Source organism: Anopheles coustani, chromosome 2 (assembly GCF_943734705.1).
Source record: "Anopheles coustani chromosome 2, idAnoCousDA_361_x.2, whole genome shotgun sequence".
Classification (NCBI taxonomy): Eukaryota; Metazoa; Arthropoda; class Insecta; order Diptera; family Culicidae; genus Anopheles; species Anopheles coustani.
The window spans coordinates 47,308,778-47,447,842 of record NC_071289.1 but is presented as its reverse complement, the minus strand read 5'-3'; the positions used below and the strand labels follow the sequence as shown (position 1 = coordinate 47,447,842).

Sequence of the window (139,065 nt, the reverse complement as noted above, 5' to 3'; positions counted from 1 at the left end):
CTTAACTAACGGGCAGGCATGACCAAGAGGTTGTTACGCCAAGAAGAAGAAGAAGAAGTTTTCAGGAGGCTTGTCATACTTTCGGTTGTCGGTTAGAGTCCCCCTGGAGGCCAAGGACCCATAAAGCTCCATATTGAGTAACCCGGTATCCAGGATGCCGGCCACATATCTTTCGATCAGAACTTAAGATGTTCCTGCATTCAGTTTTGAGTGAGTTTGGACGTATGGTACGGAGCTCCATCTTGTTGAAATACAACTTTTTGCTTCTGACCGCACTTCATTTATCCTCCGAAAGACATAGTTATTTAAAATTTCAATGTGAACCTCCGTGTCAAATTTTAATTTGATTGAATACTATAGACTGTTTTAGCGTATGCTAAAACTCACGTCTTTCCTCTCCGGTGGTTCGTTTTAGATTGAACGTTCGGTTCAGAAAGAACGTGAGTTCTTTTTATTTTCTCGCCGTTTAATTTACATGTATCGCCCTCTGCCGGCAAACCTGGCGCTGACGTTTGAACCCGTTAAAATGTTTAAATTTTTAACACTCCGTGTTGATTTTTTTTTCTCCATGAGGAATGAACAACGGGTCAATTCACAACCATTCCAAACATCATGACACGAGCAGATTAATTGGTCCGATGGACGTTTTTACACTTGTCGAGTATGTCTTTTACTGCGAGAAAACTAATGAACTGGTCGGTTCCGGAATTAAATACTGGAACGTTTGTTTACCAACATTTGTCAGTAAAGGGGATGACGAGATTTTTTCGTCTTGAGAACTTCAAAATTTTCTTGCATTGCTCAACCATGATGCGGTTGGTCATTATGTGAGAATGCTTTTTGAGACCTTGACTTCGCCCCACAACCTTACTTTATGATCTTTCTTACCGTACAATTATTTACACCGAGTTCTTTTGCCAGTTTTCCTTCCTTCTCGAATGGACTGAATTCCGATCCGTAGATTACAATCACTATATTATTTTACAATGGTAGTATAATCTGTATATTATATCTATTCTATATCTACAAAAATGAATGTTTGTTTGTTCGTGACGCTAACACTCAAACCAAAACCAATCTAGACGATTTCTTCGTATGACTTGTTCCTTTTACCCAAATAAGGATTAGGAAAACAGAGAATTCGAAAATTCCCAAGGAAAATTCGTTTAAATGTTTTCGTTTTTCCATATACAAGAAAAAAATTTACCATCTATAACGAAAACGAATATGGCTTGACTTATCTCAACGGAGTCTCCCGGCGATATCTTCCTTTTTTTCTTCAAAATTGTCACAAATCACGAGGTCAAATTCACAGATGATCGAATTATTGAATGTTGGTTAATCAAAAAGCGTACGTCTAGATCAAATAATGATAGGTGTTGGATGTATTTTGTTGAGTGGCAAAAAAGAAGTTTGCTGTACGTACACATTTTTTATGAAAGAAGATTCCACCAGATCAAATTACGAAAATTTTTCATCCAAGGGATTTTTTTTGCTATATAAAAAACTTTTTTTTTATTTTTGCTACATAAAAAGCCTACACCAATAACTCCAACTGGACTGTTGCGCTCATTAATTGTTTCAGTGTGTAGTAAATGAAGGCGATGCCATGAATAGTTTAGAGGAATTTCAAAACATTCTTGGCATTTTTCTGATATGCCGCGATTTAAAGATGGGTCTATTGTTGTTATCTGTCGACATCTGCATGCATTGAATCTGTGGGGCTTCCCTTGAGTTGTTAATAGACTTAATATGGGACGACCCAAGAACTTTGGGCCAGCTTGTTATAATATAGTTTTTACGATATATTTAATTATTCAACAGTCAAATATTCGTTAGGAGTAGAGCAAAATCCGTCGAATCCACTTTGCTACACTGGTAGCCGCAGATTTTACATACGTTTATAACCTCTTTGTAATCTATACCATATCTTTAGCCATCTATACCATATCAGCGAGGGCAGCCATGACCAAGATGGTCGTTACGCCAAGAAGAAGATATAATAGAAGATGTTTTTAAAAATTGTAACTCATTTTTGAAGCAAAAAATAATTATTTAAGTGTTTAATGTTACAGCCATTTTCGCCAACTATTTTCTCCGGTAGCACCATTTTTGAGATCAAACTGTACAGTGATGCTCCTCCCAGCGTTAACAGCATCACTGTTTTCTTCCCGGACTCAACTTCATTTACATCGAAGAAGATATCCATCCTCTCCAAATACTCCTTAATACTTTCTCCCATTACAAAGGGCTCAATCTTTCCAATCAAAGACATTTTGACTCGACTTGACTTGACTTGACTTTTTTCGCTTTTTTCCTCGTCGCCAACTATTGGCTGTAACATTAAACACTTAAATAATTATTTTTTGCTTCAAAAATGGCTATTTAAGTGTTAAGGAAAGGAAAGGAAGATATCAGAGGAAATCTTCCTTTCCTTTCCTTAACATAGGCAATGCCAGGTTGTCAAATTGTTCGCGCGTACAAGTTCGCAACGTCTACGGGTTGCTTAAGCCTTGACCTTCAGCGCCATTTTGACTAACCCGGAATCCAGCATGGTGGCCATATATATTTCGACCAGAACATAAGCTATTCCTGCTTCTAGTTTTAGGTGCGTTTCGTGGGATAAGGCTGAGCTCCATAGATAGTTATCTAACCTTATCCCTGTCCAAGACCTTTTCAACGGTCCACCGGGATATTCCTATGGCATCTACAATATGTTTTTGAGATAGTTGCGCATGAGACAAATCGCGAATACACTGCTACTTGGTCATGGTGCAAGTGCTAAACTAAGTAAAACGTGGTTTTTGTTCACAACCTATTTAGGTACGAGTTAAGGATTAAGTGGATTCTAAGAAAGCCAAGGATTTGTATGCCCAGAGAAAACAGGAACCATTAAAAATAGATGGTGCAAACATTATCACGCATACGGTAAATTATATAAAAAAAAAATTTAAAACAATATTTTAAATTATTGAAAATTTTATGATATTATAATTTTGTATGAATTTACATTGACTGAGTAATCAAATATTTGAATCCACGCGCACGGACGCTTAGAACCGAAATGCATGCTTTCATGGTTAAAACAATTGCCGAAAGCTACGCCAAACGCTATGAGAGAAAAAATGGAGCAATATAGAAATGTGAGAGAAATGTAAACAAGCTGAGGAAAAAAGTGTGATTGCACGATCCAGTGTTTTTATGAACAACTTAGAGCGCGCCGCATGCAACTGTTCCGTAGACTTACTGGTAGAACGGCTACCCCTAGAAACTTTTCACAAACCTGAAGTAACATTTCTAAATATAGAATCACAGAACTCTACATCTAGAACCCGTAGAAAAACAGAACCCTACATAGATACCCCCGAAACACTGCACGAAGTAAAGCCAGCCAAATTGTGGCTCAATCGGGACACGAATAGTCAGAAAGATTTGATTGAAAATTGCAAATTTGGCATGCCGGAGTAAAACCGAAGTTGCCACGACAAAAACGAAAAATGGAGGCCCCTTTCGGGGCCCTCGCTCTTTTTCTCTTCTCTTCCTTCTAAACATTCTCATGTCTCGAGCTGTTACGCGGACTTGAGCCGCGTTGTTTCCACTCCGGTCAATGCTCACCTACCGTCGCTCTTTGTTGAGAATTGTGTGCTGAAGGTGCAATATATATCTACTGCGTAGCCGTTTGTATGGGCTGTATGGGAATGCATCGTAAGCGCTCGCTAACACCGCAACCAAGAGCGGGGCATATGGGAGCTCGTCACTGTTACGCTCCGAGCATTGCGGGTTGCTCTCACGTGGCAGATTGTGGCTCAACAAAAGTCCCCGTTTTTAACTCGTAACTCGGGGTCCACACTGCAGCGCGACGTCCCGTTTCAAAAGTAACCCAGTTTCGGCAGAACAATCGCGCAAGCCAAGCGCGACAGAGGTAGGAAAGTATGTGGAAATATGTATCACATTGGGGCGCAAACTCGGCTAAAATTTTTTATTGAATTTTGAGGTAGTAATGCATGATATTTGTTTAGCTACGTATTTTATGCACCCTGAGAGTGTTTGGCGCTTCCACATTTGAAATTCACTGAGAAAACAAACCTAAACAAACAACGACGATATTTTGGCCCGCCGTAGGAAGTATATATTTCCACATCATCTCCTACTTGTTGAAGAGCAGTTTGTTTACGTTTCAGCACCCGAAAAAACTTTGGTAAAAATATCAATTAAAACGGAGTTTGATAACTGAATTACATTTGTCAAGCCTAAAAATAAGTGGTACACCGAAAAATCCGATGTTTCGTGAAGAATATTGCTCGTTTTGTTCGCGTTTGTGATTCGGTTTGTTTACGTTTTGTCCAGCTGTCGGTTTGTTTACGTTTCGAATTGACATTTGACAAGAGCTAGCGTGACGTCGCGTTTTTCGCTCTTTCTACACTAGCGCGATTTGTGTGACATTTTTTTTGTATGGAGTTCGGCCGCCTGTCAGGCGACGTCGCGATTCATGACGGGACGTGGCGCTGTAGTGTGGACCCCGAGTAACGCATTTAAACTTCGTATCGTATTGCGCACTTCCCAGACAGCAAACTGAACCGGTTTTACTCGGGGTCCACACGACAGCGCGACGTTCCGTCACGAAACGCGACGTCGCCTGACAGGCGGCCGAACTCCATACAAAAAAAATGTCGCACAAATCGCGCTAGAGTAGAAACAGCGAAAAACGCGACGTCACGCTAGCTCTTGTCAAATGTCAATTCGAAAAGTAAACAAACCGACAGCTGGACAAAACGTAAACAAACTGAATCACAAACGCGAACAAAACCAGCAATATTCTTCACGAAACATCGGATTTTTCGGTGTACCACTTATTTTTAGGCTTCACAAATGTAATTCAGTTATCAAACTCCGTTTTAATTGATATTTTTACCAAAGTTTTTTCGGGTGCCGAAACGTAAACAAACTGCTCTTCAACAAGTAGGAGATGATGTGGAAATATATACTTCCTACGGCGGGCCAAAATATCGTCGTTGTCTGTTTAAGTTTGTTTTCTCAGTGAATTTCAAATGTGGAAGCGCCAAACACTCTCAGGGTGCATAAAATACGTAGCTAAACAAATATCATGCATTACTACCTCAAAATTCAATAAAAAATTTTAGCCGAGTTTGCGCCCCAATGTGATACATATTTCCACATACTCTCCTACCTCTGTCGCGCTTGGCTTGCGCGATTGTTCTGCCGAAACTGGGCTACTTTTGAAACGGGACGTCGCGCTGCAGTGTGGACCCCGAGTTAGAACTATCGCGAAATTTTGTATGGTGTTGTTGTTGGAGTTGCTGGATTTTGTCCCAACAGTAGCGTCATCTGGTGGTCTTCAGTATGAGCTATGCCAATTTCGTCAGGATTGAAAAAAACATTTAAGGCCGAAAATAGACGGCGCGCGTCCGACGCGTCCGTGTTCCGAATGTTATCTACAATCTGTCAAACTGACATCTTTTAGGACACTTTCGGCACGCGCTAGCGGACGCGCCTGCCTGGACGCAGAGTTGCTTCGAGCAAGCAACTCTGCGTTCCACGCGCTAGCGCGTCCATTGACGTTTCAATATAAATGTTCCGTTATAGTTAATTCGTTGAGTGGATGTTGTATGAAAACACACATTACACCTGCCACGCTAAGAAAGAATGAGTTTTTCTTGTTGAATACTTAAAATAAAATATTTTTAAGCTGGCGACGCGCGTTCAAAATGGCGGGTGGTCACCTAGACGATGCGCGTCGCACGCGGGTAAAGGACAATTCGTTAAACGTCAACTAGACCCCATTTTGACTTATGTTCGTAAACATTGGGGACGCGGACGCGTCGGACGCGCGCCGTCTATTAGCAGCCTAACATTTCCAATCACAAATGAGAAAATATCATGCTTTGCTGGAGAAAATATCGCATTTCAATTACGTAATTAAAATTTTTACGATAATTTAGCGATAAATTTAATTTATAACTATAAAATAACGCATTAACAGTACGCAACTGATGCATTATTTTTAAATCCAAGGTGGCGCCATATTTTTCCTCCTTCGATTTCTATAGTTGTCAGCTCGTGGAGTCTTGTTTTGTTTATCCGGTGTTTGGATGCATCAATACAGAAGCAGAGTTTAATGCGAGTGAAATGATACGTGTACATATAGTTAAACGTTGGAACACTGTCGACATTAATTAATCAACGAATTTAGTTTTCATTCACAAAGATTTAAAAATGCCTGAGAAAAAAAACCACAGTTTTCTCAACGCATCAAACAAACCGGCTCTTTGTACAAAGATCGTGCAAAGATGCCACAATGTAATAGTCCACAAATGGAAAGTGAAGACCGTGCTGATCAACCAGAAGCTAGTACAAGAGTTCGACCTGCAAGTAAATATTAAACGTTTCTGAGATATTAGTGTTAGTAAACAGTGGATAACTTTATTTTGCTTAATATTGTTTTAGCGCCACCAGAGCTTCCGGAGACGGGGAATATTTTGCGGTCCATCGTTTCAGATGACGAAATGGACGAGTTTGATAGGGATGAAGAATTTGTAATGGAATACTGTGAAAAAATACGGTGCTAGACATCAAAAACCTGGATATGATAGAGGACATAATCATAGCAGACAGGTTAAATTTGCTGGATCACGACATCATGAAAATACTTCCGATGGGATGGTATAATGGACGACTTGGCTCTGAGCTCGCTGAACTCCACCGCAGAAAGAAGCGACCAACAAAAAATTAGATCAGATAAAGTTACCATCCGAAGTGAATCGAGATTCGTTATTGATCCTTGGAATGTTTAGGGTATTGGAAAGAAACAGAATTCCAAAACTTCATGCACTATTTAAGGGTAGGAATATTGAGGGACAATTTAGATCATAAAGCGTACGACCACTTTATGCTGTACTTTTGTGCCATTATTCTGTTTTCGTCAAACGTTCATAGTCAACATTGGCGGCTTGCGGGACCATTACTTGAGCGTTGAGTTTGATACCGTGTACGGACCTGGCCGTATATCAAGCAATGTTCATCAACTGTTGCATGTAGTCAATGACGTTTTAAAGTTTGGCAACCTTGAAACCATTTCATCCTATCGGTTTGAAAGCTACATGCAAACGTTGAAACGCAAGCTCCGATCAGGATAGAAGAGCTTAGAACAAGTCGTTAATGGGACAGCAGAGATAGCATCATTTTTGTTTATTTGTTATATTAGCACACTTTTTGTTTTATTGTTATTGAAAGAAAACATTGAATTGAATTAAATGAAACGAGTAGTTTTATTTCGTGATGGAAAAATAAAGTTAAATATATACATGAATCATTTTAAATATTGCAGAAATATGTACAGAATAATTTCATTGAATAAAAAAACTTATCAACTATACCGGGCCGCTACACGAACCGCAAACTCCAACCGAGAACTCAAAAACCGTATAAGTTTACGTCAAAATCTTTTCGGTTCGTGTAGCCGCGTTTTGTGGTACCAATTCTGTGAGCCACGCTACACGAGCCGCAAACTCAAAAACTTTGCGGCGCAACGAGGTTTGTGTTTTTGATTTTTCAGTTAACTCAAACATCTTCCTTCAAAGCAAACAAGATCTTATTTCAATTCACACAAAAAGTAAAAGATGGATAATCTGTTGATGAGTGAAGTATGGCTAACTACTCTATCGCGGGTCATCGAGTTGAGTACCCAAAACTTGCAACAACGCAACAGGCGTATTGTGCGGAGGCAAGAAGATGGCAACCGTTTGCTGGACAATACTGTAGCAGAGCAAGCAAATGAAACTATAATTAACTTTCTTCGCATGAAGAAGGAAGATTTTGATGTTCTCAAGTTACATAAAAAGTGGTAGAATAAAATATTTTAATCTTTATCATTAAACTTTTTGAAACTTTTAGATTTTGGAATCAGTTGGTGGGCCGGACTTTGCGAACCCCTGATCTATAGTGAATTTATAATTGATATTCTAGCTATAAAATGACAAAATATTACCGTAACTACAAAAGAAACACGTAAATTTATCACCATATGTTCGTTTATTTTGTTTTTGAGATTTGTTATGTTTACATTTATTTCTTTTTCGTCTTCTTCTTCTGACGCATTTGAGTTTTCGGTTAGCTGCCAAAAACTTCGCGGGTGCAGTTTTCAGCTCACGGAGCTGAAAAGTTTTTGACGTAAACTTCTCGGTTGTTCGCCTCTTCTCGCCGAAAAGTTTTTGAGTTTGCGGGTCGTGTAGCGGGGCTCATATAAATAAACATATCTACACCGAACTTACTCCCTCAAACGGCGAGCAACAGGATTTGTTATGTCGTTATGATGCAGTCTGGCCGGCGCGTTTTTAAGTTTAGATTTAAAATGAGTAGCGATAAATGATCTATGTACACTTAAACTATTGTTACTAGCTACTTTTTCTAATAATATTAAAACATTTTTAAAGCTTTCCATTTAAAGCTCCTGTCCAGCTAAGCTGGGCTTGGCAGTTTTTCTCAAACAGTGATTCTACGGCACCATTGAGCCGAACGTGACAGTCAACTTCACTATTTACACTGAGCAGCCAGGTTTCCATCTGACGCGCATACTCCTCGTGGTTCCCTAGAGCAGCATTAAACTGTTCCAGCTCCTGCACATTTTCCAGGGGCTTAAATTCAAAAGACGATCGAACGCGAAGTGATGCTCGCGGAATACTTGCATCCAGCAAGCGGTCTAATTTTGCACATGCAGTGCCGACACGTCATTTTCTTTAAATACTTGTGGTGGAGAATTTGGAGGGGGGGGGGGGATGTTTAGGGTAGTGGAAAGAAACAGAATTCCAAAACTTCATGCACTATTTAAGGGTAGGAATATTAAGGGACACGCGAGTATCAGTCTATCAGACTTCTCAGACTAGGGCTGATTTTGTGGTTTTTGTTGCTTGGGTCTGACCAGAACAGCGACAGGATAAGAAAATGGTCGGGTTTTCGGAGTTCCTATTCCCGCTGTTGGCAGTTTTTTCTGTTACTGTTGGAGGAGCAGGAAAGGAAAGACTATTATACTTGTATATGTGTGTATATACACCCGTTTCCACTTAGGGTGGAAGCGCGCCCGCCTTCTGTGCAATGGCGCGCTATAACGGTGGAAACGCGAGTATCTACGGTGGTACGCGGCGCATGATGACTGAATCTCGCTTGCCTACTGTTGAAACGCGGACGCGGTCTGTTGGAGTGACGCAAATTTTGACGGCCGCACAAGATCTGTGAAGTGAGAGGTCTGCTCATACCATGGTATAGCAAAACCTGTCAAACTACCGCATAATCAACATACTGATCTGCTTTAAATGATGATACTTGTACTGTGATAATTGCTCTCAATAAAGCTAGCGGGTGGAAAATTAGATATTTTTAAATATTGTAACAAATACTGCTTTGCATCCGTACAGTATCATCATTTAAAGAAGGTCAGTTTGTTGATTATGCGGTAGTTTGACAGGTTTTGCTATACCATGGTATGAGCAGACCTCTCACTTCACAGATCTTGTGCGGCCGTCAAAATTTGCGTCACTCCAACAGACCGCGTCCGCGTTTCAACAGTAGGCAAGCGAGATTCAGTCGTAAATTCCTGAAATCTACCACACGAATAAATATGTAAATTACACATTTGCATAACTTACGCTTTTTATTTCGTTTATGGCAATGTATGTTGTTTAAATACGCTTGCATTCCATTAATATTAACGGACAAAGTAAAATTTTGAATATTCTATGATACATGTACACAAGAACTCGATCTCTTAACTCCTAGTATAAGCTATATGTCAAGCAGTATTCGAGATACGTGGATTTCTCTGGTCCCCATTATCCGCGTATGTCGGATATCGACTGTATTTGACGATGTTAATTCAAAAAGTATAAGTAAAGAACCTAAAATGATTGTAAACGATTACTAAATAAATTGTAAACGATTCTTGGGGATTTATTGTACACACGTTCTTATTTATTATTTTTCTAAACTCGCTATGAGCGATAGCTTAATCTGACTAAATTTTTAATTTCTCGAAAACTGTTACATTTCAGCATTGATCTAAAATAAAAAACTAATCTTGGCCGATGTAAATATTGAGTATGGTTGATTTTATTTAAAATCATTGTGAATGTTTACAACAATTATTTTTTGCTGCTGCATGGCATGCCTGTTGGACGCTTATTATTTAATTTATATTCTCTCTGCTTCTCTTACGACTGTCTTTTACTAATCTGAATAAAATGCTTGGAAATAAGAACTAAAATCGACGCGATACACACTGTCCGAGTCTTTTGTCCCAACGAAATTAGCCTCAACTTGATGCACCGTTTCCCACTTCCACAGTTGACGAGAGTAGAACGTTTCCTCGAAAGTCGCCAAAGTTTCTAACTCCTGGTTTTCAAACTGCTCCGGATATTTCGATTCTTTTGTCTTTATGTGGAAGTAGTAAAACATCCTTCTCTTTTTTGACATCGTTTTCATGTAGTCCGGTTTTACTTCTTTAAGAAACAATAAACCGTAGGGTATGTAGAATCGATCGGTATTAACTAGGTTACGCACCTGATAACCCAAACGAGGTGGACCGGTTTTCAATTTGTATAGCTCAAGCGAGTTGAAAAATGATTCTAACTCAAAAGCTTGATATAGTTTTTTTGCTCGTACTTGTACAGCCACAGTGCAATTGGAGGTCTCGTTTGAGACACTCTTGATCGGTTTGTTCAGCGCTTTGGCAAATTGCTGGCACTTGGCAATTCTCTGTGACAGTGGCAGCTTCCGTATATCTTCCCCACCCAACACTAATCCATCGATGATGTGTAGGGTGTTGATCACGATCTGAGATTTACCTTCGCCCTGCAATTCACGTACTATTTCGGCGTAAATAATTGTTTCGGGGGAAAGTTCGATTGCTATGTCTTTAAGTGGTATCCAGGAACACTGCTTTGCATCAAACTGATACACTTCTTTTCCTCCTTTGCCCAATAAGATTGTGCGAATGTTTTTTCCCTTGTTTTCAGCATTGCCGATAGGAACGAAGTACCAATCATAGGCTGACGGAAAGGAGCTTCGTAACTCCGAATTAACTTTTTTCTCAGTTTGACATACTTCTTTCACCATTCCATTCCATTCGTTGTAGAATTTAACAATATACTGATCGGGGTCACCTTTGTTGGAGAACTTTCTTATTGCATCCGGCAGTTTCCAGAGCGCCAAACAATTTTGTTTCACCTCCAACTGGCGTGTCTCCGTAAGTTCGCTGTTTTTACAGAACGCTGCTATTTTCAGAAGTGCGTTGATCTGATTGCGTCCGATTTCATTATTACTTTGTTGCAAATACTCGAAAAATGCATTGTCACTTAGCAATACCTCTTCCGACACCAGTTCCAGCGTGTCTATCTTTTCGTTCTTATTATTAAACATCTGCCTATTCACATCCTCCAAGTGTCTCTGTATCAGATCTGTATTAGGTTTCTTCCATTTACAGACCAGATAGCGTTCGGAATTGGCCGGACGACTGCTGTTTGGTTTGCAGATGGAAATTTGCTTGAAACATTTGTACACCAAGTAAAGCAGTCCAACACTGAAGGGGGTAAAAATGTCGAAGAATTTCATAACGAAATGCCCATCGGTGCGCACAATCGCTAGCGCTACAATGACCTGGCATAAGTAGAGCTGCTTAGAAAGTATTTCTTGCAGATTTTCTTGACCTTCGACGGAAAAGCCACCGTCTGCCATCATGACATGGACTCCTGTTTCAGTCTGTGTCATCACATAGTCAGTGAAGCCCTCTATATTCGCCGGATCAAATATGTTGCCATTGTCTTTCGGGCCGTAGTAGGTATCAAATGTTTCTGGTGCACCAGCTGAAAAATCATCCAAACGGAAGTCATTCGCGCCTTTCAACGTAAACCCGAAGCCTTTGGCACGCCACTTGTTCCTCCATAACACATACTCAGAAAAGCCTCCCGGCCCGGCGCACACGTCGGCAAAATAGAACAAATCGTTATCTCTAACTAGCGGGCTACCTTTCATGTCAACTGGCTTGGTGAACATGAAATCAAACAATGCATCCATGTTGGCCATTTTCACCGCCGCACGATTAATGAAAATATTGCTTTTTATAAGCTCGAAAGGATTCGATTTAGAACGTGCCTTTCGCATATCGTCAGCTCCGAGATTATTAAACACTGATTTGCTATCCAATATCTGTAGCAATATTTCTCTGGAACAGTACTTATCTTCATCTTCGATGATCATCTTCCGAGGTCCCACCTTTATCCAAGCATCCAGCTGTTCCCTGGTGATACCAGGTTCATTCACTTGAGGATTGCTGTTATGGAGCCACTGTACTTTTTCGGGAATTTCTAACTCCTCAGTTAGAGCATCCCACTGATCTGCAGCAGAATTCAACTCATTAAGCTTCATACCTATGAACAGCAAATTAAAAGGATAGTGAGTTAGATAAATAATTGGCTTTAACAATTATCGCACCATGTAAACGACATACCTAAACCGCTTCTGCCTTTTTGGGAGGAGGTTTCGATCAGATCAACTCGGCCTTGACCTGATTTTCCTAGACCAGTACCGGCCTTGTATCCCATCTGCTGCATCATGCGTACCGATTTTTCGGAAAATTGTCCGAAAGATAAGGATGTCCCTACTGCCGCAGGAACAGTTCGAATTTTTTTCTCATCCATGTTATCAGAATCCGAATCGCTAGTGTTTTTGCGCTTGCCATAAGCATGAGAATCGTTCGACAAGGATTCTTGCTCTTCTGAAGAGTCGGCTGAGAGGTTTGATGTGCTTGCCATTTTTTACGGGAGAAGCAAATTTCCCTACTCGAGTGGTGTTAGATTTGAAGGAAAAATACTGCACACGCTTTTTTTAATAGCCGGGCGCGAAAAACAGCACAAAAATCAGGCAATCCTGACTCAAGTCAGGCTTTTCTTTTTCCTAAAATTATATCAAACAAAAAAATGTGAATGTGTTCATTATCAATAGTCCCGTGTGAGATCGTTCAAATTGTGCCGATTCGCAAACTATACTTACAAATAAGTTTATATTGAACGCTGAACTTAACCGATTCAAGCTAAGATTATCTTTTTAGCAAGAAAAGTTTTGTTTGGTACACTACACCACGCGATTTTTTACATGCTGCAAGCGACGCTTGTTCGACAATGATTTTATTTCCCCGAAACTTTGTTTCACTACTCTGCGACGAATGTGGTTGTTTTGACTCAAAACAACAGTATTGACTAGTGTTGGCGGAATTGGGATTCGGAAGATTCGAAGACTCGATCCCTAAATTCCAAAGATTCGAATCCCATTTGACTTCTGTGGGGAATCGAATACGATTTGATTTGTTTGAGTCCCAAGGACTCCATTGGATTCCCCGGCTGACTCGGGGTCCACACTATAGCGCGACGTTCCGTCACGAAACGCGACGTCGCCTGAAAGGCGGCCGTACTCCATACTCGGGGTCCACACTACAGCGCGACGTCGCCTGACAGGAGCTGAACTCCATACTCGGGGTCCACACTACAGCGCCACGTCCCGTCACGAAACGCGACGTCGCCTAACAGGCGGCCGAACTCCATACAAAAAAAATGTCGCACAAATCGCTAGTGTGGAAAGAGCGAAAAACGCGACGTCGCGCTAGCTCTTGTCAAATGTCAATTCGAAACGAAAACAAACCGACAACTAGACAAAACATAGACAAACCGAATCACAAACGCGAACAAAACGAGCAATATTCTCCACGAAACATCGGATTTTTCGTTGTACTACTTATTTTTAGGCTTCACAAATGTAATTCAGTTATCAAACTCCGTTTTAATTGATATTTTTACCAAAGTTTTTTCGGGTGCCGAAACGTAAACAAACTGCTCTTCAACAAGCAGGAGATGACGGAGAAATATATACCTTCTACGATGGGGCAAAATATCGTAGATGTTTGTTTTAGTTTATTTTCTCAGTGAATTTCAAATGTAGAAGCGCCAAACTCACTAAGGATGTATAAAATACGTAGCTAAACAAACAACATGCATTACTACGTCAAAATTCAACAAAAAATTTCCCCGAGTTTGCGCCCCAATGTGATACATATTTCCACATACTCCCCTAACTCAGTCGCGCTTGGCTTGCACGGTTGTTCTGTCGAAACTGGGCTACTTTTGAAACGGGACGTCGTGCTGTAGTGTGGACCCTGAGTTACATGTTGCCCATGGAGTGAGGACAACCCGGTTGACAAAAATTCAAATTTTTTGCAGCTGTCATGTAGTACCAGCAAGTTTTTCCATGGCAGATTGCTGGGACTCTTGCTGGAACTACATAGTACGAGCAACAATGTCAATTTCTGTCAACCGGGAATGATTCAGACCGGGACCCAAGGTGTATAAATATAGAAGGTGACTGTATGTCGCTTTGGGAGGGGGGTCATATTTGAGAAGAGTTATGTCAAAAGCCTAATCCTTTTCCGATACCCCCTCCCCCTCCCACCGCCCCCCCTCCTCCTCCTTAGTCGTTCCAACCAGGCGTTAACAAACAAAAACACTCGTTCTCTTTTCATCGTTTTTTTTCTTTTAAAATAATTGATACGATGTATTTGCTTAAAATTTTTCTACCCGTTCTGTTGGTCATAGTTCTTAATCCAACAACTATTTCGTTTTGAAAGAACCCGGTTGACAAAAATTCAAATTTTTTGCAGCTGTCATGTAGTACCAGCAAGTTTTTCCATGGCAGATTGCTGGGACTCTTGCTGGAACTACATAGTACCAGCAACAATGTCAATTTCTGTCAACCGGGAAGTTATGTACCCGGTTGACAGAAATTGACATTGTTGCTGGAACTATGTAGTTCCAGCAAGAGTCCCAGCAATCTGCCATGGAAAAACTTGCTGGTACTACATGACAGCTGCAAAAAATTTGAATTTTTGTCAACCGGGCAGTTTTTTGGTATGGTACGCCTAATGTAGTCACGCGGTTAGCGAAACCATTTAGAAATGTCTAGCGGTAGTTTAACCACAGCCTAAATTTTCATATTTGGAATTTGTCATTATGACAGTTCTGTTTTGCATATGGTAAACAACAAAACTGCTAAACCTTTGCTTCAGAAATCTAATTCTGGTTCTGAACAGCTGTCAGTCTTTAATAAATATTAGTGATGAGAAATTTGAATCCCTGTAGGGATTCGAATCTTTCGAATCGAATCCCTACAGGGATTCGAATCTCCGAATCCGAATCCCAATCCGTCACATGTCATCAGTCCGAGCAAAATTCCAAGGTATATAAATTAGATCTATATTTATTCACCTTGGCAAAATACCACTTTTCTGTAAAAAACAGACGGTTGTGAGGGTTATCCGAATAATGCAGCAATACTCGCAACTGTATGTTCTTCAACTGGAAAAGTGAGTTGTAAGTTTATTTGCAAGCATTTTCATATTGTCTGTATTCACATCCAACCTTCCGATGTTTGTGATGAATAATTAGTACCTCTAGAAGACGAGAATACAAATACTGTACTTTCATTCCCACACTGTCAGAGTGATTATATTGCAGTCAATCAACGGTTTTTTTTATATTGCTGTGAATCAACGGTTTTTTGCACTGTTAGTTGTCAAAAGTTCGTTTTTTATTTCTGCAAAGACCCTTCCGGCAATCGAGCAACCAAGTCTTTCGGTTGCTCGATTGTCTGAAGAGGATAAGGTATATTTTGGCTCACGACCGTGCTTAAACTACTTATGATTAGTCACACAGTGATATTTTTTCTTTCCTGGGTTTTGCGTTATATGTAATTAACAAATCAAATACTTCAAATTGGTCTCTTTGTGTGAAACAGTTGTATTTTTAATTTATTATCATAATTTCATTATTCAAACGATTTACATAAGTTCACGTATAATGTGGGCCAAATCAAGAATCCTCCTCTAGACTTAAATTATGTTGTAGAAATAAAATTTCATTTAACTTTTTTGGCTCGAGCCTGTTTCTTCGTTCTGTGTAAATTTGGCCCGCCTTCGAGAAAATTCGTTCGCAAGGAACAGAGGTTGCGGGAATAGTTAATCTGTTTTGAGCCAATGTATATATTTTGGGATACCTCATATGCTCCTTCTTCCACCACTCTAAAGGATTTTCATTAAAGTTTAACGGAGTTGCCTTGATATACTGATCAAACTCATTTATTGCTGCTGCCTTTGGATTTACTATGTCTCGTGATTCATTAACTTCTTTTACAAAATCGGCAAATATTGATGTTGAAGGAGGTGGTTGCTCTGGACAAGGTACTATGTCAGTAATTGAATTATTGCTTTCCTGTTGATATATGTATGCCATTTTACTTATAACCGTTTGTTTGAGCATTCTATAACCAATTTCATCGTTTTTAAACGGAATATTTTTTATGCGAGGATCTAGTAGCATCGCTTCCTTGTAAATTTCGTTGCTACGAGTCGCTTGAAATCTTTCGTCTATTCCTTTCTTAAGGCCACTAACCAGCAGTTTACATTCTTCTGTAAAATCTTGATTATTCATTGAAGACATTTTATCTTTTAAAATTTTTACAAGAAGGCCGGCTTTAGATAGAGATACTGATTTTTCTGCAGAAACTGTAACTGTTGCTTCATTAAAATGGCTAAGGATTGAAACAGATTGTTCGATTGTAGTCCAATTTTCATTTTGTAGCTTATTTTTAATTTTTAAAGCATCTATGCATACCATCAAAGCCACTTTATTTTTAGAAAACCTATTGAGCATGTCAAATGTTGAATTCCAACGTGTTGACACGTCTTGTTTCAACTTGAGTATCTCCATGTTATAGCTTTTTTGTACTTCTAATAATTTTCCTGTAGCAGCAGAACTTTTTTTGAAATGCATCACTATTTGTTTAACTTCTTCAACTGTTGGTTTAATGCTATTTTGTATGGCTCCCTGAACAACAAGATTTAGTGTGTGAGCAAAACAAGCAAAATGTGGAATGTTTAATTTAGTTGCAACTGGTTTCATATTTGCAGCGTTATCGGTTGTTAGACCCTTAATTTTGTTTCCTATTTCAAATTTATCTAAAACTGTTTTAAGCCACTCGGCTATGTTTTCTGCCGTATGTTGTAATTTAAATTCTTCACATTGCAACAAATATGATGACAATTCAAAGTTGTCATTAATGAAATGAGCAGTTACGGCGTAAAATGAGGTCATATTAATATTAACCCATCCGTCTGAAGTTAACGCAATTGCCTTAGCAGAAGCCAACTTATTTTTTACTTCAGTTACAGTTTCGTTATAAAGTGTAGGTAGAAGACTATTTGAGACGGTTTTACGGCTTGGTAGACAATAGTTAGGATTTAGTTTTTTTAATAATTGTTTAAATGTTTTGGCTTCTACGAGAGAAAATGGTAAATATTCACGACATATCATTGTTAAAACTATTTTGTCTATTTCTTGCTTTGCGCTTACTGAAATTGGTGCATTTGTTGAAAAAAATTGGTTAATTCGAGGTTGAGTAATATTTCTTGAAGAAGATTGACCCTCAACTATTTCTGTAGTAGGTTCTAACTGTTGATTATTACTAGTATGATTTGTTTTTTTTGGAAGGCATTCGAAGTGACAGTTTTTAATGTGTCGCCACATGTTTGAAAGTACCGAGTTCGCTATTTTTTTTTTACAATATTTACATAATGCATGTTTTTCGTCGGCCGTGAAATGGTTCCAAATCTCCGAATTAGTTCGAGGCATTTTTATAATTGTAGAACACTCTATAATTCAGAAAGAAATATACGTTCCGCATCAAAATGAGTTATAATCAAAGTACCGAAATAAAATATATAAACAAATAAAAAAGGTAATACTCACTCTAAATGTATTATTGAACAGTATCAAGTTGCTGCTACAAACGATACGGCAATGTCTTGTTTCGATGCACTACGATGAAATAAGTTCGATCTCACCAAACGATACTGATCCACTATTGGCTGTAACGTCCAAATCACATATATTTTATCTTTTTTATTATTTCACATATATAACGCTCGAAGTACCTTAAAAACTGTTCGACACGAAAAGGTATTCTATCGATGCAGCACGATATAATAGGTTCGATCTTAAAAATCTATGCCACTTTGATCGATACGTAAATGTATTTCAACGATGGACCGTTTCAATTTTCCAATGAGAACTTGTGCTATACTCAATTTCAAACATTTCAACACATCACTTGAAGCAGAGAATAAGTCGTTTTTAACTTAAATTTTTCGCTTATATGTATATTATGCTTTTTTCAATCACCAAGAAGTACATATTCCGATTTAATCTCAACCCTGCGAACTAGTTGAGTGGAGTACAAACAGCTTGTCCGTGAACTTTATGACACTAATCGATACACCAATGTATGCTGACGATACACCATTTCAATTTTCAAATACGAGATTTTACTTAATTTGAAACACTTGACGAAATGTATCAACACAACCGCTTCAGGTGGAATCGACTTCGAAACTAAAATTGGTCTTCAATTTTTCACTTATATTTATACTACCCGTTCTTGAACTGGAAGCAACGAATTCGTTTTTACATAGAACGCTGCTTCATATTCGGATGAATTCTAATGCTCCGGAAACGGAGCGAAAGCGCTTTGAACGGAATTTAAACAGCTTTTTCCATGAAGGTTTTGAAGCGTACATCGTTTGCTACCGAGTATTCAAATTCTGCCAGTTGGACAATCCCGGCCGCATACGGCCCGCGGGCCGTAGTTTGGAGACCCCAGGCTTAAACCAATTAATTCTTCCCTGAAACTGTTGACCTGTTACGATGAAAATGATGCGTTTTTAACACTCTGCTCTATGTAGATGCTCAATAATAAAGTACAGTGAATTTTTCATCATGCGCAAGTTGCACTGGTTTCCGTTCTGCCGGCGAATCGTAGAAACGACGGCCTACCTAACGGGCTCTGTCGGTTCGAGCGGACCGATGCCGGCATACGGGAAAGAACGCTGCTGGTCCCACGTGTCCAACGTAATGCTTAATATGATAACTGGAAAATCGATTGCTTTCCTTGGTTTGACTTTATAGAAATTTTGAAATAATTTAGATCGCAAACAACCTTCGTTATGCAGAAGCCAAAATATGATAAACGGTGCAGGAGGACAAAATGAAGAAGAAAGAGAAACACTTGAATCGTTCCATATTTAATATATAAGAGGAAAACATGCAACATCAGACAGATTACAATGCTGCCTCCCACCCTTATTTAGGTCGTACTTCCCTGCAGGCCAAGCCATTTTCCATAGATTGGAATCCGGTACCATGTTTCATAGAACGATCTGGCTATCAAAAATTATAGCCATGGCCTCCAAGGAAACATCACTGTTTACCAAAATAAAAAAAAGTAAAACGATAAATATATCAAAAATAAATAGAAATTAAAAACAGACTTTTTATATTGAAAAACAACGTTAAAAACGAAATACATGTTTATTGCTGACATGTTATTAATTAATTAATATTTAATTCGGACACCCCGACTTGTCGCGACCTCTGTGTACGGTAGGGAGAATTTTGAGAATTTTTGTTTTTATTAGATAGTAGCAACTAAAGAAAATAGTCCAGTATAGATGATGGGAGCAACACTCCCTGAAGAAAAGGAGTTAATAATGCATGTGGTTAAAAGATAAACATATTTGCTAGTTTTGAATTAATTTTTTAAAACAAAAATGTTCAAACAATTTTTCCTCTTTTTTTTATTCACGTTATTCTGCGACACACACGTGCTCGAGTCCTAAGATACAGCGCGCGAAAAACTCAGTACAATTTATCGAATCAAGTCCCAAACAAATCAAATTTGATTCGAGTCCCAAACAAATCAAATAAGATTCGAGTCCCAAACAAATCAAAATAGATTCGAGTCCTAAACAAATCAAATCAGATTCGAATCCCAAACAAATCAAAACAGATTCGAGTCCTAAACAAATCAAATCAGATTCGAATCCCAAACAAATCAAAACAGATTCGAATCCCAAACAAATCAAATCTGATTCGAGTCCCAATCGAATCAAATCTTTAGAATCCGTCAAAAGGGATTCGAATCTTTAGAATCCGTCAATTGGGATTCGAATCCGTCAAATGGGATTCGAATCTTTAGAATCCCTCTAGGGATCGAATCTTCGAATCTTCCGAGTCCCGATTCTGCCAACACTAATAAATATGCATCGAAACATAATAGTAAAATTTACACGTCTAAACTATCCCCGATTTTTGCACCGTTTCAGACATGTCTGTGGTACAAATTACGTGAAAACAGAACTCCTGAAGAGCCAACAAACATCCTCGGTGCACTGTTGCTACTCTACGATTGCCACAGCAGAACGCTGGGATGATGGTCTGCCTTCGGATTTTAGTAACACACCGCCTAAAGATGCCCGTGTCGTCATTTGTGGCGGTGGTATTATGGGAGCAGCAGTTGCATATCAGCTTGCCCAACGTGGATGGGGACAACATACAGTGTTAATAGAACGAGGGCGCATCGGGGAAGGCAATCCATGGCATTTTAGCGGACTTCTGGGAGAACTTAAACAAAGCCATTCGCAAGTGTTGCTTGCGCAAACATCGCTTGAGTTGATTCGGGATCTGGATGCGAAAGGTCTTCCGACAGGCTGGAAGCAAACTGGGTCTTTAAATCTGGCACGAACTCGCGATCGTATGACTATGTTTCGTCGGATGAAATCCCAAAGCGTGTAAGAATGAGCCATGTATACCATGTAGCAAGATAATTAACAAGACACGATTCACCTATCTCTTTATTTTAATAGGGCGTGGAATGTTCAGTGTGAAATAGTTTCGCCAGAAAAATGCAAAGAACTTTGCCCATTGATAGAAATCAGCGATATAGTCGGAGGTTTATGGATTCCAAATGACGGAGTTGGCAATCCTAATGCTTTCTGTCACAGTTTGGTACAAGAATCTCTGGAAAAAGGAGTAACAGTAGCGGAAAGTTGTTCGGTAGTTAAAGTTATTCAAAAAGATGGCCGTGTTAAGGCCGTTGAAACGAGCAAAGGCACTGTAGAATGTGTATATTTCGTCAATTGTGCTGGATTCTGGGCTCGGCAAGTTGGGCAAATGTCAGAACCATATGTAAAAGTACCCCTGCATGCCGCGGAACATTATTATCTTCATACCAAACCGGTACCTGGAATCAGTACACAGTTTCCGGTGGTGCGTGATCTGGATGGGCACATTTATTTTCGCGAAAACGAGGGGTGCTTGCTGGCTGGCGGATTCGAGATGAAAGCTAAACCTGCGTTTGAAGATGGTGAAATACCGGTTTCAACATCAGAACGAAAATTAATTCCTGATTGGGACCATTTCCATCCATTACTCGAAGAACTATTAATGCGATGTCCACAACTGAAAGATGTTCCACTAGATAGACTGTCCAACTGTCCGGAGGCTTTTTCACCAGACTGCAAATGGATCCTTGGAGAGGCACCAGAGGTTAGTTAGTATGGTTTTATGAGGTGTAGATGCGTTCAAAAATGTTATTTTTATTATTACATTACATAGATCCAAAACTATTTGGTTGCAGCAGGTATGAAAACTGTCGGCATGTCTGCCGCAGGAGGCGTAGGTCGTGCCATAGCAGATATTATAACGCAGGGTAAGTCTTAAGCTTTGTGATATTAGGTCAATTAATGTTTTAATAGATTAAACTATTTATATTCGTTTATAATTTTTTACATATTGGCAGGCTACTCGACCGTCGATTTGCATGAGCTAGATATTTCTCGATTCTTAGGGTTGCACAACAATCGAAAGTTTCTTCGTGATCGTGTTCGGGAAGTACCTGGGATGCATTATGATCTGAGCTATCCCTTTCATGAGTTTCGAACTGGAAGAAACTTACGCATGTCGCCTATTTTCCCTGCCCTTAAGGAGGCAGGTGCCGTGTTCAGTCAAGTCATGGGGTACGAACGCCCAGCCTGGTTCGACAGGAAGCATTCGCAGGATGAAAAGGGAAGCCCAAAGTTTCGCATTGCTACGACACACGGGTTTGGGAAGCCTCATTGGTTCGAGCATGTGCAAAGCGAGTATGAAAACTGTCGTGAGCGAATAGGGATGAGCGACTACAGCACGTTTACAAAAATTGATTTATGGTCAAAGGGTGGCGAGGTGATCGATTTGTTACAGTACCTTTGCTCTAACGACGTTGATCAACCAGTTGGATCCATAATTCATACGGGTATGCACAACCGCCATGGAGGGTACGAGAATGATTGCTCCTTAGCACGTTTATCAGAGAATCAGTAAGTATAAAGTGTTTGCTACAATTAGATTAAAACTATCAACATCCGGATTGATAACCTGTTGGATAATTCAAAATAGTAAAACCAGCTTTTACTTTATTTATATTAAGCCCCCGATGTAACGCAAAAGGAATACTCACATAAAATAATTACAAACAATAGGATAAAATTTCAAGTATTTCAAAGTACCGATTACTTAGGTTGGCTATATGCTTGGCTAGTGTGCATTCTTTTATTATTTTGACCATCTTTTCGATTTAGAAATATTCAATACAATGCTAAATTCCTTAATGCTTGAATGATTAATTTAGTGTTGTTGAAACAATTGAATGTTTTCGTATAGCCAATTGGAAAATTAATCTTTATTGTTAAACTTCACCATAGTTATATGATGATCGCACCAACGGTACAACAGGCACGATGCAAGGCGTGGATTGAAAGACATCTACCACCAGGAGGCCGAGTTAGCGTATCGGATGTTACGTCCATGTATACAGCAATCTGCATAATGGGCCCTTTCACTCGCATTATGCTTTCCGAATTGACAGACACCGATCTTTCGCCGAAAAATTTTCCCTTCTTCACGTGTAAAGTTAGTATATCGATTTGGTTTTATCGTGTTCCATATAATGTTGCAATATCTCTTATTTCTGGAATGTAGGAATTGGATGTTGGTCTCGCGAATGGAATTCGTGCTTTAAACCTAACGCACACGGGTGAACTTGGGTATGTTCTGTACATACCGAATGAATTTGCACTTCATGTATATACGAAAATAATGGAAGCAGGCCAGAAGTATGGCATCCGACACTGCGGATATTACGCCATGAGAACGTTACGAGTGGAAAAGTTTTTCGCATTTTGGGGTCAGGATCTAGATACATTTACTACCCCGTTGGAATGTGGTCGAATGTGGCGTGTGAAGTTTGACGTAAGTATATACTCCGATCTATTTGACTCACTTAAATTAAATTATTTTTTATGCTTCGTGCTATTCACCTTTCTTTAAATAGAAAGCTGTTGACTTCATAGGTAAAGAAGCGTTGCTTCAGCAGCGAGAAAAGGGTGTTGAACGAATGTACATCCAATTATTAATCAACGATCACGATCCAGACGTTGATCTTTGGAGCTGGGGTGGAGAGCCGATTTATCGTAACGGTGTTTATTCCGGACAAACCACAACGACTGCATATGGATTCACATTCAAAAAACAAGTGTGTTCCACCAATAAACTGTTTAAAACATGGAATAATATGTAATTTTGTGATTTATGTTTTTCAAACTATTACAGATATGCCTTGGTTTTGTAAAAAATCTTCATCGAAGTGGCCGAGCGCTTCCAGTCACCAACGAGTACGTCCTCAGTGGAGACTATGAAGTAGAAATTGCAGGTATTCGCTACCCGGCTAAAGCTAACCTTCACTCTCCGAATCTTCCCACGAAATATCCCGACCAAGAACGGGAGGCCTACAAAGCAACACGAGACAAAACAGATGAAAGTAATTTGTTAGCGTTTAGAACAAACAAATAGCGTGTTTATTTTGATCTTTTGAACACTTGCTTTAGTTTTTTTTAAATATGATATTTGTTGAGAAATTATACGAGAAAAAAGTTGAATAAATTATTTTCTTAATTTAAACGATTTTTCCTTGTAGAATATACATTGATAACAACACAAACCATTAAAACTTACCAGCTGATTTACCCATCCGAGAATAAATAAATCTCAGACGAAAGACTGTTTTCATTCAGTTTCTTGGGTTTTACACTTTTCAATTTTACCATTTTTGAAATCAGCGAAAAATGCAATTTATTAGTATTACCTTAAGCCGACAGCAAATCATTTTTACATATAATTTACATTAATTACCGTAGATGTACCATATTTGGCGCAGTTAAGGAAATTCTGCATAAAAAGTTGAATAACAAAAAAAAATGTTCGGTCAAATCATACCATTTTTTGCACAGTGCTAGCCTAACTATCATAGAATATAAGAAAAATAAGTGAGAAACTCTTAAATTGTTATTTCTTCAAGTTTCAGAAACTCTTTGTGTGGCATTATTATGTTCCTAACATGGCGCATGGTTTTTGCAATGTTCCTTACTTGGCGCGATGTGTTCCTAATTTGGCGCACTTAAAACAAAATGGATGTAGTTCATTGAATTCAACAGCTATATTCAAAAGTCAACTTAAAACAATAGAAACACTTTTCAACAGCAATTTAAAAAACAATTTAGCTTTTTTTTGCAGCGGACTTTGGCTTCTCTCGTGGAAATAAAACTATCTCATCGCTAACTTTTATAATCTCATTCATCAAAGCCTTCTATGATTCAAAAATATCTAGCAGCGCAAACAGATATATTCTCCACGGTGAATAATTAGGAACACTGTGAGCCAAGCTTGGCGCAAAATTGTTCGCTTCAAAATTAGCATAAAAATCTCAAAAAGCGCCGAATCTAACCACGATTCATTGAAAATACTTACTTTTTAACAGTTTCTGATAAATAAAATCCCTAATAATGTTTCCTTTGCGTATAAATTATTGGAAACAGTTGAACCCACTCCTTAGCAGCGTTGCTAACGCGAGTAAAAATTGGCGCACTTGTGAGATGGAATTTTTCATTTGATTATATATACATTCAATAACTAAAAACCAATAACATGTTTTGATGCGGATGTATTGTACAAACATAAACAAATATTTGACTGCATATTTTAGGCTGAAATTATTTGGAAATAGTCTAATATCGAAGAAAATATTAGATAGTGCGCCAAGTTTGGACCCGCGCCAAGTATGGTGCTTCTGCGGTATCCAACTTAGCTCCCCTCCCTTTCCTGTGCTTCGGATTAAAACTAATTAATAGAAGCAAGTATTAGAAAACTGTGCTTGAAACACAGTTAGACCAGGACAAGAGGATAAGAACTACAGTTTTAATTTAGAAAATTTGTTTATTCTAGTTTTCCTATCAAAGAAGCAGATCTTTTTTTGTTCTAACTACTTTTTTGCGTAAAAAAAAGCGTATAAGGATGACTTTGATGAATAATGCTGATGTTACCGCACATCTAACCAAGTAGGTCCCGCGAAAGAAGAGTAAGCTGAAACGCGTTGATCGCCTTTGAGAACTGCGTTATCGAATCTTGAAACTGGATCTCTTGCAATCCTTTATAGCATCTGTGATCTTCGTTAATGATTCTATACACTCGAATATGATATCCTTAAACTAAACATTAAAAAATACGTTACTTTTCACAAATAACACACACCGTGTTAATTCTTGGATTAATAAATTATTATTATATAGCCAGCTATACCAATTGCCTAAAGTACAGACTTTTTTATGCATACAGCAAGCTGATCGCCTCTGTGAACTCCGGTATTGGATCGTGTACCCGGAATACATAACCAGTATCGTATTTTTCAAATGGTTGACTATTTATGTATGTGTACATAATTTGCGTCTATGAAACCCATAACAAACCGACCTCCAATCTGACAGGGCGATACAGCCTTTTACGATGGATAGCATAAGTTGAAAAGCGTTGAACGCCTTTGTAAACTCCGTTATCGCGTCTGGAAACCGGAATATGACATTTTGCAATCCTTCATCGCGTTTGTCACCTTCATTAATGATTTGATAGAACCGTTCAATCGTTTAAAATAATTGATTCACAGCGTGGATACAATTTGTGAACAGTAACGTATTTTTCGAATGGTTGACTATATATGTATGTGTACACAATTTGCATCTATGAAACCCAAAACAAACCGGCCTCCAATCTGACAGGGCGATAATGAAGTTTAAGGATATCATATTCGAGTTTAAAGAATCATTACATGAAGGTGACAAACGCGATGAAGGATTGCAAGATGTCATATTCCGGTTTCCAGACGCGATAACGGAGTTTACAAAGGCGTTCAACGCTTTTCAACTTATGCTATCCATCGTAAAAGGCTGTATTTGGGCTCACGATTGTACCTGATCCCAAAAGGTTCACATTTGGTTCCGAAAGATTCTAATTTCGGTTTGTTTGATGAGCCGCAATCTACATGCGACTCGAGCACATCGTTGGTGCAGCAACAGCTAATATTTAATCATCGCTGTAATCTAGCACTCGTGTAACACATGCTCACTAGACATTTCCTAACAGTTTCGCTCAAAACTCCTCTGCGCTCACTCACGCAACAAAAAATTCCTCATTTTTGTATTTTTCAAATGACTAATTTTAACAAATTTGAAATAAGCTAATATTAGAATTTGTTTATTTATGCATAGCTATTGAGGAATTTATCCTAAGAGAAAAAGAAAACATCTTGAATAAAAGATAAGCTAATCGTTATTGGCGGATTAATTATGAAAGAATGAATGGTACCATAAATCAAATTAGACCTCGATGCTTTCACCCAGGGTTATTAAGGTGTGCTCCCAGTGGCTCATACCAACATGCAAAAAGAACTAGAATGCATTGTACCTCAAGCAACATTCTGAAACAGTAGCTCCAGGCATTCGTATGGAGTGGGCTCAAAAGTGGTGGACGTGGAATGCAACCGTGGTAGCATTCGTATTGCAGGTTGCATTGGGTTTGGTATCGGTTACCTTTACGTCTAAACAAGGATTAGCGATTTGGCATGATTCCTGCATTTCCGGTTGCGGACAATGTGGGAGAAAACCACAACCAAAGACTGCAAATGAAAATTTTGTCCAACGGTTTTTTGTGATGGTGCTAGTGGTATTACTGTCATCAGTTGGGTTCATCAGCTATTGGAACTGGTCTGGTGACATGTCGCTAATGTTGGTCAAAGCATCTACTATCGATAGCAATCAGGACCACGGCAAATCAAAGAGAATAATTGGTATTGAGGCATTTGTTTCGTTCTTACTGCTGTTGATGTTGACATTTGGCACTTATCTACATCGCTGGAAGTACAAGTCGGTGGTACATGATTTAAATTGGAAATTCAAAACACTATACCATAGCCATCCAGGACCACTAGATGCTTTACGATGGCTAAAACCTTGGGACCAGTATGGACGGTTGATTGCAAAGCAAACGTTTGAGCTGGTCGCTCTAGGGTTGTTATGGTTAAATTTGAGACCGTTCAGTGGCACGCTGGACAATGATGGTGTCGATAATCGTATTGGCAAATCAATTGCATCGATAGCTTCGATACTGCCAGCAGTCGTGTGTGTGCTGGTTTCGGCCGAAATGGCGATAAATTTTTCATTTGTAGCCCTTTCATTAACCACTCTGAACCGAACCCTCGATAACATCGTTCATTTTACTCCGGACGGCGACACAACGACCATACCGACTACCTCGCCACAGGCAACCAATTTTCGAATGATTGAATCAACCACAAGCACCCGTGTTGGCGAATTTCGAAACCTCATCATGCTTTACGATAAGATTGGCGACACAGCCTTATCTCTTTTGGAGTTTTACTCACCGATTCTACTCCTGATTATAGGAATCCACTTCGTTCTATTTACGCTACAGGTAAACAATTTCGTTTTCATATAATGTAATATGTTTAATATTGTTATATGATTTACTATATTTTAATTTCAAGTTTTTTTGGCACTTTACTTCATCTTGCTTTGTGTGATATAATCTACAGTTTTCAAGCATCTCAAATAATATTTCAACTATGTGCTTTCCAGATTGAAATGTTATTTTTTTTAATTATCTAATATTTTATTTTTATTTTGCAAACTGTAATTTGAAACTATTATAGTTGATTCTTATTTATTGACCTTTTTTTCGTTTGATGCACTAGATCTAGCATAAATCCGTAAATTCATTCATTATACCTGGTTCTTTGTTTTCATTCAAAGCCCAAACTTTAGATACGTACACTAACTTTTACATATCATTTATTATGGTATTTCCATAGCTATACTTGAGCTATCGTGGAATGTCCGGTAACACTAGTGACACAGTATGTGCCGAGCACCTTGGGCATATATTTTTGTCGCTGTTATCGGTTGTTTCTAGTGCTGTTCAGATCATATTCGTAGTAGACACCACGGCAAGCTTTCATCAGAAGGTAAGCTCCTTTGCCCTTGATTGATTCTCGACTATTACAAAATCAGCACCAAACATGATTTTTTGATAAATATCCTTTAACGTGCACTGAATGGAATTCACAGAGTATGGTTAGAGTAGTTTATTGGTTGTACATTGTCCATGGACATGGAGGTTCCTGCAGGAACTTTATCTGAGTCGTTTTAGTCTTCGTGCATTATTCAGGGCCGTATTTTCCGTAGGTCTGCCAACTGGCAACAGCACAATCGTATTAAACTTTTCAACGCGTTAAGCGCTATGCGCAAATTACACTTCTTTTCGTTCTGCAAGCGATTCGTAGAAACGGGACCGACTTAGCGCTTAACGTGTTAATGATTAACAGATGAATAAACATTTTCGGTACAGCAACGTTGAGTCTAAAAAAGTTTATTTAACATATTCTTCCGCGACAGCCGAGCGGTTGCGCCGGTTAGAAAATCGGCCCATGAGCGCCGGGGCTCACCACCTCGACGGCGTGGGTTCGAATCCCAACCGAGACCGGACCCTCCCCTGTACGAGAGGACTGACTATCCACGTACACATAGGGTAAAAAGTCTCGTAAGCCCTTTACAGGGCAGGCATGACCAACAAGGTCGTTACGCCAAGAAGAAGAAGAAAAACATATTCTAATATTTTAAAATGGAATAATTTAAACATTTCTATTTGAATGTTGTGAAAGAACAGTTTTTTTTGTGTAAATATTGTAATATATACCAGGCTGTCCTGACACCCCTAAAACATATCCAATGGTTTGCTTTATTCACGCATTATAACTTTCGCAATCAAAATTGCTTTGCTATCTGCTTAGTTTCGTTCAAACAGATCTTAGGCGGTTTAGTTTATTGCACTACTGTGTTACTACGTTATTACGCCATTTCAGTTGCAGCTGGACACACTGGACAAACTGAATTTCCTATATAAAGGAATCTACAGAGGAGGACATATTTTCCGACGATATAAAAATTCAGATCGAGAAATTGGTGAATGTGTTAGTGTTTCCTTAATCTATGACTAAAAAAACTTATTGTACTGTTACTTTCAACAATTCTTTTTTCCGTTGCTTTCTAAAGGTGTCCATCCTGTTTTTGATTGTCGGCCGTATTCATGATGATACTAACCTTTACGGCTATTTCAATTTGGATAAAAGTCTTTTGATGACGGTGAGTATTTTTTACCGAGTAGAATACAATTAACTAATTTGTTTATATCTTTTTTTAATTGTCAGATTGTTGCATCAGCTTGCTCATATCTAATCGTTTTGATTCAAACGCTGTAAAGGAACGTTCTTCATCTTCTTCTCTATATCTATAAAAATGAATGTTTGTATGTTCGTGATGCTAAAACTCAAAATCGGCTGGACCAATCTTGACGACGTCTTCTTATGATTTGTTTCTTTTTACTCAAGGAAGGTTTAGGAAATAAGAAAATTTAAAAATTCCCACCTTGGGAATTGGGAATTGGGAAAAACTGGTGTATTACAATATTAGTGTATTATTATTATTGGACGAGGCGAAGTTCGTTGGGTCAGCTTGTATAGTATAAAGTTCATTACACTTTAATAATGACTTAAATGAAGTATTTACTCAATAGATTCACGTTCACCACAACGATGCAACTATTCAAGCTATTCAGGTCAAGTGATAAGTCACTTAAACTGGCTGTAGACGTCACATATTAATCTGTGCAGATCTTTGACGTCTACAGCTTTCCTTTGTTTTCGCCTCGCCATCGTCTGTCATCAACATCCCTCCAAATATCCCGAATATCTCGAGGGATGTTGGAAAGAGCAAAGGAAAAGCTGTAGACGTCAAACATCTGTACAGATTAATATGTAACTCCCAGCTTTATTTCATAGATCTTTGGAGGATGTCATCAAAGCCATCAAATAGCTAAACTAGAAGATGGAGAAGATGGAGATCTTTAAAATTCAGTTTGACTCAAAATGGCAATTAATTAATAATTATGCTTAAGTCCGTATTTAAAATTTGGCCGATCAATAGACGGTTTCCAAATAGGAAAAAATGGTGAGCTTCGAACACACGTTTTATTATTCTCATTTAATCGAAAAATGCATAATATTTCTAACCTAGGACACGATAAAAATAACCTATCAATGCTTATTTAAAATCAACTAACAAATATTAACAGTAGTTCCAACAAAAATTATAGTGTGAATTGTTTTGTGTTTATTTTATTTTATTATTTCCCTTAACTTTTTATTGCTCTGTTCTCGCTGTTGAAATTCGTCAGCGAATATTGGCTGATAAGAATTTTCTTGAAAAATCATTCTGGCCTTCGTACACCCTTTTGATTGGCGTGCTGTTACCGATCGGAGCTATGTTAGCGCTTCTTCAATGGAATACAGAAATCCAACTGATCGTTTTAAAACTCTGTGGAAAATGCTTTATGCACCAACACTACTACCGATTTGATGTATACAGAACTTATATACAGGAAGGAAACTCCACATACTACATCACGTACGATCGAATCGGTCCATGCAAGATGCCGGGAAACTCGTGAAACAGCAAGATTGTTTGGCATAGTATTTATACACACACATGTCTGCATGGCATGTGAAAAAGGCTAGTGTTAGGCTGTTGTATGAATGCTGTACATTCACGAATGTGTGTGTAATAAACGCATGTTTTCACAATTCTATTGAAATTTTCCTGCCCAGTTTTCCTCGTGCGATTAGTGTGATTGGTATGAGCAAATGTTCATTGCTCTGCCAAAGAGTGACGGTGATCGTAGAAACACACAAAAAGGCCATTTTCTTCAATCCCAGTTGCTAATAGTATTCTGCATTTTAGAAGTTGTGGCAATATCTGGACGAATCAGATCACGTTCGCGAATCATTTTCGGATGAGTTACATGGTGGCAACATAGGTGTCTTGGCTGCATGTCAATGACTTCAAGCTTCAATTCATGATAATCAAGCAAATGCTTTATTTTTGTTTGCAAACATTTTGTACTTTCCGTAGAATACGTTTAGAATCGTTATTGTAAATTGAAAATTAACTTGCGGGATAGGATATTTTTTAATATGCCCAGTATGTGTGTTTGTGTGTGAGAAAGTGTTTTACAATGTGGTGGTTTTGATCCAAAAATAAATTCAGAACTATATGGATGGATACACCTTGTCCAACGCGCCTGAGAAACCCGAGAGAAATATAGGGATGCAAATAAGCTGTAAAAAGCACACTATTTTGAAAACGGTTTGAAATAGTCTTTTGAAGTACGTAGACAGGTAAGTGTCAACAGTTGGTTACAACTTGTCTATGTTTTTATGTATGATAGCTACACTGAACATAATCTATAACGTAACTAGTCTATATATGCACAGATCATCACATTAAAACGACTTTAATATTAATATTGAAAATCATTTTAACCATCAGCGCAACGTTGTCGCGGAGGATTACATACACAAACGTGAAGAAACGAAACACATAATATTTTAGTTTGTGCGAGATACAATCTGTTAATGGTTTTTCTTTTTATTTGTATCGAAAAAACAGTTTGTTATCAGCAACTTTAATTGTTGCAAACACTTGCAAACACGTTAGAAATTAAAAGAATTCTTAGGAATTTCTAATGTGGCAAAGAAAAGCCAAAAATTTACTCTTTATTTCCGTTGGTTGTGCTTGTAACAGAGTAAGTCCTTTTTCTCGCTTTTCCACATCTTTTATCGGTTTTCTCACGCTAATATCGTTTCCTTTTCGTCTGACAGGTGCTGTTGGAGCGAGTTCGAACTTATGGGTCCGAACTGTTTCCAACATTAATTGTTGCTTGAAATACGACTGCTAAATACGGCCTTATAGGATCTTTGTCACTAGCATTATAACCGAGGAGCCACACGTGAAGCTTTTTACACCGAACGAACGTTTTTTCGAGCGGCTGGAGCTTACCGTGTGTCAGCAATCCCTCTCGCTCTAATGATAGATTTCTCTTTCCTTCCTTCGGTTCACGTTCGGTGCTCAGAATTCGAGCGAACGTTCGCTAGCGCACAGAAAAAGTCGAGCGAATTTTTTGGGCATTCTTCCCCTTCCATGTACGGGTAAAAAAAACAGACCAACTGTTATAAATATGGTATACAGCGATTGCCGCAAAAAGCTCGGGCCAAAAAATTCGTTATACGCGTTCGTTCGCTTACGTGTGGCTCCTCGGTAAAGCGACCTTCTTTGGTCTCTTGCCTTCAGTTTTCTACTTGAGATGTTTCAGCGTACACTTTATACTTAAGCTGTATCTTTGTGATTATTTTGTGCAGACGATGATTGATATCGGTGTAAAAATATTTTAAAATTCCTTTTTGCTTTTTCGTGACACTTTTTAACAAATTGATATGACTAGAGGGTCAAGTAACACTTTTGATGTGCCGTAATGTGGTACCACACACAATTTGCTGTGTTGTGAATTGTGGTAGCACAGTGAAGTGTCATACAGTTATACAACTTGTCTATTTATTCAGCAACATCTTCTCGATTCAAAATGGTCAGTACGTGCAAAATGTTCAATTTAACAAGTGTGTGCTGAGTGTTGTAACTTTGCGCGCAAAACAAATCACAAAAGGATGCTAAAGTATCTGCAGTATATGCATTTTGCTTGATCGATAAGGGCTTTAGCCATTTACACTTTCCATTCCTATGGAATTGGTATATTAAGGAACCAACGAACGGTTCATACAATTTTATTGGTTTAACGGTATAAAACTTTACTGTAGTATCACAATTTTTTCTGTTTCGTGTCTAGTGCCACACTGTACTGTACTGTGTGTGTTGGGTAGCACAGTAACAGACGACCCAACACTTCTTCTTCTTCTTCTTGGCGTAACGACCTCTTGGTCATGCATGCCCGTCAAGGGCTTACGAGACTTGTTTCCCTGTTGTAGTACGTGGATAGTCAGTCCTCTCGTACAGGGGAGGGTCCGGTCTCGGTTGGGATTCGAACCCACGCCGTCGAGGTGGTGAGCCCATTGGCGCTCATTGGCCGATTTTTCTAACTGGCGCTACCGCTCGGCTGTCGCGGACCCCCAACCCAACACTAGATATGACCAATATGGCACCCTAGGAAACTTGACTGGTTATCAAAAGTGGCAGTCGTGTTAATAGATAAAGTTGGCAAGTTTTAGACAGAATCATACCCCTATGATTCTTGGGGTTTTTACTAGCATCCGTGTCTAGAAATATACCGTCGGGGGTTTGACAGAAACATTCCATCCTTAAAAACGGATATCCCTGCTTCTATTGACTGATTGGTCGATTGAGATGCTTATGATCCCAGCTTACTGATGGATATTTTCATCCACATCCCACCACCACCCATAACACCACCACGGCTGACCCTATGCTGCCCCTACATAGTGCTCCATACGCCAGGGATAATTTGTATTTGTATTTATTTATATTTATCGTCGCTACAAGTAATCGAAACTACAGGACGGCCTCGGTTTTCTTTATCAAACGGGATTTTGACAGCGACGAATACCGAGACTAGCGGAATAACACGTTGACTGCCAAGCCTTTTTGAGCGCATTTCACCGACAGGCCAAGAAAATCGCTTCAGAGAGGGAGTCGCTTACTCATATGTATTTGTGGGAAGCGCTTCGCTCATTGATAACCTACTCACATGCTTTGCGATATTATTCTCTATTTTATTATTTTATTATTTTATAAATTATTATACTTTTTTTATATACGAAGTAACAGCATGGACCGGTCGAAGTCTCGCGCTAATGTAAAAAAAGTTACTACATATTGTGCAAGTTGCCTGAACCAATCACTGATGTGTTTAATTTGTTTCGACATTGTACACAAGAATTAATTTTATAATAAACTTAATAACGAATGAATTTTGTGAACTAATCAAACTTATTTCTTTATTCAATGCAAACCGTTTTGCGCATATAACACAGTACAAACAGTAGCATGTTCATGGTATTAGTGTCTTTCGCACGCGAGAGAGCAAGCAGTTTCGCTGTCACCCAAAGAGAGGGAGACATGGCATGGAGAGAAATGTTACTGTCACCCAAAATTGGGTGACATGGCAGTCAAAGTGATAAAGTTCTTACGTTTATATTACCTTAGCGAAAAAACCTTAGCTTAGCAAAAACAAAGCCTGCCTGGAAAAAAGCCGCAACGAAATAACTGGCAAAAATAATGCAATCTTGCAATTCAGGATGATCAAAACAAAAATTCGCAATAAACGTTTAAATTCAATGAAATAACGAAAAAACAGTCGAACCAGGAAATAAAACACGTTTATATTGCTCAACAGTTACCGACCATACGGTACCTTTATCAGAAAATCAGAATCAGAAAAAAATTGATTAAGCCATTTTGCTCTAGCGTTAGTCTCGTTTTGTGTGAGGCGTTTCGTGCTCATACAAAAAGTTCTCTGAAAGTCAAATGTAAATAGGGCAGACTTGCAACTTGAGACAAACAGGAGTACGAGTGGCCAATCACAAGTTTGCTATACACCGTCAGATGAGAACAGCAACCTTCCAAGGAAGGAGCCTATTAGGGGCTCTAGCAATTGGTGACAAATTAAAAGAAACGATTGTAATACTCATTTCTTTCCTGCTCCTCCAACAGTAACAGAAAATCTTGTCTGCAGCGGAAGTGAGAGTCGCACTTATGGTAGGCACCCACGGAACACGGCACGAAGTAAGCAAGCCAAATTGTGGATCAATCGGGATCCGAATATTCCCAAGCAGTAATATCTGTCAAAACATAGGCGAGGGCGAGTAGAAGGCATATCCCCGCCCATTGCGGAGTGTCAATGTTTGAATGTGTACATGGGACGGCGACGAATTCAGTGCAAGAGGAGCTTTCAATGTGGGCATTACACGAGAAGCCATATTTGCCCACGTTGTGACCCTTAAACATGTTTCTGAGTAATTTCAATGTTTAAACTGTAATTTAGTGTCTTTTCGTTATCAGTGCTGTTATTTATGTGAAACAGATGGAATAATGATATAACAGCCGCCTTTGCCGTTGATGTTCTAGAAGGCAGCTCCCGGATCACCTTTCCCGCCATTTTAGCGCTTTGCTGTTCCGGATGACTCTCAACCGTTGCAGCCGGTAGAGAATGCATTGTCCGTATTTAATATGCACATATCCCGGCGGGGGTCCGCGACAGCCGAGCGGTAGCGCCGGTTAGAAAATCGGCCCATGAGCGCCGGGGCTCACCACCTCGACGGCGTGGGTTCGAATCCCAACCGAGACCGGATCCTCCCCTGTACGAGAGGACTGACTATCCACGTACAACAGGGAAACAAGTCTCGTAAGCCCTTGACGGGCAGGCATGACCAAGAGGTCGTTACGCCAAGAAGAAGATATCCCGGCATTCTGGCGCTGTGCTGAACAAGAGGCCTCTCAACAGCTGCAGCCAATGAAGAAGTCATCCCCCGAATCTTATATCCCGGCATTCTGACGCTAAGCTGATCCGGACGCAGAGCGGTACAGCCGATGGAAAAGGCATCTCCCGGATTTTACACGGAGATGTAAACCTTAAGTTTAAACATATTGTTACCGAATTTAAATTGAAATAAACGACTTCTTCTTGGCGGCGTAACGACCACTTGGTCATACCTGCCCGTTTAAGGGCTTACGAGGGCTTGTTTAAGGGCTCTCGTACAGGGGAGGGTCCGGGTCTCGGTTGGGATTCGAACCCACGCCGTGGAGGTGGTGAGCCACGGTGCTCATGGACCACCCATGCGCCACCGCGCCTTGTAAAACGCGGTCGGTACGAGGCCGACTTTTATTCAAATTTTCAGATTTGTCGGCCCCCTAAACCGAAGCAAAACCGTGCTCACCAACAAAACCGTCGCTCTTTGTTGAGAATGGTGTGCTAAAGGCGCAATATACACCCGTTTTCACTTAGGGTGGAAGCGCGCCCGCCTTCTGTGCAATGGCGCGCTATAACGGTGGAAACGCGAGTATCAACGGTGGTACGCGGCGCATGATGACTGAATCTCGCTTGCCTACTGTTGAAACGCGGACGCGGTCTGTTGGAGGGACGCAAATTTTGACGGCCGCACAAGATCTGTGAAGTGAGAGTTCTGCTCATACCATGATATAGCAAAACCTGTCAAACTACCGCATAATCAACAAACTGACCTGCTCTAAATGATGATACTGTACGGATGCAAAGCAGTATTTGTTACAATATTTAAAAATATCTTATTTTCCACCCGCTAGCTTTATTGAGAGCAATTCCTGACGCACTATTCAAAACATACGCGACCTCTCACTTTTACAGATCTTGTGCAGAAATATACCGGCCGTCAGAATTGTACAAGGTCTATAAAAGTGAGAGGTCGCGTATGATTTGAATAGTGCGTCAGGAATTGCTCTCAATAAAGCTAGCGGGTGGAAAATTAGATGTTTTTGAATAGTGTAACAAATACTGCTTTGCATCCGTACAGTATCATCATTTAAAGAAGGTCAGTTTGTTGATTATACGGTAGTTTGACAGGTTTTGCTATATCATGGTATGAGCAGACCTCTCACTTCACAGATCTTGTGCGGCCGTCAAAATTTGCGTCCCTCCAACAGACCGCGTCCGCGTTTCAACAGTAGGCAAGCGAGATTCAGTCATCATGCGCCGCGTACCACCGTTGATACTCGCGTTTCCACCGTTATAGCGCGCCATTGCACAGAAGGCGGGCGCGCTTCCACCCTAAGTGAAAACGGGTGTATATCTACTGCGTAGCCGTTTGTAAGGACTGTATGGGAATGCATCGTTAGCTCCATAACCAAGAGCGGGGCATATGGACGCTCGTCACTATTACGCTCCAAGTATTGCGGGTTGCTCTCGCGTGCCAGAGTGCGTGCTCAACCAAAGCGGGGCATTTAAACTTCGTATCGTATTGCGTACTTTGAGGGTTTCACACATTAGGGTTCGGCTAGCCAATCACAAACCTCGATTTTTCAGTTCGGATCGCTGTTGCGGCAACAGATGGGCGCGGTAGGGAGAGATTTCTGGCGGTGGCGAGATTGGGAAATTTCTGCGTTGGTGTGAAAGAGACAAGGCTATCACCATCTCGCTCTTACCCATTGAATTCCAGCCTCAGCCCGAAGCTTGCGTTTGTAGGGTGATCCGACTATTCGGATCCCGATTGAGCCTCAATTTGGCTTGCTTTACTTCGTGCAGTGTTCCGTGGGTCGGCCTCGTACCGACCGCGTTTTACAAGGCGCGGTGGTGCTTGGGGAATTTGGCTTGCTTTACTTCGTGCAGTGTTCCGTGGGCAGGTTATCCAGAACGACAATAACTTTCGTTTCTCAAAAGAATATCGTCGGTTTGCGTTGCTCAAACCTTTTGTTAGAAGGTATCTGGAAACGAACAAAATTTTCACAAAAGCTTTGTTTTGCCAATTGTTTGCATTGTTTTGTATCGGCAAGCTATGTTTGAATGCGCAAGCACTGCTCCCAAGTGACAGAAAACACGATTTAGATAACTTTCGCCAGGCTTAGTAGGGGGCTGCATAGAAGATTAATAGCTGTCTTATTAAACCAAAATTGCAAGTGTGTGCGTGAAAAATGAACCCAGCGTGGGCGCCCTGATCCGATCCTTTCCATTATAAATTGAACCCTTCTCCGGAACTGACAGCTCAAATCCATCAAATCAAAACAAATTCAAACAGACGATTTGTTTTAACAATCCAGTTCCAGTTCGGTAGTGAATCAGAGCGGAGGTTAGCAGTGTACAAGTTTCCTGAAAGGGTTAGCGGAAAAGTAAGGTTACGGCACGACCGCGTGGTCACGCCGAGCTGGAGCTCAGTTCAGACAAATCCTAGCTGCCGCACATCTCGTGCTGTTTGAGTCAATCAAGCGGACCACGAGTTCTTGTGTCCTGACAACGGAAGGAATTATCCCTCCCGTGGACGGCCGGTGGACATATGGCTTTTATAGCCGGTCCTAAAGGACGAGCCCCTTCATAGGAGTTCGGACAGAGTCGGTACGCCTCTGATTACGAGTAAGGAAACAAACGTTCGACTTAGCGTAGGAGGATATACCCCGACTCGCATAGCGAAAGAATAAGAAGAAGAATTTTAACAATCTCAGCAGTTTTTACATTTACCTTGCTTGCAAACAGGATAATCTTCCCCGACGAACTCGAATGTTCCATTATCATTGCATTATCATTGCATAAAGCCCATCCCTCGTCGATACAGTCACTGGAAATATTGGACAACTCTGGCCTTCCAGCATTATTTTGGCTTGTACGTCCTATCTCATTTCAGAAATCATAGGAGCAAGCGCTCCACTACAATCAATACGAGCAATGCAGGAATCTTCAAGCTTTTGTTGTTGAAACCTGCTGGACGGTTGTAAATAACAATTTACTAACTTCCAAATGAGAATTATCGAGTGCCGAAGCAGTAACGCAAATAAATCAATAAACTTACCAAGATCGATAAACTGCCTCATTACAATTTTGCTTGGCCCTGGGTAAACGTGTTTGCTGGCTTTCATACTGTTGATCCACTCGCTGTTTAATTCGCCTTCTAATCGAGAAAATTTAAAGTCGCATCCCTGTTTATCTTTGAACCATAATGTTGTTTTGGGGCAGTGCAAACGGCTGAATCGAGAGAGATGTGGAAATATTTTATTCGCAGACCGAGACGCAGGTGGGACATTTCAGTCCAGTCATTGCTGATGCTCTGCAGGAGTACCATGACAGTGCAGCGAAATTACTCCGTCGTGTAGCTTCATAGAACACTTTTTCAAGTCATTCTCGTCCAGATCCAGCACCACTAGATCGTATGCCAGGGGGCAATTGGGCTACGTTCTTTTGGTGGTTCCGACCGTCCTTGATAATCGTACTGATATTGTATGTGCCCAGAATTTCGCCCAGATATGGAAGTTAAACATCCGATTCCGCAGCAGCTCATGCAGTAGCTTTATGTTACCCAGGGACATCTCGTTTTGAATCGATTCCATCAGCAATTCGAAAGCTATCAGCACCTTTTCGTCGAATACCCGCTGGTTGCACTATTGCAGCAGCGAACTGACGATGGCGATCACATCGTTCTTCAGCACATTCCCCTTGTTTGTTGCAAGTTTGTAGAGAACTTCCGAAGCCACCTAGTTCGTTATGCGAAGTTCTACTTCTCAAAAAACCCTGTATCGTATATCAAGTTCAAGAGATGGAACATTTTAAACAAAACTTCCTTCAACGGTTGTAATTTATTCACTCCTGCGTGTCAACAAGTTTTGATACAAACCTCTGGTTTGTTGACGTTTTTTCATTGAACACCTACATTCGACCCGCGTTGATGATGATGCTAAATATGTTTCCGTAAAAAGGCTTCTCTTACCGCTTTTCTTGTTATTCCGTGAAAACATGTGTGATTAATAAACATTATCATCTTTTATTTACGTTGAACAAGTCCGCACGATGCACAGTCGCTTTACCAAATGAAAACACCAATGACAGCTCAAAACTGATGCACAGCCAGCTTAGAAAAATGTTCAAGAAGAAAACATTCATCAGTCCGTGTCTGTACACGGCGATACGAATTTCCGCACCCATAAATTCAAACATCGGTGGGATTTAGGGCAATTTCACTGCATTTTTCAAAAATAACCGTCAATTTTTGTGACGAATTACTGGCAGAACGTAAAGCACTGAAAATGATAGTAGCCTGTAGTTTAAGCTTAGAATATCTAGTTAGTTCGCATCATGCGTCGAAAACATTCAGAGACAACCCTTTAAGAAAGAAAACTAATTATGCACGATTGCATAATCAATGCAAGTCATCTTACGAGAAACTTGTGGAGAGACTCCGTTCTATAGTTCAAAAGGTTTTCGATTTTCCGTTTCTAAAAAAATAAAAATAAGCGATAAGGTTATCCACGAAATTAAACCAAATAAGATAAGCGGTATTTAATCAGGGCAATCAAACTAAATCCAAAGTGAGTGCAGCAAGAGTGGGGGTAGTTTTACTTCCAAGATGATGTAATGGATGGGGGCCTACATTCAAATTTTGAAAGACAATTGTAAAAACAATTTCGAGAAATTAGGACTACAAGGAAGATACATATTCCAACTGGATAACGATCATAAGCACATAGCCCTAAATTTCAAGCTATGGCGCCTTTCTTCTTCTTCTTGGCGTAACGACCTCTTGGTCATGCCTGCCCGTTAAGGGCTTACGAGACTTGTTTCCCTGTTGTACGTGGATAGTCACTCCTCTCGTACAGGGGAGGGTCTGGTCTCGGTTGGGATTCGAACCCACGCCGTCGAGGTGGTGAGCCCCGGCGCTCATGAGCCGATTTTCTAACTGGCGCTACCGCTCGGCTGTCGCGGACCCCACTATGGCGCCTTTGTAATATCCTAAAATAACTCCAATCGTCCCCATAGAGTCCAGATATAAACCTGATAGAACATGTTAGATGATTCTATTCGTAAACGGACAATCTCTAACAAGGATTAATTGAAACGGGCATTGCAAGAAGAATGGGACAGAATTCAACCCACCGTCACGGAAAATTTAGTCAATTCCATGCCACATAGACTAAAAAGTGCCATTAAATCACAGAGATATCCTCCAGAATATAAAATCTTTCCTCCTTACTCTAGTTTTTTCGAAACTAGAACAAGAATTTAAAATAGACGAATACTTTTTGCGTTCATAATAAATGCATTTGACTTTGATACATTAAAATTTGAATAATTCATAAGAATTGACCAATTCTCTACCGCACATGCCCGTTTAAATTAAATGTTTGTGCTTCGAAATATGGGGTTTCTTAGAAATTTTAGTTTAATACTTTTTGGACCTGCCTTGCTCCTATCTGTTCTTTTTTACTTTGCTTAAGTAGATCATAAAGGTTGTAGGCATAACCTTTTCTGTTGAGTTTCTTAGCATCAGAAGCATCGTTGCTTTTCCCCTTACATCTCCAGGTGATTTATTTGTTCCCAAAATCTACAAGTGCATTTGCAGTTCGGAAGAGGAAGTCACATATTAATGGTAGATTTTTCATTAAGATGGAAAACTAATCGATCTCAAGGCTACATGGAACTTGTGAACACCTTTTCGATTCAATTTAATGAAGATACAATAGCTGAAAATAAACACTGCAATTCACGTAAGCAAAGTATCGAAACAATGGTTTTCGGATTAGCCAACACAAAGTCCTAGCTTAAGTACCACAGAGAATTTGTAACGAATCTGTTATTAAAAAAACTTTCACTTTATTCTTCCTCCGTTTCCGAGCCAAGAGAAAGCTCTCTTCCTTCTTGGATCCTCTTTATATTTTTTGCCTCAGGTATTTACAAACCCGACCGTCGATCGCTAGCCGACCACGGTTATTCCTCTTTATCAGCTGATCGCAGGCAGAGGTGACCCTGTGAGGTGATTTATCCTATCCGATCTTTTTTTATTCCGACAGGGGGCTTGAAAGTTGCAAACAACATAATTTGGATACGATAACATAATTCAAATATGTTGGTTTGCAACAACGAATTCAGAGCTAGCGTAGTATGTATCCAACAGTGACGTTACTTAGTGATAAAATCCATGAGGCACATGATTGAGAATTTATTTGATCGGAGTTGTCTTAAGAATGATTATTACCTAACAAATATCAATCCAATCTTCTTCTGGGTAAGAAGATTGAGACAAAATTCTTTTATCTTGAAAGAAAAATATACCTTGTACATGGTAGAAGAAGTTTCTATAGAAATATCAGTCCTGTGTATTTCCCCTCAAAAAGAGAAGAAGAAAGAGGAGATGATTCGATAGATAGAGCTAGAGCTTATTTTCGCACAGTTGCTCTATTCTGATGTGCTAAGACGCTTCCGCTTATAGTTACCGTCTATAAGCTTTATACTTCTAACTTACCATTTTTCTAAAGAAATCTTTTACAAAAGCATTCAATTCACACAGGCATTCATTATCTGTGGTTGTGTAAAATACATATAAAAAACCTCGACCATTTGTTCAAGGCCATTTATACTAATTGCCCCATGCAGTAGAGATGTCAAGTATCTCGCTGGATTCGAAGCTCAAAAATAGTAATAATAACGGAGTGAACTTACCATAACCTGATGGAATACTTAAAATCAATAACAATACCTTGTTGCAAATACGTTATGTAAATTTGCGTTATCGACATTTGAAATACGGTTAAAATAATTTATGCAATTCTCACTATAAGCAGATATAGTAAACAAAGTTTGAAAAATAAGTTTGAGTTCCAAAATGTTGCATTGAAACCCATAATTTTGCGAAGCCGTTATCCAAAGATCCTCGAGAGAAGCTTGTCGTTCATGTTAATCCTGTATTTAAATTGTTTATTTTCTTTTCCTCTTATCGTGTGTAGCAAGCGTGATGTCAACTCGTCGAGCTGGTCCTCCGCCGATGCAGCAGTTGCAGCCGCAATTGTCCATTTCCTATGGCGAACCGGAAAAAAAACAACGCAGCAAATGTATGTCTTTTGTGTGTTGCATGTGGAAAGTGTTTACGTGCATTTTCTCACATGTGACGCTGGTTGCGACAGTTGTTGCGTACTGTTTTCTCGGTGCGTTTACCTTTGAACGTCTCGAGTCGGAAAACGAAAAAATCGTAAGATATTTTTCGGTTTTACAATACCAACTATTTCGTTGTATTTAATAACATATTTTCCGTTTGCGATAAGAAATTCACGTATTTTTTATTACTTTTCTTATTGTCAAAAAACAAACTTGCTTTGTAAATGCGTACCTTTGTGTAGGTTAAAAAAAGTATCCGTGCAATTCGTGTTAATCTCACGGACGCCATTTGGCAGATGACGAATGATAGACCGGTATTACACCAGCAGAATTGGACCACATCTGCTATAGCTCATTTAAAAGTAAGTAACCTTTGAAAAACCTCGTAGTGTCTTGTTAAAAAATATTCATTTGCAGTGCATTAGCTTAAACAAAATAATTGTTATTCCAAAGAGCAGCCAACAACCTCCTCTCTGTTCATTCTATAGGCTTTCGAGGTAAACATATACGATGCCATGAAAAAGAGTGGATGGGATGGAAATGAGGAAGAAGACCAACTTCAGTGGACCTTTTTTGGGGCACTGTTTTATTCTATCATTGTCATAACAACAATTGGTGAGTAACAAAAACTTCACGAAAACGATTTAACATGTACCTTAAACGCACCGCAGGGAATGAAAAACCAAACTAAACATTTCCGTGCAAATCTCAACCTCGTGGAAACATTGATTGCTTTTGGCCGAAGGATGCTAGTTTGCCCGTTTTTCAACCTTTTTATTCGTCTGTCGTGCTTGATCAAACTGTGGTCCAAACTGTGGCCCTCCTCCGAATCCACCTAGTGGCCTTGGACCGAACGGTTGTTGCTGCTGATAGAAGCCTCCAGGGACATAACCTCCCGATGGGAAGAATCCTCCAGTCTGTCCACCGAAGGCCGGATTTCCAAACCCACCACCATAGGGATACGGGCTCCCACCGGGATGGTAGCCAGCTCCGTTATGGGGAAAACGCGGGTACGGTCGTCCGATGATTCCGGTTGGTCCACCGGGTCCCACAAGAACGCCGTTTCCGCCAGCTCCATAGCCTCCTAGCCCACCGCCGTATCCTCCTCCGATCTGCGGTCCAGGGTAGTATCCGCCGCCCAGTGGATTGCCTCCTTGGAACGGGAACGCCCCGCCACCGGGATAGGCCAGGTTAACTCCGTAGGGGTTTGGTCCGAACTGTCCGTTGATAGGGCCGGGAAAACCGCCGCCGCCTCCAAACTTCTGGTTGATGCTAACAAAAATAGCTCCAACCACATGACACTTCAGTTAACTCTTGACATTGCTACTCGAACTTACCCGAAATCATTGGCTTGATTTCCTTCGCCAAACTCGCCCGAAAACTCGTCATTCTGGGGTCGTGAAAACCCGGGTCGTTTTGTCGTAGTTTCCTTTACTTCGTACCGTCCCTGACTGAGACCATCAAGGCAGTTAAGAAAATGTTTAGATCGTTGATTTCTCTGATTCTATACTTAAGACTAGTGTTTACCGCTCAGAAAAGGTGGCCCGCTTCCTATCTGAAGTCACTTGCTGACCCTGGAATGCAAGCACATCGCTACGCACGTTGAATTTGTCTTGACCTGTTTCTGGATTTTTCCCGGCATTGCTTACCCCGCCAGACCAAGACCAACGCTCCTGGGCATTCGTTAGCACAAATAGAAGCGAAACCACCAGCAAAGAAAAATGAGCTATCCATAGAGCGAGTGCATGTAGAGGAGAAAAATAGATTGGTATTAATTGATCTATAGCATATTTGTAAAAAGTGATCAAAATATCATGTCATTTTAAGTTCACTAGCACGATAAAAAAACTTACGCTAATAATTTTAATATCTAGCAAAATATTGCTTGTTCAACTTGTTTGTCAACAAGTATTTTATTTCTATATTTATATATACTATATTGCCAAAACACAAAGTAAATTTTCAAGTTTGTTTCGAATAAATTTATATCTCACACTCTACCGATCCTCAGTTAATCGTATTCATAGTAAAGCCATTACACTGCTTAAATAGTAAAGTTTATCGATAAAATACATACTTTAATTAATGTTGGGCTACGTACATTGAACCATGTTTTAATTTAGTTGATACAGCGTATCTCCGCCTTTGTTGACCTAAATCTTGTTTTATTTGGCCGTTGACATTGGGGCAGACAGCGACCACGCTCCAAAACGCATCCAAATTTACCCACTACACAAACGTTTAATGGTGGGCCGAGGTTCCGTTCAGAGTTTTGTTGCACAGCGCGTAATAAAAGACAGCATGTAATTAATGACGAAAGGGTATGGTGCTCTTTTCACTAATTCACAAATTTCTGCCGGAAATATCTATGAAAGTTTGTCCTCCCACGCTACATATGCTGCCGAATAAATAAAAGGAAAGCGGACAATATAGTACAAGATAAATTATATTTAAAATTAAGAGCGACGTAATAAATGCTTTGGTTGGGAGATTTCCATCAATTGACTTATTACACTGCGTGTAGAGTCGCTGTGTAATAATTTATCACATAGTTCGTTACATTTATATATTATGGTTTATGTTTGATAACGGATAGGCAATTATGCCAAACATAAACATTTTCTAAATATTTTCTATTCACAATGAGGTAGCATCACCGCCGATAGTCATTCTGTTGAACGCATGTCTGCAACTTCACTGTGCCATTTTATTTTTGCACAATGCGCAAAAAACTGTTTGTTTGTTTAGTTCAGTCACATTGTCAGACATTATGTCCTCTAACTAACAATCTGTGATGATATCTCTCGTTTTATCTATAGCAAGTCTGTTAATCAGCATCCTTAAAAAAAATCCAATTAGAGTGATTATTCAAATGAAGGGAGAGATGCCAAGAACAAACGGCTCGTTGAATGACCACGCAGAATAAAAGCATAAACTATCAGAAATATAAATGGACTCGGTCAAAAGAATAACACTGGTGCGTCTGAGATCAAAATAAAAAACCATGGCAAATAAAAAACACTCTTTCTTAAAACTTCCACTTTCAATATTTGGTATTTCCAGTATTATTTCAATCACTCGCGTCACTGCGTGGGGATAGCTCTTTACAGATATGGCTACAAACCACTTTAAGTTCACCTTCACATTGATTCGCGAAATATTTACCCTATATATTGATGTCGAGTACTATTCATTGATGACGAAATAGAGACGTCGAATGTACAACGAAATCATGAAAAAACTGAATTGGTTATATTCTATTATTTGATGCAAATTGTGCAATGTTTCCACAACATATTATTTAATTGTCTAGATCTGTGCTATGTGAAACATTTTGGAAACACAATTCAGTGTTTCATTTGGAACCTTTTTTTCGAATTTGACATTAATTTTAGTTACTTTATATTTGACTCATCATTTTAAAAAGCACAAACTGAATATATTACATTATTCAATAAAACTATAATTTCAAACGCACTATTTCAGTAGTTCACGTATCACAGTTTTTTGTATCACTTTATCATAATTTGTTTTTAAATTCACTTTTCAACTTAATTCGGTACCTTTCTTTGAGGCGTTTTTCTGTTAGCCGATTACTACCGAAGTCGACGCGATACTAGGTGGTAGCTTTTACAAATTTACTTCTCTTATAGTCTCCCCGCTAAACGCACACCAACATGCGCTGTTTAACAAGCACGGCATAGACTGTTCGGAGTGATGCATAACGCCTTTTTCAAGCGTAACAGCCTCAAAGATCAAGTCTCAGCTCCAAAATTTCATTTCACAGTCATTCATACTGCTCCATGCTGCCTTTGTCCAGTGCAAACGCCGCCTCTGTCTTAAACAAAAGATACCAACCAACGACACAGCTACCATAGCTGTCACGACTCAGAGAGAGGAAGCTGTCAATGCATGGAGCTTCGGACAAACGAAGTCAAACAAAAGGAAAAATCTTCCACAAGCCTAACAGTGGTCACCATCTCGAGTTGTGCGCAGATTTAAAGCAAAGTTGCTTGTTTCTTCTTGTGAACACTTTTGCTCTCCCTGAGAAATTTCCCAGTCAACAAAGCGACCCTTTCAGATTATTACATAATGATCTATGACGACGGCAGTTGTATAGCACGCGAATTTTGACTGTTTTTGAGAAGTTTAGTTCATTAGATAGTATTTAACGTGTTCATGTTCGATCACATTATTTCTTATTTATTCACTTAATTAACTCTTGAATTACATGGTTTTGCTTCCCATAATATATTAGATAGTGTTATAGACATATGTTAAAAAAAATAAAACGAAGGAATGAATGATCCAAGAAAAGCTGGCTTGTCTTTTGAAATACATTTTAAAGATTTTCTTTTTCCTACAAACTATTGTAGAATGGATTCGGATAGGATAAAAGAAACACCATTAAGGTGTCCCAGTCATCTTAGTCAGTTTTGTATCCGCAAGGTGGCCAGATGTAGGTTAAGGTTATCTACCGCTGCTTGTTGAATCCCACACGCGTCCGCCGTTGGCGGTTCACGAGGTCTATACACCATCGGAGTCTTTTTTTTCTTTTTTTTTCACGGGTCCATCAACGCCGCGATGACTCGTCGCTGCAGTTGGTTTCCGCTAACCTTCGCACGTTTTTCGCACACAAGTTTTCGGGCCCCCTTGTGGTGATAAATTCGTTATTCTGGCCATTCTTCTTTTACCTCGTGTACAAATATGGGAAGATGCTTGTGAAGTCGATTAAAACGGATAAAGCAGTTATTCATCAGACGACAATTCGTTGGACAAAATTCTGTAGGAAAACAATTTCAGCTTGAAACCATGGCTGAAATATTAGCGTAATTAATACTTTTACGCTGGCCGATATCACGACATTGTGTCATAATAGCGTATTCTTATGATCTTATTCTAAATCGTTCGCATTTCGTTAAAATATAATTTCATAACAAATGCCACTGTTTCGCAAGTTTCAGTACAATGTAATAGAAAATGTACAGCACAATGTAATGTTTTATTAAATTTGTACAAATTATACTCCGCCAAAACCAGGTTGAGATGCTGTTACATCCATCAACAACATCCTCGATTGATTTGAAATCAATTTGCGCTGTCATTGGAGCGAAAAGTTGTTTCCTTTTAACGGTTATTTAATATTATCTGTGTTAGGGACAATCGGGGCAATAAGTCTTCCAATTAGTGTGCCGCTTTACTATATAAATAGATTAATGGAAAAATCGGATATAAAAAATACATGCAGGCTTACCGTTTGCTTGTTGAATTTAAAGGCTAAACTGTGATCTGGTTGAGCTATTGCGTTGCATCGGTTTAGTATGTTAATGTCAAAAAGTATCAACATTTATTTGCGATAATTAAAAACCTTCTTTTCTTAAGATGCTTCTTACCCCATTTTCCTTACATGCCCGTTTGGCTTTATACCGCATCTTCGTTCGTCCCACTGCGTGTTCAAACACATGATTAACATGGAATAGGAACTACGGTTATTCAACGGCAGTTGCGAAGCAAATGTTCAATTAACCGAAAATGTTATGCTTTTTGTAGCGTATCGTTGCGTTAATGATCGACAAACACAGTATTACGAAATTGCCATTGATGATTTCGTCCCAGTAAATAAACGTAACTCTGATTGTCAAAGTTTTCTTAAGGTACTCTCCAGGCTCTTTTACATAGGATGCTAAAATTCTATCGATAATTTTATACGCATCAGACATATTCTACAAAACAGGGAATTGTGGTTAACGTCTATCAAAAGGATAGCAATTAACACGATCCCCTACCATTTCTTGATAGTCTACAGTTAATAAATATCAAAGGTAAATTTATTACTCTTCGAACACCGCGATGAAATCTTTTACATGTAAGAGACAATATAGTTGCACTTTAAATTAACATTTCGAAAGTCTTGTGCAAACATGGACAAACCATTGTAGTGATTAAATAATGGATGAAATTTGAAATATTTATTTTTTATTTGCTGCCCAGGATACGGTCACATAGCACCAAAAACACAATGGGGGAAAGTATCAACCATCTTTTATGCTATCCTGGGTATTCCGCTTATGCTGCTTTGTCTTTCGAACATAGGTGATATCATGGCGAGCTCGTTCAGGTAACAAAACTGAATCCCTTATGTCCAGTTTCCGTTGTAATTGAAATATACTTACACAGGTTTCTTTACTGGCGTGTATGCTGCTATGTTTGTACACGCGAACCCAAACGATCAAATACTCGGCGCGGAAGAAGTCGAGGAACTATCAGACAGGGGTGAGTTGAACACAACAAACTTCAGATTTTTAGGTTTTAATACATTATTTATAATACAAATAATTTTAATCTGTTGTTGTTTCATGGAGATTCATTTTATAAGACCAGCACACTATTGATCACGTGTGCCAATATATATAATACTTCCATGTTCTTCCAGAAGAAGCTCGCTGCGATCCAATCAAGGTCCTGGAACAAATTTAAGACGATCCGTACGGAATTCACAACGCTCTGCAGATTCTGGATTTGATCCGTATTACGAACCAGGGTTATCCCATTCGTATTCCGAGTCAGATTGTAGGTAAGAAATTAGAAATATTATGGTTAGGATAGATGGATCAAAAACGGTAAAAGTAAAGTCCAAATAAATAACACTCACATCATTGTAGAGTATAGCATTAACTAGAATTTGTATGGTTCACAGGTATAATTCAAACTTAGAAGACCATTACTACCCAGATAATGATAGAAGCATGAGACAAGCACCATTAAAGTACGATCCGCCGAGTTCCAACGGTCCTGGCGGAATGCGACAGAAAATGCGTGGCCCTCACAATCAGGAGGAAATCTTGAACGACGGTTATCAATCTGGTCACCAGCAGATGAAAAGACCACCAGCACAATCACGAGCAGAAACTATGGGCCTCGATCACTCACAACGATCGCTACAGAAGCCTCGTCCAAACGATGCGTCGTATCGAAAATCGCCAGGTATGATGATGTCAAAAACTAAGAAATAATTATTTGTAACCATGCTGCTTATCGCCAAGTTTTAACACTAGTAGGGCAGTAATTTGTAGTGGCAAGTTTTTTTTTAGTGTGAAACGACAAACCAAGAAGGACTTAGTCTCTCTTTGAGGAAAGTTTCTGTAACCATCTTGAGGAAACTAACTTGCAGCTTGGTGGTCAGTCGTTTGTATCGAAGCATATTTCCACATTTTACTTTGAAATTTGATTCAGTTGAAAGGTTGGTTCAATATGAACATGTTTTAATTCCACAGGCATGAGGGCTCAATCGCTCGATCGGCGCATGTTTCGGCAAGATTCACAAATGATTGACATGGACGATGAGTCTCCGTGTAAGACACCAATTCTTTGCAACAAGTATGCCATCGATGAGGTGGACGAGGTAGGTCGTCCAACGCGTCCTAATCCACGTAGCCAATCGATGCCACGACAGGCACGCTACGGGGATAGTCTGATGCCAGACCGAATGCCGTATTACACGGAAGACAACGAGTTGGCGGAAATACAAACAGTTCGCAAATCAGCCCCAAGACGCCGAGAGCCCCGCCCTTGTAAGTGATATCTGCTTCATCTATCATCTTCTGCTATTTCTGCTATTCCCACTATTTATCTATGCAGTGGCGATCTCTGCGTGTGATACGATCATAAATTCTTCGCAAAATTATGCGAAGAATAGTACACATATTCAAAATTTATCAATGCGTTTAGACAAAATTTATCAATGCGTTTTTGCTCTTCTGTTCTAAAATGTTGCTTGTTGATGTTACCCAAGTGTAACTATTTTATTTCCACGAATTCAGACGATCAGTTTTCAAAGCACTGTATTGGCACGAAACACTATATAAAATCCAACACATCCCTGATTAAAAAAAAAATTAAAATTAAATCAAAGCAACACTTCGCATGGGTCATAACTCACCGTTAATTACCTGTTTCTTTTAAAATCTCTCTCGTACCCACTGCTACAGTACCAGCGCCATCGCCACGCATAATGTCACCGATGGGATTTGCAGTTCATCGTCAGGCCCGGCATCTTCAAAACGTGATGGACGATAACTCGCTCTATGATGATGAATGGGATATGCAGAGCGGAGAGTTGCCGCCACCATCAATCGTCCGACCCGTGCCAATATGGCTATGCGTTTTCCTGGTCGTCAGCTACATCATTGCTGGGGCATTCATGTTTTCTGAGTGGGAAGATTGGAGTTTTCTCGATTCAGCCTACTTTTGTTTTATTACCCTCACCACTATCGGTAAGCAGTGATCTATTTTCACTTAACCTAACGAATCTCAGACCATTTTTTTATTGTTTCCGCAAGTCAGTTGTCATGAAATAACAATCCTAGTGGTGGTTGTTGTTTTAAAATTGACGCACTTTTGGTAGAAATAATTGAAAAACTGCTTCTATTATGCAAAATGAAATTACATCACCCAATCCTTCTAGTATTATATTTCCAAAACTGCTCCATTCACATTTGAAGCGTAACCATGTAAACTACCCTATTTTTTTTTATTGTAAAAATATGTTTACTAAATTCTTTTATCATACTTGTAATCTTCTTTTACAGGCTTTGGCGATTTCGTACCGGCACAGGGGGTTAAAAATGATTCAGAAATCTCGATAGCTCTCTGCTCACTGTATCTGCTGTTTGGTATTGCACTCCTGGCTATGAGCTTCAATCTAGTGCAGGAAGAAGTAATATCAAACGTTAAAAGTGTCGCTCGGAGACTTGGTATACTGAAGGAAGAGGAAATTGATGATTAGACGAACATTTTTCGACCATCATCCATGTTTAACTAAGGCGAGAGGAGGATGCCTAGAATATGTCCATGGGACATTATTAGTACGCTGGTGCTACAAGTTCTTGAAAGTGTTACTGTTGGATGATTTAAAAATAAAAATCGCACTACAATTGTAAGGTTTCTATAACGAGATTTATTTAGTAGAATTTTGCACAAAATGTGCATGTCCGATGACTGGGAAGGACTGACATAAGGTAAGATTAACCAAATACCCGGTTGGCTATAGAGCTCATGAAAAAAAATTGTGTCCAATTTTTCCTACTTTCTTTCATCTACCCTGTATAATAACGTACAATTTAGTACAAATTTAAGCCTTTCTTCACCATAAATGGTGCGGAAACGAATTTCACGGGTCTGTATCATCGTGATTATCATCATTACAGTCTCCAGCAACAAATCATTTTCACCACAAGCACTACGGTTGGCGACAGATGATACTGAAACTGCCACCACGTGGACATGGCATCGTGTGTGTGAATGTGAACTTCAGAACGATGCGATGGATGCCAAAACGAGGTGCTGCCCGACTCGATCACCACATGTCATCCCAGATCTATAGTGACGTGGCATCTGCAAGGGAGATCAGGCCGTTTCGGCTACCACTCTCAAAATGTACTAACATTACCTAAAACTCACGAGTGCATGTGTGCGCAGAGTTCGATATTTTTAGATTGTCTTCGGGGCGCTCGTTGGCGTGCCAAGTACATGTAGCTGATGACACCAGATTCTTGCCAAAAATGACAACGACGGTGTAACAGCGACATCGAAATAACGCGTTGGTGTTGGTTTGTCGTCGTCAACCCGTGTGGGATTCTCTCCCGTTCAACAGCTTTTCCTTCCCAAGGAAAACGTAAGCACGTGCAAACATACCTTAGGTGTATTAGAATAATTTACTTTCAATTATCACACCCAGACTGGATGTGTCATAAAGTCATTGAATAAATCCAACAGTTTCTTTCCACCATTTCAATGACATTTGAAGTACTTTGTCAAACTTGAATTGAACGAATACTTTTGGTATGGCAATGACCTTTTTTAAAAAAGAAATAACGAACCGTTTTCCCCACCGAGTAAACCCGGGATAGCGTTATGGTACTAGAAGACAAATGCAATGTTTCACTGCAATGAAATAAAATTTGAAACTTCTTCTGAAAATGAAAGTCATCGCAGTTTTACTACGCGCATTTCATTGCAATATTGCAGAGATCTAACCAGGCTGGTTAAGCATCGAAATATTGCGACGACTGTCATTTTCAGCTGAAGTCAAATTTTACTTCATTACAGTGATTCTTATTCTTTATATATATTATCATTGTATTCGTCTTCTAGCAGCTATACAACCATAGATTCCCAGAGGAAATGCCTACGCTGCACTTAGTTTTGAGCATTCGTTAAAGGTTATTATAATTTGTGGTTGTATCAATGTGGTATTGTACATGCTGTCCAATTATAATTAAAAAAATATGAAACATGAAAACAAAGGTTTTTGGAACTATTTAACACTTGAACTATATCAACATTGACATTATTTCTTTAAAAACATATATACTGTATAGAAAATAGCAGCAACTCGCAACATTATTGATTGAATGTCATTGTGAATATCAAATTTCACGCATACAGGATTTCACAATTCGTCCGTAGAATGTATGTTTGACACATCAGGTATTTAACCTCGCCGTATATGTTTTTTTTCTGTTCTTACCAAGATGAGCACTTCGAAGTGTCATAAATTTTGCCTCAAACTGAAACGACAAGACTTCAGGATGACGAATTGTTATTTACGGAATGGGTCAGGTAACAATCTACCGGTGGTATACGTTCTTCATCGCTTTGCTCAAAAATACACGAGACTCCAAAGAGCAACGGACTTCTTTTAAATGATCGTTCGAGGACAAATATTTACAAACAGATGTGGTTGTTAAACTATGCATTTGAAAGGGCATTATTTTTATCGATGTTGATGAATTAATCTCATTATCATGATAAATTAGCATATTTTGAACCTAGACGAATCTTTATGTTATAAATATATAATAGTCTTGAAGATCGTGTAAAATTTCAAATTATACCACTGACTGTGCAGAGTCCTTTTAATAATCATTTATTGATTGGAAAGGTATACAATATATCATAAGGGCTTGAGTTGAATCATGTATAATCTTCATGCCGAACACTTCAGTCGACAATGAGTCACATTTTCACTATTCTTAGCGCGATATAAGGAGTTACAGTAAGCATGCCCCATGCACAAGTGGAAAAATTGTACTTCCAAAATCATTCTTTTACAAAGCCCCGATGATTTCATCAAAAATCGAGGTTGAACATTTCCACATGAGACCTTTTTAAAGATGTACAAGGCTTTTCCCTTTTCGTTGTCTGATAGTGTAGATAAGTGCCGCAGATAGCAGTCATGAAGCGGGTTGTAATCGCAGTTTGACCGTCCGGTGTCCTGGATCACAGTCTTGCGATTGTTTTAGTTATTGTTTTAATATGGCATACTTGTCCTCGGCATGTGATCTCAGAGATCCAAACAATACTCCATTTCACAGTGCTAATGGTCACTGGAAAAACTTTATCACTTCATACGTGATAGTGCCTGAACATTGTCATTTGTTATACAAATACAATACTAATACAATCAGAATCAATTTAAAAAAGTATAAAATTTATTTTAATAAAACAAATAATAGTTGTAACAGTTGACAAATATATTTCATAGCTAACATAATATCTGTTCACGGAAAGAAGTTGGAAAAACAATTTAATTTGTTTTCTAAACGGCTTCTCATTGCAGAACTTCATCCTAATTGTCAAGTGACCAAACATGTAATCAACAAACAGACACTATCTCACAGATCTGAATGAATTTTTTGTATTATATAGTATTGTGATGTAAGGGCACAAGATACGCACACTAATTTCCCGGATACACCCGTAGCATTACGATCAAAAATATTCTATTTTCATACCAGACAGCGTCAAACGTAAACACAAAATGCGAAGCATTGTCGTCGCGTCCGATGTCAGCAATAGAGTGTTTCTGTTATGCATGTATTAGCTTTTCTGGGCACGAGCACCCGATGTTCTAGATCAGAAGCCGACAAAATTTGGCTATCCTTCGGTGCTGGCAGATTTTGTTAAATGTTCCAATATAAAGCAACATATTACATTTTGCTTCTATCAAACTAAATTTGTCAAATCAATTTTATAACCTAAAATGACGGATATAAAAATACTAATTCAAAATGACAAACATTTTTACAAATTAGTACATCTGTAAGTATAGCTTCAGGTAAATCAATGAGAATTTGAGATTAATTTTCTAATTAATTAATATTGTGCAGGAAAGTATGGGACTTTACCGACCTCTGATCTCGACTGTACCATCGCACGCTTTACTGAATAAATGAGATAGTGTGTTAAGGCTAGACACGTTTGTCTGACTGTGTCTTGTATCTGAGACTGTGTGTTCAATCAAACATGCTTGAAGAAACATGCTATTATTCAGTGATCTTTGCAAATGATCAAGGATCAATTAGGACGATCTAGTAAGTCGAATGCCCTCCGAATGGCAAAAGGCAATTGTACATGACATTTCATTTGAATAGGACACCGCAGTCTGCTCATAGTTTGAAACAGAAAAATAATTTAACATCAACAACGAAACAACGGAACCACATAGTCACCGGCAACGATGAAGAGACGGTCATATTTATTTTTGGCCACTATCGCAGACCGTAACACACACGGTGTATGAACGTAAACTGTAAATTTTCAGAAAAATTGGTTAAACATATTGTAACAACTGTTGGTCGAATGATTTTCACCTTCGAAGCCAGTTTTAAATCCTTCACTCATGTTTTATTCTGTAGAGAAAATATAAGGTTGCACTGTGGATAACATATAACAAGGAAATCAGAAGAAACTAAAACCATCGCACACACGTTCTCCTTCTCTCTATATGTCTTTATCTCTCTCTCTCTCTCTCTCTTTCTCTCTCTCTCTCTCTCTCTCTCTCTCTCTCTCAAACACATGCACGCACATTCCCCCGCTGGCAAAATCATCATGCTTTCTCGTTCTATCCAATTGACAGTTGATACCAACAGAAAGAGAAAGCATGATGATTTTGCCACCATAATGCTGAACAAGACATTTTCCTAGATCGTCGCCTACTTTTACAAGCCGCTACTCCACAACTGACTACGCACCAGTTGCTTTGGCTGACAATCGATATTCCACTACAGAGTTAACTTCTCTCCTTGGATGGATCTTACCGTATGATCTTCGCATGGATAGAAGCTGTAGGTTCCGTCGTGACAGCGCCTGAGTAGTACACTTGGAGAAAAAATCAGAGTCGTAAAATATTTGTACCACTAGCGTTAGTATGGGTTTTACACTTTGTCGAACACGGTCGAGTGGTGGCCCAGCATTTGTGGCAATGTTTTCAAAAGTTAGTAACAACGTTATATTTGCGGTGTGAGGATCGTGCTGTGCGGTCGGATTAAAACTGTGCCGTTTCGTGCTATTTCGCGATGTTTAATGACAAGTAATGACCTTATTGCATCGCGGGATTGGCTCGTATCCACAGAAAGATTGTCTACTGATACATTTGCCGCGCCGCTGATAAATGTGTATAGTGAAGAAAATGGAAATCTAATCGCAAATCGTCTTCACCTTCGATGTGATTCATCTGTGAAGTTTTATTAGGATATCTCAGAATCTCCCTTCTCTGGTCTAGTCCACCTCCCCCTCGCCTACGCAATCATCCTTGCACCCGCTCCTTTTCTTTTTCTTCCATTCTCTCTTTCTGTTTCTGTATTCTCTCTCTCTTTCTTCACCTCCTCCCACTCTCTCTTCCTCTCTCTATTTCTCTCTCTCTCTCTCTCTCTCTCTCTCTCTCTCTTTTTGTCTCTCTTATTTTGTCTCTATTTTTCTTTCTTTCATCAACTGACGCACACACAGGCCCATACAGCATAGTAATCAAAATCAATGTGAATTTCAATGAATGCGAAACATTCCAAATAATAAATCAAGCAGAAGTTATTCATACGCTATCTACCGCGCTGCTATAAATATAAACACGACCACCTCGTGTGCTATTTGCATTATCTGTGAAAATCTCATGAACAGTCGATTTCTAAAATCGGACGTAGTGGCAAGAATAAGTTATGTTCAATACCAACTAAGTTTCAATTATATTAACATCGGTTATCACGACATTCACGCCGCTTCCAAAAACGGTCTGAATCCTACGACCTGATTCAACCATCACCTTCTTTCAAATCGTTCAGAAAGAGCGCTAGGATTGATCTAAACTTGTCAACGACCATTCATACATCAATTTCTAAATATTACATTAACACGATACGGTGTCTACGTCTGTTTTTCTAACATAGCATAAATAATAAATTGCAACTACCAAACAATTAAATTTGAAAGCACCGGACATTCATAAGCACCAAATCTGAAAACAATTTTTTGAAATCTAGAATCATTTCCCACTGCAGTGAGTGATGAGTTACAGTTGGAGCGTGTAGAAAGTGTTATTGGTATAAATTACATTTTTATTAACCATATAAGAGAGTAGTGAATTGCAGCTTGAGCACGCTATTCATAGTTGCTTGTTCAGTGAAAATTGGTTCCGTTAAAAAAAACAGAAACAACTGAAATTTATTATACGTTTTCCTACCGTTCATCGAAATGGAACGCAAACGATCGTTAAGGCGACGTCAAAAGCCGCCGTTTGCAGAACGAGCCAAGGATCATTGCCGGAATTTCACCGCATTTATGTTCAGCAATGTGGGCATTATATTCCTTGTGGTGCTATACATGATTGCAGGTAATTAATAACATTTTTATTCATATACTTTTCAAATAATAATGATAGTTAGTAGTAAAACTGTGAATCAAAATCGTAGAAATATCTACTTTGTCTACTCTAGACTTTTGTACAAACTAAGCTTCTTACTCCTTTCTCCTACATCAGAACGATGGTGACGATGAAATAGTTAAATTACGTACTACATTACATCGAGGTTGCTCTCAGCTCGATGCTGCAAAGAGCAGTTCTTTGGTGATTTTACAATACTTTTTGAAGTTTTATACTTTTTAGTGATGTTTAAATTTGTTAGTTTGCTAATGTAAGTTTAATTTCATATGTTTTGAAATCTTTTTCGATCATTATGATGGATAAATGATGATGTTTCGTTCCAACAAAGTAGTGTGAGGAATATTGCAATAAAAACTTCAATAATATAATAAATCGAATCATCGGAGTGCTTCTAACGATAATAATAAATATCGATACTATTCGATAATAACAAATATCAAGTGTCGAAACTAACTTACACACCACTTTAGCTAACAAAAAGTACGATGAAATATAACTGTCCGACTTTGCGTTTGGCCGTCAAAATTCTGGCTTTTTCCACTCTTTTGTTTATTGCGCCCCTTGGGTATGATTTTTTTCACCGTTCTTTTTGAACGTACTTTGTAGGAAGGTGCACCAAGAAGATGCAATGAACAAAAATCATTGTTAACAATTCTAAGTACTCTAAAATCGACCAAAAAGTCGGACGCATGCTTATTATTTGAGCGTCCGGATTAACTTTTGGCCCAGTGGATTGACTTTGGCCCCCCCATTAAATGCATCGGAGGAATGATTATGCATAAGCAAGGGTGCCCGGTACCTGGTTTTCATTTCGCTTTAGAACAAATTTACACAATCTATCGAAAACGTATACTGTTGCCAAATCAACGAACAGCAGTGTGTGAGTTAGGAGGTTAGATGAAGCACGAGGAGTACGGTCGGGTCAACGTCCCATCATGAGAGGAAGGAGAACGAGAGCGGTCAGCGAGATGAGAGGAAGGAGAACGAGAGCGGTCGATGAGTTTATCCATTACTCATCGATCAGCTGATAGCTCTCGATCGAAGCTGATAAGCTATCGAGGCACGTTGACCCACCAGAATCCAAGTAAGATAAAGATAGAAGTAAGAGAAAGAGATGCTAGAAGTGAAGCCTTCCTCGGTGGTGTGCGGAGAAAGGCTTTCTTTTGAACTGTGCCACCGCCGAGGAAGGACTACATAAATTTTAAAACTGGTGTAAAAGTATTTAAGGTTTAAGTCCTAAATAAAAAGTTAAAAGTTACTAAGCGGTTTAGTAAGACTTAGTATTTTAACAGTATACCTTCGATTTGTTTGAGCCATCGCGGACAGCGCTGAGTATGGTGTGCAACTTTGCGAGAATACAGTTACACTTGCTGAAACATGGTAATCACTGGAATCTATGAATGAACTGTAATAACTAAAGTGTTTATACTGAATATTAAGATTATTTCGATGAAGCCATAAAAAGTCCCGTTTATTGTGGGATACGTATAAAAATGACATCGCCGGAGATATTTCACATAGCTTTTCAAAGGGAAATTTTGAATAAAAATATGAATGATCTACAATGAAGCATTGGTGTTGAAAATGTGAGTTTGTTTATGAGTAGCATTCTATTGGCTGAAATTCAAATGCCAGCAGCAATCTTCGAATTGAAAATGTTCTGCTTCGTGAATAGCAACGATTGCAACCCGCAATTTGCCAATTCGCTTCAACAAAAAATGATTTATCACAAATGTTTATGTGAATTCCCCATAGTATCGAAACTAAGATTGGTTGAGTGCACGTACAATTTTAGCTGCTTAAAAAATCTATGCTAATGACTCCAGCTGGACAATTGCGCTCATTTTAATTGATTAATCGTATTGAAAATGAAAACGAAGACGATTGTCTTTAACAGAAGCCGTGAATCGTTCACTGGAATTTTAAGACATTCTTTCCATTTGTCGGATATGCCGCGACTTAAAGATGGATCTGGTATTGTTATGTGTCGACATCTTCATGAAACGAATCTATGGGGCTTCCCTTGAGTTTCAATACTTTGTTATTCTAATACTAGCGTATTGTTGATATGCGACGAGGGGAAGTTCGTTGGGTCACCTTGTTTATCATACATTATTTTTTATTTTTTAGCACATTTAGGGGAAAACTTTTGTTTTGAAAATTTATTTTTTCGTTTCATCAAGGTGGGTACTAAGAGAGGTGAGCTCAAAAGCCTAGTCGTGTCAGCCATATTCAAATTGATTTCTGACAATCGTTCCCAGTTTTGTTTACACAACAACGGTGCGTAAGCAAGTTAGCGGATGTTCCGGAAACGTTTACTCTTACTGTTAAGTTAACTTAAGTGTGGTCGCGGCCAAATGGCCAAATGGCCAAACGCCTAATGGTCTCAATTGGCTCTCTCGCTCTTCTTGGCGTAACGACCTCTTGGTCATGCATGGCCGTTAAGGGCTTAGGAGACTTGTTTCCCTGTTGTACGTGGATAGTCAGTCCTCTCGTACAGGGGAGGGTTCGGTCTCGGTTGGGATTCGAACCCACGCCGTCGAGATGGTGAGCCCCGGCGCTCATGGGCCGATTTTCTAACCGGCGCTACCGCTCGGCTGTCGCGGACCCCCAATTCAAACATTAAAATAACCAAATAACTGCAAAACCCATTTGGTTGGACTTTGCGTTATTTCACGAGCGAACAGCATTTTTATGTCAAAAGCCTATTTTGACAGTAAAATTCTGGGCAAAGATGACAGTAAAATCCCTCGTTTAAGAAGGGTATTGAGGTACGCTGCTAGTGTTCGAGGGTTTGAACCAATCCTGATGCGCTTTTCACTATCACGCGGTAAAAGTTTAATTTATGTTTTTAATTCTAGTTACTAGTACTAGCAGTTCAACATCAAATTTGAAAATTCATGGGCTTGCATGAAAAATTAGCATTTCAAACTAGAGTTCAGAATTACACATAATTGTTTGTAATTTTCAGAAACAGGTATTCTAAGGAGATAGAGAATATAAGAAAACAATGTTACGCCTCCAAAATTTATGAAAACAGAAATAATCGTAAGGACCTTCGGAAGCTCCGATTTTTTAGCTCCGATTAATGTTCCAGCTGCGTTACGTTTCTCGCCGGCTGACGTGCTTGACATATCGGTACATTACATTCTAATAACGGAAGAAATAGTAAAAAAAGCAATTAGCTGTATTAAGCCGTCGCTTAGCCCTGGGTCCGATGGATTTCCTGCCATAGTACTCTCTAAGTTTGCTAAGTTGTTGCTAAGGCTATACGTCGTTTAAATTTTTCACATGTTCCTGGACCGGATGGTATCCCTTCTTCTGTGATTATCAACTGTGCGAGCGCTATCATTGCTCCTGTGTCGTCGCTCTTGAACCTGTCGCTTAGCTCAAGCCAGTTTCCCAGCGCATGGAAATATTCGTGGATGACACCCATTTTCAAAAAGGGTAACATTGGTCAGGTCGAAAACTACCGTGGGATAACGTCTTTGTGTGTGCTCGCTAAAGTCTTCGAACTAATCATACACGAGGCACTGATGAATGCGTGTAAAAGTATTATCTCACCTCTTCAGCATGGCTTTCTTCCGAAGAGGTCAGTGTCGACGAATTTGGTTGAATTCGTTGATAAGTGTATTGCGGCTTTTGGGCAAGGAAACCAGGTTGATGCAGTGTACTCGGATTTCAAGTCAGCGTTCGATCGGGTTAATCACCAAGTGTTACTGTCTAAACTGCGTCATTTAGGGATTGCCAACGACTTTATTTCTTGGCTAGCGTCATATTTGTGCAATCGAGTGTATAGGGTAAAGATTGGGGAGGTTATGTCACGTTCCTTTATTGCGGACTCTGGAGTGCCCCAAGGCAGCAATTTGGGTCCTTTGCTTTTTGTTTTATTCGTTAACGACCTGCCGCGATATCTTCAGTGGGATTCTGTGCTGATGTATGCTGACGACGTAAAAATTTTCAACGAAGTGCAAATCCCTAGCGACACTGACCGCCTTCAATCTGTGATACATAAACTGACTCATTGGTGCCATATTAATAAGCTACAACTTTGTGTGGATAAATGTTATGTGATTAGTTTCCATCGTCGTAAAAATCCGTACACTCAGACTTATATGCTTGATGGTCAAGAGATTAACAGGTGTACTACTGTACGTGACCTTGGTGCCATACTTGACGCTAGTTTGACATTTCGTGAGCACTATGAGCATATTATTAGTAAGGCTAACAAATCGTTAGGTTTTGTTTTAAGGAACTCTACGGAAATCTATGACCCTGTGTGCCTTAAATCTTTATATGCGGCGCTGGTACGATCAATACTTGAATTTAATGTTGTTTTGTGGGCTCCCTACTACGACGTTTGGAACCAGAGGATAGAGTCCATTCAACGTAAATTTACTCGCGTCGCCTTACGTAGGCTTCCTTGGTGGACTAGCGGCCCTCTGCCTGATTACCAGACTCGTTGCTTGCTTCTCGGTCTGCAGCCCCTTGAACATAGGAGAGGTGTGGCTCAAGCCATGTTTATGTTCAAACTGCTGACTGGTGAAATAGATGCACCATATATTTTGAGTCAATGTCCTGTTCGTGTTCCTGTGTACTCCACGCGCAATAATGAGTTCCTATATGTGAATCCAACTACAACGAGGTACGCTGAAAATGCTCCGATACTCGCAATGTGTCGTTCTGTGAATAAGTTTAGCAATATAATAGACTTTAACCGAACCTCTGTTACTGTTAAGGAATCACTTGTTCAATGTTGGCGTAGTAATTAGTTATAAATGTTAAGTGAAGATTGTTTTGTATACTGTATTAAAACTGATGATTCATTGGGGTGATTCACCTGTTGAATCTTGAATAAAGAACCTAATAATAAGTGTGCTGATGTTCTTTCAAAATCTCTTGCGAACCTTTTCAAATTATCATTACTTAGTTGTTCGTACCCCACTGCGTGGAAATTCTGTTGGATGATTCCAGTGTACAAGAAAGGCAATAAGCATTTGGTATCCAATTATCCTGGTGTTACTTCATTATGTGCTACAGCTAAAGTCCTGGAAGGGATCGTACAACAAGCTTTAAGTAGACATGCAACTCAATATTTATCCTCTAGTCAACATGGGTTTATCCCAAAGCGATCCGTTTCGACTAATCTAGTTACGTTTGTGTCCGATTGTGTCAAAACTATGGACAAAAGATATCAGACTGATACAATCTATACTGATTTTAAGTCAGCTTTCGACTCCATCAACCACGAGATTCTGCTAGTGAAACTAAACCGACTCGGAGTACATGTTAATTTAATAGCCTGGTTCAAGTCATACCTGCACCAAAGATCTTACTGTGTGAAGTTAAATAATTCGCTGTCCGACCCTGACGTTTATTAGCTTGTCTGGTGTACCGCAGGGTAGTAATATTGGCCCTTTGTTGTTCATTCTGTTTGTTAATGACGTGGTATTTGCGCTGCCTAATCAGTCGTTACTTATGTATGCTGATGACATTAAGATTTTTTTTTTTATGTGGCACGACATCCCCTAGTGGGACAAGGCCTCTCTCCGAAGAGAGTTTGTGTGACCGAAAGACGGTATATTATAGATCGGTGGTCAGCCGTTCGTAGACATTAAGATTTACTCAATCATAAAATCTCAACTTGATGTTATATGCTTCAAGAGAGTCTCGACAGGTTCAGCACATGGTGCTCTGATAATTGTTTGTCATTGTGTGTAGAGAAAGGTTGTGTCATTAGCTTTACGACAAGATAGAACCCGATTCTAGGGGATTACAGGCTGAACTCGCGCGTTTTATCACGTAACTTAAGGATCTTGGTACGTTACTTGACCCTCTTTCGTTTCGAGATCACATCTTGTTTATTATCAACAAAGCATATTGCCAGCTAGGCTTCCTGCATCGACTAACCACTGACTTTAGAGATCCTATTTGTTTGAAACAATTATTTGTCGCGCTTGTTCGATCCATCCTAGAGTTTAATGTTGTAACTTGGGCGCCACACACTATGACTTGGTCTGCTTCAGAAAGCATTCAGCGGAAATTGACTAAGTTGGCAATCAGATGTTTAAGGTGGCCTATGGAGCAACCACCAGTATAAACCAGAAGTCTCCTCCTAGGTCTACAATCTTTAGAGAAGAGACCTCCATGTATCGTCAGCCGTCTTTAAATCGATGTGTCTGTTTGATGATTAGTGAAATGATTAGTATTATCGCTTTTGTTACGTGTTCTGTTGTATTTAAGCATAGCATTAAGCATTGCTGAGGCTCCTGCGTGTGCCATGCAATTAGGAAATAAATAAATAAATAAATAAATAAATAAATTAGGAAGCTGCACTACTGAAGCCTTGTAATGAAATTAAAAGTTCCTACATTAAATTTGATAATACAGGTGAACGTCGATTATCTGGGGGTGTCGGGACCGGGAGGTCCCCGGATAATCGAATTCCACGAATAATCGAACATATACTAAAATACGTTTGTAATACCTGGTTTGCGTCTTGGCTAGTTCACTTTTGGCCAGTTCCAGTTATTTGATTATTCATAAAACATGTTTGAATTATTTTTTTATGGTAATTTTAAATGCTAATTTCGATCAGAAAAAATTAAATTTGACACTATTCCTAAAAAAATGTAGTGAACCAACCTGATACTCTTGGAAACAATTCAACCCGGTTGTGCAGTTGTCAGTTGCAAGACACCCGGATAATCCGCCCCCCGGTTAATTCGGCCACGGATAATCGACGTCCGAATGTAGTATAGTTTACGACGAACTGATTACAGCCGTTGCCAGCCAGCTTTGCCTCGAAAGCGGGTGATTTTGTCTCTAATACACGTTATATTGAAATAGCTCATCAACTGTTGTCTCTAAAGCAACTGGTATTGAAATAGCTCATTGAAAGTTGTCTCTAACGCATCTCATTTTGTCTCTAACTCATCTGACTATGCCTCTAACGCAGGCAAGGATAAAAATAAGGAAAAACCAAAGTAATTGTCGTTATAATACATTGTAAAACTCCAAGAACAATAAACATTATTATTTTGGTATACTTTAAAGCTATTCTTATGTATTTTTAAATAATTTTGCGTTTAATTTTTATACGTGCCTGCATACGTATCAACTAAGAAGCCTGCATTGCGGTGTTCAACTCGGTGGCATAAACGCACTTGCTTGGATTAATGTATGTCACTTGACAGTTAAGATAGTGCGTTTATGCCACCGGGTTGAACACCACAATGCATAGTTGATACGTATGCCGGCACGTATAAAAATTAAACGCAAAATTATTCAAAAATACATAAGAATATCTTTAAAGTATACCAAAATAATAATGTTTATTGTTCTTGGAGTCTTACAATGTATCATAAGCACAATTACTTTGGTTTTTCCTTATTTTTCGGCTTGAGTGGGTTGCCCGCAGTAAGAGACATCCCAGTCTCCCGAACACGTGCTTTTTCGACAAGCTTGTCGGCCGGGTTTTATTAAAAGCTCGGCGGCCGAAAAATCCGGCGTAGGCGGCCGAAAAAGGTGTCGGTTTTCAAGCGCTTCGGCGTGTCCCTTTAAAAAAGTTCTTGTAAGAAGCCAAAAAGTTGATTCTTTTGGCAACGTTGCCACTTTTACGTGTGGGTTGCTCGCCCTGTGTGTTTGCCTCGCGTATTATTTCTCCGATACACGTATTTTTGCTTCTCTTCCAACAGTCTTGACTCTGCATTGCTAGGGAATAGACGTGCTCTCCGTTCACTCGCGAATCATGCGTCGTGGTTATGGTGCGCTGTTGGATCCAACGCTCGACTCAAGTCTCGATGTTCCGTTCAATGCCATGCCTGGGATCTGAAAGTAAATAGTCGGTAATGTCTGGGCTATTCCTTGCCACGAAAACGGACACGTTATACATCAAATATTAATCGATGCTATGTGATGTGCCGTTCGCTTCGTGAACGCATTGCGAATGAAGAACGTTCATTCTTTAATGTGTTTTGACCACTTTGAATTGAGGAACGTACATTTTCCACAAAATAGGGGTTTTTTTGACCGACATATTTTTATTTGAAAAATCGTTTGCGCATCATCTCGTAACTTTCTGATGCCGATGGCTCATCAGGGACCTTATGAAGATGATTTAAGGTCCTTACACACGAACGGTAGCTGGAACGATCTTGCGGTCTTCCACAAAATGTTAGTTCGGAACAATACGAAAGTTTTTACTCGTACAGGACGGCTCTAATCCCGTTCTTTCCACCTTGAATCCGCTCAAAAGTTAAAATGTATAACTAACTAAAATTAAAATATCCGAGCATGTTATATATTATGGATTTATGGTTCATCGATCTGCAACAGAATTACAACTAGCAAAAAGATAACAAATTAGAGCAAAACCTAAATGATGGACATCCAGAGGTGCATGAAGCATAGAAAATAACATACGCTTATGGACGCGGTGCGTGGGGACGCAGCGTGTGTGAGTGGGGCGCGGTGCAAGTTCTACGCGTTGAAACGCACACGCTCTCAGCTCGCCGTGCACCGCACACACTCTCATCGCGTGTTCTCTACCCACGTACGAGTGGAAGCAAGAGCGAATGCGAGATTAGAGCGAGAGATCCGAGCCAGTGGCCGAAAATTTTAGGCTGGGTAGTCAGATGAGTTAGAGCCAAAATGAGATGCGTTAGAGGCAACTGTCAGTTGTTTCAATACCAGTTGCTTTAGAGACAACAGTTGATGAGCTATTTCAATCATCGGTGGGTTAGAGCTGAACATAGGTGGCAACGGCTGTATTGTGTGGATGCTCAATCGGTATTCCGTAGACAGTGTCTTGAGTGTCCATCTTAGTATTGACCATGAGGTCAAGCCGGTCGCCCTGTAGTACATGAGTTTCGTTTTCATCCAGTCGGTCTTAGGTAACTTAAAACAATATGTTTTGACCTGAGGATGATAGCTGGATTGTATAATGTTAATTCCCAAATTAAACAGGACATCGTGAATGAGTCCATAATGAGCGGTAGTTTCCTCACCACGTGGACAGAATCTGTGGTAGTTCCTGGTACGTGACGTGAAGTACTTCCTTCGCAAGTGAGAATAGGTGGTGTTCCAGTTAATGTAGTGCAGGAGACTAAGTACCTAGGAGTAATTATTGACGAGAAAATAGCAAACCGATGTGGTGTATTGGGGAGATTAAGGAGTGACCTAAGCTTGGTTGGTAGGATTCAGTTGTATAATTATCTGATTATGCCACACCTTGACTTTTGTTCGCCGATCCTGGTTCTTGCCACACAGACCCACAGGCCACACAGAGTTTGATAGGCTACAAAGATTTATTTATTTATTGACGTTAAACAAATAGACCATGTAAAAACTTAGAGATAACTTATTTCTAGTTTAAATTAAAACAGTTAAACAAAAACTAAAAACAAAACTAATAATTAAAATTACCGATGATTGGATTTAAAATATTTTTTTTTGCATTGATTTTGACATTGTTAGATCAATAGAGTCGGAATGTTTGTTGTAACTTGCCATCATTTGATTAAGAGGTCCGAATCTAGCATAACCGGTACGGTATTGGTTCGTTGCAAATAGTTCTCTGTTTCATAATTGTCGAGACGGTACGTATATATTTAGTTTTGACAAAATTTCCGGTGCATCTATGCGTTGTGAAACCAAATCGTTAACGAAAGATATTCGCAAATTAAATTCTAGCAAATTCGCGGCGTTCTTTTAATGTTTGCATGTCAATTAGCTTGCAACGGGCCTAGTAGGACGGAAGGGGATATTGTGTCCAACCTCATTTTCGAAGGGCGAATAATAAAAATTGTTTTTGGACAGATTCAATCAAGTTTTGTCGAGAAGAAGCGAACGGTGACTAAACAATACTGCAGTATTCAAGAATGGATCGGACATAGGAATTATATAACGTTTTTAATGTATATGGATCTTGAAAATGTGGACTAAAACGTTTGATGAATCCTAACATGCTCCTAGCTCTTCCTATTATAAAGTTGTTATGTGGAATAAATGTGAACTTGGAGTCTATGATGACCCCCAAGTCTCTTACATTCTCGCACCTACCGACTACTTGGGATCCTAAGTATATTGAGCTTGTAGGGGTATTACGCTTCCTGCTTTTTTTTTTGTATGATCGACCTCGAAGGCCACCTCTCTGACCCTTTGTCCCCATCCCGCATGTGCACCAATAAGGTAGAGCTAGGATGGGAGGGTTTCGGAAGGACAAAAATCTCCTTTTACGGACGTTGTGGCACGTGACGATCCCCTGAAGGGGGAAAGCGAATGTCGCTGAAAACTTCTAGACAACCTTTGGATCAACAGACCAAAGTTATCCTGCTCTCGACGATGGACTCAAACGGGATACAATTGACATGGTTGCCCACCAATCGATTTACTCCCGTTAACTACCCGCTAAAAACCTTCCCGAAGCACTCGCTGGAAGCTCCCAGCATTTTCCCTCCCGACTTATCTCGGAGTTGGAGGAAGGACCTGTTCGGGTTGACGCCTCACATGGTTGCGTCGTTGCGAGCGGTTCCACTGCGCCGGTTGTGGTGGCACTAGCTGTGCGTTTGCAGTAGCGAGGTCGCGTCTGACATCCTCCAGCTCCTGCTCGTTGGCCGCCTCGAGCACGCGTAGCATCGCCTCGTTTCTACGCGCGTTTCTTCGTCGGGCCGTCCTGTTCCGCAGCCGTCTAATGCGTTGGAGTAGATTTCGATGTTCTCTGTTCCAGGCTACTCTTGCATTAGGCGCCATTGCATGAAGCCGGGCAGCCAGAGCCGGTCGCCAAGCTGGCGCCGCATACCGTATTATGGAGAAAGCAACGCTCGCCCATGTTCGCCTTCGGGTACTAGATGGGCCACCGTAGTTTTTCAGTAGATACTGAAGAACCCTGTTTACTTTGGTGGCTTTCTCCGTGACGTGTATAATGATGGTCCTCGATCTTGACTCCCAGGTTTCGAATACTGCGCTGCGAAATGATGACTACGTCACCGACACGAACAGGAATGCGCGGATGTCCACGCCGCAGGCTACTCACCATCACAATCTCGGTCTTGTCAACCGCCAGCGATAACGAGTGATCCCATATCTACCCTGCACCGAGGTGATAGCACGACTAGCTTCATTGGCTGCCTCCTCTGGTGTGCGACCAGCGACGGTCAGCACAAGGTCGTCGGCAAATCCCACGATGGATGATCCCGCTGGCAGCGTCGCACCCAATTTCGAGCCCTGTGGCACCCCAGCTGTGACTGCGCGCGATCTGGTCCCCGTATCAGTGGCGTAATGGAGCACTCTGTTTTCAAAGTAACTTCGGAGGATCCGCATCAAGAAGTCGGGTGTCTGCTTGTTGTAAAGAGCCTCTCCGATCACGCTCCAACTAGCCGAGTTGAATGCATTTCGTACGTCTAACCCCAAGTAACATTTTAAGTTTTATCATGGTTCTAACGATATTGTTCATGCTCGTCATTAAGTCTCATCTTAAGAGTAAAATATCTTAAAGGCTGTGATAAAACCTTCATAAACCCGTTTTAAGTGTAAGAGGGCCCACTCTACAGAACGTTGTCAAAACCATCCCTTAAAACCTTTTCTAGACCAAAAATCACTGATTGGTTTTAAGAGAAGGTTTTAAGAAGAACTTAACAGCGTATTATAGGAGGGTCCGCGACAGCCGAGCGGTAGCGCCGGTTAGAAAATCGGCCCATGAGCGCCGGGGCTCACCACCTCGACGGCGTGGGTTCGAATCCCAACCGAGACCGGACCCTCCCCTGTACGAGAGGACTGACTATCCACGTACAACAGGGAAACAAGTCTCGTAAGCCCTTGACGGGCAGGCATGACCAAGAGATCGTTACGCCAAGAAGAAGAAGTTAACAGCGTATTTACAGACTCTTCAAGTCTACTAAGATTTTAGACTTAATGATCGGTTTTATAGCTAACCTCAAAAGGTTTTAAGGATGTCAAAATTATTAAAACTATTTTGCCTGCTGAGAAATCTCTATAAAACCAATTGGACTTGGTACACCCATGTTAAAACATTGATAAAACTTGTTAAAGTCTAATAGGTCTTGGAAATGTTACTTGGGACGTCACTACCATGCAGCATCGCGGATATCGCTGATTGGTCCGCCCGAAAGACATTGCATGTCTGCCTCTATCCACCACCTCCTGGATCGCCTCTTTCGGAACCCGAATTGTCGGGGAGAGAGATGTGGACCATTAGGGTCGTCTTCCAAATGGTCGTTGAGACGACTAAGAATAAAACGCTCGAACACTTTCGAAAAGACGACGGTCGTCCGGGTGGTTTTCCAGGCTTAGGTAGCAGAACCAGCCGCTGATGTTTCCATTGGTCCGGAGAGTGGCCGCGATCGAGACAGTCCTGGAAAATGCGAGAACACTTCCGGGAACGCTCTTATCGCCGCAGTGGCAGCAGCATTCATGATACCGTCAGGGCTTGGGGCCTTTTTGGGATGCATACCGGATGCAATATTAACCAGCTCCTCATCCGTCACTGGTCGGCAGGTTGCGATGGGGTTATCGATGGCTCCGGCCAAATCATTGGTGGATGCGTTGGGAAGAGTTCATCGACTGTTCTCCCGAGAATCTCGGGATTTTTCTCTTGAGGTACACGCGCGCCCCGCACCCATGACATGACAATGCGGTACGCATCCCCCCAAAGATTGTCTTCGACGGAAGCTGCTAGTTCATCCGTGCCTTCCTGGCTGCGCGCAGCAACTCGACTCTCGTCTCGCGTAACGCTTCGTTTCTAGTGCGCTTCAGAATCGCCTCGGCGCGCTTACATGATGACAGTAACCCTTCAATTTCCGTTGTCCACCAGTATGCGTTTGTGCGGTCACGAAATCCGCTGATTCGCGACATTGTTTCGTCGCACGCTCGCATTCCCGAGTAACAAGAATATCCATGTTGCGCTATGAAAAGGGCGTTTTTCATGGTATCATCAGGATCCTGATGGAACCTGCGAAATATGTAGGTTGCGTGACAAAAACGACGTGACGCGATGTTTTTTATACAATGCGCGATGTTTTAATGGAGGCGATGTTTTCAATATACATATTGTCATCATATACAAAGGAAAATTCCCAAGTCGTAATTTTATATTAAACGAACATTTTTTATTCAAATATATTTAAGCACTTTACAAACCGTTTGTTCACTTGGAGCTGCAAGCTTGGGACCGCAAAAATCAGCCATCTCCTTGCACCAAACTTTAATTCCACCGATGACACCGCGGTTGAGCTTCTGGTGCCGCTGCTGCTCGCGTTGAACTTTGGAAGAGAAAATGAACAAAAATTAACATAGTTTGGATTCTTTCTGATTATAATTCATCTCAATAACGTTTACTTACCGAATATTAACGAAAACTGCCGTTATATTACTCTTTTCTTCACATTTTTGGTGAACTGCAATTTCACTCTGCAAGCGGTGGCAAAATCAAAACAACTCTGTTGACAACAGGCAAAACTGCCCAAGGCCTATAAAGCTGTAGGTTGGTTTACTTTGTATTGTTGACATTTGGTTCAAATTCATAAATGATTGTCAAAATAATATTTTATTTTTTCTTCATCGCTTGGTAATTATGAGCAGTGTTTGAAGTGATGATTGATATAAAACTGAACACATTGATTCTTTTTGATGCTCAATATTTGAATCTGGTTCACTTATTTCACTTTCATTCACTCAAAAAAGTGTTTTTCAATTCCCCACCACACTTCTACGAATGAAAGTAATAGCTCGGTAGAATACCCATGTTTTTGACTTAATATTTTGTTTCTTTACATTATGAATCAAGATGAATCATGGTATGAGTGACGTATAGCGATTGTTTTGGTTTTTCGCATTCGCTGTAATCAATTAAGCCGTACACAAAGAACATAATAGCGTTACGTTGTCGATAGGCGGCTGTGCGAGCGATCGTTCTTACTCTCGCAACTGCTCAAGATAAAACAAGTGCAGTGCCAATTTTCAACCTATTGATCGAGTATATTTACTGAAGCAAGAAGTTCAAGAACTTCCTGCGAAGTTTGATTTCGCCTGAGATGCGCGAGAGAAAGTCCCTTACTGCGTTTAACGCAGCAATACATAGAAAATACTGACAGTTAAGAAAACTGATTACACTGGTATTTAATATAACCCATTTTTTAAGAGCCTTCATCGTAGCCATGGTTAAATTTTGATATGAATCAATTCTCCGATTCAACTTCAGGGTTTTTATGGTTTGAAATGTTTAACGTCATTTACCAAACCTACCCTGTTTAACACGCCTTGGTCCGAACCGTTCCGTGTTGCAGTTCTATCTGCAAGTATGGGTCCATCAGGGGTGGGATGGGGAAATTCCTCCTGATGCATCGCTTCGTCGCGGTGTTTTGTTCGCAATGTTGTGCTACCGCTTGCAAGTATAGACTCGCGGAGAGGAGCACTTGGGGAAGCACTTTCATCGCCCGGGCGTTTTGTATGGAAAAAGTTGCACCTAAACCCGCCGTCGCGCAACTTTGTTCGTCGGGTTATCACCCCAGCAGCATTAATTGATGCGTCGTGCGACAAATCGTGTACATTAACATACCCCAGGAGCATTAATTTATGTGTCGTGCGACAAATCGCGTACATTAACATACAAAAGAAGAGCGTACATTTAGCGTCTATTAGAAGAGAAACTAACGCCTTATTGTACGCTCTCGTAACGTTTTGACCTGGCGGTTGCCTACATGTAGGCGCTAAATGTAAACGGTTTTTTCGGTTTAAAAATTGAAAATTCAAATTTACAGTTACATTTCTAGTTTTATTGGAATATTTTATCATTTCTATTATTTCAAACATATTTTTACAAATTTACAGCTTAATTTTCTAAAACTAACGAGTTTTGTTTCTGATGTATAGCCTATGCACTCAAATTGTTGATTGTCCCCGTTCTGTAAAATAAAACACCATATTATTTCAAAAGTTTGGCTGAAATTTAATAGCATACTTACATTTTTTGTTGATATTATTGCTAATAGTAAGTAAACTATTTAGCTTATTCCGCTAACCACGTGCTGTGAGGAAAAAAAGTAGTAGGAAAAAAGCAGTACTTACATAGTTTGACTTGCATGCAAAAATCGGTGTATTGTTGAAGATCCGTTCATATTGCATTGGGATATGTATGGCGGCAGGTTGGTTCTAGGGAAGTATGCATATTATTAAAAATTGGTATATTTTGTTATCATTACGCTAAAAATGTCTGAAAGAAAAAAGAATCAAGAATTTGTTGCTTTATAACTATATGGAAAGCATGAGAGCATATTACCTAAAACAAAATTTATCGGCACATGCACAAGTTCACACCTGATCGCTGATTTGAATCCAAATTGGCTTCTCGCGGTTCCACACCCGCTCTAATTCCTACAGAAATTCTTCTCTATACCCAATTGATGTTTTCGATGAACTCAACTATACTGATTTGGAGGAAAACATGATTCAATTTCCAAACCATCAATATTAATAAATATTCAATGTAAATTAACAACTTACTATTACATTCACTTGGAAGAGATGATGAACATCAAGAGATCTACTGGATGTTTTCGTCTTTACATCATTGGATGCAGATGGAGCTATTTCCAGCCCGGCTTCTTTCGTGTATATGAGCTCCCAAAGAATATTATGCCGTTGGTAACCATCTTCGACGAGAGGGAGAGAAATGTTCGTCTTCTGCAAAATTGAAAAACTTCCATAAATTACTTATTGCTACTTACGCAATACGGAATGGCGGCTTGCTCTGTATAATGCACTCGGCGCAAGTGGTCTACCCATAGTCGGCCTGGGGTAGTCTTCGAAATACGGTGTGATCCTCGTGATTCGGCCCGGTTCTTTCAGTGGAGTCACTTGAGGGCTTGTTCTTTGTGTCCACCGTCTAACGTTTACTTAATTCCACGGCACAAATACAGTCCACATCAGAGGTCGGAACGGCGACCGCTGGAACTGAGGCGTAACGGCGCCTCTTCCGTTGACGATCTCATCAAATCTGCAATAATATATTGTTGGGACTGAACCATACCGAAATACAATTGCATTCAACTTACCAACCACTCTGCCATGTCAGGATAAGGAAGTGGGACTGCAATGCGCAATGCTTGACTACAAACAAACATTCCTCAATTACCGGTTCCCGTACCGTTATGTTAAACGATTCACATGTTTGTTGTAAAGAAAACATGTTTAATGTTTCCAAACTTACAATGAACACTCACTTTTCACGTTGTTTTTGCTGTTAAAGCAAAAACAGTATTTTTTATCGATTGGAGTCTCCTAAGCGCTGCGCACAAGTTTGTTTTGGTTTGAAGATGTCAAGTAACAACAAGACCCGAGCTCATATAGCATCTGATTCAAGCGGCTCTTTCGTCAACAGTGGAAACCATGAAGGCAGTAATTCTTGAGCCATTGAAGTCGGAGATTCGCAATGCATTGTTGGCCCAACACTCCAGTCCAGTTAGCAGCCGAGCGGCCGGTGTGGATCGCCCAATGTTTCCTGTCCCCAAACGACGCAGAACTTTTGCCGAGGTCCTTGAACCTCAAACGCCCGTGCCTGCTATTACCAATACCGAGACGCCCAATCTGATGCAAAACAACCCAACCAGTCGTCACGCCCGCCATGATTATATTACGGGTACAAATACATCGTCATCTCCAACATTAGCATCTGTAGTACGTCACTGCTGGATTCATCTATCAGGCCTTCCAAACACAACAACAGCCGATCAAGTGTCTACTTCAATAGAACGACGTTTAAATACGGATGACGTGTTGTCCTTCGTCCTTCTGAAGAAAGGAGTTGAAGCTTCTTCTCAACGTTCTTTATCATTTAAAGTGAGGATACCGGTATCATTTCGTGAGGCGGCCTTTAATCCTGACATTTGGCCCGATGGTCTGCGTGTTAGACCTTTCATCGATCATCCATATAACCGTCAACGGTTACCGCACACCAATACCCGTCCATACCAACAATCCGGCATTCCTAACTCAGCTGGTTCGCCATGCGATGCGAGCGTCAACGCCACTCTGGTGTCCCCGGCCTCTCTCCCTGGTGTCACCAACAATACATCTTCCCGCATACCAAACAGGCCTGCTTCGGTCCAACAGCTGACTTTGGACAGATTTTTTCTGTCAAAACAAACTCGATGAGTTAAAATCGATACCAGAAAATCGATCTGAGCCTGATATATGTAAACAACGACGTGTTGCGCAGGAAAAAAAAGTTGATAAGGCCAGTAAACGGAAAATCGCTGATCTTGAGCAATCGACACCTCCCCAGGTTGTTGAACGTATATATACACAACCAAACAACACAGGCACTGAAATTCTTATTTACTGTCAAAATTTTAATCGTATGAAAAGTGCCACTAAGATTCGTGAAATTCATAACAATGTGCAAAGTTCTTCTTACTCCATTATTTTAGCAAACGAAACTAGTTGGGATGAGAGTGTCAAAAGTGAAGAAGTATTTGGAAATATATACAACGTATTTCGCGACGACCGCGATTGTCTGCATTCAGAAAAGAAGTCGGGTGGAGGAGTACTTATAGCAATATTAATGAAATTCAATTCTGAGCTCATCCCCGCTAGGAAATTCGCTGAATTTGAACATGTTTGGGTTAAGGTGAATCTCCTGGGTGAAACACACGTATTCGTCTCAGTATATTTTCCCCCACACAATGCCCGAAAAGAGGCTTATGAACTTTTCTTCAACACCGCAGACGATATAATGTCCAGTTTGCTTCCTGCGGTCAAAGTTCATATATATGGTGACTTTAACCAGCGCACCATTGATTTCATTCCAGATTCAGATAACGAATGTATTCTGATTCCACTGATTGGTGAAAATGAAACACATCAGTATATCTTTGAAAAAACTGCTAACTTAGGTCTAAATCAGATAAACCATGTTAAAAATACGCAAAATTGTTACCTAGATTTTTTCCTCACTAACATCTATGAAGACTTTTACGTTACTCAATCCTTATCCCCTCTTTGGAAGAACGAAGCATTTCACACTGCCATAGAGTTTTCGTTATTTATACATAGCAATCAACGGCCTTCTGAATGTGAATTCGAACTCGTATACCAATATCATCTCGCAAACTACTCTGAAATTAAGCATAAACTTAAAATGATAAACTGGCAGATACTTTCAGCATCCGCAGAATCTGTTGAAACTGCAGTTCAAGAATTTTATAAAATACTTGATGATGTTGTAGTTGAACATGTACCATCTAAATCTGTTAGGCGAAACTGTAGAATAGGCCAACCAGTTTGGTTCAACAAGGATATAAAACATCTAAAGAATCGGAAGCAAAAAGCACATAAATTTTATAAACAAAATATGAACGATAGGAACCTTACAAATTACCTTAATATTTGCAACCAACTCAATCTTGCAATTCAATCTGCATACGAAGAATACAACTCAAAAACAGAGTCAGAAATAAGAACACGACCCAAATCATTCTTCAAATTTGTCAGAACCAAACTTAAATCTAACAACTTTCCATCCAAAATGCACTTTAACGAATCAATCGGTGAAAACTCGTTCGACATCTGCAAACTGTTCTCTCTTTTCTTCGAAACAATATATACAACATTCTCTGACATAGATCGCGATCGCGAATATTTTGATTTCTATCCCGACTTTGCTGAAGACGTCAATGTGAGTGCAGTAAACAAACAGGATATACTAGAAGCTATAAACAAATTGGATGCCTCTAAAAGTTCTGGCCCTGATGGGATCCCACCGATCTTCCTAATTAATGTTAAAGAAGAGATTGTTATACCCTTACTTTTTATTTTTAATTTGTCACTTGCATCTGGTGTATTCCCTACACCGTGGAAAAAGTCTTTCCTAATTCCAATCTTTAAAAGTGACAAGAAATCTGATATCTGTAATTACCGCGGCATCGCAATAATGTCATGCATCCCTAAACTTTTTGAATCCATCATTAACAAAAAACTTTTTTGATCAAACCAAACACAAATTAACCACTATGCAGCACGGATTTTTCAAAGGACGCTCAACCGCTACAAATCTTCTCGAGTTTGTTGATTATTCTTTGACAGCAATGGACAATGGTAACTATGTAGAAACTCTTTACACAGATTTTAGTAAAGCTTTCGATCGCATTGATATACCTCTGTTATTGTTTAAATTGCAAAAATTTGGAGTTAAACCTAACTTTCTAAAATGGCTGGAGTCTTATCTAACTGATCGTAAACAAATTGTTAGATTCAATGGGAAACAAGGCGATCCCATATCAGTCACTTCTGGAGTCCCCCAAGGCTCGCATCTCGGCCCACTTCTTTTCATCATGTTTGTTAATGATATTTCATTTGTACTCCAGAATGTAAAAATTCTTATGTATGCAGATGATATGAAACTCTTTCTGGAGATCAAAGAAGTTAACGATATCGAACTATTTCAGGAAGAAATCAATAAATTCTACATCTGGTGTAACAAAAGCCTGTTACAATTGAATATTGGAAAATGCCACTCTCTCACTGTAAGCAGGAAGCGTAACACCCCTACAAGTTCAATATACTTAGGATCCCAAGTAGTCGGTAGGTGCGAGAATGTAAGAGACTTGGGGGTCATCATAGACTCCAAGCTCACATTTATTCCACATAACAACTTTATAATAGGAAGAGCTAGGAGCATGTTAGGGTTCATCAAACGTTTTAGTCTAAATTTTCAAGATCCATATACATTAAAAACGTTATACAATGCCTATGTCCGATCCATCCTTGAATACTGCAGTGTGGTTTGGTCACCGTTCGCTTCCTCTCGACAAAACTAGATTGAATCGGTCCAAAAGCAATTTTTATTATTCGCCCTTCGAAAATTAGGCTGGACACAATATCCCCTTCCGTCCTACGAGGCCCGTTGCAAGCTAATTGACATGCAAACATTAAAAGAACGCCGCGAATTTGCTAAGGTATCTTTTGTTAACGATTTGGTCTCTCAACGCATTGACGCACCAGAAATTTTGTCTAAGCTAAATATATACGTACCATCCCGACAATTACGAAACAGAGAACTATTTGCAACGAACCAATACCGTACCGATTATGCTAGATTCGGACCTCTTAATCAAATGATGGCAAGTTATAACAAACATTCTGAATCTATTGATCTAACAATGTCAAAGCCAATGCTTAAAAATTATTTTAAATCCAATCACCGGTAATTTTTGTTGTTAGTTTTGTTTTTATTTTTTGTTTAACTGTTTTAATTTAAACTAGAAATAAGTTATCTCTAAGTTTGTACATGGTCTACTTGTTTGACGACAATAAATAAATAAATAAATAAATAAATAAATAAATAAATAAATAAATAAATAGATTGAATTTGAATGTGATATCGAAGTTGAGTTTTGCTTACCGAGGTTACTGGAAATCAATTTTACACCATCACAACCAACAACAATTCGTAAGCAGAAGACGATGAGTGCAAAAAAATACGTTCAATTTTTTATTATTCGATCGACGCAACTTGTTCTAAATGAACCAACCTCTTTTTATATGAGTGTTGCGCGGAGCACACTAGCGCCCCTTCTGATTATTCCTGTGTGACGCGGATGGTTTGGGAACCTTTGGGGTTATAGCCGTTATGCTGTGGTGTTATGTTGCCCATCGCATCGATTAACGAATCGTTACTATGGCTATCGTACGATCGTATCATTTAACGTAGCTGGGGATCGTACTATCGCATTATTTAACGAAGCTGGGGTATGGCACGATGATCGCTGTTCGTGTAATCACTGAGCACCTGCCGGTCTTCGGGAGTCGCGATATTGGAGCTTGCGAACGTCATATCCATTATCGACGGTGCAGCTACTCCGTTGCCGACAAAGGTTGGTCTATTGCCGCGGTTAAGCAATTGTACGATATTGCGACGCCTAAAGGTAGACTACAGCCACAGAACTCTACAAGGTTCTGAACAGTTAGGAATTTTTTAATTTAACGAAACCCTACAAGTACCGGTGTATTGATAACCTGCTGTTCAAAAATAACGGTTTATTGATAACAGTCTCACCGGTGTCCAGACCAGACATCGCTATCACAACATTTGCGACGTAATTAACCTTCAGATCTACAACCGCCTACCTGGGTAAGTTTTGCCCTTTTATTTTGCAATTACTTCGAATTGATCTGTTATATCGACTCGAAATTCCTGGAATGCCTGAAGCAACATGTTCTCTATCATTCTGCCGAAAACCGACTTTTTATTTTTATTCTAAGTATTTTTTTACACCATTTTTCTATTTATACCCCTTAAATCTACAATCGCCTACCTGGGTAAGTCATACGTTTTGTACGAGAGTTTATATTTTTCTGTACCAAGACAAACCACCAGTAGGTGAAAGGAGGTGCCCCTCGGGTTTTTCTTTTTATATTTATATTGAAAACAATCCAAATTTATCTAAGACACACTATGAAAGACTGTTTTACTCCTCGAACTCCTCGAACAATTAGTAATGAGATAAACTCGAAGACGATGTACAAATATGCAAATTATGCTACATTTTGGACCACACAGCGGCAACGAAAGCATTCTAGGTGAACTTTCATAATTTTTACACAAAATAATAATTTATTAATTGCAAGAAAATCATGATGCAACAGGTTGAATTAAATACAAAAGAAACTGTTATCGTTTGAAACAAAACGATCGAATTTATGTATATGAGCTAAGTTTTAAAATGTTATGGCTTAAATATCAGTTCTAACAATGTATAATGAAGAATTTCCTCCAGATATGCCACTGAATTTACTGAGGAACATGAACATTTCCAAAACGTAAAATTTAATAGAAAAATATTTCTACATCTTTGAAATTTCAATTTATTAGCAAAAATGTTGAAGGCACCAAGAAGTTACTTCACCAGAAACTTAAGAAGTATAAACAAACACAATAACTTATTGAAAATGTATGGTTTACAGAGTTGGCGATTGTAGATCCATGGGATAAAATTTTCTTTGAATGAAAAAATTAGTTACTTATCGAATTTTTAATATTATTATTTGAATGGGATGTGATAGAAAACATTCTTAAGTATCATTACTGAAAATTTCAACTCACTACGTCATCTAGAACAAAAGATATTAGCTTTGAAGCACAGCAAAATGCAAACCCCCATACAAAACGTATGGCCTACCCGGGTAGGCGGTCGTATGTTAACGTAGGTATTTTTGGTCGTAGACCTGAAGGTTAAAGGCGTTCAGAAAACCAAATAAACCCAACTTGAGAAACAACTAGAGGTGAAAGAAGTCACCCGGCTCAAAGCCTCTATAATACATGTATACTACTATTTGAGAAACAACACTGAGAGGTGAAAGAAGCCACCCGGCTCAAAGCCTCTATAAAATATATATACTACTACTACTACTTGAGAAACAACACTGAGAGGTGAAAGAAGCCACCCGGCTCAAAGCCTCTATAAAATATATATAATACTATATACTACTTGAGAAACAACTGATGTTTTTGTTAGGCTCTGTCCCCAACATACCTAGCAGTGTAATCCACAGAAAGTCCCTGGCGGGTAGCGATCTGTGGACACTACACTTGCGTTCTCCGGTACAGTTGGACAAACCCAGAATATTTGGACCCGTTTCCTCTTCTCACTATCCTCCTTTTCTAACAAGTTCCGGAGTAGGCCGTACCCTACAGCAATCTTACACCGAGCAGTTCAGCCGTCGCAATTAGTTCTTCTCCTCGACGGCAAGTATTTCGACGACCCCAGTCCACGGCCGACGCGTTGAAGTCACCTGCAAGAACAATTCGTGGACATCCGCGTACCGCCGACACAATCGCCTCCATGAGAGTCCGAAACCTCGCCAAATCCCACGCGGGGGAAGCGTAGCAGCTAACAAACGTGATGCCGTTCACGTCAGCCGCCACCATACCTTCTACCACGCAGTGCACTTTTTGTACCGGGTGATTTCCAAGTGCTACTATCGCCGTCGTAGTCACAGTGTTTGCAACCCAGTTATTTTGGGGCAAGCGGTAGAAGTCGGACAATAGAGCAACGTCCGACTCTTTCACACGAGCAAGCTGAGTGAGCAGGTCCTGAGCCACCCGGCTCTGCCGCAGATTTAGTTGAATTACTGCGAAAATGATGGCTGGTATCCACATTGTGCAGCTCCCGTGTGGTGGCCCACCGCAGGTTATGCACTTCGCCGCTTTGTTGCAGCCCTTAGCTTTGTGGCCTTCCGTTCCGCACCGACGACATATTCTGGAGCGGTCTGGGCCCTTGCAATCACGAGCGTAGTGCCCACGAAGGAGGCATTTAACGCACTGGACATCCTCTAGGCGTTGCTGTTCTGCTCCCTGTATCCTGCAGACTGAATAGCCGATCTTCCATCTACTACCGACGATGGCGTCGACGAGTCTCTTCGGAACTCGCACCATAGCCTTCTGATCGCCTTGGGCATATCTTCGTAGTCGGACCGCTTCAGCAGCAACTGGGATATTCAGCTTTTCAGCCATGGCCACAGTTACTTCCTGCTTTGATGTGAGCATGTCGATCCCTCGGATGACAATGCTCACGGACTCTACCAAGAGGGACACTTTACACCCTACTGGAACGATCTCTTCTAGAATTTTTTTTAGTGGCCATGCCATCCGCATCTCGCGTAAGGACCATCACAAGCTCGTCTTTCGCGGTTCGGTTTCCCTTCTTGATAAACTTTGAGATCTTTTGGTCGTTCCGTACTGCGAAATATATCTCTTCATATCCCACCCCGGGAGCTGGGGACACACAGATCGCTTCCGGTTTCACGCGTTTCTTTCGTGGAAACTTCTCGCCAGCTAGAAAGACAGTCTCTTGTATAGCCTTCGATGGGTTGCCCTTACCCTTACGCTTACCCCTGCGCCTTCTCTTTACGATCGTGTAAACCGCGTCAGTTTGCTCTTGATGCTGCTGCTGTTCTTGCTGGACAAAGTACTGCTGCTGCTGCTGCTGCTGCTGCTGTTTTTGTTGCGTACCCCTCATGAGCAACACCTCCAGTGCCTGTCGAGATTTACGGTCTCGGTCCAATTCGGTAACCAGGAGTTCAATTTCCTCGCTGAGCAGCGCCTCCAGCGCCCGAAGAGATTCCCGCTCTCGGTCCAATTCGGAAGCCATGAGTTCAACCTTTTCGCCGATCTCGTCAATTCTCTTGGTAAGAATGGAGACTGAATTGGGTGCAGGGTAAATGATGGTTTCCTCGGAGCTCTTCTCCGCTGAAGGCAAGATTGTCTGTGTGGTCGAGTGACCTGCTGTCTTCTTAATCGGCGTCACAATGGACAACGGATGTTACGGGCAGACGATAGGTCTCGTTCGAGTTAAAAAATTGGTTCTCGAATTGGCATGTCAAAATATAAAATGTATACACAGACCACACAGACAAGAAAATGAAAGTAAAGGAAGGAACGAAAAACCAACAAGATGGCCATAAAATGCTTGAATTGGTCAGAAAAGGTTTGTTGGTCTAACACAGAACAACCACGAGTAAAATTTAGGATAAACGCAAAGCATGGAAACAGCGATTACCGCTGTCGTTGCACCAATGCAAACTCGCATGTAGATTACGGTAAAGGAAACGATTGTTACTTTCGGTACCAAGTACAATCGTGGACCAAAATACATTTGACTTCCCGGATACGATTCATCGGGAACAAGATGTGTAAGCATGCGTGCAACGACACCGCTAAACGTATGGCGCGACAAACATCAATAATTAAATCAAAACATGGTTTACTCAAAGCGCGGGAGCAAAAGGCAGGGAAAGCAAGATCGCTTAAGGCCACAAAGTCGAGAAGTCTGTAGAAAGAATTTTTACAATTTAAATTTAATTAATTTTACTTATTTAACTTGTTAATTTTTTAACAAGCACAAATCCAGATAACCGAATTCCAACGAAACAACATTGTAGAAAGAACGAACGATCGAGCGAAGCAAGAACGCGTCGATAAACAATCTTCAATTGTTTACGCGATCGACATAAGGGTTCAAGTACATGGCCTGCATAAGATCCGAATACGTGACATTGAATCAAGGGCAGGCTAAACACAACATTGAAGCCTATGACGAAAGAACTAAATTCAAATTGAAACATAGTAACGCATGACCAAATCATGCGAAAGTCAGTGAGTCAGGCCAAAACATAAGCATCTAAGCCTAGACAACAATGTAGTCACAAATGGCACTTTCGAAGTTCAACAGAACAACTGCGAATATGTTCGAACGAACATGAATGAACAAGTTGGAACAGGAATTTACGCTAATCTAACGCAACTGCAAACAAATCTGGATTCTGGAGCGAGATCCTTTATCTCGCTCGCGCTCTTTAGTTCATAGAAACCATTTAGGTATATAAGACCGAGAAATTTGGAATAAAATCAGACTTTCATGGGAATCCATCCGAGGCTGTCACCTTGACCGTCTTGGTACGAGGCTCGTGGATGTTCTCATCATCTCAACCTCGACACTTGCGAGGAAAGGAAGATCGGTCTAATAATTTTTTTACCCTTTCAGCAACCTTACCCTAAGGACTTAGGAAATTTTGAGAGCGTCCCCTCTGGCGTTGGCATAGTCACGACACGGACCAAACTCTCAGGAAATCCACAAGTTCAATTCCCTCCTTACCCCAAGGGCTCAGGAAATTTCGAGAGCGTCCCCTCCGGCGTCGGCGTAGTCACGGCACGGACCAAACTCTCGGAAAATCCGCAAGTCCTATTCCAACCCGGTTGCGATTTCTCCGTTGTCGGCGTAGTCACGGCGCGGACCGATCGTACCGAATCAACCTTCCTATCCCAGTCCAAAGACTCAGGAAAATTCGAGAGCGTCTCCTCCGGCGTCGGCGTAGTCACGGCACGGACCAAACTCTCGAAAGATCCAAAGTTCTTCCCATCCTCGGTAGCGATTTCTCCGTTGTCGGCGTAGTCACGGCGCGGACCGATCGTACCGAAAGCCAGCTTCCTAACCCTATCCGAAAGACGTAACGATAATTCGTTGGAATCTCTTTCCGTTGGCGGCATAGTCACGTCGTGGACCGAATTCTCGGTTATCGTCAAGTCCAGGTTTTAGCATCACACGTTGTTTTCTCCGGTGTCGGCATAGTCACGGCCCGGACCGAACACGTTGATACTAAAGCCGAAGGAGTCAAGTGCACAGTAAAAGGTGTTCGCGTTGGAGACGACTGACGCACACGGTCAAGCTACCTTCGCGCTTGATCGGACAATTCCACGTCGTTACAACGGATCAGCTAACCCCCTTTGAACGCTTGCTCGCCTGGGGCGCAGCGGCAGTTTGCTTAGCGAAGGGATACCCGGTGTTTTTCCAGCCAGTCGGACCGAAAACCGCGTCACATGTTGGGTGGAAGCCATGATCGAAACGGACATCTACATACACACACACGAACGGGCTTTGAACAGCTGATACCGCATTCACTTCCTTCTCTTCGCAATTACTTTTCGAATAATCGGACAAACCTGCCCGTCTACCTCCACCCGGACTTCGTGCTGCTATTACGACTTTTCTGGATATCTGCAAAGAATATTATGTATTAAAGTAATCTTTTCTTATTCAATTTCATTAGAAAAAAATATTAGCAAACAATCTTTGCAAAACTTCCTGTTCGCTTCACAGCCTGCATCTTTTACGCTTCCTGCTTACAGTGAGAGAGTGACACTTTCCAATATTCAATTTTAACAGGCTTTTATTACACCAGGTGTAGAATTTATTGATTTCTTCCTGAAATAGCTCGATATCGTTAACTTCTTTGATCTCCAGAAAGAGTTTCATATCATCAGCGTACATAAACATTTTCACATTCTGGATGACAAAATGAAATATCATTAACAAACATGATGAAAAGAAGTGGGCCTAGATGCCAGCCTTGAGGGACTCCAGAGGTGACTGATATGGGATCGCCTTGTTTCCCATTGAATGTAACAATTTGTTTACGATCAGTTGGATTAGACTCTAGCCATTTTAGAAAGTTAGGTTTAACTCCAAAATTTTGTAATTTAAACAATAACAGAGCTATATCAATGCGATCGAAAGCTTTACTAAAATCTGTGTAAAGAGTTTCTACATAGTTAGCATTGGCCATCGCTGTCAAAGAATAATCAACAAACTCGAGAAGATTTGTAGAGGTTAAGCGTCCTTTGAAAAATCCGTGCTGCATAGTGGTTAATTTGTGTTTGGTTTGATCAAAAAATTTTTTGTTAATGATGGATTCAATATGTTTATGTATGCATGACATTATTGCGATGCCGCGGTAATTGCAGGTATCAGATTTCATGCCACTTTTAAAGATTGGAATTAGAAAAGACTTTTTCTACAGTGTTGTGGGAATATGTTGGGAATTAAAAATAAAAAGTAAGGGTAAAATAATCTCTTCTTTAATATTCATTAGGAAGATCGGTGGGATCCCATCAGGGCCAGAACCTTTAGAGGCATCCAATTTATTTATAGCTTCTAGTATATCCTGTTTTTTTTACTGCACTCACATTGACGATTTCAGCAAAGTCGGGATAGAAATCAAAATATTCGCGATCGCGATCTATGCCAGAGAATGTTGTATATATTGTTTCGAAGAAAAAAAAGAAAAGTTTGCAGATGTCGAACGAGTTTTAACCGATTGAGTCATTTTGGATGGAAAGTTGTTATATTTAAGTTTGGTTCAGACAAATTTGAAGAATGACTTGGGTCGTGTTTTTATTTCTGACTCTATTTTTGAGTTGTATTCCTCGTATGCAAATTGGATTGCCAGATTGAGTTGGTTGCAAATATTAAGGTAATTTGCAAGGTTCCTATCGTTCCTATTTTGTTTATAAAATTTATGTGCATTTTGCTTCCGATTCTTCAGATGTTTTATGTCCTTTGTTGAACCAAACTGGTTGGCTTATTCTGCAGTTTCGCCTAACAGATTTAGATGGTACATGTTCAACTACAATATCATCAAGTATTTTATAAAATTCTTGAACTGCAGTTTCAACAGATTCTGCGGATGCTGAAAGTATCTGCCAGTTTATCAGTTTAAGTTTATGCTTAATTTCAGAGTAGTTTGCGAGATGATATTGATACACGAGTTCGAATTCACATTCAGAAGGCCGATGTATAAATAACGAAAACTCTATGGCAGTGTGAAATGGTTCGTTCTTCCAAAGAGGGGATAAGGATTGAGTAACGTAAAAGTCTTCATAGATGTTAGTGAGGAGAAAATCTAGGTAACAATTTTGCGTCCGGGTGGGGGTCCGCGACAGCCGAGCGGTAGCGCCGGTTAGAAAATCGGCCCATGAGCGCCGAGGCTCAGCACCTCGACAGCGTGGGTTCGAATCCCAACCGAGACCGGACCCTCCCCTGTACGAGAGGACTGACTATCCACGTACAACAGGGAAACAAGTCTCGTAAGCCCTTAACGGGCAGGCATGACCAAGAGGTCGTTACGCCAAGAAGAAGAATTTTGCGTATTTTTAACATGATTAATCTGATTTAGACCAAAATTATCAGTTTTTTCAAAGAAATACTCAAGTGTTTCATTTTCACCAATCAGTGGAATCAGAATACTTTCGTTTTCTGTATCTGGAATGAAATCAATGGTGCGCTGGTTAAAGTCACCATATATATGGACTTTTACCGCAGGAAGCAAACTGGACATCATTTCGTCTGCGGTATTGAAGAAAAGTTCATAAGCCTCTTTTCGTGCAGTGTGTGGTGGAAAATATACTGAGATGAATACATGTGTTTCACCCAGAAGATGCATCTTAACCCAACCTTGAACATGGTTCAGCAAATTTCCTAGCGGGGATGAGTTCAGATTTGAATTAGACTAATATTGCTATAAGTACTCCTCCTAGTTACCTACTTATGTGGCGCTACAACCGCTGAGCGGTCTTGGCCTGACGAAGCTCCATCCGAAACCGCTCACGGTCGCTCGCCACGTTGGTCCAATTCCGTGTCCCGGCTTTATTGGCGGCTTCGTCTACGCCATCCTTCCACCTCAATTTAGGCCTACCACGCCTCCTCTGTCCTTGGGAACAGCCTAAAAGGACTTTACGGGCTGGGTCGTCCGGTGCCATTCTAATGACATGACCAGCCCACCGGAGCCTGGCGAGTCTAATTCGCTGTACGACAGTGAGGTCACCGTACAGCTCGTAGAGCTCGTCATTATAGCGGCTCCTCCATTGTCCCTCCTCACATACGGGGCCAAAAATCCTCCTGAGCATCTTCCTCTCGAACACGGCTAAGAGTGTTTCGTCAGATTTGGACAGAGTCCATGTCTCGATGTCGTATGTGAGCACTGGTACCATGTATGTCCGGTATAGTCCCAGCTTCGACTGTCTTGACAGGTATCGTGAGTGGAAGAGATTTCTCAGACTGTAATATGACCGGTTGGCTGCCAGCACCCTAGCGCGAATTTAATCTTCAATGTTGTTGTCGGTGCTGACCTTTGACCCAAGGTAGGTGAAATTTTGGACGACTTCAAAAGTGCGTTCACCTACTTGTACGTCACCCCCGCGTAGGCTTTCGGCAATTGTTGGCAGGGCCGCTGATGGTGCCACCATCATCTTGGTTTTTCCCTCGTTTATCTGCAGTCCGAGGTTATTCGCCGCTTGCTCGATCCTTCAGAAGCATACCATCTGCTACATAGGAGAGTCTTCTACCAATAATATCAATATCATCAGCGTATGCCAGGATCTGTATTGACTTATAGAAGATGGTCCCCGAAGTTTCCACCTCCGAGTCTCGGATGCCCCTCTCTAGCGCTAGGTTGAAGAGTATACAGGCAAGCCCATCCTCTTGGCGCAGTCCCTTGGTGGTAGCAAAGGAACTTGAGAGTTTTCCATCCACCTTCACCTGACAAGTAACGTTGGTCATGGTCATTCTTACAAGTCTGATTAATTTAGCCGAGATTCCAAATGAGCTCATGGCTTGATACAGTTTACCCTGGCTATGCTATCATATGCGGCTTTAAAGTCAATGAAGAGATGGAAAGTGTTTTGTTGGTACTCTGCCATCTTCTCCAAGACTTGCCGTATGGTGAAGATCTGATCAGTGGTTGATCTCCCTCTTCGGAATCCCCTCTGATAGTTTCCTACTATCCCTTCAGCGTATGGGTCAAGTCGTTCTTGAAGAACGAGGGAGAATATTTTGTAGGCAGTATTCAACACCGTAATACCCCTGTAGTTATTGCAGTCTAACTTATCTCCCTTTTTGTATATGGGGTAGATGATACCAATATTCCAATCACAAGGCATCGATTCGCTATCCCATATCTCAGATATCAGTCGATGAATTTCGTTCTCTAGATTTGCGCCTCCGTTTTTTATCAGTTCGGCTGTTATTCCGTCCGTGCCAAGCGACTTATTGTTCTTGAGGCGACGGATAGCCTTTCGTGTTTCTTCAATGCTAGGTGGCTGAAGCATGATTTCATCTGCTGGTGGAGCCTCCAGCTGCTCGTTAAACTGATCATTTAGTAATTCATCGAAGTACTGAGCCCACCGCGAGAGGACCTCTGGCTGGTTGCTGACCAGATCTCCATCCTTACTGTGACAGCAGGTCACCTTCGGAGTAAAGGTGCTTCGGTGGCTTGCTATCGCTTGGTAAAACTATCTTGTGGGTCCGTAACGCACTCTGGTTTCCTCGAGTTTTTGCATTTTAGCGTCCTCCCACAGTTGCTTTTTCCGCTTGAAAACTAATTTCTCTTCACGTCTAAACCGGTGATATTCTTCTGCGCATGCCCGTGTTCTTTGTTTCTGCTGCATTGCTCGGTATGCGCAGTTTTGCGTTCATTCACAAGTCTACACTCCTCGTCGTACCAGCCAGATCTGGTGTTGCCACGACGTTCTCCTAAAATGTTTTTGGCACAGTTCGTGATCGTTGTTTTTAGAGCATCCCATCTCCCGCTCGTATCTGATTCTCCTTTTTGCAGTAGTAGAGATTCATCTATGGCTCCCTGGTAGGAGAGTTGGACTCGACTGTCCTTAAGAGAGTCCGTTTTGTATCGTGTCTGCGTGTTGTTTCTACCCACGTTGGCTCGTGGGCAGGCGATCCTGCATCTTATCATTTAGCCAACCAGGTAATGATCAGAATCGATGTTGGCCCCTCTATAAGTTCTGACGTTTAACAGACTCGATTGGTAGCGGCGATTTATCAACACGTGGTCGATCTGGTTGGAAGTGGCTCCATCCGGGGATAAACGTGATTTTGTGGATGTCCCGTCGCGCAAACTTGGTACTTCCGATGACCAGATTGCTCGCTGCTGCGAACTGGACCAATCTACTACCGTTTTCATCACTGTGCTCGTGTACACTGTGGGTTCCGATGTACTGGCGGTACATCGACTCCCTACCGACTTTTACATTGAAGTCCCCCAGGATGATTTTGAGGTCATACCTGGGGCAACTTTCATAGAGTTTCGCGAGGCGGCCGTAAAACAGGTCCTTCTTCTCTTCATCTTTGTCTTCGGTAGGGGCATGAACGTTAATGAGGCTTATATTATAAAATTTGCCTCGCATGCGCAGGTAGCATAGCCTATCGTTTATAGCCTTGAAATCAATGACTGCGGACTTCGCGCGTTGACCTACGGCGAAGCCCGTGCCGAGCATGTGGTGGCGGTCGTGGCAGCTGTAGTAGTTGTCGTAGCTACTGCCACGCCTATTCTGCACATCACTACCTAGCCAGCGTATCTCTTGTAGTGCGACGATGTCCATGTTTAGCTTGGCTAGTTCTTCGTCCAATTGTTTCAAGGCTCCGGTTCTATACATTGTGCGTACGTTCCATGAGCCCATTTTAATCGTTGTCCGGGGGCGTTGCATAGGTCCGTTACCGTTGAATCCGTTCCGTATATTCGTTCGTCTTTCTGTAGTCGGAGGTACTGGGGCCGGGTGACTGGCCCTGCGACCCAGTGGCTGCCAAAGCTGCTTTGGTTGCGCCTGGTTGCCCCCCAGGCGTTCAAGCAGCCCGGCAACCCGGACTGCTCACCGCCCTTCTACCTTAGGCATGCAACCCCATCCTCCAAAGGGGGTGGGATTGGACCCGGATAAGCGGGGCTACATGTACACGGTCTGTATGGCTTGGACATACCAGAATAGGAGTTGGGTAGGAGAATCTATATAGCCTTCAGGAGGCGTCGGATCCTACCCCATTCACAGACCAAAGTGCTCCTCCACCCGACTTCTTTTCTGAATGCAGACAATCGCGGTCGTCGCGAAATACGCTATAAATATTTCCAAATACTTCTTCACTTTTGACACTCGCATCCCAGCTTCTATGGAGTAAGAAGAACTTTGCACATTGTTATGAATTTCAGGAATCTTAGTGGCACTTTTCATACGAGTTTTTGGCGATACGAAAATGTTGGCAGTAAATAAGAATTTCAGTGCCTGTGTCGTTTGGCTCTGTATTGCAAAATAAAGCCATGTATTGGGCTGTAATCTGTTCACATCGTCTTAGACAATGGTTAACATTCTGCAATTGATGTCAGTTAAACAAAGAGTTTTGTACCGCACCATGAAATTCGTCCATAAGCTTCTTAAAGGTCATCTACCTGGATATTTGAGCGAGAGAGTGGAACGAGGCTGTGATATCCATCTTCACTTTACCCGGAGAGCTAACGAACCGAGAATTCTTTGTTCTATAAAGGTGTTCAGTACTATAATAAACTACCAATCATAATTGTCAGTGCGAGTACACTACCTGAGTTCAAAAGATTGTGTGCGGCATATGTTAGAAGTAGTTTGGTTCAGGATAGAGTACGTTAGTTAGTTGGATAGAAAGTATCATATGTGTACACAGCATTCGTCAATCATAGATGATGATGATAATTAAGAAACAAACTTAATGAAATTTTTACCTTGGTTGTTTTCTTATTGTCAGAGGCTGCACAGAATTGAGACACGCGCGCGTCAAATGCACTTGTTTGTCACTCACCTTGTAAGGATTTGTTTTGAGTTGATCTCTACAGGCGAGCAACCTATCATCCTTACGAAGACTTTGTAGTGTGATTCTCATATCACCCATTCATAATATGTTATTTTGATTTTATAATAAATTAATGATATTTTTTTGTTTTATACTATGTATCTTAAAGACAATCCGCCTCATCTTAATCCTGTGCAGGGTTATGAGGTGGGCCATAAACATCATCAATTCAGCAACATTTTACCTTTTTTTAATGATTATTTTACCAATGAAAATGAAGCCATCTTCTTTTCGGCGCAACGGCGCAACCGTGTTGACCAACTGCCCCATGAAGGGTATACAACGTTGAGTTGAGCGGGTTATAGCCGGCTATCTGCAAATAATAGCCGGAAGCGACAACTCCCCGCGATAGCATGCTGCAGCGTCTTCGCGGGCTATTTCAGCGGTGAGCGCGCGAGAGCCCCAGGGCCTTGAGTTACTTTTCCCCGCGGTGTATTTGTTTCTTTCACTCCGACGCTTGGCTGTGACGTCACAGTCCATGCGCCGAATAAATACGCTGAACGAAAATTATTTCCTTTTTTACAATTTATTTACCGATTTTTTGGTTGCTTACAGTTGAATTACGCGATCTTCGGCATCCAATGGTAAATTTGAAACGAAAAAAAGAAAACAATTGAATACATAAATGTTTATCTGTAAAAATCGTCATTGAGTTGATATTCTAAGTTAACGCCAGCAGAGTTGTTATTGATTATTTACGATATCAACTAAACACAGTTGATACACGAAATCATCTGTGGTATCGGATATTCACGATTTGCAAATGCAGTGTTAGCAAATTGGTGCTTTAAAAGTTATAAAGCTTAGGTTTGGGGTATGATCCTTATTACTATGATAGTAAATATAACAAATAGCTTACCATATGATCTGCCCGTCAATCCGCTATGATGATGTTGAGGATCATCAAGTGGTGCTGTTGAAAGTACCAGACATTAGGTCATTCGCAAAATTTCAAACGCGCATCGATGACGAAATTATCTAGAATGTTTCGAAAATATTAGTTACCAAATAAAGTTTTACCCAATTCAATTAGTCTTATAGCATTTAATTTAAAGAAAAGAATAACATTTCAATAAATATCAATGCAATGCCTTTCCGATACTATCACGGAACATTGATATTCCAACCATCTCAGCTAAATTGTTTGTGGCAAGTCTAATTGGTTTATTAAGTTTATAATATTTGATAAAGTTAATATCAATTAAAATAAAACAATATGCTCCTTATTAGGAAAACACTGTAGGTTCTAAGTGGTTGGATCATATAATCAAGGTCGTATGTGGTGGTTGCAAAGTTATTATGAATTATAGTGGGTTAAGACAGTCATCCGTTTCTTAATCGTATTTTAAACAAGCGATAAAATTATAGCTTACCCATAGATCTCCTCGTCAGGTTCGTTTACTATACTTATCGTATCCTTCGAATCGTATGTGGTTTTGTCTAATAGGTCAAACATTCCAGGTACATCGTACATGAGTTGATGTCATACACGGTGGATGATCTAAAATTGAACGAAGAATAGCTTAGTTATGTTCCAAGAAGCGTAGCACTGCTTATTTAAGATGATATCAAAATATGAAGTTGTTGCACGCAGCACATTCGAAAACATTCAGTTGAACTGGAAGAACACAATAGACATAACAATAGCAACATTATGACAACGAACAAACTTTCGCTTTACGCTCACCTGTATATTTCCGGAAGGTTCCGTTGTTAAATATCTAACGCTACGAGATTTATCGTGCGTATGTGTTGAACCGCTGGATGTACCAACGCAAAACGCTAGTAATTTAAGAGATTTTGTACCGGCCATGAAGCTAGAAACACAGAAGACAATTGCAACGATGTAATGTTAGTGTATTTCAGTTAAGAAGACTTTCACTTCAAAGCTTACCTGATTGTTTCCAATGTTTCCTCTGCTAATCTGCTAACTAACAGGTCGATGCGCGTGTCGATCTGACACGAAACACACGACTTGGCTTCTTCGCAAAACGGTAGCTTGTACATGTTAGCTGGACGCTGTGCTTTGATGTAATCAAAAGGGAAAAACCTCACCTTATACGCATATAAAATTCACGATGCTGTACGAACAGAAAAGAGTTTTTAAAAAAAGGTAACCTACTTCAAATGAAACACAACACTTCACAGCTTACTTCATTGTTTACGTTTTCACTGCTAAGGTTTCATTGCAAGGAAACGCAGGCGCGCGTCGACCTGATGCAGTATCGTCCGACGGTAGAATGACGTCGCGAACTGGTCAGAATCGTATGTTGATCGGTTGAATGTTGATTGATGCAGCGAAATATTAACCTATAACAGCTGAAATGTATAAATAATATGTAATTATCAGCGAAAAACTTTAGCGAACTTACCGTGCTGCTTTGTTTACTTCGATGTGTCAAAATCACTCTGCGTGTGAAATGCGCCGTACGAACGGGAAAAAACATCCACACGCACATTGTCGCGCTCGTACGATCGCACAAAAAGGCGCTCCTTTGCTATCGCGGCATCTGCGGCGGGCTATGGTGCCTATCGCGAACGCAAGACTTCAGTCCATACCCAATCTGCAAGGTCTGGCTTAAAAGACCGATTGACTCAATTTACAATACAGGGTTGAGGAGTTTGAATGGTTTTTACTGCACTTGGCTTCTGCTTGTGTCCGTGTAGTTACATACTGTCAAGCGGGATTTAAGTGCATTTCGTGTAAATTTCAATCTGGTTTAGGAGGTTCTTATTTTTCTTCCTTGCATTGTATTTCTGTCAAAGCGAAACAGGCACGATGAGAATCGTAAATATTTGGTTGTTTATTTCATGCAGCTGACTATCGTAGCATCACAGATCAGTGTATTTTAAAGCATCCAATCGATACAATGAGCGAAGAGGGTGAAAAAATTAATTACAGTGAAGAAAACAACAACTTGCAAGAAGGTTCGGCAACAGCAGACGACACAGCTGAGGCAGAGGTAATGTTCGTATCATCGTTCGGAAGATTAACTCAACGCAGTGATCCCGCTTTCATCTTCAGCCATAATTGTTTGTATAACAATCAGTGTTTTTTTTTGTTTAACATCAAGGGAATCTTCGAAAGATCGAAAGAAGAGGTTTGAGCCAGTGGTTGGGGCATGGCTCATTGAAGAGTATTGACGCCCAAAGCCGCCTGGCTCTCGCAAAGCTCTTGCGCTAGAAAGCTCCTGTCTGAACGCATCAGCTGGCACCTACAGGACAACCTACCTCCGGTTAGCGGCCCGACGTCGAGGCCTCCGAGACGGCCGCTTCCTTCGCCGCCGTCAGAGGACTGCGGCTAGTCTCGTCGACTGTCACCTCCCGTACAGCGTCACAGCTCCTACTTCTGGAACGGCTGGTGGTGCAGCAGCCCGCCTCCTTGTTCCTCGGTTGCCTGCTGCTTCGGCTACGGTCCTCGGGATCGGCGCGAGGCTGTGTGCTGTGCAATGGTGCTGTGTTCACAACAACTCAACAACAACACACTCCGTCAACTCCTTCCGTCGTGAGGACGATTTGCCCAACAATGCGCAAAATCCACCCCAGCAGGAGGATGTTTCGAACGGACTCAACCAACTGTGTCATGCGCAGGGGAATCAAATGAAACACTTGATGTGGAACATCTTGATACAAAAGATTTGCATGAGCTGATAATTGGTGTTATCGCGTTCTTAGCGGAGGATATATCGAACGATGTCGATGCGTGACTGCCGATATGAATGTTGAATAATTTGTCCACCTCGATTGCTCGAAATGTAACAATTGTGTTTCTTGTTTTACTAGATTGAAAATAAATAAAAAATCCGCAAAATATTTTCTCAAAGCGGCTATTGGAAAGTATTGGAATTAGCCTCATTTTGTCATCATCATTTTTATGCGAAGAATCATTAAACACCGTTCTTACGGTTTAAAACGATACATTTGTTATTTTGTAGTTGTGTGAGTGTTTAGAATATGTATTTAAAAAAGACATAACCGGAAAAAAATTGTAATAAAATGTTCTACGTATTGCACTTGCTCCATTTATATATGGCAACTGACTAAAAAGAATTGTCCAATCGAATGGTCTAGTGGTTAGGAGCGCTGAACACGAAATATGCAGTTGATGGTTTGATACACATGCAGGTATGTAATAAAAATCTACTAATACATATATGAAAATCTACATGCTTTCAGAAAAGGAAACTCTACAACAACACGTAGCAACCAGAGCAATGACGAAGGACAGAGACGTGGGTGTTCGAAAAAAGGAGGGACAATTTTTTATTTCGAATTTTCGAAATCCCCACGTTTTGACATATGCGGTCTTTTAACCGTGTTATTTAGACGTCTTTTAACGGTCTTTTAATCTATTAAAAGACCACTAAAAGACGTCTTTTAAAGTGACGTTTGCAGCTTGGGTATCGATCGGTATCACCCCAAGCTGCAAACGTCACTTTAAAAGACGTCTTTTAGTGGTCTTTTAATCGATTAAAAGACCATTAAAAGACGTCTAAATAACACGGTTAAAAGACCGCATATGTCAAAAAGTGGGGATTTCGAAAATTCGAACGAAAAAAATTGTCCCTCCTTTTTTCGAACACCCACGTCTCTGTCCTTCGTCATTGCTTTGACTACTACGTGTTGTTGTAGAGTTTCGTTTTCTGAAAGCATGTAGATTTTCGTATATGTATTAGTAAATTTTTATTACATACCTGCATGTGTATCAAACCATCGACTGCATATTTCGTGTTCAGCTCCCCTAACCACTAGACCATTCGATTGGACAATTATGTTCATTCAGTTATCATATATAAATGGAGCAAGTGCATGCAATTCAATATGTAGAACATTTTATTACAAGTTTTTTGTTCTGAGTATGTATTTTTAAATACATATTCCAAACGCTCGCACGACTACAAAACAATAAATGTATCGTTCTAAACCGTAAGAACGGTGTTTAATAATACTTGATCTTCTGACATGATTCTTGGCATAAAAATGATAATGACGGAATGAGGCTAATTCCAATACTTTCCAACAGCCTTCCAACAGCCAGATTTTTTATTTATTTTCAATCCAGTAATACAAAAACACAATTGTTACAGTTTCTGGAGTGGATTGTTGGCCAAATTTTTCGATGCGGCCTGAGCCACGGTCTAACTATCACTGTGTATGTTTGTAGCTCTTCCGGAGAGATCCATTATGTGAATGCTGCTTTTTTTAAAACTAGTTCAAACACACAACTTGAACCTTGCCGGATGTCTTCGTCAAGCACACATTATTGTCCGTAGCGTTGACGATAGCAGCAGCACTAGCCATCGTCCTACGAGCCGCAGCAGCCATGCTGATCGGTGCCGGAATTCGCCCCCGCGGCGGAAGGAGTTGTCTATAGCAACAGTACACAGCCTCGCGCCAATCCCGAGGACCGTAGCCGAGCCGAGGAACGAGGAGGCGGGCTACTGCACCACCACCCGTTCCAGAAGTAGGGGCAGTCACGCTGCATGGGGAGGTGACATCCGATGAGACTAGCCGCAGCCCTCTGACGATAGCGGGCCGCTAACCGGCGGAAGGTCGTCCTGTAGGTGGCACCCGGCACAGATGTCGCGCAGCTGATGTGGCCAGACAGGAGCTTTCTAGCGCAAGAACTTTGCGAGAGCCCAAGCGCCTTTCGGCGTCAATGCTTTTTAATGAGCCATGCCACAACCACTGGCTCACAGCTCGCGGTAACGACCAGTGATGAAACGGGTAGCGCCCGTCAGGTGGTTTGGTCGGAAAAATCCGGCATTCGGAGTCGCGCCCGGATCTTTCGAAGATTCCCCTGATATTAAACAAAAAAAGCACAGGTTGTTATATAAGCAATTATGTCTGAAGATGAAAGCGGGATCACTGCGTTGAGTCAAACTTCCGTACAATGATCCGAACATTTCCTCTAACTCAGCTGTGTCGTCTGCTGTTGCCAAACCTTCTTACGAGTTGTTCTTTTCTTCACTGTGATGAATTTTTCACCCTTTTCGTTCATTGTATCGATGAAAAAACTCTGATCTATGATGCTACGATAGTCGGCTGCACGGAATAAACAATCAAATATTTACGATTCGTATCGTGCCTGTTTTGCTGTGACAGAAATACAATGCAAGGAAGAAAAATAAGAACCTTCAAAACCAGATTGAAAATCGCACGAAATGCACTTTAATCCCGCTTGACAGTATGTAACTACACGGACACAAGCAGAAACCAAGCGCAGTAAAAACCATTCAAACTCCTCAACTCTGCATCGTAAATTGAGGCATTCGGTCTTTTAAGCCAAACCTTGCAGATTGGGACTTTATCTATCGGTAATAATTTCTACTCGAATTAGCTACCGCGAACGCTCTTCCCATATCGATAGATCAAACCCAACGAACGGCGCCCAGCGAACGGCGGTACACTGAATATCGAGCAGTTTTTTGGCTTTTTCTTTCGGACCCCCCGATTTCCGCTTAACGGGGGGTCGGATTACAGGCTCACAACGTTGAGTCAGAGGTGACACGCACACCAAGCGCGCCAGAAAAAGAGAGCAAAAACATAGTTGCTCTCGTATTCCGCTCTCTACTATATCCAGCCCCAATCTTTCTCCCAGCTCGTCTTCAGTTCTCACCAATGCGTCTTTTTCTACTATTTTGTCGTCATGTTGTCTCGATAGGATAAGTCAGTGCAATAATCACTCTGGGCTATTTGTCAGTTGGCGATGCCCGAGGTTTAACATCCAATATTATGGACATCGTTTTCCATGACATTCCATTCTCTCTCCCATCACGGCGCACTACTTTGCTCCGCTCCCGCGTATTGTTTTGATTGCGGAATGAAATTGCATGAAGCTAATGGAATGAAATTGCATACATGAAACTAATTAATTTCTTTATTTGTCGTTTAACTTCTTCTTCTACTTTGTTTTTCGTACTTTTTGCTATAGAATTGAATAAATGAAAGAACAACATTGAAATAATGATTAAAAATGATGAATTGCTACAGGCTGCAATACGGTAGTAACGCGTCTTCACATTAACGCAACTACCGCAATAATGCCGTTAATCGCTCTATGCACGTGTGCGCATGAGTAAAGGTCCATCGGATTTCGGTTCATGGAAATGAGCCAGAGCCTTTGTGTTAATTTTCGCCATTCACATTATTGAAACAAACAGAACCGTGCAGCGATTGCTACTAATTTCAAACTTGATATTTGAAATCGAATTTAAATCTGGAGACCTCTACATTGCTCAACAATCGCGAACAAAACGAGCAATATTATCCACGAAACATCGGGTTTTTCGTTGTATTACTTATTTCTAGCCTTCCCAAATGTAATTCAGTTATGAAACTCCGTTTTAATTGTTATTAAAATCAAATCGTTATCTCTTTCCAACATCCCTCCAGATATCGCAAATACTCGGATATCTGGAGGGATGTTGGAAAGAGCAAAGGAAAAGCTGTAGACGTCAAACATCTGTACAGATTAATATGTAACGTCTATAGCCAGCTTAATAAAGTTTGAAAAAGAATGATCAAACAGGGCGGCCAGATACGGGGGAACTAGTGAAAAAGCGCCGGTCGTAAAGCGTTACGACACCGTGAATTGTGCGGACGTCAAATAGTTAATGGAAAAGCGGCGGAAGAAGTATGTGGCAAACTTAACTCATCATTCCCTGCAGTAGAAAAAAAAACAAAGTACTGGTGGAAAATAGAAATTGTCTGTGACTGGCCGTGTTCCAACAACAGCTTAATGTTAAATACGTCTAGCACACAACTTACCTTGTTTGAATCGTTAAAAACATTAAAAGAAAATTCATATTGTGTAAAACACTAAACCGAGACAAATTATTACAGGGTTTGACAGGCCAACATACAACTGGGGCAACGTTCCTTCTAAATCGCACCTTCTTTCAAAACAATAACAAAATTGAAGTTCTAACGTCAACTGGGTTATCGATCAGCATCACGCTGTAACTTGACACGGAGGGCGTAACCGGTCAGTGTCAAAAAGGAACTTGTCAATGAAATGAGCGTTCTAGACACGGCAGAAAATCATCACGCTTCTGATGTTTCATATTGTTGTACTTTTTTCATTGGAGTTTACCGCTGTATATATTTTAAAATTCGCGCGCTTTTTTGTACGTTAAGTTTCACATACCTGGTGAATTACATTACATACATACTACATTACATACATACTTTAAACATTTGTCCGGGTTGTTCGGAACTGGGCTGACACCGGATAATCGAATTCCATGGAGAATCAGGCTTTCATACAAATGCAAACCTTCGTTTTCTTCTTCGCTATCCAACATCTCTATCTCAAGGAACTCGTTGAATTCGTTCTCACCCTCCATTGTTCAATACACAATGTAATTTCTCACTTGAATCTTCACAAGACACTTTTGCTACACTTTGCAATTCACCAGGTATGTGAAACCAGACGTACAAAAAAGCGCGCGATTTTTAAAATATATACAGCGGTAAACTCCAATGAAAAAAGTACAACAATATGAAACATCAGAAGCGTGATGATTTTCTGCCGTGTCTAGAACGCTCATTTCATTGCCAAGTTCCTTTTTGACACTGATCGGTTACGCCCTCCGTGTCAAGTTACAGCGTGATGCTGATCGATAACCCAGTTGACGTTAGAACTTCAATTTTGTTATTGTTTTGAAAGAAGGTGCGATTTAGAAGGAACGTTGCCCCAGTTGTATGTTGGCCTGTCAAACCCTGTAACGATTCAAACAATTAGAAGGTTAAAGCAAGGAGTCTCGGTCACACAAGAGGAACACGGACAAATACGTAGGTTCGACCGTTCTGGTCGGAGGTCGGTTGCAGAAGAGATCCGCCTCGTGGTTTTATTCTGACAGCTGTCACAATTCAAGATACTTACAACTAAGATACAGTTTTGGCATAAGGTAACGATACTGGAGGTGTACACAAATTATGAGAGTTTACAATTGTTAAAATAAATCGGTAGCATGTGATAAATTAAACTAAATTTAATCGTCAAAGGAACTTCGCAGGAAACAGCTAGAAAAAAACTCATCAATCATGTACAATTTCAATTACAGGTGCCGTCATGTTCATCGCGATAGAGGGCAACGAGGCACTAGAAAGGTTTGCTCAAATACCCTTTAAAAGGAATGAAACAGTAATGAGGCTGTGGCAAATATCTTGCTGTGAGGTGAACGTATTCAACAAAAGTGTATTTGAAGAAAAGTAAGTATTTTTTTTGCGTTAAGGCTGTATTTGGTCGTCGTCAATATTGGTACCAAATGTCATTTCTTGCTCAGCCAAACCATCAACATGTAACATTTTGATATCACATTTACATCGTTAAGTTGGCTGTAGACGTCACATATTAATCTGTGCAGATCTTTGACGTCTGCAGCTTTCCTTTGTTCTCTCCTCGTCCTCGTCTGTCATCAACATCCCTCCAGATATCCCGAATATCTCGAGGGATGTTGGAAGGAGCAAAGGAAAAGCTGTAGACGTCAAACATCTGTACAGATTAATATGTAACGTCTACAGCAAGCTTTAGTGCTCTAAATTTAATCGCCATCTACAAGTTATGCGACTAACGACAAAGACGAAAAACTAGTTCATGAATACATACGTCACGTAACATACATTATTTTTTTAGTACGGTTAGGGGAGGTTTTTGTTTTGAAAAGTTTTTTTTTTCATTTAATTTATTTTATACTTTCACGTATTACATGAACAAATAAAACTGGCTTTATTCTGTTTATAATTAAAATAAGCTGATCCTACGAACTTCGCCTCGTCCAATATTAGTAATACGCTAATATTGAAATAACAAAGCATTGGAACTCAAAGTTCATTATGTTCGGTGATGTCGACACATATCATTAACTTCTTCTTCTTCTTGGCGTAACGACCTCTAGGTCATGGCTGCCCGTTAAGGGCTTACGAGACTTGTTTCCCTGTTGTACGTGGATAGTCAGTCCTCTCGTACAGGGGAGGGTCCGGTCTCGGTTGGGATTCGAACCCACGCCGTCGAGGTGGTGAGCCCCGGCGCTCATGGGCCGATTTTCTAACCGGCGCTACCGCTCGGCTGTCGCGGACCCCCCCATATCATTAACAGATCCATCTTTAAAACACGGCATATCAGGCATATCCAAAGAATGTTATAAAATTCTGCTAAACGATTCTTGACTTCGTCTTCACTTACAACACGATCAAACAATTTGTATGAGTGCAATGGTCCAATGTCATCATTTTTAAAAAGTTTAAAAAAAAAGTTGTTATGCATTCACCTTCCCGGATGTCGCTAAATATGAATCGGACAGAGTGGTCTCCTTCAGCAGATCTCCCGGGAGCGCGCTGTGTGACATTGAGAGATCGAATGTTGTGTTCTCTCGCAGCAGTGCAGTAGAACGAGAGCACTTCTTCAGCATAGCAAACGTTAACACAGAATGCAGTCCTACTCTTACTCCTTGATAATTGGTACTCGGACATCGCGATCCTGTTCACAGCAAAGTAAAACGAGTTGCGCCAGATCCTGCAGTAACAAGCAGTGGATTTCTACTCCTTCCTTAAATTTGATAATGAATTATAACACTCCGACTCAATTAACTTAATGAAAATTTTCATATAAAAGGATCAATCCTGTTTTCTCTGTTCATGTAATACGTTTACGTATCAAATAAATTTAATGAAAAAATAAATTTTCAAATCAAAAGTTTTTCCCTAATAAAAAATATTTTAAATGACACATGCATTTATCCCGGCTGACAGAAATTCAAATTTTTTGCTGCTGTCATGTACTTCCAGCAAGAGTCCCAGCAACCTCCCAGCAAGTCAAAATCCCAGTCTCCCGAACACGTGCTTTTTCGATAAGCTTGTCGGCCGGGTTTTATTAAAAGCTCGGCGGCCGAAAAATCCGGCGTAGGCGGCCGAAAAAGGTGTCGGTTTTCAAGCGCTTCGGCGTGTCCCTTTAAAAAAGTTCTTGTAAGAAGCCAAAAAGTTGATTCTTTTGGCAACGTTGCCACTTTTACGTGTGGGTTGCTCGCCCTGTGTGTTTGCCTCGCGTATTATTTCTCCGATACACGTATTTTTGCTTCTCTTCCAACAGTCTTGACTCTGCATTGCTAGGGAATAGACGTGCTCTCCGTTCACTCGCGAATCATGCGTCGTGGTTATGGTGCGCTGTTGGATCCAACGCTCGACTCAAGTCTCGATGTTCCGTTCAATGCCATGCCTGGGATCTGAAAGTAAATAGTCGGTAATGTCTGGGCTATTCCTTGCCACGAAAACGGACACGTTATACATCAAATATTAATCGATGCTATGTGATGTGCCGTTCGCTTCGTGAACGCATTGCGAATGAAGAACGTTCATTCTTTAATGTGTTTTGACCACTATGAATTGAGGACATTTTCCACAAAATAGGGGTTTTTTTGACCGACATATTTTTATTTGAAAAATCGTTTGCGCATCATCTCGTAACTTTCTGATGCCGATGGCTCATCAGGGACCTTATGAAGATGATTTAAGGTCCTTACACACGAACGGTAGCTGGAACGATCTTGCGGTCTTCCACAAAATGTTAGTTCGGAACAATACGAAAGTTTTTACTCGTACAGGACGGCTCTAATCCCGTTCTTTCCACCTTGAATCCGCTCAAAAGTTAAAATGTATAACTAACTAAAATTAAAATATCCGAGCATGTTATATATTATGGATTTATGGTTCATCGATCTGCAACAGAATTACAACTAGCAAAAAGATAACAAATTAGAGCAAAACCTAAATGATGGACATCCAGAGGTGCATGAAGCATAGAAAATAACATACGCTTATGGACGCGGTGCGTGGGGACGCAGCGTGTGTGAGTGGGGCGCGGTGCAAGTTCTACGCGTTGAAACGCACACGCTCTCAGCTCGCCGTGCACCGCACACACTCTCATCGCGTGTTCTCTACCCACGTACGAGTGGAAGCAAGAGCGAATGCGAGATTAGAGCGAGAGATCCGAGCCAGTGGCCGAAAATTTTAGGCTGGGATTTGACGGATCGCCCATGTATTGCCGCACACATTTGCATTGGTTTGCTTGGTGGTGTGGGTGAGACTAGCTCGCGTGTAGGTGTGGGTGTGTATGGTATATTCTATGAATGTGATATTTTCTTCTACCCGCAGAATGCTGCGGGGAAATCAAAACATTTGCTTTTTGAGAATTAAGCCATCGAATGTTTATTATTCGGATATTTGCGATCACACTGTTTTCTGACTTACCAGTGTAGAGATCCGGCCTCTGCAGTAGACTTGCCGTCCCAGAAAGATCAAATTCTTATTAGAATATGCGATCCAGCTCATGCATCATTTGACGCATTCTTAACTGTGCTTTACATTCCTGAAAGTAAAAAAAGTTAGATTGTTACTGATTTAAAGTACCTAGATTTCCATCATTTTCATAAGTTTATTAGTTTTGTCTTACCTCAACAGTATTAATGGCACAATAATAACACTTGCTGCTCAATGCACTTGCGCCTGCACTCTGAGATTGCTATGACCAGAATGCGCAAATACATGATGCTGTGGTTGCTCCAAAAAGAAACATACTCACATATCTCAAATAGGTTTCGTACGTAAGTACGTGTGTATACGGGAATAACGTAACACAGTAAGCATATTGGGGATAGTTTGGCGTTGCATGGTTGCAAAGGATAGAATATGCTTAGGAAGCATTCGCACCCTCTCTCTCCCTAAGAAAACGACCAACGCACACATTCTCAACTCTAATCATTGAGTTGAGGGGGCGAGAAGTACAGATTTTTGGATGCGGGGACCTAAAACCAGGATGAGCTGACATTTGTCGTCAACCGTGCAAGTGCGCAGGTGGATTTAAATCCTAGTCGGATAACTTTAAAATTAATAAATTTACGTGTGGAAGTAAAATATAGTTACGTTTGATCAAACACTCGATTGTGTGATTGTCGTGCATTGGTACCGTTACAAAAAGGTTCTATTACAAACATCTATCATGTGAATTGTTGTTTGTATTGACCTTGAACAGTGGAAAATTTTTAGAAACAACATACTTTTGATATACATTGCACAGCGCGTTTGTTATAGGCGAGTGTATCATTCATTGAAAATGGTACTTTTGGTGTACTGTAACTTGATTGACAAAAATGATTAATCAGTTAAATTACCAACTTTTTTATTTTTCAACCGATTTTTACAAACGACATTTCAAACGATAGGTTTCTTCAAGACAAACAACTTGATGCATGAAACATCTTTGTATCGCTTGTTGTTTTCGAGAAATTGCTCAACAAAGTTGCATAACCGGTCAAAAACATGGATCTTTGATGCGTCATAACTCCGTCAGTTGTAAGACGATTGGGATGATATGAACTGTATTTCAAAGATCTTTAGTAGTACTATACTTTGCTTTAAAGTTACTTTTGCCTACTACTGATTTTTGAAGAGATATTTTAGTTTTATTTCATGCATTTATTGAACATTGCAAACAGTTTCTGTTTGTGTTCCATCCAACAGTTCGCCATCCAACAGAATGGCAAGGCGAAAAAGAAACGAAACAAGTATCCCTAGAATCACTGCGCCTTGTAAAACGCCGCTGGGTAAAAACTGGATTCTCGCCAGTATAGTCAGATTATATCCAGCTCGAGCCGAAGATAAAAACCGAAGTTGCCACGACAAAAACGAAAAATGGAGGCCCCTTTCGGGGCCCTCCCTCTTATTTTCTTCTATTCCTTCTACACATTCTCATGTCTCGAGCTGTTACGCGGAATTGAACCGCGTTGTTTCCGCAAGACCGTCGCTCTTTGTTGAGAACGGTGTGCTAAAGGCCCAATATATATCTACTGCGTAGTCGTTTGTATGGACTGTATGGGAATGCATCGTTCGCGCTCAACCCGCTCTAGCCATTTAAACCTCTCGCGGAGCGAATTCGTATGGCCAACGCGTTTCGGTTTTTGCTCTTCATATAGTGGTCGGCTCGCGCTGGATATTCAATCGCTCGTGCTGGGTTTTCGATTGCTCGCGCTGGGTTTTCGATCGCTCGCGCTGGGTCTTCGAAGACCCGATCGCGCAGGGCATTTAAACTTCGTATCGTATTGCAATGCGCATGCGCACTTTGATGACTTCACACATGAGGGTTCGGCTAGCCAATCACAAACCTCGATTTTTCAGTTCGGATCGGTTGCCGCGGCACCAGATGGGCGCGATTTCTGGCGGTGGCGTGACGGGGGAATTTCTGCGTTGGTGTAAATTTCTGCGTTGGTGTGTTGAGACAAGGCTATCACCATCTCGCTCTTGCCCATTGATTTCCTACCTCGACCCGAAGCTTGTGGCGCTTGGGATCGTTCATGGTGCGTTCATCGTTTTACCCCGCACCAACCGTGTTCACCTTCTGCTCCAACCCTGATCCACATGTTCGCCTTCGGAATCGTTCATCATACTCTCCCCGCACCGCCGGTGAAGCGAACTCCTGGCTTCCGACCCCCTCTGACCCACATTTGAGCGAATTTGGGAGCGGAAAATGAATTTTGCGCTACCAGGGTTTCGCTATGGAAAATGACCGCTACTTTTCTGTAGGGTTCCCTACTATCATTTAGAATGAACTCAGGCTTGTCCCCGTGGATCGGAGCGAGACGCAGCGACTGACTAATGCTCTATCGCATTCGCGCTGCAGGGCTGAGAATTTTCAACCCGCCCGCGAGCGTAACTTGTATGAAGAGTGAGCGAAACTTGTATGAAGCCTGAGCACGCGTGGATACAAACAAGTGCGAAGCCCTCGAAGAACGCAATTCGCTCCATACAATTACACGCTCTCCACCGTACGGCAGTGCAGAGAGTGTACGCGAAGAGTAGTAGTAGTAAATATGGTTTTGAGAGGCTTTGAGCCGGGTGGCCTCTTTCACCTCTAATGTGTACGCGAAGACCCCGCGAGAGCCTTAAATGGCCTGCTGTTGGATGAGCACACCCCAACCAGCCTGGGATGGGTTCCATTTGAAAATTGAGCATGCCAAAGAAAACTCCATACAAAAAAAACCAGCTCTCTCGGACTTAGCCGATTTTTGCGATGCCACTCTCGATGATTGCCGTCCGCAGATGCCGCGAACGTGGCGAAGATCCGTCGCTCGCGGACTTAGCCACATTTTTCGATCCCGTTCTCGAATTTTTCGATGGAGAGATCTTATTTGGGTGATCGAACGCGCGCACCCTGCATCGCGCTCGCTCCCGTACAAGGGGAAGCACAGCGAGCTCAACATTTTTCCATTGTGGCACATCGCGTTGTGCGTTTGTCTCAGTCACTGCGTGCATCCGTCGCTGCGTGCTCCGTCGCTTCAAGCATGAGCTTGCATTTCTCCATTAGAACGATGGAGACGTGAATATTTTTTACTCCTTCGCTGCGTTCATCACATGCGTAGAGCGATTTTGCCAGATCGACGTAAACTAAGCAACACGGTAAGGTCGCTAAAGTTTTTCGGCGATAATTACATATAATTTTTACATTTCATCTATTGCAGGGTAGTATATCTAGTATTCAATGAACTATCAACTATTCAACCTACGATCCTAGCTAGTTGGAGACATCTTTTTACGCAGAATGATAAGTTCCGGAGCAACGCACCTGACCGATAGAAGCTGAGCAAAAAACTTCCTCAACTAGCAGGTAAGCGCTGCCGTGAAGTGTGTATGTTTCATACGAAATAGTTTATTGTATAGTGTGTATGCTGTTCTTGATGGATCATCGATGTAAACTTAGTTTTCGGTGTTATTGGATTCACAAGAAATCGAGAAATAAAAAGGTGTAAACGCAACAACAAATTTCGTCCAGTGTATTCATTCGCGCAAGGGCTGTGACGTCACAGCCGCGCGTAGAAGCGAAAGAAAAAATCTCTCGGAAGTAACTTTCGGGTCTGGGCTCTCGCGCGCTCACCTCTCAAAAATTGCACGGATGCAGCTGCTATTGTCACAACTATCCGTTGAACGGAGAACCCTCGGTTTTTGAACGGATATCAACTCATCGCGAGGTTAAAGCACGCAAAAGGTTATTTGGGACGTTTTGGTACGCTAGCGATCGCTAACGATGCATGCAAACGCATGTAGCTAGATATATGTTGTACATTTAGCGCGCCATTCTCAAGTAAGAGCGACTGTCTAGTGGTTAGCGTGCACAGACCGGAGTTGAAAGTGGCAGTGGCTCGGGTTCGAATCCCGCTGTGTGCTGTGCAAGAGAAATGGGAGAGAAGGCGAAAGAGAGGGCCCAACAAAAGGGGCCCTCTCCCGTTTTTCTTTTTTGCAGCTTCGAATGAACGCAGCTGCTTTAATAGGAAAAGCAGCCGAATACTCCACAGAAAAGTAGCGGTCAATAAAAATTCATGTATGTTAAATGACATAAATATGTATTTATGTCGTTATTCGCATAGCATCGTAGATGGCGATCGAATTGAGAGCAATCTCGATGTAATGCGAATAACGACAAAGACGAAAAACTGATACATAAATACATTTGTCATTTAACATACATTTGAGGGTATTATGATTGGGAGCGCGGAAACGATAAACTTCTCGACGCTGGCCCATACAAAAGGTAAACAACACTTTGAAAAAAGCGAAAAAATGGCTGGGCGTCTCGACGATCCAAAACGACGCCACCTGCGTGTCGAGACGATGCGCGGATACGAAACGACGCGCGTCGTTATCGTCGAGCAGTTTCAAGCACCTCCTGGTCGATGGATCTCTATAGACCGTATGTGTCCGAAGCATATGTGGGTTCTATGGATCTTGGTATTTACCAAGAACATGATAATTCAGGATGCGCTTTTCATATCAACGTTGTGTTTAGACAAGTCACTTTGATTTATTTAGCCATTTAGCCATAGTATAAAACACACCAATAACTCGATCGTTTTGAAAATTGATTAAAAATCAAAGTGCTCGAAACTTGTAAAAAACTATATATTTATATACCTTGAAATACTTGTATAAATACCCAGGTTGCTATTCGAGCAAATATGCGGAAACTTTCGAGCAATAACGCGGAACTGGATCATAATACCCTCAATTATTTTATAGTTTTTAGTACGTTAACACGTTGGCTGCCATGTCACCCAAAAGTGGGTGACAGCAAAACTCAGTTCTAAAAAGTTTTTGCCCTATAAATAAATGAAAATGCAACATAAAAATTATAGTTATATTTTTTATCAATTCTTTGGGAAGCTAAGTTTTTGTTTAGCCTTCAAAAGTCGTTGGTTTCATAAATGTAATAAACAAATTATATTAAAAAAGATTGTACTAAAAAGGTGTGCTAAAAACGCTTGGCAGTCAACGTGTTAAGGGAAAAACTTTTGTTTTGAAAATTTATTTTTTCATTTAATTTATTTTTGCTTTGAAGTCATCAACTTGCCACAGATGTTTAGTATTTTTACTTTTTTATAAGCACGAAATATAAACGAAACAACTAAGCATATTTACTTTAGACAAAAATTACCTAACAGCTTTTTGCCTTACAAAGCATTGATTGCTATAGCAACCAGCTTGATTTGGAAAGTGTAAAGATGATGAATATGAAATACGTTGATATCGGAAATCTTCTGCATTGAAGATCCTTTCCTGGCCATTTTGGGCCAAAAAAGAAGTAAATATGTTATCAATCACGGTTGAACTGATTAAATCGTTCACATTTTATGTCATAAAACCCCAAACAACCACAAAAAAATTCAAGCAAAAGCATAATACAATTCAAACCATGGTTCAAATATTCTGCTGTGTACTCACTTTTTTGGTTCGTGTTTAGGGTACGATGGCACAATTTTGACCATATCCCGGGAACCCAAACTCGTATCGCGGACAAATTTCACCCTTCACATCTATAACCATTTATCTGTGTAGTTCATACATTTTACATAGAAGTTTTCTTCTTTTTCTTGGCGTAACGACCTCTTGGTCATGCCTGCCCGTTAGGGGCTTACGAGACTTGTTTCCCTGTTGTACGTACGCTCATGGGCCGATTTTCTAACCGGCGCTACCGCTTGGCTGTCGCGGAGAAGTTTTCTATATTTCTATATTTTCTTCTTCCTCTTCTTAATGGCACGACATCCCCTAGTGGGACAAGGCCTCTCTCCGAAGAGAGTTTGTGTGACCGACAGACGGTATATTATAGATCGGGGGTCAGCCGTTCGTAATACCGGATACTAAGATACTTAACTACTTGAATTTTTTTGAAAAGTTACATAAAAAATTGTAAAAATTAATAAACCTTCAGTCGCTTCATGCTTCAACTGGAAACATTTTATTTTTCCGTTATTTTATTCTTTATTCGTCGGGAATATTGTTCCTAGTAATTCTTGTATGTGTCTGTTCTGTTTTCATCTATTCTAAGGATTGAGTTTTTCCATAACACTCTCTTTTACTTAGCTTTTGTTGTAACTCGGATCACATACATAGTCGAATAGAAGCGTATTAATAACCGTGTTTTTGGCGCACATTTTCTGAAGAAAAGGATGTGTAACATACTTTTATTTAATATAAGATTAAGATTTTAAGACCTTAACGAAAGGCATTGTGAAAAATGCCCACAACCGAATATTAATAACGCTCCTTTTTTGTTACAAGCGTTTTAAAAATCGCGGTATTTATTCGGGCTATCTTCACAGTCGAATCAAAGAGGGCCGCTTCCCTTCGTCGCTTATATTTATACTATCTGTATCGCGATGGCCGTTTCGCGATGGCCGGCTAATTTTCAAAATGCCCATCGGGACAATCATTCGCGCATCTTGATCGGGCGAAATTTCGCCCAACCAAGGTAAGCATTAACTGCTTAACTTGGCCTCCCTTACTCTCTAAACTCTGCCTGTCACTATCTGTTATTGTTTACTTTCTCTGGTGCTACTACCGCGTGGATACCTCTAGTTTATGTTGAGTTGTCGGCCAGTGTTACTTTGTAACAGGCATAATTGCTTGAATTAAATGATTCGTGTTTCCGAATGAAACTATTCTATTTGTACATTCCACAACATTGAATTTCTACATCATTTTTGAAAAAAAAATTGAATAAATTTCTGGAAATTTCAAGTAATTAAGATTCAATGATCAAAGATACGCGTACTGAAATACAGAAAATGAAAACTCCTATCTAAAATGTTGGAGCTACACAGGTTTGGGTTATAGATGTGAAGGGTGAAATTTGTTGGTACCTCAAATTAACATACGTAATGAAATTATAAATATTATACAATATTTTAGAAAACACCCTCAAGTATCTTCACTGAAAATTTCAAATCGATCCGACGTCTAGATAAAAAGTAATTTGTCTGAAGTACAGGAAAACGGAATCTCCCATACAAAATGTATGGACTACCCGGGTAGTCCGGTTGAAGTCTACGTAGGTAACTTTGGTTGAACGGATGATGGTTAAAGAAACTTTATTTTAGGTATTTAAGAAGAAAAACTCATTCTTTCTTAGCGTGGCAGGATTGATGTGTGTTTTTATACAACATCCACTCAACGAATTCATTATAACTGAACATTTATATTGAAACGTCAACGGACGCGCAAGCGCGTGGAACGCAGAGTTGCATGATCGAAGCAACTCTGCGTCCAGGCAGGCGCGTCGGCTAGCGCGTGCCGAAAGTGACCTAGAAGATGTCAGTTTTACAGATTGTAGATAGCATTCGGAACACGACGCGTCCGCGTCCCGAATGTTATCGAACATCAGTCAAAATGGGGTCTAATTGACGTTTAACGAATTGTCATCTACCCGCGTGGGACGCGCATCGTCTAGCTAACCACCCGCCATTTTTGACGCGCGTCGCCAGCTTAAAAACATTTTATTTTAAGTATTTAAGAAGAAAAACTCATTCTTTCTTAGCGTGGCAGGTGTGATGTGTGTTTTTACAGCCGTTGCCACCTATGTTCAGCTCTAACCCACCGATAATTTAAATAGCTCGTCAACTGTTGTCTCTAAAGCAACTGGTATTGAAATAGCTCATTGACAGTTGCCTCTAACGCATCTCATTTTGTCTCTAACTCATCTGACTATGTCTCTAACGCGGGCAACCCTCTCAAGCCGAAAAATAAGGAAAAACCAAAGTAATTGTGGTTATGATACATTGTAAGACTCCAAGAACAATAAACATTATTATTTTGGTATACTTCAAAGCTATTCTTATGTATTTTTGAACAATTTTGCGTTTAATTTTTATACGTGCCTGCATACGTATCAACTATGCATTCTGGTGTTCAACCCGGTGGCATAAACGCACTATCTTAACTGTCAAGTGACATACATTAATCCAAGCAAGTACGTTTATGCCGCCAAGTTGAACACCGCAATGCAGGCTTCTTAGTTGATACGTATGCAGGCACGTATAAAAATTAAACGCAAAATTATTTAAAAATACATAAAAATAGCTTTAAAGTATACCAAAATAATAATGTTTATTGTTCTTGGAGTCTTACAATGTATCATAACCACAATTACTTTGGTTTTTTCTTATTTTTATCCTTGCCTGCGTTAGAGGCATAGTCAGATGAGTTAGAGACAAAATGAGATGCGTTAGAGACAACTGTCAGTGAGCTATTTCAATACCAGTTGCTTTAGAGAAAACAGTTGATGAGCTATTTCAAAATAACGTGCGTTAGAGACAAAATCACCCGCTTTCGAGGCAAAGTTGGCTGGCAACGGCTGTATACAACATCCACTCAACGAACTAATTATAACTGAACATTTATATTGAAACGTCAACGGACGCGCTAGCGCGTGGAACGCAGAGTTGCTTGCTCGAAGCAACTCTGCGTCCAGGCAGGCGCGTCGGCTAGCGCGTGCCGAAAGTGACCTAGAAGATGTCAGTTTGACAGATTGTAGATAACATTCGGGACACGGACGCGTCGGACGCGCACCGTCTATAATCGGCCTAACAGTTTCTAACAAACTTTATTGTATTTCAGAGTTGGAGATGAAATTCGAGCTTATCAGGAGAAAATTGTACTATGGACACGTCGAGGGTGGTCAGGTGGCGAAACGGAAAATGAATCCCCTTGGAGTTTTTCCGGGGCATTTCTTTATTCACTTACAGTTATTACCACCATAGGTAAGACATATGACACTCAAACACTATACACTGGGCCCAAAGTTAATCCGGACGCTCAAATAATGAGCATGCGTCCGACTTTGTGGTCGATTTTAGAGTACTTAGAATTGATAACAATGATTTTTGTTCATTGCATCTTCTTGGTGCACCTTCCTACGAAGTACGTGCAAAAAGAACGGTGAAAAAAATCGTACCCAAGCGGCGCTATAAACAATAGAGTGGAAAAAGTCAGAATTTTGACGGCCAATCGCAAAGTCGGACAGTTATATTTCATCGTAGTTTTGTTAGCTAAAGTAATGTGTAAGTTAGTTTCGACACTTGATATTTGTTATTATCGATGCATGCGACTCTTGGGCATCGTTAGAAGCTCTCGGATGATTCGATTCATTATATTATTGAAGTTTTTATTGAAATATTCGTCACACTACTTGGTTGGAACGAAACATCATCATTTTTCCATCATAACGATAGAAAAAGTTTTCAAAAACATAGGAAAGACTTACATTAGCAAACTAACAATTTCAGACATCATTAAAAAGTATAAAACTTCAAAAAGTATCGTAAAATCACCAAAGAACTGCTCTTTGCAGTACACAATTCAGGAGAGGGAAGGTAGAATGATTCGAAAAACCATTTGATGTAACCCATTTACTATTGTCCGTCTACTAATTCTCATCTACTACCCCTAATATTATGTAATTTTCCAACTCCTTTAGCCTACATGCACTTTCATATTATTAAGGAACGTTCAACAACTCGGACAGTTTTGGTTAAACCCTTTCCCTCGAACGCACCATATGTATCGCAATCCATCTGAGAAAAAAATGCGAATTTTTGTGTCAACTGTAAACAGGACTTGCACAAAATATCATGATTGTTTAACTTTAGCTATCTTTTCGACGTAGATTGATATAATTTGTTCCTAAAATCATTATCTTTATCGACATCAGTTCTAGCAACAGAATCGTAGTTTTCGATTTTTCGCCGATGTTAATGATTTCTTTCCCGGGGTTCTAGCATGCAGCCCATTCCGATGTAAATAGTTTCTAATAGTTAGAGCACTTAACAAACACTTTTAGTAAAGTTTCTTTTAGATCTATGGCAGTAGTAAATGGGTTGAATCGATTGGTTCTTCCTCTCCTTTCCCGAATTGTGTGCTGCAAAGAGCAGTTCTTTGGTTATTTTACGATACTTTTTGAAGTTTTATACTTTTTAACGATGTCTGAAATTGTTAGTTTGCTAATGTAAGTCTAATTTCATGTGTTTTGACATCTTTTTCCATTGTTATGATGAATAAATGATGATGTTTCGTTCCAACAAAGTAGTGTGACGCATGTTTCAATAAAAACTTCAATAATATAATAAATCGAATCATCCGAGAGCTTCTAACGATGCCCAAGAGTCGCATGCATCGATAATAACAAATATCAAGTGTCGAAACTAACTTACACACCACTTTAGCTAACAAAACTACGATGAAATATAACTGTCCGACTTTGCGATTGGCCGTCAAAATTCTGACTTTTTCCACTCTATTGTTTATAGCGCCGCTTGGGTACGATTTTTTTCACCGTTCTTTTTGCACGTACTTCGTAGGAAGGTGCACCAAGAAGATGCAATGAACAAAAATCATTGTTATCAATTCTAAGTACTCTAAAATCGACCACAAAGTCGGACGCATGCTCATTATTTGAGCGTCCGGATTAACTTTGGGCCCAGTGTATGTTGGAAACAGATTATTAATTAACATTTGAATGGTCATAATGTACTATGCTTCTAGGAATCAAATGCACTGTTTCACTGCAATGAAATAAAATATGAGATTTCAGCTGAAAGTCATAGTCGTTGCAATAGTTCTATGGGTATTTCATTAGGTACGGTCACACGAGACGAACCTTTGATGGCGAACCTTTCGCACACTATTACAAACGAATGCCAAAAAAAGGTTCGCCGAACCTTTTAGTATTCACACGTAACGAATCTTTAATGTAGTTTCATTGATAGTCGGTAAGAATAAATCAAAGGATGCATTGTAAACAAACGTTGGATCCAAACGGGATCTGTCAAAAAGATTCGCGGCAAAGGTTCGTGCTATCCAAGGTGTATAAATTAGAAGGTGAAGTCGTCCAGTGCAAAATGACATTTTTTAGGGGGGGTAACGGAAAAGGATTGGACTTTTGACATAACTCTTCTCAAATATGGCACCCCTTCCAAAGCGACACAAAGTCACCTTCTATATTTATACACTTTGCGTGCTATCCACCAAAATCGGCTAACTTTTTCTGCTCGAAAAAGGTTCGCGAACTCTGCTCGATTCACCAACACATTCAAAAAAAGTTTCATCGAGCGTCAAAATTCGAGCAGGGTTCGTCTCGTGTGACCGTACCTATTGCAACATTGCAGTGATCGAACCGGGGTGGTTAAACAACGAAATATTGCAATTGCAGTGAACCTTGCATCCATCTTCTAGATACGCAGCTTTAGATATTCAGGCTATGAACCAAGATAAATACACACTATATAAGGTAGCGGAATGTAGAGCATTTTGACGTCTACACCGCAAAAACTTGAAAAATAGCTTTTGACAGTATGCTGATACTCAAATTTGGCGGGAATCGCCCTTAGAAGATAAACAAACAACAACGCTCGAGAACCAAACAAACCGATTCTTCAATTGCTTTCGTTTTTTTCGCATGGAAAATGTTTTAGAAGCCGTCGGCCGTAGTGGGTCACCGATTTTTCGACGAAATGTATCGAAGTTTCACCTCACGTACCTTCTCTTCACTCGCATAGTTGTTTACATTCTATGCTGTTTATCACCATGCTGTCAAAAGCCACGGTCGCCATTTTCTAAAAAAAAACCTTCTAAAAAGTCACCTATTAGGTACGGTCACACGAGACGAACCCTGCTCGAATTTGGACGCTCGGCTAACCTTTTTTTGAATGTGTTAGTGAATCGAGCAGAGTTCACGAGCCTTTTTCGAGCAGAAAAGGTTCGCCGATTTTGGTGGATAGCACGAACCTTTGCCGCGAACCTTTTTGACAGTTCCGTTTGGTTTCCCCATTTGTTTACAATGCTTGCTTTGATTTATTCTTGCCAACTATCAATGAAACTACATCAAAGATTCGTTACGTGTGAACGCTAAAAGGTTCGGCGAACCTTTTTTTGGCATTCGTTTGTAATAGTGTGCGAAAGGTTCGCCATCAAAGGTTCGTCTCGTGTGACCGTACCTATTCAGTATTTAATCATCTTGCTATGAACAGTAAAGAACAATAGACAACCTTTTCTAAAATGTTCCTATAGAATACTGAACTCTTTATTTTCACCTTAGCGCTAAGTTCAATATTTTATCATTACAATTTTCGACGGATGTGTTTCCATGCTTATTAAAATAACTCATTTTTCAGGATATGGAAACATCGTTCCACGAACGGAATGGGGGAAGATAGCAACCATATTTTATACAATCATTGGAATGCCACTGTTTTTATTATATCTTTCCAATATTGGTAAGTAAGATTTGATTTTTAATTTCACTATACATTTTCTAAGATAAAAACTATTTAGGAGATGAAATATGAATAATCAGACATAAAATTCTTTTAATTTTTTTTGTAAATCCGGTTGGATTCAATGGTATATTGCTTTATTTCAATACGGCACATTGGAAATCGGAATTATAACTCGGGGTCCACACTACAGCGCGACGTCCCGTTTCAAAAGTAGCCCAGTTTCGCAGAACAATTGCGCAAGCCAAGCGCGACAGACGTAGGGGAGCATGTGGAAATATGTATCACATTGCGGCCCAAACTCGACTAAAATTTTTTGTTGAACTTTGAGGTAGTGATGCATGATATTTGTTTAGCTACATATTTTATGCATCCTGAGTGAGTTAGGCGCTTCTACATTTGAAATTCACTGAGAAAACAAACTTAAACTGACAACGACGATATTTTGCCCCGCCTTAGGAAGTATATATTTCCACATCATCTCCTACTTGTTGAAGAGCAGTTTGTAGACGATGCCTAGTGTAGAAACAGCGAAAAACGCGACGCCGCGCTAGCTCTTGTCAAATGCCAATTCGAAACGAAAACAAACCGACAGCTGGACAAAACGTAAACAAACCGAAACACAAACGCGAACAAAACGAGCAATATTCTCCACGAAATATCGGATTTTTCGTTTTACTACTTATTTCTAGCCTTCACAAATGTAATTCAGTTATGAAACTCCATTTTAATAGATATTTTTGCCAAAGTTTTTTCGGGTGCCGAAACGTAAACAAACTGCTCTTCAACACGATGACGGAGAAATATATACCTCCTACGGTGGGGCAAAATATCGTCGAAGTTTGTTTTAGGTGGTTTTCTCAGTTATTTTCAAATGTAGAAGCGCCAAACTCACTCAGGGTGCATAAAATACGTAGCTAAACAAACAACATATTACTACGTCAAAATTCAACAAAAAATTTTCGCCGAGTTTGCGTGATAAAATTGATACATATTTCCACATACTCCCCTACCTCTGTCGCGCTTTGCTTGCGCGATTCTTCTGCCGAAACTGGGCTACTTTTGAAACGGGACGTCGCGCTGTACTGTGGAACCCGTGTAAACCGCTGTTTAAACTTGCCTGGAATTCCCGGTGGCGGGAACGGGAAAAAGTAGCCCAGATTCGACAGAATATCCAGCGGGAACGAGCTTATTCGTCCGATCTGTCAAAGTGAAGCTTTGTTTACGTTTTAGTTTGTTTACATGATCTAAATTGGCGGCAGGTAAAAGTGGAATTGTGAGTCATTTTCAAATATAAAGTTTATGAATGGTGTTGTTGAGTTCCTCCTCCAAAATTTTGCGTCGAAGACTACTCGCATTTTGGTTTCTCTCCAACAACATCGGCCGCATCCATATGCGTTGCCCATACCGACGTTGTTGTAGCAAGCGAATGAAACTTTTCATGAAACGTTTCAATTAAGCAAATGCGTCCGTTCCCGCCGGGTCGTAGTTTCGCGTTTTTTAAACATAGCGGGAACGAAATCCGTTTTTTTCATATGGAGTTTCCCGTCGTCCAGCGGGATTCCCGCTGGACGGCGGGAATATTCGTGCGAATACCGCTGTGTCTAGCCGTCGCTTAAAGCAAGCCGAAAACGTCGCAAACTTGTACGCGCGAACAATTGGACAACCATGCATTGCCTATGTTAAGGAAAGGAAAGGAAGATATCCTCTTATTATCTTCCTTTCCTTTCTTTAACGTAGGCAATGCATGGCACCATTGCTTAAACCATTTTACAGGCCGGCCTCAGTTTTCGTCACCAAACGGGACTTTAACAGTGACGAAAACCGAGGCTAGCGGACTAAAGTTCCTACGTTTATAATACCTACTCAAGACTTGACTGACACAAAACAAACTTTGGTTGTGTACATTCTTTTCGTTTGAATTTTCAGTTTTTGATATGAAGGTGTTCTTCAAACTATAACAAAGTTTGGTTGTGTGTCATCAAATCAATTGCCATAAAACGTTTTATATTCCGTTTGACTTCTTTGGTTTCCATGCCGTGTAGGTTTACAATAATACATTCAGTGCTTCAATTGAAATACATTTCTGATTGAGCAAAGTGATCTGAAGCGGAAAACCTGAACCATTCGTTCATGAGTTCATGTTCGGATCTTCTGTCATACAAAATGCATTGAATCGTATGAGTAAAGAACAAAACACGCTGCTATAAACCACCTTCGAACGATTTGTCAAACGAATAAACCGAGGTCGACGAAAACCGGGGCCAGCCTGTGTTTGCTTCTCTTTTTGCGAGAGATTTTTTTACACCTTAAGCTGGTGTCAGTGCTTTACCGCGTCAGGTAAAATCCCAAATGAAGCCCCCCCAGCCTAAATCACTGTCGTGGCTACACCATTTGTGAGCGGATGTACCTAAAAGGTATGCAATGGGTGAAACAAATGCTGTTGTGTGAACCGTTCGAATTGAATATCTTGTTAAATTAAAGATTACCGGATGTTATACCGGACATGATATACTAGATGAACTCCCTCAAGCAAAACTTGCATGAGTGTATGAAAATTCGGCTACGCAATCAACCTAGGGGTGCGGTATTATTTCACAAATTTATAACAAACTCCCTTTTTCGATAAACCTAGCGCAGTCCGCTCGTTGCGCTCGCTGCGGGCGCGCCACCGTTTCAAACTCATTTCTTCAGCCCAAATCATTAATTCACGATGTCCATCTTGCCCAGTTTAACCGATTAGTTCAAATCATTACAGCTTCCAACGGAAATTCAACGGTTCAAATATTCAAACTGAATTGATGTGCCCCCTATTGTAAAACTTTCAGGTGCAAAAAATAACGCCGATGCGGCCTCATTCGGGATTTTACCCATAATCTTATTGTAAACTTTGTTTACCTATGAGATCGTGGGATGGCTAGTTAATCACTAGCGCAGATGACAATTACTCCGATCCTATATCGCGAGGATCACGAAGGATAGTACTAGTAGTAGTAGTAGTAGTAGTAGTAGTAGTAGTAGTAGTAGTAGTAGTAGTAGTCATCGTAGTAGTAGTAGTAGTAGTAGTAGTAGTAGTGATTCATGATTGACAGTTGTCAGTTGTTTTGGTTGGACGCTTTCTTATCTGCTCGCGTGAAATTGTATTTTTACCATACCAATTTTTCTCCTCGAAACGCTACGAACCGTTCAAACGTTATACAAGCAGTTGTGTTCCCTCGTGGCACTGTAAAGCTCAGCTAGTTTTCGCGATACACGGTGCAAAAGCAACTTTAACTTGCAATGTCGTCCTGCTCGTGCTGCAATAAAGCGATCCAGGCTGCCCCAATCCTCTGCGCTGGGTACTGTGGCCTAGCGTTCCATAGTGAATGCACTGGAGTGCCATCAAAGTGCCTTGAAGAACTTTCTAGCGGCAGTGGTTTGTTGTGGATGTGCTGTGATTGCATTGAATTCCGCAACAATGGTAAAATTGGGCTCGTTGCTGAACTGCAGATGCTGCTCCAGAAGATGATGGACGGCGTCTCGGAGTCTTTAATGGCAGCTTTCTCTAAGCTGAGAGACGAGGTGCTCTCTCTCAAAACACCTCGATCTCCCCGTGCTTACGCGGATGTAACCAACGCCTCTCCGACACCGAATCTCACCACTCACTCGACTCATCGACTCATCGATCACCACTTACCTACACAACCAGCTACACACCTTATCTCATCAGTTCAACACGCACGCGATTTGTCGGGGACACTTCCACCACTATGCAAAGGAGCCGATATTATCCGGGGAAACGTCGATCCACAATTAATCGCACCAAACCGCACTTGGCTGTTTATGTCGCGATTTGCGCCCACCGTCACTGAGGATAATGTCGCTGATATGATTGCCTCACGCCTGACTTTGAGGAAGGAAGAGATTTTCGTGCGCAAGCTGGTTAAGCGTGACGTGGATTTAAGCTCGCTGCACTTCATCTCCTTCAAGGTCGCTGTGCCTGCTGAAAAGCGTGCGGCCGCACTATCACCAACATCCTGGCCGTCCAACCTCGTTTTTCGAGAGTTCTTATCTACACCCCGCCCCGCACCGACTACTACCGAATGCCCTATGGCTTCGGCACCGCCCGTTTCTACCATCATTTCACCAACGCACCCGATTCCTGTGGACGCTTCTCCGGTTTTCGATGCTGCTGTTAGGCCTGCCGTGTCTACCGCCGTTCCCGCGGCGGCCTCCGTTGCTGCTGCGACCGCCCCGGACGTTGCAGTTGTTCCTGCCGGGGCCTCCACCGTTCCAGCAGCAGCTCCCAGGGCATCGACTATGTCGGCTGTTGCCTCAACCAGCGGCACTCCTCGACTTAATCATCGGACTCCCCCGGAAAGCCTGGCAGCACCAAAGAAGAGGACCCGTGGAGATCACGCCCGACATCAATCGTCGAGTTCCCTTCCTGCTCCCGTCGATTCCGAATAGCATCAATCCTCATCTTTCTGCTACCTGGATATTTATTATCAGAATGTTCGTGGCCTACGAACAAAGTCCGATATTATGTTTCTCGCTTCATGTGAATCCGATGCCGATATCATTGTCCTCGCCGAAACCTGGCTGGATGCTAGCTTACCGTCCTCACTCTTTTTTACTTCAAACTTTAATGTTTATCGTTGCGACCGTTCCTGCCTTAATAGCACCCGTTCCCGTGGGGGTGGTGTTCTGATTGCATGCAACTCTCGTTTGTCTTCCTATCAAATTCCATCGAATTTTTCGGGAATTGAGAGCTTGTGGATTTGTATAAATTTGGAGCATACTCGCGTGTATCTTGGGGCTTTCTATGTCCCTCCCTCGCATAATTCGGATCCGGCTACCACTCTTGCGATTCGTGATGAAATTTGCATGGTCTCTGATCGGCTCAAACCAAGTGACTTTCTGTTTGTTATTGGTGATTTCAACCAACCCCTGGTTACTTGGACCAGGGCAACCTCTTCTCCTCCGGGATGTGTTTCTTCTTTCTGGCACTACCTTCCTTCGTCGCTGGCTCCATCAAGTTCCGGTTTTTTGGATGGATTGGCCTTCAATGGATTATTCCAATTAAATGGCATTCCCAATGCCATGGGCCGGGTGCTTGATCTAGTCCTTGGTAACTCGGTAGCGGCCGCCGCGTGCTCTCCGGTGTCTCCTGGCATTAACCCTTTAGTGCCCATTGACTGTCATCATCCTCCTTTGAGCTTTGAGATCAAGATTTCTTCAACTGTACCTCGTACACTTCCTGGCACTGTTCCTCATCATCTTAATTTTAGCCGAGTAGATTATAATAAGCTTAGGGTTATCCTCTCTCGTCATGATTGGTCCTTCCTCTATGAATGTGATAATGTTAATGATGCTGTTGAATTCTTTTCTGCTTCTGTGTCCTCTGCCTTATCATCCTGCTGTCCTCCTTATCGTCCCCCTCCTAACCCTCCTTGGTCGGATAGAAGGTTGAAGGTCCTTAAAAAGGACAAAGCTAGGTGCCGTCGTGCTTACTGGCGTTGCGACTCTCATTTCAACAAGTGCCGCTATAAGCTGGCTTCGTCCGCTTTCCGAATCTATAATCGCGCGCGTTATCGTATCTATAATGCCAGATTGCAGTTACGTTTTCACACAAACCCTCGGTCCTTCTGGCGCTATGTAAACTCCCGCCGTGGTGGTCAATCCATCCCTGCCCAATTGTCACTTGGGTCCCGCAGCGCTAACTCGCCCCAAGGCATAGCGGCTTTATTCGCTGAACATTTTGCGGCCATGTTCTTGGACCCAATATCCGATCCTCTCGATCTTGCTCGGGGACTGTCTTTTACCCCGTCGAATGTTATCCATGTTCCTCCTATTGTTGTGAATAGTGAAATTGTTGAGGGAGCTCTTGCCAAACTAAATCCGTCGAACTCTCCAGGACCCGATGGCATTCCGGCCTCGGTCCTTATCAAGTGTCGATCGATTCTTGCTCCACTGCTCGCTTCAATTTTTGGACTCAGCCTCTCTACCAGTACTTTCCCTGCTTTGTGGAAAACCAGCTGGCTGTCTCCTGTGTTCAAGAAGGGCGATCGCAGTGTGATATCAAATTACCGTGGCGTCTCCTTACTCTGTGCTTGTGCGAAAGTATTCGAATCTGTTGTCCACCCTTGTGTGTTGTTTCATACTCGTTCGTGGATCAGTATTCATCAGCATGGTTTCATGCCTGGACGATCCACAACGACGAACCTTGTGCTTTTCGTCTCTTTCAAGGCGCCCCAAGGAACCATCTCGGTTTAGTGTTGGAAAAATTAGAAACGAAAGAGCCAACAAGGCTCAAAGTTTCTTTAAAACGTATAAACAACTACAACATTAGTTGGAAATAGTGAAAAAAGTGATTTCATTTCGGAACGCCGCTTAGTACGGTTTTGAGATAATACATAGTAAATTTGCAAAAAATTGTCAAACGAAACTTTTCCAACACTTGTTGTCTAAATGTTCGTCGTATGCTAAATCATTAATACTATAGAATCATTTTTTCTTTTATTTCCAGGCGATATTTTAGCGAAATCTTTCAAATGGATTTATGCCAAATTTTGTCTCTGTCGCGTATGTCCAGGAGTTGCAAGAAGGCGCGCAATGCGTGCAAGACGAAGAGCACGCACAGAGGAACGTGACTGTTCGGTAAATATACCCACTCGGGATTCAACCTGTTTCTACAAATTTATAATTATGTGTATGAATAACAAACTGTTTGTTACTGTTTTCTTAACCGTTAACCTGTTCAACCGCCTTCCCGTGTAGTGTTTTAAATTTTATTTTCAAATCACCCCACACAACACATATGCATGTAAATCGAATATCAACTTGAAATAATCGTACCTCTATGCAATATGATTGAATCGTAAATGATGCTAAAATAATGCCTATACGTACAAAAGTGGAGGCGCTAACCGTACATTGTTCAAAATGTATATGTTTAGTCGTATATTTTCTAAGTCGGCATCATATACGACTTACAATATACATCAGCCGTACATTGCTCGTATATCTATACGTATGCATAAAGAAAATCGTATTACATTCTTAATCGGCATCATATGCAACAAAGAATATACATTGCTCGTATATTGTCCATGCATAATGCGATTCCGATTCGAAATATACTAATATGAGATTCAATTTATTCAACTTAATACGACTTCGTGTTGTGTGGGACTTTTGATTGGATTGTCGTAACGACATGAAACTTTTAGAATGCATAGAAAAACACATTTCCTATCATTTTCCCAAAAAAAAACAATGTTTCAAAGGAATTTGAATAATTTTTAATTGCATTTTTTGGTTGATATTTGTTCAACCGGACTACCCGAGTAGTTCATACATTTTGTATGGGAGATTCCATTTTCCTGCCCTTCAGAGCAAATATCTTTTTATTGAGACGTCGGATCGATATGAAATTTTCACTGAAGATACTTAAAGGTGTTTTCCACAATCTCTATATCTATAAAATGAATGTTTGCTTGTTCGTGATGCCAATACTCAAAATCGGCTGGAGCAATCTTGATGACGTCTTTGTATGATTCGTTGCGTTTTACCCAAGGAAGGTTTAGAAAAAAAGAGAATTTGAAAATTCCCAAGGAAAAGCCGAAAAATGAGAAAATTCGGTAAAAACGGATTTTTCCACATGAAAAATAAAATTTACCTTCTCTAACGAAAACTTGAAAACGGTTAACGGATGGACTTATCCCAACGAAGTCTTCTGATGATTTTTTTTTTTTTTTTTCCCAATAACAACAATGAAAAGTTAAAAAATTCCCTAGGAAAAGCCAGCAAACTAGGAAGCTCTGTAAAGGCTTTTTTACGAAAAAAAAATGTAATCTTATAAAATGAGTGTTTGTTTGTTTTTAACGCTAAAATTAAAAATCGGCTGAGCCAATCTTGACGATGTAATCGGAATATTTGTTCGGTTTTATTCATGGAAGGTTTAAAGAAAAGAAAACTTTTAAATTCCCTAAGGAAAATTCGAAAAATAGAAATTTGTAAAAATAGCATTTTCCATACAATAAAATCACAAATCAAATAAAATACAATAAAATCACGATTTATAACTAAAACTAAGAAGCCGCTTGGCCTGTCTTAACGAAGTTTTCGGATGATTTTTTCTTCCTTACTCATAGCGATTAAAGTTGTGACAAACCACTAGTCAGAATTCACAGATAATCGAATTATTTCATCTCGGTAATCAACAAGCGATCGCCTAGATCATGTATATTTGGTTCTGATAGGTGTTGAATGTATTTTGTTGAGTGGCAGAAAAGAGCTTGGTTGCTAAACTCATATGAATACTGAGTATTTAAGTTCAGACAAATCTATCAAACAAGTTTGCAAGTTGTTTGTGCATTTCACAGTTTTTTTTTATTTTAATTTTCAGTTTATTTGAAGAATGGTTGAAGAATTCACAGCAGGCAAAAAAACAAGAAACAAGATTTTAACTTGCAGCAGCGATTCTGTTCCGAGATTATTATTGATTCGCAGTTACTTCGAATATAATTTAAATGCATCAGAGAAATGATTATGCAAAAGCAAGGATGCCCGAAACATGAACATAGAGATGTGTTTTCATTTTGCTTTAGAACAAGTAGTATGTGCAGTTACAATTGCTGAAACATGATAATCACTGGAATCTATGAACGAACTGCAATAACTTAAGTGTCTATACTTAATAGAAAGATTATTTGGTAAAAGAGTAAATGAATTCCCGGGCTAGATTACACTATGGGGAACTTGTATGGAACAAGCGGACATTACTAGATTTAACGAGAATCGGTGGACATTTCGCGGTGTTTTGTTATTGTAGGCACGTGTCTTATTCAAAGCCATCATTGTAACCATTCTACAAGCTTTTAGCTTGTGTAAATAATTAATTATTCGATTTTTATCATATTTGAGCGCCCGAAGGTATGCAATGTACAGTACACATAGTTTTGATACAAAGAAATCTGTGATTTTTTAAATGTATAATCACCTGCAATTTTCAAAACTCTTTATAAAAACAAATTACAAATGTGTATTACAAAACATAAAAATCACATTTATTAATTCAATTCAATTTCCTTGGTCATTTAAGCTTATTTTAATATGATCTACTTTATTTATTACATGGTCAATTAACATATCTTCATTTTCTTTGTCCACTATGGTAAAAAAAGGTCTGTGACGATGGCTGGAAAGCAAAGCTTTTTCGTATTATGTTGTCTATAGCCTAAAGAAATCCAACTTAGAATTGGATCACTACTGTGTATAGCCCGCATAAAGGTATCTTCTAAGTTATTCTCCCTAGACGATATTCTTGCATGTGCTGCCCTATCTGACCAGAAACATTTATGACGCGCTTCTAATGCTTCTTCTCCTAAACACCCAAGTGGAATAAGGGTCTGCAATATAATATCCCGGGCGTGTGCCAACACTTTATGTACTGTGGCCGGTATTTTAAACCAACTATATAGTGACAAAAATTTACGATAAGTATCTTTGCAATACGAGTCAAATTTGTCAGTATTTATAACTTTCTGGCTGCTTATGGTTATCAATATATTCCTAAACCTTTCTATCACATCTTTATCGACATTAAGAATAGTACTAGCAAGTGCAGGGTCGAAAAATATTCGACGACAAACATTCCCTGAGGTGCTTGTTCCTGACGATCCTGCTCGAGGTTGGTCAAGTCTCACACCGAATGCATCGTAGAGGTTTTGTCGAATTATTTTTTTCTGCGCTTCATATTCTGCGATGTACTCATGAGTAATCCTCCATTTCTTAAATGGTACTCTTTAGGAAATATTTAATAAACACTGAAGAAACCGCAACCAGCAATGTAGTGGGGATATGCCATGCAATAATTCGGAAGGTAGTGGGGTAAATCCTGTTTCAAGCAAAGTTAGATCACTTATCTGAACAGGAGTTGCACCACAAATAGGACAACGCATGCCTTGTTGTTCCGTGATCATTGATAAAAAAAATGATTACACATAGCTTGACAGCTATGATAACCGACTGATAAGCGTGTTTACATAGTAGAATAAAGAACTTGACTGTTTAGATCATTTTGTTTTCAAATCGTTTTCATTGTTTTTTCATAGAGACCAGGAACGATTAGCAGAGTGTTTTTTTTCGAAATTACGGTTGGGGTTGATCCGGGTCCATGCCGGCGGTGAAACTTTGCTAAATACTTTAAAAATAGTAAAACTATGTTTCTAAACGCTAATTAGACCAGAACACATCGAAACATTTTTTTGCTGCATTATCAAAGTTGAAAAAGCGTATTTTTTCCATAATGCCACACAGTTTTACTTAGCAAAAGTGAGTAAGACATGGTAAATGTACATATTAAATATTTTTTATGAAAGCTTAACATATTACCTTTCCAACGATGTATAAAACATCATGGTCATAGTTTAAATACTTGTAAAACGATTGCCATCAAGCAAGCAATAAAAGTTCGCTAGCGCGGACCATTTTTTATCACTTTTATGACTTTGACAGATTATTTCTCGAAATCTACTAGTCCTAAAAGGCTAATAATTTGGATTGGTCTTAGTTAACTTGTCTACTGCAAGGAAATGTAACTGAATTTATCATACTCTCCATCGCTTAATGTCCGCCTTTTCCCCATAGTGGATTATCCTCTTCCTACTGGTTCACATTAAGCGCCTGAAGCTATGCAAAGCGCGACGCATGCATACTTTTCAAATATTTGGTCGCTAACGGTTCGCTTAAAAGAACATAACGGTTTAAACTAATCACGCAGTGGAGGTTGAATGCGGGATAATATACTTTTACATGTTAAGTTACTGTAAGTTATTAGTAACTAAATTTTAACACACATGATGGACAGCATGAAACAATGAGTTTAGCCGAAGAAATGATTTGGAAACGACGGCGCGCCCGCAGCGAGCGCAGCGAGCGGACTGCGCTAGGTCTACCGAAAAAGAGAGTTTGTATAGTTTTGAGATATAGAGGGCCAGTGGGCCCCCCTCATACCGCACCGCTAGGTTGATTGCGTAGCCGAAATTAACGGTACACACTACGATTCAAATACTCGTAGGTTGAATTTAACGAACTAATGTATCACCAATTGCATACATTCAGTTTAAACGTCCACAAGAGGTGTAGCCACGATCGAAAACATGGCGGCCGGGGCCTCATTTACTCTTTTACCGATTTTTTCGATGTGTCAGTCATAAAAAGTCACGTTGATTTTGGGATAGGTATAAAAATGACATCACCGAAGATATTTCACATCGTTTTTGCAAGGAAAATTTTGAATCAAAAACTGAATGACCTACAATAAAGCATTGTGTTGATTGAAAATGTGACTTTGCATATGAGTAGCATTGCTACCCACTATTTGCCAATTCGCTTCAACTAAAAATGATTTATCACAAATTGTTATGTGAACTATGCCCCGTAGCATCGAAACTACCATTGGTTGAGTGAACGTACAATTTTAGCTGCTTAAGAAATTTATGCTAATGACTCCAACTGGACTATTGCGCTCATATAAATTGATTAATCGAATTGAAAATGGAAACGAAGCCATGAATCGTTCACTGGAAATTTTTGGATTTTATTGTTTTAATGACGGTCAGTTTGTATATGTGATATTTATGATTATGATCAGCAATAATTTTCTGATAATAAACTAAAATTGGTTCAATTGTATCGACTAGCGTCAAACATATGATTAAAAGTTTATAAACACGTAAGACATTTTTTCGAAGCAGGTACACTCGAAATAAACGACGCAAAGCAGTACAAATTCCATCCGCTAAAAAAATGAGTATGAAACGGTGGAGCACCCACAGCGAGTAGACGCTACGGCTACTGAGAAAGGGAGTTTGTTATACATTTGTGAAATAAGGGGAGCCCGGGTTGGAAATAAATTTCTGAAAACTTCAAGTAATTCAGTTTCAAAGATCAAAGATATGGGTAAAATCCCAAATGAAGTCTCCCCAGCCGAAATCGCTGTCGTGGCTACACCATTTGTTAGCGGATGTACCTACAAGGTATGCAATGGGTGAAACAAATGCCGTTATGTGAACCGTTTGAATTGAATGTGTGAATTTTTATCCTGGAAATGATGTACAACATGAACTCCCTCATGCATTACTTGCATGAGTTTATGAAAATTCGGCTACGCAATCAACCTTATTTCACAATTTTTTAACAAACTCCCTTTTTCGGTAGACCTAGCGCAGTCCGCTCGCTGCGCTCGCTGCGGGGGCGCCGCCGTTTCAAACTCATTTCTTCAGTCCAACTCATTGGTTTATTATGTCCATCTTGCCCAGTTTAACCGATTACAGTAGATATCCGACATACGCGGTACTCGACATACGCGGATTCGGAGATACGCGGTTTTCAAAATTGGACAGTTGGATTGGGTTTATAACATCGATGTTAATTCTTGAGATGTACAACCACACGAATAAATATGTAAATTACACATTTACATAACTTACGCATTTTATTTCGTTTATTGCAATTTTTGTTGTTTGAATACGCTTGCATTCCATTCATATTAATAGACAAAGTAAAATTTTGAATATTCTATGATACATGTACACAAGACCTCGATATCTTAACTCCTAGTATAACCTATGTGTCAAGCAATATTCGAGATACGCGGATTTCTCTGGTTCCCATTATCCGCGTAAGTCGGATACTGACTGTAGTTCAAATCATTACAGCTTCTAACGGAAATTCAACGGTTGAAATATTCAAACTGAATTGATGTGCCACCTATTGCATAACTTTCAGGCGCAAACGTGGAAAAAATGACGACGATGCGACAACTAGGGGGCCTCATTTGGGATTTTGCCAATTAATGTACTTAATGAGTTTTAAAAATTATAAAATTATATAATTTTTTGGAAAACACCCTCAAGTATCTTCATAAAAAATTTCAAATCGATCCGACATCTCAATAAAAATATATTTACTCTGAAGTACAGGAAAACGGAATCTCTCATACAAAATGAATGGACTACCCGTTTGAACGTTAACGTTTGTAACTTTGGTTGACAAGGTGTAGGTTAAACAAATCAACTAAAACTTGAAATAAGCTTACAACTTACCGTCATAACTTTTTTACGACGTCTACAAAAAGTATTTTATGTTTTCCTTTCATTTATGTTATGCCATATTTTTATATGTCATCAATAAGGTTTTGGATAAACACAAACTTGAATTTTTATTATTTACAAATTATATAATTTTTTTGTAATGTATTACATTACAAAGTGTCATGATACATTTTTGTGTTCGAACATGTTGTGCTAAGAACTAATGAATATTCTAATTAAATTAGATGCTACAAATCTGTATTCCATTTGCATGCGAAAATAATTTAAACAAATAATTTACTTCAATATTTACTTTCGTCCTTCTTTCTCTTGGGTGCTTTGTTATGATAGGTGGATATTGGAGACAACGGATTTGAAACCAACACAGTTACCACATCCAACGTCGATGAAGATATTGAAGAGGAAATCACTGCCGAAACGAATACCGTCACCGTTCCAATAACCATTTGCATAATGATAATGATAGGGTAAGCTTCTTACACCTTCCACATACTATTTCAATTGTGTTTGGAGCGCTTAGATATGTTGCAAGAATTAATTTAAACTTCTATTTTAAGGTACATTTTTTTCGGGGCCAGTCTGTTTGCTGATTGGGAAAATTGGGATTTGCTGGACGGAAGTTATTTCTGTTTTATATCACTAAGCAGCATAGGTTTTGGTGACATTGTTCCCGGCTTGTCGGTAAGGTGGTACTTATGAAAAATCAGTACATACAATTTAGGTTCAAAATTGTACAAATACAAACATAGTTTTGCTCATTACTTTTGACAAAAAAGAATGAAACCATAATCTGTGAAATCTGCTGTGCATGGAGTATTTTTTAAATTTTCGTATATACTAACCACCTTAATGCGTAACTTAAGTTCAAGGTATGCTTAAACGCTAAACATTGAATTTTAAAACAAAAAACTGAATTGCTTAGGTGTGGTGCATGATTCGGTACAAACAATTTCGCCCAGTTCGGTGAGATTTTAACATTTTGTGCACTCTTTTTACTATTTTGGGCATGTTTCTAACTCCACCTCTTTTCAACTAGTAACTGTCTTATCCTGAATCTCAAATTAGTACTACGTCGCCTTGTTAATTCGTATTTCTCCATTGAACCCGGATTACCACCGCATTCAAGATTGCTTATCGATTCTTGTCCCAACAAATGCTTCCGCTGAACACAGATGAATTCAAATCACTTGCGGTACATCAAGCAACATTGTAGCATATTGGTTCAAAATTCAACATGAAGAATTCCAAGCTCGCGCTTGTGCCGCTTTCTTCTTCCCCACGGGGCCGACGTAGCGCTTAACGTGTTAAATGATGGTCAATGTGCATATGCATTATTAGTGATAGTGATCAACAATTAATTACTAAATATAAGCAAAAATTTGGTTTAATATCACCGATTAGTGTCAAGTATATGAATAAAATTGGTGGTCCGCGACAGCCGAGCGGTAGCGCCGGTTAGAAAATCGGCCCATGAGCGCCGGGGCTCACCACCTCGACGGCGTGGGTTCGAATCCCAACCGGGACCCTCCCCTGTACGAGAGGACTGACTATACAACAGGGAAACAAGTCTCGTAAGCCCTTAACGGGCAGGTATGACCAAGAGATCGTTACGCCAAGAAGAAGAAGAAAATATGAATAAAAGTTTACAAACACGTAAGAACGTGTTTTCGAAGCAGGTACACTGGAAACAAACGACGCGCAACGAAAGTAGAAACAAACGTGCGGGCAAAGCAGCACAAATTCCATCCGCTTGCCCTTAGCATTGTAGATGGTGATCGAACTGAGAGCAATCTTGATGTAATGCGAATAACGATAAAGACGAAAAACTGATCCATAAACACATATGTCATTTAATATACATTATTTTTAGTACGTTTAAGAAAAATCTTTTGTTTTGAAAATTTTTTTTTTCATTTAATTTTTTATACACTACATCTAAGTTTCTTTCTGCGCGTATCCATAGCGTCGGAAAACAAAAGTGAGAAGCCTCCAATTGTTTTGCTTGTGTTTCTGCTAATCAGCATGGTGTGGAATGTTAACTTGTAACAACTAAAACTGTATTTTCTACTACCATGCAGAGCATATTATCGTCGTGAAACACTCCATTCTCCATCCACCATTTAAATGAATTCTAATCCGAATGTAGTCGGAGTTTGAAGACCTATTTTAATATTCTGCTTATATTCTACTATGTTCTACTCATAGCTACGAACTAATAAAAGTGAGACCAAGATGGAAATCAGCTTTATACTGTGTGCAGTATATCTACTGCTCGGGATGGCATTGATTGCTATGTGTTTTAATCTAATGCAAGTAAGTAACGCTGTAAACTGTACACGAGTACAAACTGAAGTCTGTTTATGAAACTCCAAACCCTCTTTAATTGAATAACATTTTCATTACAGGAGCAGGTCATCTACAAAATACGATCCTTGAAAAAATGTGTCAGAGGATGCTTTCAATGTGCTAAACCAGTGCCAGTGCCGACTGATGAATCTGAAAGCCAGTAGATTAAATAATTTTAGACCTAAGCTGTTTAAACTATCAAAGACAATGAAAAACTTGGTTAATCGTACCATGTTAAGACACTTTTTATGTCAATCGTACAGTTAGATGTGTAATCTATACATTTGTGAAAAATATGTGAACATTCCGTTATTCTTTAAACACAAAATTAAAAATTATGTAATTTTAATACAATATTATGAATTCCATAATCATTCTACCTAAGCACAGCGATATTACATCTTCAAACCACATCAAACATTTTTTTTTTTTCAGAAAAACAGATGTCGGTGTCGTTTTCTAAATCGACTGCTGTTGATGTTCCATTCTAGTGTTGTTGAGGTATGCCGTCACAAACGCTTATTAGTTGGTTAAAAACGCCGTTGAAACTTCATCATTTTTACTTCCGTTCAGTTTAAACGATTTAAGTTTGTTGGACTTGAATGTTGCTTTTATGAACGCTGTAAAATAAAGACATCTGTAGATATATGGTGTTCTTAAGGGTACGGAAAAGAAATGTAATCGCCAGCGTGATCGTGTAATTCCCCTCCTCAACCTGTCAAAAAGAATTCAGGCTTTCATACCCTATAATCGCATGTGTCCAGTGCACGATGGAGTGAAGCCGGGATAAAAATCAAAAATTCATTTTTGGATCTCAGAAAAATGAGATATGTTTTCTTAAACTACAAGATGAAACTAAGAAATGACCCAAAAACTAGAGCCTCTGTTCTTCCAGGTTCTGAGAAACAGCCCGTCAAAGTCAAGATTTGTGAAAATATTGCGTGAAAAATTGAAAAAAATCCATCAACTTTGAAGGTCTGTAACTCCAAAAATAATGGCCGGAATCGAATTTCAAGCACAGTTTTGGAAAGGTATTGACAGTTCAAGTAAATTGAAATTGAATGTCACAAAATATTAAGCATTGTTTCGCAAAACTCCTGGAAAATTTTTCAATTTTCTGTTTTTAACCTTACGCCATCGCTAAGGATTGTGAAAGATTGTAAAATGAGGCATACCCACTTATAGTCTAGAATGTTTTGTAACAATAAATGATAGTTTGTTTTTGCGCATACGCGCGAATCTTTACGTTATTCTGTACTTTATATGTGAAGCTTATAGTTTATCACCTACTAGGCGTCTCCATCATGCCATATGCCATCATGTGTGGTAAGAAATATATGAAATTCTCATTCAATGAAATATAGGTCGATGATCGTATCGTAAAAATGTGAAGCAGGGTAGTGGTTGAACATCACGTAAAAGGAGAAAGACAAGCCAAGTCAATGGCAAAGAATGAAATTTGGTTTGGTTTGCTTTGAATGTATTTGGTCGCTTTTTCTTGTACTACAGCTCTCAAACCCATCTTTTTATACCCAAAATTCCTGTAAATAATGTATCCTACACTAACATTTTGTTTTGTTTGTACCCTTACCTGTAAAAGTTGAAGTTAATCTTCAAGAGTTGGTGAATCACACTGCGTGTAGAATAATTGAAATGCAAAAAGCAGAAATCTTGCGGCACTTTTCATCTTCTTTGTGAGATTCACTAAGCGTCGTATTATTGCGCTCGTGGGGCATTGACAGATCTAGTGGACACAGCATTTACAATCAACTGTTTCATTGTTCCGAAGAAAATACTGCATCAGACAGTGATTTACTAGTTTCGGCATTAACTCCTATCCGTCTTTCGTTCATTAGTGTCAATTCAGTGACGGTAAATTATTCATTTTACATGAGTTGAATTGATGGAAAAATTTTGGCATATTTAACCGACACTATGTATACGCAAACATGTTGTATATATGGTGCAACCAACAGAAATGAACAGTGTAGAGCACTTATAAAATGGATTTATTCCAAATCCTGAGAATTTATCTCATGGCTTATATACTACTACACTGCACTGTCCGATGATATTTTTCGAATGCTTACCTCATATTTCGTACAGAATTAAATTTAAAAAAACGGAAGGCTTATAAAAATATGTATAACTAGCTTGACGCCCCGGCGTCGCTCGGTGAAGAAGAGGTTGAGAAAAGAGTTATGGTTTTACTCTTTACTTGGAAGTTCGATTTAATTTAATAGTTACAATAACGGCATATTTAAAATGTTTGATATTTCAACAATTTCCCCGTGATCTATAAACCTTGTTGTAGCTATGGATACACCTTGACATTTGTTTACATGCTTGTTTTGTTTGTGTTAGTAAAACGGAGTTTAAATTGTAAAATTTAGATGATTTTATCAAAAAATAGTGATCAAACAAACCTTCAACAACATCTGCAGTACTTAAACTAAATGTGTGAAAAGTTTCAGAAGCGACGGTTCAGTATTGACCGAGTTTTTAGTGTACACAGAACTCCATACATAAAAAAAAGCTAAAATATGTAGTAGATGACATTATAAAAACATGTATAATGATCGATAAAAAAATTGTATTGGAAAAGATGTACAAGGAATTTGGTGTTAAAGTAGATGAACCAAGGGAAATGGGTGGAAATAGTACGACGGGAAATGTTTGCGGGCTTTTTCAAAAATAGAAAAATTGAGCGATATTTTACATATAGAAACAGAACTTATAGAAAGGTTTCGAAATATTTTAATAGCCAAAAACTATTAGTCTACATTGTAAATACACATACATGTTTTACATACATCATTACAATTGGTACAAAATACCTTCTACTGTCCATAAAGTTCTTGCGCATGTAGGTGAAATCATTGTAAATGCCCCAGCACCATTGGGATCCTTTGGATAGGAAGCAGCAGAAGGTAGAAATAAAATATAAAGAAGGGATAGAGGAGAACACGTCCGTAAAATGTAACGAAAATTCAATATTAAAGACATTTTTATGAGAGCTTTAAATATCAATTATTTTTCAGATTACAATATTTTGAATGAAAGTTTGTAGTAAATTTAATTTGTTTTATATCAAACTAAAAACAAATCTTTAAGTTAATATAAAAAAAGATTGAAAGAATAATGCACCCATAGAAAAATCCAAAAATATGTAGTTTTTGCAGCGCCACCTGGTGGGATTGTCCAGAAATACCATAATTTCGTGTTATATAATAGCATTACACGATATTACAATGAAAAAATTGCAAAACATTTGAATACGATTTTTATCCCGACAATTTGCTCTTTTCGCTCCATAGTGCGGTGGCGTGAAAGGAAAGGAAGCGTCATGTCATATTATTCTAATTGATGAGCAAACTTTTTACGGTGCAATTGTTCCTGAAAGAAGGCAAGTAGAATTGACTATCGTCATTTGATGGTTTATATTTACCCATGGAACGAAGTGTTTTCCAGTTGTGCTATCGGCTGCTCTTCTGCATGACCAGTTGGTGATTCAATATAAATAACGAATTGTTTGAATTTAAGCATAATTCAGTTTACACCTTAAAGTGCTACGCAATCTAATATCTAACAATTTTTCGAATCTAGTGCCATTACATCGATTCGTGCTTTCTTTTCCGCTTTGTGTTAAAAGTTCTCCGCATTTAAATTGACAATAATTTTACTAGATCCAAAGTTTAAAAATTTTCGCAATGCAGAACGAAAGAACGGTCGTTCTCAAATCCAGCAACTAATTCGGATTTGTCACAGGTCGTTGACTTGTATCAGCTGATACCAGTGCATCCTGGTGCATCCTCAATAACTTGTCTAGATACCAGATAGTAGAGTGAGAACAACTGCTCCTTACTCTCTCATCCTTATCAGGAGTTTCCCTCTAGCGGCAATTTGGTCGACTGGTCAACTGTCATCGAACCGTTCGTGATCGATCAAGCAGCATCCAAGATCGATTAAGTTACATCATGCTCTTCATTTCCATTATCATCACCATCAAACTATCCTGAAGCAATGGATCTAAAAGCAATTGAGTTATTTGTGTTTCTTTTTAATATTTGTTTATTTTACATCCGTCTAAATTAATGAGCAGATTGTTATTGTTAAGCAGAATTACAATTCATTTGCTTTACCTATCTACACCTTGTGCTCTTCACAAAATCCAATTAGAATGGACAACAATACAACAATGCAAACTCTAATTAATCTTGTCAAATTATTATTATTAAGTTTAGTTTGAACGGACAGGTCGTATTAATGCTTCTTCAGCATTCTTGCTTGTCTTGCTCGGTTGCTCAGTGCCCGATACTTGGCCTGGCAACCGCCCTACCGAACAAGACGTATAACATTAACTACATATGCTAATTACACGAGACTACGAGCAAGGATTAACATATACTAGTAGGAATGGATAGGACGTGGGAGGCTAAGGGATATATGGGGAGGTAGAGGAGAAGGTCAGAGAGATTTCCAAACTCCCTGGCGAAAGCGAATATGATCCATGCGTACTTGTAATCTCTCTGTCCCAAGATGTCACGGATGGGGGTCACAGGGACTCTTCCTGCTGCTCGGACTGCGGCAAATAGTTCGGGTCTGGCGGCTTCAAACTCCACGCACGACCAGAGGAGATGGTCTATGTTGTGGAATCCGTTGCCACAGCTGCATGCTTTACTATCAGTTATTCCTATGCGCTGTAGGTGCGCATTCAACGCATAATGGTTTGACATTAGCCTCGACATCATGCGAATGAACGAGCGACCCACAGAAAAGCCTTTGAACCAGGGTCGGAGGGAAACCCGCGGTGATATCGAATATAAGAACCTACCAAGCTCATCCGCATCCCACAAGCCCTGCCATCGTGAGAGACAGAGCTGTAGTGGGACACGGAGGAACTCGAGAGGGGGAATTCGTCTCTCGAAAAACAGGTCTGATAAGGCCCCCCGTTTGGCCAACTCATCCGCTTTCTCGTTGCCGGTGATGCCACAATGAGATGGGATCCAAATCAGAGATACTCTGAATGATTTATCAAACAATGAGGCCATCAATTCCAATATTTGCTTAATAAAATAATCGGGGCTCTTAGCAGCCTTCGCTGACCTGAGGGCCTCCACTGCGCTGAGGCTGTCCGTAAAAACATGGTAGTGATCAGCAGGGCTCGCGCTGATAATCAACATCATCGGTGTAGAACTGGTTGTCTAGGTGGCCATACTTTTCCATAAAAATGCTGGGAGTCTGCATCCACGATATTGTCACAATTTACTAGGGGCTACCTGTAGGGATAAGTAGTCATGAAAAGTTTTTGTTATCCTACATTTTGAGCGCATCTCCAGCAGCCGGCTAAAGTTGTCAATCACTAACGGATTCGATACTGAGGCACGGATGAGAAGGCGAAGCGAAAGTTGCTCGAAGCGAAGTTTAAGCGGCATCACTCCTGACATCACTTCTAGGGACATGGTATGAGTGGATTTCATAGCCCCTAGTGCGAGTCTAAGACATCTGTACTGGATCTTTTCTAGTCTGATCAAATGCGTCTTGGCCGCCCAGTGGAAGCATATGCTCCCATATTCCAAGACGGACAGTACAGTTGTCTTGTATAGTCTCAGGAGATCATGTGGGTGTGCCCCCCACCAGAACCCCGAAATCGTTCGAAGGAAGTTGATCCTTTTAGTGCATTTTTGAGCGAGGTAGTCTATGTGGCTTCTCCACATATTCTTTCTATCAAACCACACACCTAGGTATTTAAACGTGCTGGAAATTTTGATATTTGTGCCATAGATATGGACATCAAATTGGGGATTTACTAGGTTCTTTTGCCTATTTTCCGCCGTGTTGTAGTGAATGGAAAAAATAAGCATCTCCGTTTTCTGAGTAGAAAACTCAATACGTAGGTTGTCAGCCCACGTGACAAGATTATCCATCGTGGTTTGCAAAGGGCGTTGTAGTCCGATGATGCTGTTGCTTGTGACTGAAACAACACCGTCGTCCGCTAGTTGTCTAAGGGTACAGTTTGGCGCCAGGCATGAGTCAATATCACTCACGTAAAAATTGTACAATAACGGGATCAAACAGGACCCTTGCGGAAGTCCAAAGTAGCTGGTCAGACGCACTTTAGTCTGACCATGTTCGAAATTCTTTACCTTTTCCGAGAGAACATTGAAAAGAAGGTTGTTTAACCGCGGTCCCAATCCCGCGTTTTCTAACTTTTCACACAGTATATTTACACATACTGCGTCAAAAGCGCCCTTGATATCTAAGAAGATTGAGGCCATCATTTCGCCTCGAGAATGAGCCAACTCAATCTCAGTCACAAGAAGAGCTAAGCAGTCATTAGAGCCCTTGCTTTTGCGAAATCAGAATTGTGTTTCGGATAGGAGGTTGTTTGTTTCTAACCAACTATCCAAGCGGCGTAGAATCATCCTTTCGAGTAATTTTCGCAGGCTGGACATCATCGAAATTGGGCGATATGAGTCGTGCCTTAATGCAGGTGTGCCGTTTTTCAACGCAGAAATTACTTTCACTTCTCTCCATTCAGGAGGGACGATGTTGTGCTCAAACATGTTATTGAATAAACACTACAGTCGTTCCCGCACCGCGTCTGGTAGATTGAGAACCAATTTATTCCCAATCTGGTCCATTCCCGGCGAGGAATTTTTGCCTGAATAAGGAGCTAGTGAGAGTTCAGACATTGTGAATGGTGCATCCATGTTAGGATCACTGCCAGGTGCGCATTGGAGAAAATTTGGCACAGGAACGAAGTCAGGACAAACCTTACGTGCAAAAGGCTCCAGCCAGTCCGTATCAAGGCTTTCGCTCTCATTAGTAGCGCTTCTATTTCGCATCCTTCTTGCCATGCTCCAAAGCGAGCTAAGAGAGGTGGAAGGAGTTAAGTTACTGACGTATCTCTGCCACCCACCTCTCTTTTTTGCCTTCAGTAAGTTCTTGCACTTTTCCTCTAATGCTCTATAGTTATCAAATAGATTCATGGAGCCAGTGGTAATAAAAAGGGCATATGCCTCTTCTTTTGCAGTGAATGCAGCTTGGCAATCCTTGTCCCACCAGGGGGTTAGAGGTCTCTTGAATTTGCGCCTTTGGTGGGGAATCCTTGTCTGCGCTACAAGGGCACACTCGTAGATGGAGCTGACGAGTTTTTGATACTCCTCTAAGGGATTAGAGAAAGGCTCTACAAGAGAAAACGAAGCTGACATCAGCTCGCCGTACCTTGCCCAGTTGATATTCCGGGTCAAGTCATATTCGTCCGATCTATCCACCGGGCTGAATCCATTAGTGATCGCAATCTTTATCGGTAGGTGATCACTGCCATTCGGATTCTGGATGACCTTCCACGAAACATCCAGAGCAAGCGATCCCGTGCATAGAGATAAATCGATTGCGCTTCCTCGTGCCATAGGTGTTGAAACCCTAGTTGCCTCACCGGAGTTGAGGATTGTCAAGCTATAATAGTCGCAAAGGTCCCTTATGATTGGTACGCAGTTATCATCACGTGTGCATCCCCAATCCACTTCATGACAATTGAAATCGCCTAGGATGAAAAACGGCGGAGGTATTGCCGTTGCTATTAATTGGAGACCCTTATTGATCTTGCTTGTATCAGCCTTGGCTTCCGGGGGGATGTAAATACTAACAATAGAAAAGTCAAGATCTCCTAGCTTTGTCTTAATTGCGACACATTCGATGACATCGAGGGAGGGGAGGGGTAATCGGCAAAAACTGTGACAGTCTCTGATACCAATCATTACTCTGCCTCCACGCCTAGCCCTGTCTGTAGCGTGACGATCTTGACGTATTAGGTTGTATCCCTGGAAGGTTAACACTTTGACGGCCAACGCTTTGCGACAGGCGCGTTTGCACTAGTTCCTCCGTATCTGGCCGCACTGTTTGATAATTCTTTTTCCATCTTTATTAGAATTTACGAACGAACAGTAACGCGCCCTGTGGAATTTGTTTACTTTCCATTTGATATTTGTTTACATCCAGTAAGCGGTGGCGCGTGTCAGGTGACAGCGTTGACAGCACACCAAAATGATGTGATCGGATGCAAACTGAAACGGAGTCATTACATCTACACTGCGTCCCAAAATGATAGCCTCTCCTAGTTTTTTCTGTGCAGGGCGAATACCGAGCATATCATTTTTTTCAAAAAATACACAAATATTTGTAAGTATACACTGACTACTTTGCATAAATATTGTTGAAAAAAACGAATGAACAATCCCTTTCGGTCCAAAAAACTAAAATTAGTGGTGTCCCAAAATGATAGCCTCACTTAGGATTTTGATCAAATTATCAACAAAAATAGCATCAATGGATTAAAAAGCCATGATTTAGTTATCAGTTGGTTCTTTATTACGGTTTATTGCTTGGAAAATGCTTGATGGTATGCTCTCCGATAATTTTTCTAACGTATTTACTGATAAGGAACGCCAAGCAGTT

General features: G+C 40.3%; 5 protein-coding genes and 1 long non-coding RNA gene across 7 annotated transcripts; 4 read left to right on the top strand and 2 right to left on the bottom strand.

Moving 5' to 3' along the window:
* Positions 1-10,014: 10,014 nt before the first annotated feature.
* LOC131262518 (cap-specific mRNA (nucleoside-2'-O-)-methyltransferase 1) lies at positions 10,015-13,211 on the bottom strand. Its single transcript, XM_058264542.1, has 3 exons — positions 13,057-13,211; positions 12,515-12,960; positions 10,015-12,434 (listed from the first exon to the last, which is right to left on the bottom strand). The coding sequence occupies exons 2-3, from the start codon at positions 12,816-12,818 to the stop codon at positions 10,237-10,239; spliced, it is 2,502 nt and encodes an 833-aa protein (XP_058120525.1). The 5' UTR covers positions 12,819-12,960; positions 13,057-13,211; the 3' UTR covers positions 10,015-10,236.
* Positions 13,212-15,374: 2,163 nt separating this feature from the next.
* LOC131264469 (pyruvate dehydrogenase phosphatase regulatory subunit, mitochondrial) lies at positions 15,375-23,931 on the top strand. The gene is made up of 9 exons (XM_058266768.1): positions 15,375-15,394; positions 20,267-20,731; positions 20,807-21,488; positions 21,558-21,651; positions 21,742-22,297; positions 22,682-22,889; positions 22,959-23,228; positions 23,311-23,511; positions 23,589-23,931. The coding sequence occupies exons 1-9, from the start codon at positions 15,375-15,377 to the stop codon at positions 23,826-23,828; spliced, it is 2,736 nt and encodes a 911-aa protein (XP_058122751.1). The 3' UTR covers positions 23,829-23,931.
* A 2,876-nt stretch (positions 23,932-26,807) lies between these two features.
* Positions 26,808-29,637, top strand: LOC131264468 (uncharacterized). Its single transcript, XM_058266767.1, has 5 exons — positions 26,808-27,088; positions 27,275-27,794; positions 28,192-28,344; positions 29,432-29,521; positions 29,587-29,637. Exons 1-5 carry the CDS (start codon positions 26,808-26,810, stop codon positions 29,635-29,637), a joined length of 1,095 nt encoding a protein of 364 aa, XP_058122750.1.
* A 13,065-nt stretch (positions 29,638-42,702) lies between these two features.
* Positions 42,703-51,731, top strand: LOC131262526 (uncharacterized). Its single transcript, XM_058264552.1, has 10 exons — positions 42,703-42,936; positions 43,085-43,204; positions 43,331-43,457; positions 48,834-48,960; positions 49,020-49,115; positions 49,276-49,416; positions 49,540-49,826; positions 50,117-50,413; positions 50,831-51,115; positions 51,431-51,731. The coding sequence occupies exons 1-10, from the start codon at positions 42,703-42,705 to the stop codon at positions 51,625-51,627; spliced, it is 1,911 nt and encodes a 636-aa protein (XP_058120535.1). The 3' UTR covers positions 51,628-51,731.
* Positions 51,732-57,184: 5,453 nt separating this feature from the next.
* LOC131262544 (potassium channel subfamily K member 16) lies at positions 57,185-131,179 on the top strand. The gene is made up of 9 exons (XM_058264579.1): positions 57,185-57,507; positions 99,638-99,785; positions 111,507-111,649; positions 115,058-115,159; positions 121,668-121,798; positions 128,590-128,726; positions 128,817-128,940; positions 130,465-130,572; positions 130,665-131,179. The coding sequence occupies exons 1-9, from the start codon at positions 57,369-57,371 to the stop codon at positions 130,767-130,769; spliced, it is 1,137 nt and encodes a 378-aa protein (XP_058120562.1). The 5' UTR covers positions 57,185-57,368; the 3' UTR covers positions 130,770-131,179.
* On the bottom strand, positions 91,090-92,882 carry LOC131262566 (uncharacterized). 2 transcript variants are annotated; one of them, XR_009178227.1, is made up of 6 exons: positions 92,723-92,882; positions 92,464-92,650; positions 92,257-92,386; positions 91,943-92,187; positions 91,429-91,547; positions 91,090-91,138 (listed from the first exon to the last, which is right to left on the bottom strand). It is a non-coding gene; the product is annotated as an uncharacterized LOC131262566 (long non-coding RNA). The 2 variants fall into 2 exon arrangements; XR_009178226.1 differs by having other exon boundaries at positions 91,943-92,070.
* Positions 131,180-139,065: the final 7,886 nt, after the last annotated feature.

What these genes read in the sequence shown, in the direction of transcription:
- LOC131264468 (XM_058266767.1), top strand. Translation starts at nt 26,808, where the DNA reads ATGGAGTGGGCTCAAAAGTGGTGGACGTGGAATGCAACCGTGGTAGCA. An exon ending in TCGTTCTATTTACGCTACAG is followed by an intron (nt 27,795 to 28,191) that starts GTAAACAATTTC and finishes GTATTTCCATAG; the next exon opens with CTATACTTGAGCTATCGTGG. An exon ending in ATAAAAGTCTTTTGATGACG is followed by an intron (nt 29,522 to 29,586) that starts GTGAGTATTTTT and finishes TTTAATTGTCAG; the next exon opens with ATTGTTGCATCAGCTTGCTC.
- LOC131262518 (XM_058264542.1), bottom strand. Translation starts at nt 12,818, where the DNA reads ATGGCAAGCACATCAAACCTCTCAGCCGACTCTTCAGAAGAGCAAGAA. An exon ending in AAAAGGCAGAAGCGGTTTAG is followed by an intron (nt 12,435 to 12,514) that starts GTATGTCGTTTA and finishes TGCTGTTCATAG; the next exon opens with GTATGAAGCTTAATGAGTTG.
- LOC131262526 (XM_058264552.1), top strand. Translation starts at nt 42,703, where the DNA reads ATGTCAACTCGTCGAGCTGGTCCTCCGCCGATGCAGCAGTTGCAGCCG. An exon ending in CATTGTCATAACAACAATTG is followed by an intron (nt 43,458 to 48,833) that starts GTGAGTAACAAA and finishes TTTGCTGCCCAG; the next exon opens with GATACGGTCACATAGCACCA. An exon ending in TATTCCGAGTCAGATTGTAG is followed by an intron (nt 49,417 to 49,539) that starts GTAAGAAATTAG and finishes TATGGTTCACAG; the next exon opens with GTATAATTCAAACTTAGAAG.
- LOC131262544 (XM_058264579.1), top strand. Translation starts at nt 57,369, where the DNA reads ATGGAACGCAAACGATCGTTAAGGCGACGTCAAAAGCCGCCGTTTGCA. An exon ending in GGTGCTATACATGATTGCAG is followed by an intron (nt 57,508 to 99,637) that starts GTAATTAATAAC and finishes TTTCAATTACAG; the next exon opens with GTGCCGTCATGTTCATCGCG. An exon ending in ACATTGTTCCCGGCTTGTCG is followed by an intron (nt 128,941 to 130,464) that starts GTAAGGTGGTAC and finishes TTCTACTCATAG; the next exon opens with CTACGAACTAATAAAAGTGA.
- LOC131264469 (XM_058266768.1), top strand. Translation starts at nt 15,375, where the DNA reads ATGCAGCAATACTCGCAACT. An exon ending in CGGATGAAATCCCAAAGCGT is followed by an intron (nt 20,732 to 20,806) that starts GTAAGAATGAGC and finishes TTATTTTAATAG; the next exon opens with GGCGTGGAATGTTCAGTGTG. An exon ending in AGCAGATATTATAACGCAGG is followed by an intron (nt 21,652 to 21,741) that starts GTAAGTCTTAAG and finishes ACATATTGGCAG; the next exon opens with GCTACTCGACCGTCGATTTG.